This window comes from Chenopodium album, chromosome 19 (assembly GCF_948465745.1).
Source record: "Chenopodium album chromosome 19, dcCheAlbu1.1, whole genome shotgun sequence".
NCBI classification, from domain to species: domain Eukaryota; kingdom Viridiplantae; phylum Streptophyta; class Magnoliopsida; order Caryophyllales; family Amaranthaceae; genus Chenopodium; species Chenopodium album.
Window position 1 is genome coordinate 9,680,553 of NC_137852.1, and position 142,908 is coordinate 9,823,460.

Sequence of the window (142,908 nt, forward strand, 5' to 3'; positions counted from 1 at the left end):
TAATAATTAAGGCTTTTTAATTTTTTTTTTATATTTATGTTTATAGTTATTGAATTGTAGCGTTATTATTATAAATAAATCAAAAAATTGTAGTAAAAGCTAAAGTGTCTAATCCTGGTTGGAGCACAAAAAAAGAACTTTCAAGGAAAAAATACATTGTAGAATGATACGAAGTACGGGATTAGTACATTATTCTAATTTAATATATTACCTTATATGTTTGTTTATTATAGAAAAATACCTATTATAAAAAATTATAAAAAAATATGCATAGAATATATTACGAATATGAATGCCAAATTGAAGGTCAAATATTACATATTATATAAATTGATAGTAATGAAGATTTTGTACAAAAAGGAAAAAAAAAGGAAAGAAAAAAGTGGCGGGAAATTTTTTAATCAGAACATGACAAGTGTCATGTCAGATTCGCTTTTAGTATTATGTAATTGATTACGAATATGAATGCCAAATTGAAGGTCAAATATTACATATTATATAAATTGATATTAATGAAGATTTTGTACAAAAAGGAAAAAAAAAAGGAAAGAAAAAAATGACGGGAAAATTTTTAATCAGAACATGACAAGTGTCATGCCAGATTCGCTTTTAGTATTATGTAATTGATAAATAAATTACCTTAAAAGATCTTATAAACTATATACTAATTATATAGTATTTATATATATATTTTTTTTTTGAAAGCATATTGTATTTATATGACAGATGATTATTAAGTAAATAATTATTTGCTACTTCTCTAAAAATAAAAAAAAAAATGTTTAATTTTACTATATAATTGATCGTCCATTATTCATCCAACTCAGAATGGTTGGGTACTTGGGTTATATAGTAGTATATAATTTATTTATCCATTTATTCTGTCCAAATGAACATTTGACCTATAGTAATCCGACCAAAAAAGACATAAAAGGCTTTACATATAGTTAATACCTACATGATTGATCTATACAATAATGACATAAGATTGTATAAATAAGCAGGATGTAATGTTCCATATTCAACTAAAAGAATGAATTTCATGCAAGATAATGGAAGCTTAGTGAGTTAGTGGTCTTAGAGAATATGGCAACTTTAATTTCTTGCAAGGAATCTATAGAGAAAGGAAAAACATATAGAAGCAAGAAAGAATCAAAATAGACCCTTGATGCACTAATTAATTTAACTAAACAGGCAACGATCAGAAAATTCTTGTGCTTATAAGCCTATAAGGGGATAAGTTCCGACAAAATAATTCAGGTGTAAGTTTATACAAATAATTTCAAACAAAATAGGGTCAAACACATTCACATATAAAATTCATATGTTGTCGTGAAATTAATTTTATATAAATCCAGTTAGGGTCTGTTCTCTTACGTTGAAATTCAGTTCAGTTCAGTTCAGTTCAGCTGAGTTCAGTTCAGTTCAGTTCAGCTCAATTCAGTTCAGTTCAGACAGTTCAGCTCCTAATTTCCTTCTCTTATAAAATATTCAGTTCAGTTCAGTTCAGTTCTGTTCAGTTCAGTTCAGCTGAGTTCAGTTCAGTTCAGCTGAGTTCAATTCAGTTCAGTTCAGTTCAGCTGAGTTCAGTCAATGAGAACAGGCCCTTAATATAAGTTCACAAAATAAGTTGAAACAAACAGTTCAATGTCTTATTATTGATTATGTTGGCTGAGCTAAGGTGGTTTTTTTAGATTAGGCCAACTGGTTAAGGCTACACCCTTTACTACATAATATTTAAAAAATAAATATAATAATGCATATTAAATTATTTTAAACCCGCGTCACCTAAGACTCGATGATTTGGATTCTCTCAATTAAATAAACAAAATCAAGTTAGGTTGCTTAATCTTTAGTATGATGTGGAGAATTACTTGCGGTTGAGCACTTAAGATGATGCATGCATGCATTGCTTTCCTACCAGAGACATCATTGTTGTAAATGCATGAACTATGAGAATATGTTCGTAGACATTCTTCTTAGTATATATCAATGAATATAAAAATTTGAAGTAACCAAATCTTGGTCATTTTTTTAATAATCATTTGTTGCCTTGTTAGGGGTTGTGTTTCACTTTTCCCATCAAATAATCGACCAGTTGTTATAGTGGGTATCAATTTTTGGAAGTTGAAAATTGACTACCACATATTATTATTAGCTTTAACTAAATTATTTCATAGTTTGGTCAAATTACAACTTTAATTACTTTATAGTGGATGATTTTTGGACTTATGTATACTAGTAGTAGGTTACTTCCCATTAAGTTAAGATTTGTTATTATGTCAATTTTGAAGACTATGTAAACTTGTTTATGTTAAAAAAAAAAGTAGTTTCTATTACATTGTTATCACTTTTCAAATTATCATCATCAATATCAAGCCTAATGTTAAATTTATTATATCTACTAATATAGTGATATGTAACTATTTTAAAAATTTTGATTTCTTTAATTATTTAAAACCATAAAGAAGAATTCACTATATACTTAATTGCTTGCTAAGTTGTTATAGATGCAATGATTGGGTTGCAGATTGGAAAGTTGCGTACAAATAATCTACAGGCAAAACGAGTTGTGAATTAAGAGCCATGAAATTGATCATACAAATAAACTAACAGTTGATGCTAGATTGGGTAACTAGGTCAGTTCAATACCGCGAAAGGCTCAGATACATGGTGCCATGGTGGGTTTGAGTTCGTAGTTTGAGTCACGATGAAAGATTGACATATTGTAGACAATTGAGTATATTCGTCAAACAGAGGCCTTGCAAAACCTGCTGATGATTCAGAGCTTAATAATATTTTGAATAGGATTTGTGAAAGAACATCACTCTAGATCAATAAAAGTTTATCTGAATCTTCTGTAAATGACTAAATTAGGTTCATAAATAATAGCTAATGTTACAAAAATCCAAAATTTGTGAGCAAAATCAATGGCTTAATTCAGAAAGTAGCTTTGATCCCCATATAGTTGATGCACTTAGTTTTGACTGTCTGAATCCGACTTCACTCTTTGGAAATAGAGGATGCTTAATGCAGTACTTGGGATTTTGTCCTTAGAGTCGATCTTTGAGAACCAGGAAGTCATGATGCTTTGAGCATGGCTTGGCCTACTACTAGGCCACCTATCTACCAGCCTAAATCCAAAATGAGATGCAGCTGAAAGTATAGATGGCTCATCCACTCTTCGTAAGACATGGCAGAGAACCAAGGCTGGTTCTGACAGCTCTCCAGAGGTGTCATCAACTGAAAGAAGCTTTGCAGCAGTGGAAAACAAGGGTAATATAGCTTCAGAAATGTATGTCACGTCTGTACCTATGATGATGTCAAAGCCTCTATCATTCTCTTTTTTGATCGCATCGATGTGTTCTTGATTACCCCAGTGTAGTGTTCTTACCAATAATTTGTCAAGCTGTGTTGATTTGAGATTTTCAGAGACATTTTGCGTCAACAAGTCAAGTGTACTAGCATCTGCATCCGTGGCTACTACAAGATGTGCAGATTGAGCAGCTATCATTGAGCATATGCCTGAACAGCCACAACCTAGTTCCAAAACTTGTCTGCCTGCTGTAATTGAAGGATTTTCAACAAGTATAGAAGCCATCAAACGAGCAGATTCCCACAACATCAAGCCAGTAGATCTACAAGTGTGCTGATTCTCTTTGGAGAGAACCTTAATCTTGAAATTCAAGTCTCCAAATCTGATATCGATAACCTGGATTAAGAATGTGGCTACATTAACATGAGGTTAAACAGGCACATAAAAAGCTTTGATTCTGATTTCAGACACTGTCTGAGAGAACATGAAACAAAACAAAACAATGTCTGCAAACATGAATATATCCCACTCTTATTTTCTTCCCTATCCTCTATCAAGAAATGTAAAATTCCCGATAGTTGACAGTCTTGACTAAACCACTCAACCCCAGTTCACTTGAGATGTTATAATAAGTAGCTTACCGAGTAAACATAATAAGAATAAGTTTTGTTAAGGTTAACTTTTTCCAGAGACTATCACACATAAGTTATCACAAACCAGAATCAGAGTTCTAAAATCTTGGTTTACCTCATCATTAGAAGGTGAAACACCAAACATTTGTGCAGCCAAGCCTTCTGACATGTCAAATTCTACAGTAAGAGGCACCTCAGTAGCAGCTTCCTTCACTTCAATTTCAGTACTTCCTCCATCAAGGGTGCTCTTACTTAGGTTCAAATCATTCTCCATTGACGGGACACAGAATACACCTTGTATCCAACGTCTACAATTACACATAAACGAACAGGGATCAGATGAAAGGTTTTCAACTTGGCAACTATTGTTATGTTTCATTATAAAGAAATACCTGAATTATATCATTACAAGCAAAATAATACAATCCTTTTGGCTTAAGTGATGCATTTTTCAACACCCACACGAAACTAGATCACCTAGAGGCACAAAAAATTGAAGTGATGGAATATTATAGACATCCAAAATTTTCAATTCATGACATTGAAAATTTAACAAAATACTCCAGGGCACACTTTAAATCTTGGAAAAAAATAAAGTGATGGATATATTATATTAGAAAGTTCAGTATATACAGCCTAGTTTTACGCACATATATATACATTAACATGCAATTGTCTGGACTCTGGATACACCAAATAAGGTTGTCTCAAGAAAGCCTAGAAAAAATGTCAAGTTCATGGAAAATTTAAGATGAATGCCTACAGACAATTAAATGTTCAAGACATGAGGCGAACATTGTCTTTTGATTCACATATTGCAGCGCACTAGAGTAGGAACTTCTCAACAGAAAATTGACAGATGCAGAGTCAGAGTAAAGAGCACAGGCTAAACAAGTCTTACAAAAATAGGTGTGTATACACTATAGCTGCAGTCTCATTTTTTGATAATAAACACTTCCACAGTAGACCTCTGCAGCTTATAATCAAGGAAAAGAACTTCAAACTCTATACATACCGGTTCATAACCAATTCACGAGATCGATTCTCTACTTGTTTGCAACACAACCCAATTTCTTCAGTAACAAATCCATTTTCTTCAAACAAATGTGTCAGGTATTCCTCAGAAAAGTAGAAGGCTCGCTGGATCAAAAATTTAACATATAAGTCATTGCACAAATTAGATTGTTGATTGTTAACACAAACAATATACATGAATAAAACTTACTGTACCATCACCTCTGACATAGAAATTCTCACTGATTTTTTGATCTTTGCATGTAAATCTCTCCTGCCACAATTAAAGATAACTCCATCATACAATAAGCACAGTAAAACTTTAAAAGTTAACACAAAATATAATTTCTTGGCATTTTTCCACCCAACCTTAGCATAACTTTCTTTACAATTATTTATTCTTTTTCAAGGGGAAGGGTGAGCAGGAGGTGGGAAGAGATAACCTCAATTAAAGTAAGTAAGAAACTGTAGAGGTAATTATCTCTCCCGTTTGAGAGAGGGAGGAATGGTTGGGGGCATGCAACTGTTGAGGTAATTATCTAAGTATAGCAAATGCCACAATTCAGGTAGACCAAAAGAATGATGATATTCCAGAATATCTAAGCAGGATACAATTCATACAAATATAAACTAGCACAAATTCAGAATGCTCTCAACTATCAAGAAGTAAATATGAGATATTCACAATTGCAAACGGCTGAAACCAAAAACGATAGAGCAATACCTGAGCTAGATCACCAGTGGCATAATCACGGAAAAGTACAAGGCCATTTGGCTGGAAAAGAAAAGAAAAAAGAGAATGGTTCAGATTGTAGAAAAATATGTACCAACTGCGTAGAAGTTGAAATATATTAAGAAATAAACTTCCATAAAATTAAACTTCTAAAAATTTACCTTGAGAATTTTTCTGATATTTTGTAATGCCAGTGACATTTTCTCAGGCGACACTGCAGACAAGACAAATATCTGTTTAAAGGGTCAGCTAGTTGAATAGAACATCAAAGATTCTTAACACATAATTAGTCCCAGAACTTGCAACTCAATGATGATAGAGGACATTTGTAACATGTTCAGGGCTTTAATACAGGTTTATCTTATAGACTAGGATTTTCAGATTATAATATCTATTTAACAAGAAATTTAAAGATAAAAGCTTGAGTCTTTGATTGATAATGGCAGAAATTTGGAAACAAAAGTGATAGATTAATAGCTTTAGGCTATTAGTCTCTTGGATAACTTTAGGTTATCACTCCTTTAGTAACTTGAGGTTGCCATTCTCTCTCATTTCCTCAATACAAATCTCATACCCTTCTATTATTATTCTACTTCCCTTTTATAATCAAGAGAAACTACAAAAATAACCTAATAATATAATGTTTGTCCTCTCCTGCTCAAGAGTATCAGAATTCAGTCCTATGCTGCCACACTCCCTAGTGCTTTTTCCTTAATAAATTTTGTCTCCTAGTATTGGTCCTTGTACCGGGTCAATTACAGTTTAAAAGCAAGCAGCCTGCTAATATCAATTAGTTGCTTCAAGTACGACAGAAAAGTTGTTTCAAAAATATTCTCATGATTCTACAGTGACATAGCTCAATTTGATAGAGGTTTGTTTTTTATTTATATTTTATTTATTTTAAACAAAGGTATACATAAGTTAGGAAAGTCTTCTCTCAGGACTAATGATAAAGGTTTAAATATTACACTGTGATACTATACAATATGCAGTTTTTCAAATGTATATAGTTATAAATGACTATGAACACTATAATGCCAAAGAGACAACAAGAGAACCCAAAATGATTATATGTATACCATAGTCACAATGTCCACAGACGAGGAAGGTATTTGTTTGCTCAGGTCATCATTTGTCAGATCGCAAACAAATGCATTTACGGAGGTCTCTGAGTATTCTCTGTGCGACTGAAAATGCAGAAAAAAGAGTCCCATCAGAGAAAATCAATTGTTCAGTTAAAAAGCCAACAAAAAAAATATAATCACTTGAAGAATAAATATGTCATGCATAAATTCATAAATTGCTTGGGGCAGGGAAAGAAGGGGGAGGGTGGTGTTACAAACCTTCACTAAACTTATAGCTCGCTGAGAAAAGTCACAAGCATGTACAAAGACGTCTGGGTATGTAGCACGAAGAGGGAAAATGGTATTCCCAGCCCCACATCCAACCTGTTTGTCAATCCATAGATAGGCAGTTAGATATGTTCAACAAAAAGCTCATTACTAAGCACCTAACCTGGCCCAAACACACACAATAATTGATGAGTGTCATTTATGGCACTCATAGGGTAGTCTTTTAGGTTATTTCTTTCCCCCTTTGTTACTTTCTTCTTTTTGTTTTGGTTCTTTTTCCTTTAGTTTCTCCCTTTTCCTCTTTTCTCTTTGTTTCTCGTATTTTTATCGTGTTTTCCTTTATTTTGCACTTTTTCCCTTTTATTTCCTTCTTTTGTTTGCTTGTGTAGGTATTGAGAGTTTTACCTTGGCAAAGGATACAATTCGGGACCTCAATGATCAAGCAAGGAAGAAGCATTGGGCAAGAGAGGGCTTAGAAAGGCCTTGGAGAGGCCTCGGAGAGGTCTCTAAGGCTTTGCTGCAGGCCGCGGGCGCGGGTCATCAAGCCGCGGGCGCGGGTCCTTTGGAGAAGAATTGCCTAAAAAACTGGCAGGAACTCCCCGCGGTTGCCCCGAGGGCTTCCCGCGGGCGCGGGCAAAATGGAGAGGTCTCTCCACTCAGAGAGACCGCGGCCCCCTGATCTGCCTTTGGGAGCAGGGGACTTGGCCGCGGGCGCGGATCTTCTACCCGCGGGCGCGGGCCCCTGATGCCGCGGGCGCGGGTTCTGCCCAGATGGCCGCGGAGGGTTCCGTACCCATTTTTCCGCGGGCGCGGGTTTAGCGGGAGAGACCGCGGGAGCTGCCGATTTCTTCTTTGTTTATAAATAGAGTTGTATTTCCTTTTTAAAAACTAACTTTTAGATAATATTCATTAGCTTAATTTTAGAGAGAGAAGTTAGAGAGAAGATAGAGAGAACTTGTTAGCTTTGGATTTGTAACTCAACATTTGATCAATCAAGTTTGGATTTCTTCATCAATTTTAGTGAGATCTTCTTCTTTCCTTAATCTTTACTTACTTGTTAATTGTTTCTTTTGCTTGATGTTTGATTTTCTTGGAATTTAGTTGTGATAATATTGAATACTTTGATTTCTATTGGATTTTGATTTAGAATGTTGATCAATGCAATTTCTAGTTATTTGTTCTTGAATTTCATCATGATTAGTGAGTAATTTAGTTGCTAGGGAAGGGGGGGGGGGGGGGGGGAAGCATGCTTGATTGATGGAAATGCTAGTTGAAGCTCTTGATTGGTTGATTTGTTGCAATTAATTTGGTTGACATAGTTTTGCATGAGATTGATTAGACTAGGATTGATCACCCTACAAGATTAATCTAGATTGCATTGCAACTCTTAATGACATGACCAATTGAATTAAAAGTTGCTTTAATTGATTGAGTTTGTTTATGATTCTTCTTGGTTTGCCTTGCATAGTGACCACTAGATTGGCCTATAGGAGATAGTTTTTGAACTCTCTTGATTGCTACTATCGTTTGTCCATTGCAATCTTTTGAACTAATTGAATGAGTTTTAATCTAGCATTATCATTGGTTTTGCATGTGGAACCCATCTCCCTAGTGTTTAGACTTTTGATTTAGTTCATTTAGTACCAACCGATATCTCATTCTCATCTCCGAGGTAGCTTGACTTAGACTTAGGTTTTCATCATTGCATTCCCTTGGGATCGACCCTTAACTTACCCTATATTCATATAAGGTTGGTTAGGTGTTTACAAATTTAGTTTGGCTAGGGGAAAGGGTAGGAACGACATGCATTTTCCTCATGTCAAAATGGCGCCGTTGCCGGGGAATGCTTTTGGTGCTTAGCTTTTGTTGTTGAGTCTACTTCAATAAAAAAACAAAAAAAAAAATTTTTTGTTTCTTTAGGCTACACTTGTAACCGTGCTACTAATATTGTTGTTTGAGTTTTTGCATGCACAGAACCCGTGATCGTCCCCTTCTTCCTCTTGATCCGGAAATAGAAAGAACTATTTCAAGAAGAAGAGTGGATATTAGATCCTTGGCTTATAGCTCTTCAAGTGAGGAAGAAATTCAAGAAGGACAAGGAATGGGTGAACATCCTAGATTAGCCTTGAAGGAGCTTGGAGTCCCCGGGGCTTATAGATTTGAAAGTGGAATAGCTCCTCCCACTACCCCGGCAAATGACTTCGAAATCCGTCCGGCAATGATCACCTTGATCGAGAGAAGGCAATATAGTGGGGCTAAGAATGAGAGCCCAAGGAACCATTTGAAAGAATTTGAAAAATATTGCAATACCATTAAAGTCAATGGGGTTTCTCAAGAATTTATCCGCCTCAAGTTGTTCCCTTTCTCTCTAATTGGAAGATCCTTGGAATGGCTAGACAAGGAAGTGAAGCCCAACTCCTTGAGAACTTGGGACGATGTCACAAAGGCTTTCTTGTCCCGCTTCTACCCCCAAAAGAAGACGGCGGAGGCAAGAGCCTTGATTCAAGGGTTCAAGCAAAGGCAGAGTGAAAGCCTTTATGAAGCATGGGAGAGATTCAAAGAGTATCAAAGGGAGTGCCCTCATCATGGAATCCCCACATACCAAGTGATCCAAATCTTCTATGGCGGTTTAAGTCCCCAAGGCAAGTCATGCCTTGATGGAGGGGCCGGGGGCCCTATCATGAACAAAACCGAAGAAGAAGTTGTGGACATCATTGAAGATGTGGTGACTTATTATAGGGATTGGCAAGATGGAGAGAGGGACTCTTCAAGCAAACAATCTTCATTGTATTCGGTGGACCATCTCAATGCAATCAACAACCTTTCCTCTCAAATGACAAACTTAGGGAAAGAGGTCACCGCAATCAAGGCAAAGTTGGAGAGCACTTCTTCCTCTTCTCAAGCTTCTAATCTTCCCTCCCAATTTAAGGGGAGAGGTACTCCTTCTAACTCTCAACCCCCTCCCTCTTCGCATAACATGCCTTTGGGTTGTTTGTTTTGTGATGCATGTGGTTCGTATGATCATGATTCTAGTGTTTGTCCTAATGAATGTGTTGATGAGTTTGATAACCATGAAAGTGAACATGTGAATTATGTGTCAAATAATAATGGTCAATGGTTTGAAAACCAAAGGGGTCAATGGAATAGGAACTTCCAAGGCCAAAGCAATTTTGACAACTATAACCAAGGCGGTGGTTATAGAAACCAAGGGAACCAAGGTTCCCGTGGTAGCTATAATGGCCAAGGTTATAGTGGCCAAAATCAAGGCCAATATTATGGTAACCAAGGCCAAAGTTATGGTTCTCAAAACCAAGGTTATGGAAATCATAACCAAGGTAGTGGGAACCATAATCAAGGTGGTGGAAACCATAATCAAAATTATGGCCAAAACCAAAATAGGAGTAGTTGGAACAACCAAGGTCGGGGCAATTTTCAAAATAATTCTCAAAGAGGCCCCCCACCCGGGTTTGTTCCAAAAACTCAAGGGGAAAGTTCCTATTCTCAACCCTCTTCACCTAGGACTAATTTGGAAGAGATAATTGAGAATCAAACCAAGTTGTTGAACACATACATGGCCGTGAGCGATAAAAAATTCAATGAAATGATGACTCATAACAAAATGCTTGAAAACCAAATCTCTCAACTTGCTAATGCCTTGAAAGATCATGCTAGCCCTTCTTCTTTACCTTCCCAAGGCCTTGACCCAAAGAAATCCGTGAATGCTATTGTTACTAGGAGTGGAAAGGTTCTTGAGGAGGTATTGCCTAGAAGTGGTGTAGACAAGGAGGTTCCTAGGGAGATTTTGGTTGAGGATGAGGCAAGAAAGGCATCTTTAGATGAGGTAGTTGTTGAGACACCTAGAGAGGTGAGAGTAGAGAAAGAGATTGTGAGACCCAAACTCCCCTATCCACAAAAATTCATGAGACACAAATTGGATGAACAATTTGGGAGATTTATTGACATGTTAAAACAACTTCACCTTTCTCTACCTTTTACCGATGTGATCAACCAAATGCCAAACTATGCCAAATTCCTCAAGGACATTTTGAGTGGGAGAAGAACTTGTGAGGTTGTGGAAACCATCAACTTGACCGAAAATTGTAGTGCTATCATCATGAACAAAATGCCACCCAAGTTGAAAGATCCCGGAAACTTCTCCATCCCTTGTGCAATCAATAAAATGCAAATTGATAATGCCTTATGTGACTTGGGAGCTAGTGTGAGCCTAATGCCATATTCGGTTTATCAAAGACTTGAGTTGGGGGAACTTCTACCTTCTAACATTACCTTGCAATTAGCGGATAGGTCTATCAAATTTCCAAAAGGTAAAGTAGAAGATGTTCCTTTGAGGGTAGGGAAGTTTGTGTTTCCGGTAGATTTTGTTGTTCTTGAAATGGATGAGGATGCCACCATTCCAATCATTTTAGGTAGACCCTTTCTTGCTACCTCGGGAGCTATGATTGATGTGAGAAATGCAAAGATCTCCCTTAAGGTGGGAGAAGAGATTATTGAATTTGATTTGAATGAAAGCATGAAATATCCATGTTCTTCTTTGGAAAATTGTATGATGATTGATTCACTTGATATCGTTGTGTCTTCCATGCATGAGCACTTGCTCACTTCTAACGATGCTCTTGAGAATGTATTGTTGAACAAAGACAAGGTAGGTGCTTCATGCAAGGAGATGAATTTCTATGAGGAATTGCTTGATGGAAGTGTGGAGGATGTGGATGAGCAATCATGTTTTGGAATCTCAAGCAATGAAACTTTGCAAGCAACCATATCACAAAAAGGTAATGGTGTGCCTATGGTAGAGCTTAAACCTCTACCATCACACCTTAGGTATGAATTCTTGGGCCCTCATTCTACTTACCCCGTGATTGTAAGTGCATCCTTGAGCGAAAGCCAAGCTCAAGCGTTATGTGGTGTTTTGAGAAAACACCAAAGTGCTTTGGGGTACACAATTGATGACCTTAAAGGTATAAGCCCCGCTTTGTGCCAACACCACATAACACTTGAGGAAGGCGCCCTTCCTTCCATTGAACGACAACGGAAATTACATCCCCAAATGGGAGAAGTAGTTAAGAAAGAGATCACCAAACTCTTGAATGCGGGAATCATATTCCCCATCTCAAGCTCAAGGTAGGTCTCCCCCGTGCATGTCGTTCCTAAGAAGGGGGGTATGACCGTAGTTGAGAACGAGAAAGGTGAGCTCATTCCAACTAGAACGGTCACCGGTTGGAGGATGTGTATAGACTATAGACGTCTAAACACATCAACCAAAAAGGATCACTTCCCTCTCCCTTTTATTGACCAAATGCTTGAAAGGTTGACTAGGCACAAGTTCTATTGCTTCCTTGATGGATATTCGGGATTCTTTCAAATTCCCATTCATCCCGAAGATCAAGAAAAGACAACCTTCACATGCCCCTATGGTACTTTTGCATATCGAAGAATGCCCTTTGGATTGTGTAATGCTCCGGCAACCTTTCAAAGGTGTATGATGAGCATTTTTGGGGACATGCTTGAAGAGGAAATGGAGGTTTTCATGGATGATTTTTCCGTGGGAGGTGTTTCTTTTGAAGATTGCCTCAAGAATCTTGAGAGGTGCCTAGAAAGATGTGAAAAGGTCAATTTGGTGCTTAATTGGGAGAAGTGCCACTTCATGGTGGAGGAAGGGATTGTGCTTGGGCACAAGATTTCACATAAGGGCATTGAGGTGGATAAGGCAAAAATTGATGTGATAGAAAAGCTTCCACCTCCAATAAATGTCAAGGGAGTAAGATCTTTCCTTGGTCATGCGGGTTTTTATAGGCGATTCATCAAGGACTTCTCCCTCATTGCTAAGCCCCTAAATGACCTTCTTCAAAAAGATGTTGAGTTCAATTTTGATGACAAATGCTTGAAGGCATTTGATACATTGAAGAAGGCCCTAATCTCTACTCCTATTGTTCAAGGCCCAAGGTGGGATCTACCTTTTGAGTTGATGTGTGATGCAAGTGATTGGGCAATTGGAGGTGTTTTGGGACAACGGGTAGACAAGAAACTTCATGTCATTTACTATATGTCCAAGACTCTCAATGGGGCTCAAAAGAACTACACAACAACGGAGAAGGAGTTTTTGGCTATTGTGCACTCTTTTGAGAAATTCCGGTGTTACTTGTTGGGTTCCAAAACCATAGTCTTCACGGATCATGCGGCCCTCAAGTATCTCTTTGCCAAAAAAGAGTCCAAGCCAAGGTTGATTCGATGGGTTCTTGAATTACAAGCTTTTGAGATTGAGATTAGGGATAAGAAGGGTGCGGAGAATGTAGTGGCGGATCATCTTTCTCGCCTTGAAGGGGATCATATTCATGATGATGGTTTGCCGATAGAAGATAAGATGCTTGATGATTTCTTGTATGCCATAGAGGTGAAGGAACTCCCATGGTACGCCGATTTGGTCAATTTTCTAGCATGTGGGGAGTTTCCACCCTCTTTCTCCAAGAATCAAAAGAGGAAGATCAAAAGAGAAGCAAGGCACTATTTGTGGGATGAGCCTATCTTATACAAACGTGGGGTTGATGGTTTACTTAGGCGTTGTGTTCCAAATGAAGAGGTGCCTAGTGTTTTAAAAATGTGCCACTCGGACCCTAGTGGTGGACACATGGGTGTTTCCAAGACCGCTACTAAAGTCCTTCAATGTGGTTTTTGGTGGCCTAATCTCTTCAAGGATTCATGGGGCTTTGTTAAATCATGTGACCAATGTCAACGAGTTGGCAACATTTCCAAACGAAATGAGATGCCACAACAACCTATCCTTGAGTTAGAGGTGTTTGATGTGTGGGAAATTGACTTCATGGGACCATTTCCCTCCTCATATGGGAATCAATATATTCTTGTGACGGTGGACTATGTTTCTAAGTGGGTTGAGGCCATCGCCTCTCCAACAAATGATCACAAGGTTGTATTGAAGTTATTCAAAAAGATCATTTTTCCAAGGTTTGGTGTTCCAAAGGCGGTAATAAGTGATAATGGATCCCATTTTGTCCATAATGCCTTTCAAAAGATGTTGAGGAAACATGGTGTGCATCAACGATTTGGGCTACCCTATCACCCTCAAACGAGTGGCCAAGTTGAGGTTTCAAATCGTCAACTCAAGCTTATTCTTGAGAAGACGGTTGCTCGTAATAGAAAGGATTGAGCGGACAAATTGGATGATGCTCTATGGGCTTATAGGACGGCCTTCAAGACACCAATTGGTACCACTCCATATCGCCTTGTCTATGGCAAATCATGCCATCTCCCGGTTGAGCTTGAACATCGTGCCATGTGGGCTATCAAGATGATAAACTTTGACTTAGCAAGTGCGGGAGAGAAGAGGTGGTTGGACCTTCATGAATTAGAGGAACTTAGACTTGATGCCTATGATTGTGCTAGCACTTACAAAGCTCGATCCAAAGAGGTTCACGACAAGTTGATTGAGAAAAAGGAGTTTTGTGTAGGTGACAAAGTCCTCCTCTATAATTCTAGAATGAAGTTGTTCCCCGGGAAACTCATGTCAAGATGGAGTGGTCCGTTCTTGGTTAAGGATATTTTTGATAATGGTGCCGTGGAAATTTCTCCTTTGAATTCCTCCTCATCGTTTAAGGTTAATGGTCATCGGCTCAAGAAGTACTTTGACAAAGTTTTTGTTGGTCTTGTCCACCATATGATTCTTTTCCAACCACCTTGAGTGGAGTGAAGCACATCGAGCTAACGACGTTAACCAAAAGCGCTTACGGGAGGCAACCCGGATTCTCTTCTCATTTTTTTTTTTTTTTTTTTTTTTTTTCCTTTCTTTTCTTTTCATTTTCCTTGTTTCGTTTTTGATCTTATGTTGTGTTGGTTTTATGTTTGTTTTGTAGGTTGCCTATTGTCATCACTTGATAGAAAAAAGGGGTTTCATGAAGATTTTAAAGTGCAGGGGAGAGGGCTCCCCGAGGGCTTGGAGAGACCTCGGGGGCCTCTCCAGGTTTCAAGAGCAAAAACGATCAGGAACTCCCCGCGGTTGCCCCGCGGTCTCTCCGCGAGCGCGGGGGAGTATAGAGAGACCTCGGGAGTTTGGAGAGGGCGCGGCCCTCTACTTCAGCCAAATTGCAAAATCGGATCAGGAACTTCCCGCGGTTGTCCCGCGGTCTCTCCGCGGGCGCGGGAAGTTTTGGAGAGGGCGCGGCATATCTGGAGAGGGCGCGGCCAACATCAGGTAAATTTGTTCAAAATTTGGCAGGAACTCCCCGCGGTTGTCCCGCGGTCTCTCCGCGGGCGCGGGAGAGTTCCCGAGACCGCGGGTTTATCGGGAGCGGGCGCGGCGATCTGGGTTACATGAACCCGGACGCCCCTCCCTCCCTCTCTCTCCTCTCTTATTTTCCTCTTTACTCTCTAATTTTCCCCTTTCTCTCTCTACATACTCTCAAACCCTAACCCCAATTCATCAAATCCTTACTCCTTTCTTCAAATTTCCATCAAATTCTTCACAAAATCAACCTCATTTCTCCATTTTCATCACTTCTACTCATATTTCTCGTGGTTTTTCGGCAATTTCGGTAGTGTGTGGTGCTCTTTGCTTGATTTGAGTCTCCAATCTTGGTATACTTCTAACCTTTGTTTAATTCTTGTCAATTTTGCTTGATTTCTTTACATTGGTTGGTATTATCTTGATTTTGAGCATGATTTTGTATTTCATGACTATTGTTTGTGAAATTTGGTATTTTTGAATGATGCTTGTTTTTCTTGAAAAATCTTGCATATATTTGATGGATGATTGTTAATATTGGTATTTATTGTTGGAATTTTGGTTGTGGTGTTGATTGAAACAGGTACCTTGTAGTTTTTGGGGGTTTTGGTTGGATTTGAAGGAGGATTGTGTGTGTTTGGAGTATTTGTTGTTTGATTGAGGGAGTTGGACTATTTCTTGAGAATTTTTGTGTGAGTTTGTGTAAAGAACAAAACCAAAGAAACAACATGAATTTGTTGAGACGTTCCAAGAGTAGCAAAAACCGCTCCACCCAATCCCCCGGCCAATCTTCTCAAGGCCAATCCTCTAATCCTAACCCACAAATACACCCCTCTAACCAAGATGACGCCCCTCCTCCTCTACCTCCTCTAAAATTGTGGAATCGGTCTAAGCAACTTCCCATTTACAATAAAATGAAAGATCGTAGGTTTAGACCCACCCGCCACTACTTCCGTGATGATATGGCCAAGCTAGGGATTGATAATGATCTTGAGGTTCTTCTAAACAACCTTAGCTTAGGTGTATTTTTGAAGTCCAACCCTCGAACTTACTTGGAACCATCGATCGAATTTTTCTCTACTTTCGAGTTCAATAGGGTTGGGGACACCGACTACATCATCTCCTTCCAACTTTTCAACATTAAACACACAATGAACCTAGCCGAGTTCAATGTTGCCCTAGGTTTCAACCCGGATGGTGATATTTTCGAACCTCTTATCACCCTTGCCCAAAGTGCGTACAATGAGGTTTCTTGGTGGAGAACCATAGCCCACAAAAGACAGTTCGACTCTAAAACTTCCCTTGCTAGTGAGATCATTCATCCGGCCCTTAGGATCCTCCATCGAATTCTTGGGTACTCGGTCTATAGTAAGCAAGACTTGGGTAAGTTGTCTCGAGAGGAGATAATGGTTTTGTGGATGGCTACTAAGCCAGAATTGGGTTCTAGGATTAACTTTGGGTACATCTTTATGGAAGGGTGCAAGGAGATCATGCACGGGGTGAAAACGGGAGAGGTTCATTGTGGGGGCATGGTGACCCGGTTGGTGAGGTATTTCAACCAAGAACGGTTCTTGGAGTCTTGCACTCCGATTGGAGGGAGTGAAGACATTTGGATTAACTTGAGGCAAGTTAACACCCTCCGTTTCATCACTAGTACTAAGAGGGCCGGTACCTACTCTTGGCTAGTTAGGAATACCCACCATTGCCTTCTCCCTAACCCGGCCGCTACCTCCATTTTTCGCGAGGCTAGGAATGTGTGGATGGTCCCTAGGGACAATGGTAGGGTTGATGAGGACGAGATGGAGGAGGATGCTCCTTTTGTTGAGGGGGTCGGGTTAGAAGAAGTGCCCGAGGAGGAGGAGGACGGTAGAGGAGATGAAGATGAGGAACAACAACAACAACAACCATTTCAACAACAACACCAACAAGGAAGGAGGAGAAGGCAACAACGACAACAACAACAACAAGAACAACAACAACCGTCTTATGACATTGAGCAAGATATGGCGGCTATGTGGGCGCAAATGGACCGCATGAGACTCTCCATGCATGGTATGTATTCTGACCACCAAACTCTTTCTTATCAAACTAGCGCTTTATATGATGCTAGTGTACGTAGGGGGGAGGTCACACCCCCGGTCAACTATCCTTATGTGCCGCCCCAACAAGGGCCGGTACCTTCCCGGGGTGGTGATGGCCTCCCTACGTACCCTTATTGGCAAGGGGTTGAGAACCCCGATGTGCCAAGGCGCGACTTCCCGCCTTATGACTATAGGGCCCTGGGGGGAGTGATTATAGGGGTGACCCCGCCTATTATTATGTTGACCCCCGTCACCCCGAGCCCCTCATTCAACAACCACCCTTTGACCAATTGACCCCATCCCAACAAAACCTATTTAAGGGTTATTACGGTTTTCCGCCCGGTTTCACCGGAGGTTGGGATGGGGGCGATGGTTTTGGGGGTGATGATGGTGCCGGCCCGAGTGGCCATTAGTCCTTTTATTTGCATTTTTGTTTCCCTTTTGCTCTCCCCTTTCCCTATTTTTGCATGGTTGATGGCATCGGGGTCGATGCTTTCATTTTGTGAGGGGGGAGGGTCAAAAGGATGTGTTAGCATGGGGACGGCACCTTTGGCTCGGTGGGAAGTCTTTGATAAGGTTTTTGGTGGATCTTGCTATTTGGTCTTGTTGTTTGTTGTTGATTATTTCTTTGGATGGTGTTTTTGGTTTCTTCTATACAATTTTTGATGATGATGGGTTCTTCTAGGTTTTTGTATATAGTTAGTGTTTTCGTTTTTATTATTGTTTGCTTTTGTGTGGAAGTTACTAACAATTTCACTTTGTATATATATAGCTTTCTTTTCTTTTACTCACCTTGTTCGTAGCTCATGCTTTGGATTGCGGAGCCCTTTGGAGAAGCCTCTGCGAACTCTTTGGGTACTTTAATCTAGCACGGACGCTTGGTGAGACCTTTCTTATTTTACTTCTTTTTGTCTTTCGCTCCTTTTTATTTTTCTTGGTTGCTTAGATTAAGATTAGACTTAGGGGAAGTTGAACGGTTCGAGGATGTATGAATTTAACACCTAGTGTGTTTGGGGTCTTTGGCGATGTGGCCATTAGACCACTTGTATGTCGATTGGGATAAATTTGTTTTGATTGCATCTTTGCCTTTTCTTCTTTCTCTTTTCTTATCCTTGTCTAGGTTTTCCGTCTTTTCCTTTCTTTTCTTTTCTTTTATTCTTGTTGGTGTGAATATCTTTTTGAGGCTTTCTTTCTTACTTTTTCTCTTTTTGAAAGTCGGACTTGTATGCAATGGACTTTTGCTCTTGAATAATAGTCTTCCTAGGTAATTATGGTATGCACGGTTTGAGATTACGTTTGGTTGATTCTAGGATAAAGCATGCTAAGGTAGATGTCTAGAACTAGAGGGATTACGAAGCCGGATTCTACTTGTTTGTGGCATGTTTGGTAGTTGCTCCCTATCTTCGATTTGACAACCTTAGTGAGTTTTTGCTACAACCATGTGAGGTGTTTATTTGTTCAAGCTTTCATCACATTCTTGCATGAGCGGCATGGATCCTTGATTTTCGCAAACCTAATCTAGAATCTTAGCATATGATTCCCGAGACCGCGACCGAACTTCCTAGGAAGGACAAAGGCACCTTTTTCGGGGTGGTATTTTCATTTTTTAGGATAGTTTGATTCAATTTTGTTTTTGGGTTTACATTTGCCTTCTTGCAACCATTTGAGCCTTTTCCCTTCTTTTCAAGCCACATCTTTAGATATTTAGCCTTTTGTTTCATTTTTCGTTCTTCCTTGTTTTTGTGAAGCAAATTGATCATTTTTGTTGGAGTTTGTGGTGGAAAAGTTGGATATTGGGTTTCCATAAGTGCAAGATTACATCTTTGTGAATAATGGCAAACGTTATTGTAAAAGCCGTCCTAATTCATAAAAGGCATGGACTAATAAATTGCATTATAAAAAAAAAGCCGTCCGATTTTAGCAAAAGGCAAGGACATTGCAAGTTTAAAATGAAAAAAAAAAAAGAGGTTGAAAAAAGTAAAATTCCAAAAAATATTTTGTTGAATTCTTTCCTTCTAAGCATTGAGGACAATGCTTCCTTTAGCTTGGGGGGAAAGCGTTATTCCTTCACGCTTTTTGGTCTTTTTCTTGTAGAGTATAGTGTTGAATAAGCTTGGGGGTGTTAATTCATTTTTGTTTGGTGATTACTTAAAGTTTGGTGTTGAGATTTGGCCGGTCTTTGCTTCACATTTTAGGATAACCACCAAATTTTAAAATTTTTAGCCTACCTTAACCCTTCTTGCCCTACGTTACAACCTTGGGGAAAGACCTTTTTGACCTAGGAGTTGAGTCTTTCATCGGTGGAGGGAATCATAAGTTGTGGACTAAGGAAAGGGGATGCGAAATCAAGATGTCGAGTAGCCTAAAACTTTGATCTTTTTCCGGTTCCTTCGCGGAATCTATGAGATGCTCACTAAGGGGAGATATGAGATTAGTAGGGGGAACGCGGTAAGATTGTATGGGATGAAGGTGGAGTGTGATAACTAGTTCCTATGCTTAGCATATTTATGTTTCAATCAACCTTGGGTATCTTTTAACGTGCATACCATAATTCGCTTTAGAAAGGATGTTATTCATTTGTACTATAGTCTCTTTGTAAAGTCCATTTCATAAAGATTTTATTTCCTTTTTCTTCTTTGTGCTTTTTCCTTGGTTTGCCTCTTGGGGGTTTGGTGGAGAGTTATGGGTAAACTCTTTGGAAACCCTTACGAGAGCATCACTCGTCCTCTTGAGCGATCTAGGGGTTCAAAATGGCTTGTTGTAGCTAAAAACAACCGTGATTCCTACGACAATGAGTCCTAGTGTAAATTCTTACCCCTCTTTTTCTTTTTACTTGTCCCCTCTTATTCCTTCTTGGCCTTTGTTTTGCTCGGGACGAGCAAAAGTCTAGCTTGGGGGAATTTGATGAGTGTCATTTATGGCACTCATAGGGTAGTCTTTTAGGTTATTTCTTTCCCCCTTTGTTACTTTCTTCATTTTGTTTTGGTTCTTTTTCCTTTAGTTTCTCCCTTTTCCTCTTTTCTCTTTGTTTCTCGTATTTTTATCGTGTTTTCCTTTATTTTGCACTTTTTCCCTTTTATTTCCTTCTTTTGTTTGCTTGTGTAGGTATTGAGAGTTTTACCTTGGCAAAGGATACAATTCGGGACCTCAATGATCAAGCAAGGAAGAAGCATTGGGCAAGAGAGGGCTTAGAAAGGCCTTGGAGAGGCCTCGGAGAGGTCTCTAAGGCTTTGCTGCAGGCCGCGGGCGCGGGTCATCAAGCCGCGGGCGCGGGTCCTTTGGAGAAGAATTGCCTAAAAAACTGGCAGGAACTCCCCGCGGTTGCCCCGAGGGCTTCCCGCGGGCGCGGGCAAAATGGAGAGGTCTCTCCACTCAGAGAGACCGCGGCCCCCTGATCTGCCTTTGGGAGCAGGGGACTTGGCCGCGGGCGCGGATCTTCTACCCGCGGGCGCGGGCCCCTGATGCCGCGGGCGCGGGTTCTGCCCAGATGGCCGCGGAGGGTTCCGTACCCATTTTTCCGCGGGCGCGGGTTTAGCGGGAGAGACCGCGGGAGCTGCCGATTTCTTCTTTGTTTATAAATAGAGTTGTATTTCCTTTTTAAAAACTAACTTTTAGATAATATTCATTAGCTTAATTTTAGAGAGAGAAGTTAGAGAGAAGATAGAGAGAACTTGTTAGCTTTGGATTTGTAACTCAACATTTGATCAATCAAGTTTGGATTTCTTCATCAATTTTAGTGAGATCTTCTTCTTTCCTTAATCTTTACTTACTTGTTAATTGTTTCTTTTGCTTGATGTTTGATTTTCTTGGAATTTAGTTGTGATAATATTGAATACTTTGATTTCTATTGGATTTTGATTTAGAATGTTGATCAATGCAATTTCTAGTTATTTGTTCTTGAATTTCATCATGATTAGTGAGTAATTTAGTTGCTAGGGAAGGGGGGGGAAGCATGCTTGATTGATGGAAATGCTAGTTGAAGTTCTTGATTGGTTGATTTGTTGCAATTAATTTGGTTGACATAGTTTTGCATGAGATTGATTAGACTAGGATTGATCACCCTATAAGATTAATCTAGATTGCATTGCAACTCTTAATGACATGACCAATTGAATTAAAAGTTGCTTTAATTGATTGAGTTTGTTTATGATTCTTCTTGGTTTGCCTTGCATAGTGACCACTAGATTGGCCTATAGGAGATAGTTTTTGAACTCTCTTGATTGCTACTATCGTTTGTCCATTGCAATCTTTTGAACTAATTGAATGAGTTTTAATCTAGCATTATCATTGGTTTTGCATGTGGAACCCATCTCCCTAGTGTTTAGACTTTTGATTTAGTTCATTTAGTACCAACCGATATCTCATTCTCATCTCCGAGGTAGCTTGACTTAGACTTAGGTTTTCATCATTGCATTCCCTTGGGATCGACCCTTAACTTACCCTATATTCATATAAGGTTGGTTAGGTGTTTACAAATTTAGTTTGGCTAGGGGAAAGGGTAGGAACGACATGCATTTTCCTCATGTCAATAATCACTACAATCCCCATGAGAATTTTGTGCGATCATAGAAAACTAGTACAGAACATAAGACAACATAGCTCCACTACAAAAATTTGGCAGACAAATCAGATGATGAGTGGACAGCAGACCTCTAAAAGAACTTTTCCTCCAGGACCCTGAAATATACATACAATTATATTTAGAATATTATAGATACATTAATAGGAAATACTATGTCACTATGTAAAGGAGTAATGCTCAATGAAACCTAGATCTTACAGTAAAGTGGCGACCCCATTCTTTGTCCAAGTAATGTCGATCCTTGAAGAACTGATGCATAACAGACAAATTATTAGTTACCAATTACGACACTTGGGGTTCAAAGGTTATTTAAAATATTTATATCATGGCATGTCTATGGAGTTTCTCATCACTAAATGAACGTTTTGCAATGGGCACGTACATGTCCACCCTAGGCTCAATGCGTAGCACAAATAAACAAAATTGGAAGGACCTCAACTCTCAGTGTTTCATGGGATTCACTCAAAGAATATGTCATATCAGGTCAGATTGTCAGAATTACAATTGCAGATCAATATAGGAAATAGGGGCTCTTCAAGAAAGTCTGGATCCACATATTTAAAAATTATAGGGATACCAATTCTAAGTTCTTCCAGGGTTTTCTTATACAAGGCAGGTATTTAAACAGAAAAGAGTCCGTTACAACGAGGATGAAACTGAGGATCAAACCCTGAAAGTCCTCAGCCCTAAAAACACAAAATGCTGAGCTAGCCGAAGTCAGCAATGTCGTTAATACTAGAACTTGAAGCAATAGCTACTAGATAATAAAAAGTTTGGTTCCAGAGATTAAGTGCAACACCAGTAATGTGGTAATACTAGTTACAATCCTATATATTAAGTAAAAATTATACCATGAATTCCCTACAGAAATGCATTTACACATGTTTCAAGCTTATATACTTCGTGTTATACTGTATATCAACAAACTCTCATACAAAGCATAAAAACAATCTAATTACAAATTTACAATCAATTCTCAAACAAAGAAACTAAGGGTCCGTTTGGCATCACTGTGGTTTTCTGTTTTTTGGTTTTTTGTTTTTTAAAAGTATATTACATATGTTACATAATGGATCAAAAAAATATTTAGACTTATTAAAATCATGATAATTTTGAAAACTGACAACAAAAAAGTGAAAACACCTTTTTCTTGTTTCTTGTTTCCTGTTTTTGGTTTTTAGTTTTGAAAAAAACAGGAAACTGAAAACCAAAAATGATGCCAAACAAGCCCTAAGTTTTCCATTTCAACTGTAAATGAAGCACACATCTAATATCAACATTAATAAAAAAAAAAAAAAAAAAAACAGGAAGAAAAGAATTGAAATAGCTTACTTTGTCTTGGTGACGCTTATAAAAAATATCCCAGTATTTTTTAGCATCTTTTTCATATTTATCTGCAATAACAATATCAAATTTTTTATAAATACGCAGAAATTGAAATTAAAAAAAGGGTTTTTTCCCCTTAATTGAATAGAAAGAGAGGAGACCTTTCCAGAAGGAAGAAATCCCAGAATTAGCAGTTGGGTATATTTGAATCTTTGTTGTAGCTGCTTGCTGCTCACCAGATTCAGCAGAATTTGATGCCATTGTTATTGTTAACTATTATTATTGTTCCTGTAAATTTTTACACATTAAGCATGATTTTGATTGAAAATTGATAATGGGTTTTAGAAAAAATCATATTGCTACTTCGAATTATAGAATCGATTAATTAGGAAATTGAAAAATTGTAGAGAAGGAAGAAGCAGAGAAGTAAGATGTAGTACCTGCCGCAAATGAGGAACTGTTGAAAAAAAAATTGAAGGCAGGCAGCCGAAGGTTTAAGCGTCAGTTTAACTAATCAATGCTGCGCTTGGTGAGGGTTTTAACGAATTAGTCATCGATTGATTTGCGGGTAATAACTGACACAATCAAGCATTGCATTGTCGAGGTAGTTTGACCTTGTTTTTATTAATGAAACTTTATATTAACATACTATTTAATAATATATTTTATGATAAAATATGTTTTTATTGATTTGATTTTAGGTCTAAAGAGTTTGGATTTTGGAATAGATAAACTTAATTGGATGGTGGAGACGTATGTGCAGTGATCAACTGCTCACTATGCATACATTGAACACCAAGCTTTATGTTCATTTGACTTTACATTCATTGAATTTAGTGTTCATGTTCTTTAAAGTTGAGCGTGATGTTCTCAACACATGCACATTGAGCACTATGCATACGCCTCCACCATCATATGTGCACCAAACTCATGTGTAATACATACCTCAAACTTGCAATACATGGGATTTATAAAACCTAAGGGGAGGTGATTATGACTCACATATACCTTTAAGTATCAAAATAAAAAAAAAAAGAAAATATGTTCCCAAACAACAACCGAATACAAAGTATTAAGAATCAAGCTCTAATCTCATAGCACTTTGATCTTATCATTGATTCACATTGTGAACCAAACGCACCTCTCCTTGTTTTTCAAAACCTTAAACCTTATAGATTTAAGGTATGAGTATGGAAACTACAATTTTCTTAAACAATCACGAGATATGAGAGATACTTGAACCAAACACCCTCATGATAGACTTTTCACCAAACTCTCATTCCTCTATTTAGACGAACTTAATCTTTTTTTTGACAATAGATGAACTTAATCAATTTCTCGATTTTGGTATTCTTAACTATTTATGCCAAATGTAGCTGAATTTTCTTGTTTAGGCAGGACATTTTCTAATTTCTTTGGATTAATTCCATTTTCCAACTCTTTTTTTTATTTTCTTTATTTCAGTTCAGATTGTTGGGTTTTTCAATTATTTGGGCTGGCTTTTGATACTTATCCCTGGGAGATTTTGTTTTTCCCAGTTACCCAATTTTGTTTTACAAGAATTACAACTACAAATCTACAATGTCTACAACAAAACCTTTTCATTCACTATTCATTTATACACGAGAAAAGAAAATGTACAGTCTCTTCGAGTTAGGCTAGTCCAAATGTTGAACTCTAATTTCAATAAATACAAACATGTAAATAAAAAAAAAAAATCATGAGACCAAACCACAACTGAAAATCTTTAGCAACAATTCAATAATGTCATTTACATAATTACATTTGAAAAGAATTGGTAGAAGATATAATCTTAGCATCCTCCATTCTCTGCTATCTTCCAGACCCAAGATTCCTAAGGCCATATTCATGGAACGAACTTATATCCCAATTTTCCGTGGTTGACGAGGAGGACATCAAAGCAACTGCAACCGATCTCATGCTAGGTCGCAGGTCGGGATTCTCATGAGTACATGCTCTTGCTAGCTCTACCATCTGCAAAACAATAAACATATAGTAACTCTTAGAACAAACATCTTTTAGACCTCAAATTAGCAAAAATATGTTATTGCTTGATCATATTCACCTTGAGAACAGAGTCAAGAGGGTAGTCTTCCCCGAGTCTCGGATCCACTAGTTTGCATATGCTATTCGGATCAGACTCACTATAAGCATCCTGGAACTGTTACATGGAGAAAAAAATATTAATAATGAAGTTAGTAAGAACAGCTGCATTAGACATATTGACTGAAATAAATCACACAATTACTCTATTCCTGAACAACTGCTTGCTTTTTTATTTTGAGTTGGTTCTTTAATGAATGTCTAATTTACTGGCACTGGAACATATTATTTTACTACATGCATTCTTTTTCTAATATACTTTGTTTGATATCAATATTGTATATTAAGAAAGTAACATAATATTTATAGAAGTGGTATGATTAACCAAAAACAGATTGTTTACCAAAGTAGCAAGGCCCTGTGGTTGAAGAGATGATTCACTTCCTTTTACCACAGCTTCCTTGCCTGATATGAGTTCAAAGAGAACAACACCAAAAGCGAAAACATCTACTTTGGGAGAGACATCACCAAATTGGGCGTACCTGTATGAAGCACAGCCAAATAGTTAGGATCTCTATGAAGCAAATACATTATTGGTACAAGAATTTAAGACATGACTAGACATAATAGTACCTTTAATAATCCTTAAAGATATTCCACACAGAAAAAGATAAAACAAATTTATATGAAATGTAGCCAAAAAAAAAAAAAAAAAAAAAAAAAAAAAAGGAAGAATCAGAAAACTTCCTATTTTGACACAATAAAGCAGGAAAACCTCCTAGAATTTCAATATCAACTTCCACAGTGATTAGAACTTTGACTACATGACAGCAAAAGCTACTGTAGGCTATTGGCTTCAAGCTAAGTTGCCCCCTTTGCAAGCTTATATGTTGACAATTATGAGCAATTCTTGTCCTTCAATATTATGTAAAGAAAGCAGCTTATACAGTGTTCTTTGACCATGACGACGATTGACAAATAACAAAACATAATTAGAGACATCTCATGTGGACCAGATGCTGAACTGTTGAAGTAGGATGCCTAAACACCTATAAGAGTTATAATCGTCACTAAATCATTCTGCATGAGTTTCTATCTTCTTCATCACTAGATGACGCTATTTTCAACCAAGCACTATCAAAACCTAAAAATTTCAATCGATGATTCTATCACCTAAATGATATCTCTTGAGTCCTTAACTACAACCCTTCTCCACTTCCAAGTGTTCCAACTCCTTGATAAAGATTCTACTCCTCTTTCCATCAACCATGTCAAGGGGATGCTTAGAATTAGTATCCCTTACAATTCATTTCTTCTCTTACAGGATTAAGATGCCTAGAGAAGTTTGATGAAAAGTATGCATTAACTAGCCAATCATCCAGTGCACCTCCCTCTCTACACCATACATTTAGCTACCTTGCAAATAACCTCCCATCTGATAGCTCTAACATTTCTAAACTCCTCTTCATGCAAAACCCTCAAGCTTCTCTTTTACAAACTTCAGCAGAACAACTTCTTCATAATTTATACCTCTATCTACTATTCTTATCACTACATCATGAAAACTCAATTGCAAAACTGGAATGAATGACTGACATTTGCTAAGAATAAAGAGGGGGCGGGGTTTATTATGTCAGACTCAAAAATAACATGCAAATGAGTCAAATTTCCGAACAGCCCTACTCCTTAAGACCAGCACCATATTTGAGCACTCTTGATTCCATAATTCAGTTGTGGAAATTTTGCCACACCAACCCCATGCTCATTATAAATAATTAATATACATGCTCATTATAAATAATTAATATATTTTGTTTAAAAAAAAAAAAATCCTATGTAGAAAGCCAAGGCTGAGAGGTCGTGCATAGAACAAAACAACCAGGAAGTGTTTGAGATTAACAGCCTTTAGCCATTTTTCTTCTAACTTGTTTTGTACTAGTAATTATTTTAAGGTAAATTATTAATATATTAAATATTACTGGTAAAAAAAACATAAGAACTTGACATAGTAAAATTACATTGAGACGAATCTAAATTATATTTTCCTTATATATGAGTCACAAAATATGGTTAAAGAGGAGTGTGTGAATAGTGCAAAACGGTTGCAAAATTTGTAGAGAGGAGGAAGTAGTAAAACAACCCCATTACCTTGACTTTTATAAAAAAATAAAAAAAATTACCTCAGTACCAAATACTCACTTTGTCTCTAAAAGTTCTTCCGGTTTGGATGGATATTGTCTCCCAAAAAAAAAAAAAAAAGAACTTTTAGATGTGGAGGGAGTACCAACTACCACAAATAACAGTAAGAAGTCAATTCTTTTGCCTAGAAGCCAGTGTCAGTTAAGAGGTGGTGAGTAATAGCTACTTAATTGTCTAGTTGAATAAGTTGTCTACAGTACTATAACTGATCAAAGAACCTCAAACTATTCACATTATTTTGATATATTCATCAGAGAGAGCTAATATGTTAATACTCTGCTTTGAGCAGCAGGGGTAGCTCCATCCCACTAGCATTAGGACTAGGGGCAGAGATCAAGCCAAGTGGATGTAAGAACCAAGCCGAAGCCAAATTAGCATAATTTACCACAAGCGCTTGTGGTGTATGTAGTAATATCAGGGTTATGAGGAAGGAAAGTTTTCAATTGTCAAATAACATACTCTGGTGGCATGTATCCAAATGTGCCCACTAAACGAGTTGGTAAAGACGCATTATTAACCTCCACTAGCTTTGTCAATCCAAAATCTGCAACCTATAAATATAGCAGATTGTGAGCTGATAAAGTATTGACTGGCTAGTGGCTATTATACAAAGTGCAGTTATTTGACGTACCTTTGCATGGAAATTATTGTCAATCAATATGTTAGCAGATTTAATATCACGATGAATGTAGACAGGTACAGTGTGCTCATGGATATATTCAAGACCTCTAGCTGAATCAAGAGCAATTTGTACTCTTGCATGCCATGGCAGAACAGCTTTTCCTGAAAAGAGATAAGCTAGCATGTTGGCACTGATAGAATACTTATGCCAAAGGAGAAAAACAGAAGGAAATTGGTTTTGCACAGAGATAGCTCCACCTGAACCACGCAAATGTTGACTCAAGTTTCCATTTTCAATATACTCATATACCAGGAAGAGATAATCCTCAACACAGAATCCAATCAAGCGAACCTGCACTCACATACAGCATACATGAGTATATTCATAGGAGGCTGGTTGTAACAGACATCAAATTAGATACAGCATACATGAGTATACTCAGATAATCCTCATTTTTAAAGGAACTGTACTAGACCTTAAGTATACATGAGTATATTAAATTGTATGCGGTGAACAATACCTTATATTCCAACTAACCAGTTATGGTCAAATATAAGTATTGCAGATGCATGAAAAGGTGCAATATTCGATTTTTCATCATACATGACATTAGAACGAACTTCAGTTCAAAAATAAACCTTAAAACTAAGATTAGGGGGGGGGGGGAGATCTAATATAACAGGAACAGAAACCAAGTATCTGATAAACACCATGTGAGACTGAGATTGTGTCATGAGTCTGGTGAGTGGTGATTGTAAGAAACACACACACCACGTGAGACTGAGATTGTGTCATGAGTCTGGTGAGTGGTGATGAATTAACAAATGATGAATCTTAGCAGGAAGGAGCCCCCTCTGGTGTACTACTCCACTCTATTTACAAAGGAGGTTCCCTTTCTCATTTCTATAGGGATTGTCAACCAATAGAAAATATTGCTGGTCCACTTAAACATTGAAATCCTACCTAACTCATATACATGATTTTGCAGCAGGGAACAAGAATGCAAGATTGCAAGGTATATGAGTAATTTAATAAAGTATAATATATAAATGAAGAGATACACTTAGACTAGTTCAGGAGAAAATAACTTATAAGACAGTACATCAAAGACTCAAAGTTACTGACTAATCAGACATGCTCAAAGACTCAGGGGGTGAGTGTATACCAAGTTCAGGTGATGAACATGCGTCAAGACCTTCAGTTCAGCAAGAAATTCTTTTGTTGCTTGCATATCCATCTTCTTGATAGCTGCTTTCTGAAGATTTAAAAAAAAAAAAAAAAAAGGAACAAACCAAATTTATGAATATGTGCCTACGTATAGAACGGTAAAATTATTCTTAGTGTTTGTACACACAGGAAAATAGTTAAATGCATCTACGAACCTCGCCTCTTAGCTCCCCATAGTAAACAGCTCCAAATCCACCTTGACCAATTTTGTTAGCCAAACTGAAATTACTAGTAGCATTTGCAAGCTCTTCATAAGAAAACTCCACTGACTTATCAACTGCTATGCCAGGATGCTTAGGATTAACAGCCACAGCTTCAGATGGTCCAGTTACATGTTCTGTTCACAATAAAGCAAACAATATTAATCCAGCACAAGACTGCCAAAATATCAGATTACTTTTGAGACCAGAAGGTGCTTTGGAGTTACACGTTTATGACAGTAATTTGGGTGCTTTGGTTGGAGCATAATGTCTATAGTTTCTAGCATAGAACTAATAGGGTGGAGGTATTTAGGAATTGGGATCATATGATGGCTTAGCTGCTTGGTCTATGGCATCTGCATCCGGTGCTTCTCCAGCATAATTACTTTTGATATTTGATATTCTTTCTTGTAGTTTATTACAAAAATAATAATATTAATAGTAATAATAATAATAGTAATAATACCATGTCATCATGCAGTCATTTTGTTTTAGTGGCTTCTCACATTTCTTTATTATATTTTTTCATATAATCTTACAACTTTTTACAAACAAATAGCAAGACACTTAGAAATGATTCAAGAGTTCACCACAAAAGATGAAGAGTACCAGCTGGTGTTAACTGGAATTCAGGCTTATCGAAAAGTAAGGCTGCTGCTTTCCTCTTCTTTCTTCTTATATAGATAAGATACCAAGCAATCAAGAGCACACACAATCCAACTGCCACACATATACCAGCTATAGCTCCAGGAGAAATTCCTGGAAGCATACAAGACAATTGTCATGAGGAAGTATAAACTGTTAGAACAACCAAGAATATGGAAAAGGGGATAGACAAGAGGCTTTATTGGCGTGATATAGGATAAAATAAATTAATAAATAAATTTTTTTTATTTTTTGAAAAAGGAGGGAAGTCAAATACCTTTGGAAGGTCCACCTGGTCCCGGGCTGCATATAATTTTTAAAATATAACAAGACAATTATATAAGAAAGAGGCTCAAATGAGATAAAAATAGTAATTTTTATACAAATAGATGAGTCTGGGATAAAATAAGACAAAATACCTTGATTCTGAAATCAATGGAGGATAATTTTGATTTTTGTCTGCACAAAAGAGTAATAAATTGAGGCTAGTTCAGAAAATGAGTGAACATGCTTGTAAAAGTCTCAGTTAAAAGCTTTAAGCTGATTTATCCCATGGTGAACAAAAGGTCATTACAGAAACATACGAAAAACTGATGTACTCAGAGAGCACATTTTTTTTCCTCCAGATATAATCAATGCAGCCTTTATAATAAGCAAGAAGAGTTAGCTACTTAGCCTATCATTGAACTTTTTCTCCAGCTTAATACACATATTATTAGGTCAAGGTAGCACTTAAGGGTGTGATGAAAAGCTGAAGCCTGAAATAGAGGTGAGCTGTGTAAACTCGTCTCCCCCATCTCGTGTTTTGAAATAAAAATATATATGCTGCAGTAATTATTTACAATCTAAAACTCAATCTTCTAACAGAGAGCAAAATTTATCCCTCCAACTATTTGAAAGATACGCAGTAGTCAAGCACAAGTGCCTGGTATTTTAGTTGTTTGCCCTAGTATATATGATTTGCCAGCCCATATGATTTTTACTCAGAATTTATCTAACCAGAAACTATGCCAAATGGTTAAAAGTTATACTGCCAAAGATTCTTATTGATCTCAAATTTAAACTTCTGGGAAGCTTGAACACATAAATAAATCCATCTCTCCTTTTCGTACAAAGTATGTTACAAACAGCATCCAGGCATGAGTGCTGGCATTTTAATTGTGTTGTCCTTTTATATGGCTAATACAACAACAAAGCCTTAGTCCCAAAATGATTTGGGGTTCTACTGTCTACATGGCTTATACTCAAGAATTAATTTTAAAAAAAGTTGCCACATGTGTGAAATTATTTTTTTCTTCTCCAATCTCCCAATATATATTTTTGGGTTCATCTTAACTCCAAGAATTACCCAATCATAAGAATTGAGGGCCGTTTGGTTGGGAGACTCAAGAAAGAGTAAGGTGATTCATATCCCCAAAGCCCTTTGTGACTGTATGGTGGGCTATCTTTAAAGTATCTCTCCTCATTTTCTTTCATGATTATCATGATATTCCTTATAAAACGCTCTCCATCAAGTTTCACCTCTCACATGGGACTTGAGGATTACACCATATTATCTACACCTCTCTTCTATTCCACCACCTACCCAATCATACAGTCACTAAATGGGTTGGATTGGCTTGATTTTTTTGTTTTATATAGACACGTGATGATCACTAATAATATTACCTACACTTGTGTTTCAACAAACATAAATACTTGACAAGCTTAAAAGATCTATTTCTCCCAGATTTATCTCTATCCATAGGTTCATTTTAAAAACACAAAATAATTGACCTATTGGGTGCTAAATTTATAATCATAATTACATTAATAAAGCTTAAGAAGTAGCAAGGATAGATAAGAAACATCCTGTCAGATCATATAAACTCCTTAATCAGAGTGATTTCCATTGATCAATATTTATAGGGTTACAATGAGAAACCTAATCATATTAGGTAACTATAAGATATGTACAGATATCAAAGATAATCTTATACAAAATATATCCTAAACCTAAGATGAGAATATTCTATGGATATTCTCTATCACACCCCCGCAGTCAGAGCGGGAGAAAATCGAATGCTCAGACTGGATATGAATCACGCATCGAACGGTAAGGATAGTATGATAACCCATGATCAAAAGAGAAGTAGTAGACATGTGCCGGAGATGACGACGAGAAGCAACAACCACAACCTACGTAGAGTAGAGATAAGCACTGCTAGGCCGGAGGAGAAGGAGAAGGAGAAGGAGAAGAGCCGCACACAGACTTGGGCTAAGTTGCAGATCCAGAGAAGAAGAAGCTAAGGGATCAAACCATCATCGGGAAGAAGACACTACACTACTACGTGAAATCACAGTTGAATAAAAACAAATAAAATAGCGCAAGAAAAGATTAAATTTCACCGCTTGAAATTAATCTCAAAAGAGAAACCCAGGTAGCAAGAAACAATACTCCACAAACATTCCAAGTGCTGCAACAATAAGAGGAGCCAACTTGATAGCAAAAGAGATGTGCAAAAGTAGTTGACCTTAATCTAATATACGACCACCAAAACAAAATCTATGTGATTATGTGTAGAAAAACCAATGGGGCAATGTAAGAATCATTGTTGGTCATGAGGAGGTGGAAATAGAGTGCGGCACATGGAGAAGGTTGGCAGATAGATGTGGTTACTGCCAGTAGTGGGAGGCGGTAGTGTATGCAATTGCCACCAATGATGGAGGCGGCTTTCGCGGTTGCTACTGTCGGTGGGAGGCGCAAGGTTACATAAAGATTCTAAAAAAAACTTTGAGAAAAGGAAAAAAAAAAAATCTATATGTGTGTGTTTGCGGAAGCATAAAAAGTTTGTGTATATCCCGCCGGTGGGTTTAATTTTCCAACCCACCGGCAGGGTGAGAATTTTTATATATGATCCCAAGATCTCACCTAAGCTGTGATACCATGTCAGATAATATCAACTCCTTGATTAGAGTATCAACTCCTTAATCACATCCAATGCATTCCAATGACCATGTATCCAGTCAAGTTTGACTTAGCCAAGTTTTGAGACTGTATGCAGCCTATAAGAAATGCATTTAATAAGCTTTTGGTCCAAACTATTTAATTGTTACCGTACCCCTAACCATGCTTTTTACTGAGTTTCACAAGTTTTCAACAATATGCATGCACATTTGCACAATATAACAATGCACAATAGCTAAGTCACAAATTCCAAATTTCCAACAAGTTCTTTTACCTAAAGAAGGCAATGATCAATTCACAATTTAGCAACTAAACATTCGATAAACCTCAAGAAAAAGAAACCAGAATGCACCCCAGGTTTTAACACTCAACAATAATTTCAATATATGTGAGTGAGCGAGAGAAGATTGATACCTCTTCCAGGAATATAAACGAGCCCATTTCCGTCATTAAAGTTTGTACCAGGATTATACCTCTGCAACAAACTCGCATTCAAATTAGCTGTTCGCGCAATAGAGCTTAAGCTATCACCAGGACGAAGCGGATAAGTAATGAACAACCCATAATCCGTTGACACACTGCTATTTCCACAAGAACAATTAATAATCACATTAAGGTTGCCACTAACAGGAAGGAGAGTCGGCGTATAATTATTAAACTTCTGAAGCCAACTAGCAGTAGTAAGATTGGCATATTGGTTTGCTGCAATAGTTGTATATGTATCGCCAGTCTTAATCTGGTAACTAAAATTATGACCAAGAAAACTCTCATTTATACAATTACAAGAAAACGGAATATTGATCCGGGAATTCGTTTGAATGCTATTTACATCCGTGATTTGGGGATTATAGCTCATAATATTAGCAGCTGAAGTTTGAAAGTAATTTGCTATGACAAGAAGAGTATCACCTGACTGAACATAGTATGAAGCTAAACCCAAATCACAACCACTACTACAGATTGATTCAGCAACTGCCAAATAGCTAATTACAACAGAAAACAAAAACCCTAATTTCTTCATCATCAAACCCCCTCAAATAAAACCCTAAGCAATTGAGGGATTATTCAAGAAATCAATTGATACCCTTTTCCCCAAATTGCATCAGAAACCAAAATTGAAGGTTTAATTGGAAAGTTGACTCTAATAGGGTTTAAATTGAGCTGGGTTTTCACATTGTTGATTAGTCAATGGTCAAAGATTTTAGCTGTGTTTTTTGCCATTTACATAAAAAAAAATAAGATGTCCAAATGAAATACGAAACTACTATTTGAAGGTTAAAATGAAATTGATGGTATAAATTAATAATTTAGAAAATTGCAGCTGACCTGAAACTTCAATCATTAGGTAGCAGCTTAAGAATGTTAATTGCCAGCAGAAAAGCTTCAAAGTTGTTGACCTCCATAACCATCCCTCTATCTCTCTTCATTTTCTCTCTCTTTAGACGTTAACATAAAAAATTAGCGGGTAATTTAAAATTGAACTGCATTTTATATACTACTTCCGTTATATGTTATTCGTAACGATTTGATATAAAGTAGAGAAGAAAAATGTCTAATCGTTACAAATAATATGTAACGGAGGTAGTACTTTTATCCCTCAAAAAATCAATCCCTCTCTGTTGAAACATTTTCGTTATGCACGTATGCCAATACAATACTTTGATAGTTTGACTGATAATATCTTTAATTATCAATAAATAAAAATTATGAAATATATTGTAACAATTGAATCTATGGAGTAATAATTTATTCATTGAGACAAGTTCATTCTAACAATATATGTGTTCTTGCGTATATATTTCAAATATTAGTTAAAGTAAATTAGATTCGTGTTTGGCTTGAAGATTTTCCTGATGTTATTCAGGCTTATGTAAACTTTGATAACGTTTATTTTTCAAGCTCGTTTTCCATCAAAAAAAAAAAAAGTTGAATTATTGATAATTTATAAATCTAGCTAAGTTACATCCCAATGTATACACCAACCCCTTCATTTTTCGACTTCACAAAAGCTAGAAAAGTGGAAATCATACCACATCTTGTAACTTTGTAAGAAGTACTCATATGTAGTAAACATAAAATAAGATTGAATTTAAAATAATGCAAAGAAAGTCCTGTGACATTTTTGGGTTTTTTTTATTTTTTTTTTGTTTCATTATAGTCACCCTCATGTAAGAAAACAAAATTAGGATATCTTAACCTAAGAAATATTCCATGCTTAGACTAAAATCTTCATCGTATTACTGTTGAATTGTGAGTTTATACAGCTTCTAAGATGTTTTAAATTTATAATAAAACTGAATTATCAATATCAAAATGGCACCAGTGGTCTAGTGGTAGAATAGTACCCTGCCACGGTACAGACCCGGGTTCGATTCCCGGCTGGTGCATTGTTATTTTTTGTTTTTACAGCTAATAATAAATTTTTTAACTGTTTGCTTCAAATAAACTCTTGATGGTGGTTGGTGTGGCACCTTGGGAGACGGTGGTGGTAGCACGAGTGGTTGGATGGGATCCGGTGGTGAGTCTTTGGTGTAGATGATCGCGATGGTAAGTTTAGTGGTGTGAGGACAGTTGTAGGTGCCGGGGGTGGTGGCTTTGGTACCGGCGGTGGTGATGAGGAGCAAGTGCCACACTTATGCAAAGTTGCCCACAGCTGTTGGTGAGCTTTGTGGAAGTAGCAGTGAATTCTATCTTGACATTTACATTTGTTACAAGTGTTAATATAATGGTTAATTTCGATCATATAAGCCTCATGGTTAGTGTAAATGCATGTTTTCTAAGGCATAAGAAATGAGCAGTGGAATAAATAATCGTTGTGAACTTCTGCATGGTATTTAACAAGCGTGTGAGTGGTGCTTAATAAAGTTGGGAACTTAATTTTATATGCTTCTTGTAAGAAAGGTAAAGTATATTTGCCTCACATTTTTGGCTTTTGATGTGTATGAACCTCCCCTGCATTAAGAAATATGTTGTTAAAAAATTAGGAGCCAAGTCTTCAAGGCATAAATATAGATTTTATATGGGATTTAAACTCAAATGTCAAGTAGATTATTTTGGTTAGGTGCCAAAGGAAAAAAAGGACAAGCTATATAGGCATATAGCACTTTTAAGTACTGTAGCAAGAACAAACATACTATTATGTCCTAAGAGCGTTGAAAATGCAATTAGACGATCCCTAAATAATTGGTACATTTATTATATTGTTGACGTGGTGCGACCATTACACATTTTCATTAAAATAATGACCCTAATTTATAAGGGTCGTGAGAAAGTTGCATTACTAGCTAGCATGTTGTTAACGTGTATACGTTTTTTCGTCCACCTTGGAGTGTTGTTTATTCTTTCATGCACTCAAGAAGTTATGAAATTTTTTTTATAGTTGTAGGAAAATAGTTATTGGTTTATACTTTGTAATTTGATCTCTAATATGCCAATAATGCCATTTAACTTTAATACAAGTAATGATGAGATGAAACATTGTAACAAAAAAAAATTGGTGGACAAAGGGAACATAAAAGTAGTTTATAACTCTATGTCTAAGTCTGCTGTTACATAACTTGCATTGTACAAAATCCAAAAACTAGTGCTAAATATAACATCTTGTAGCTCCATAACAAAGTAAATCAATTTTACTAAGTGAAAAACAAAGTGGAAAATGAATACAAAACCACATATTCCTTTGATCAATTTTACTAATCATACTAGACAAGAAATAATACATCAAAAGCAATGAATACAACAGTAATAGTGAAGTAAATTGGCAAAGGAAGTGATGAAAATGCAGCACTAGACTCATAGAAGTAGTAGTATGGGTTAGGAGGGGAAGGACCAGCTGGATTTATCACCAAAGGAAATGAAACTGGTGGACTGGATTCAGTGGAAGGAGGTTTTTTACTACTACCCCCACCACTACTCTTCGGCGAACCACCCGAGGATGACGGTGGTGGTGGCGGTGGTGGTGGTGGAGATGGTGGTGGGTGTGACACTTTGGGTGATGGTGGTGGCAGGTAACCTCCAGAGGATGGTGGGAGTATTGGCAGTAGTGGTGGAAGTTGCGGCGGTGGTGGCAAGAGTGGTTGGATGGTTTCCGGTGGTGGTGGTGAATGGGGAGTCTTTGGTGTAGAGGATGGCGATAATGGGATTAGTGGTGTGAGGACGGCTGGGGGGGCCGGGGGTGATGGTGTTTGTGATGGTGGTGGTGATGAGGAGCAAATGACAGGGCAAGTGCCACACTCACTTATGCAGAGTTGCCCTGCAACAGCTGTTGGTGAGCCTTGTGGAAGTGGCATTGTATTTTGTTCTTGACATGATACATTTGTAACAAGTATAAGTGCTAATATTATGGCTAACTTCATAATTTTCATGGTTTTCTAAGGCATAAGAAATGTAAGAAAGGCAGTGGAATAAATGGTAGTGAACTTAAGGAGTTTATCAAGCGTGTGAGTGGTGCTTAATAAAGTTGGGAACTTAACTTTAGATGCTTCTTGTAAGAAAGGTAAGGTATATATGTCTGCTCTTTTTGGCTTTTGATGTGTATGAAACTGGCCTATATTAAGGAATGTGTTTGTAATAAAAATGAGCCAAGTTTTAAAGACATGTAAATATAGATTATATATGTGTTTTGAGCTCAAATTTCAAGTAGAATCTTTTAAAAAAACCTAAAGTTATTAGGTTAGTTGTCACAGCTAAGGAAAAATGACAAGCTACTAGTATATAGCATAAGCATAACATACTACATATTATGTCTTGAGAGTTTAGATAATGTAACTACACCGCTACACAATCCCTATATATCTGGTGCAATTGTTGTATTGTTGATGTGGTGCACTATACCTTTTGACATATCGAAAAAATACCCTCAATTCATTTTTAATTGATAAAATAAACTTAGTTTATAAAGGTTACGAGAAGGTTGCATTGCTGACTTGGTGTACTCGTATATATTTTTTCGGCCACCTTATACAATTGGAGTGTTATTTATTCTTTCACTCATGATAGATTTACAAAATTGGAGAAAGTTAAGCTTACGCGTGTAGTATTAAGGCTATTCTTTTCCCCACAATATTGCCTTAACATTCAACTTTTTATGCTTTCTTCGAGCTTTAATTATACTTTTCTTGCACACAGAAGTTAAAATCCCAAGGACTCAGCATAACACCTACCTTATTCTGATGCAGCTTTTTGGGCTTTTGTTTGCTCCCAGAATAGAATTACAAAATATATTCAAGCCTTAACCAAATAATTGAAAGATTTAAATCAGCATTAAGTTTTGCATATTCCTCTTTTGTCTGCCGGATTGGTTGTCGCATCATCTCAACTCCTCATAATTAAGGATATGACATGATTTTACGAAAGAAAAAAAAAACCTGTATAATAATCCTAGTTGTGTTATTTTTGTTATTTTATGAATCACCGCACTTAATTATAGTTGTAGGAATAAAAAAAATCAACAACTCAAAAGAAATCCAATCATTAACCGATATTATATCAGAAAATGTGACACTTTTCTTAACATCTTAAATTAGTATAGGTGACTATTAATTTCAAAAAATCGGGAGTAAATTCTTTAGCCAATAACAGAACCAAAACTGCAATTTCTTTCCCTGACTGGTTTATGGTTCAGACTTTTAGAAAGATTTATCATCTGGACACCAAAATGCTGCAAAAAAATTGAATCATCTGAAGAATACAACCGTGTTCATTGCTAATTACATAGTTTACACAAGAGCCAAAGGCTCTAAGCCCCCTTCCTCCCACTCCCACTCCCACTGCCACCCTTCGATAATTATGATCATGCTGTTCCTGATGTCTTATAAGTATATTGTTAAAGCTCAATAGGGTTTGAAGTTGAGCACATCCTATGAAAGATCAAAAGCAAAGAGAGCAGGATTTTATGCAGAAAATGAAACAAAAACTATTCATTCTCCTTCACTTCAGAAACATGGTACTTTACAAGAAAAACCCCATGTACATAATGCTTTGTATTTCATTTACAGGATCTACATCTTCAAAGGAAACATGATAAATATAATATCAATGTTCATCTTGTAAAGATAATTGACATAATGATTTCACCAGTTTGAAACCAGGCCGAAGTGGCCTGCTTTTATTCACTTTCTAAAGAAGTTTCATCTGAGCCCTGTGATGGCGACCAAGACAAGGTCCGTGATGACCCCTGATCAAACATCAACATTATAACATTTAGCAAATCATCAATACCTTTCATTTAAAGTTCATTTTTGCCTATAACACCACAATGTCAATTGACAATTTTGACATGGATAATCAGATAATACATGACTTCGAGCAAGATTACCTAATGAATCCTTATACTCTTGTAACATTACAAAATATATCCTAAGCCTAGGAGGAGAATATTCCATGTATTCTCCCTCGAGTCCCTCCCTTCCTAAAGGCTGGAGTATAGGCAGAGACGGCCAGGTGTGGAGCATTACATGTGATGAAGCATTCAAAAATAGATAGCAGAGCATGCATGTGGCATTCTTAGGGGGAGAGGAAAAGGCATCAGTCGAGATTCATTCCCTTACGAAATTTTGCCAACAAGAAATATACTTCGAATTAGATTAGATATTTATTAAAATAAAGAAAAACAATTTGGGACATTCATACTAAGGAAGTGTGAATAATATTAAGGGGTAGCTGGAGTAGCTAATTACCTGGCTAGAATTTGATGATCGATGATGTGAACTTGATGACGGGTTTTTGCCACTCCTGCCTGTTGACCTTGGGCGTGGAACTGAGTTGTGAATTCTTGGTTTGTAGGCATAGAAATTGTTTGGGTCTTCAGTCATCCCAAAATCTTTTAGTCGGATGAGTTCTGGCAATACAACAGTAGCAAGATCTGGGCGGTCCCGTTTCCTAAGTTCAGAGCATTTTAAGGCCAATTTTGCAAATGCAATAGCTTCATCAATAGGCCAGTCAGTCACATTTGGGTCCAGCATATCAGCAAGAGTTCCAGTATCGATGGCCCGTTGAACATGGTGACTGAGACCCATTGCAGGTTTTGCGGTAATTATCTGAAGCAACATAATGCCCAAAGAATATACATCAGATTTGGTGGTCAACATTCCTGTCTGCTGATACTCAGGATCAATGTAACAGAAAGTTCCTGCAGCAGAAGTCATGTGATATTGTGTGACACTATTTGCCACAGAAGGCGGAACCAATCTTGCTAGACCAACATCACTGATTTTGCTCGTATAATTTTTGTCTAAGAGGATATTTGCTGGCTTTAGATCACGATGCACAAGGGGTTCTGGTTTCGCCTGGTGGAGAAATGTAAGGGCAATTGCAATCTCAGCTGCTATTTTAAATCGGATCCTCCAGGAAATAGGAGCAGTCCCACCTTTTCGGAGGAGCCTGTCCTCCAGGCTTCCATTGTTCATGTATTCATAAACCAAGCAACCATACTCAGGGCACGCTCCTAAAAGAAGAACCATATGAGGATGTCGCATACAGCTTAGTACCTCAACCTGCCATCAAGTTGGAAAGTCGATTAAAGATAACAAATTTGAGCATACTCAATCTAGTAAATTGTGGTTTTATTATGCTAATATTATTACATCACTAAAATTTCATGATTCACTAAAATAATAATAAAGGAAATTTTTAGGACACACACACATGCCTTACACTAACTAATTTAATCCCCAATTTCCTTAGTCCTTACACAATGAATAACGAACTAAAAAATTAATTAAACTTTAGAGCATGCAAATTACACATATCATAACATCTACCAAGTCATAAAATATATGATGAGGTGTGGTTGAGCTTAAGATACACAAAGCTAGCCTAATGATTGGTTATGCAAATCAATAGTCAATTACAAAGACGAGCAACTAGGATCGGCAGGCTTCCCTTGGTAAGCCTCCTATGAATATCTTGGACAATTTTAGCATAATGATATTAATAAGAAATATTGTTATATTCATAGTCTCATAGTCCATACATTGTAGCGTAAAAGAGAAATTAGATTATAGTTGTTTTACCTCCTGTTGGAACTGCTTCCTTCCTTGTGCAGCATCTGGTCTTAATACTTTAATGGCAACAGGGGTATGATCCAGTCTACCTTGATAAACAGGTCCATACCCACCTTCACCGACTTTATTTTGTGGAGAAAAGTTTTCAGTTGCGATTTCTATCTCATCAATGGAGTATTTCCTGTACCTAACATCATTATGAGCTAATGCATTTAATGCCCGATTCTTCTCATCTGCTTCTTGCTTAGCTTTATGTTCTGCAAGCTTTCTTTTCTGTGCTTCTTTCTCAGCTAATCTCTGTGCCGCTTCAGCAGCTTCTATAGCAGCTCTACACTTAGCCTTCTCCATCTCAACAACTGCATGAGCAGACTCTTTAGAGTTACGTGTTTGCTCAAATTTTCGAATTTCCTCCATCTTCCAATCATTCAGCTCTTTAGCCTGAACAATTACCAAAAAACAAACTATAAAATTCCAACAATTCAGTAGCACAGAATATTACATACAAGACCACAGGACCAGCTATCACCTTCTGCTTTGCAGTGATTGCTTCTTTGCAAGCTGAGCTGTACATATCCATTGTTTGCTTTAACTCAAGCCTTAAGCGTCTCATTTCTGCCTCTAGATCATTCTACAACATAGCACACACCGCAATTTCATTAATACATGTTACTGAACGACTATTTATGTTACAACATATTACTTACTGGTGAGTGAGTGTGATCCTTTCTTGGGGGACCACCAACAAACGAAAAGTCTGAGTCCTTGGCAGGCACTTCAACCATATTATGGAATGAGTGATCAATATTATCAGCATCATCAGATAAGGAATTGCGGTGGTTGGATGTTCCAGCATTAATGTCAATATTTTCCATTGATGATGACCCCTTCCAAGCACTTCCCAACACAGATGCCCGTCGTCCAGCCCTGCTGCCTTCACTGCTTCTATCCCAAGATTTTCTATCAGATCCATTGGAGTTAAGTGATCCTCGGTAAGAAGGTGATCTGTTCTCAATGAAGAAAACAATTTTATCAGACCTTAAAAAGATTACATGAACAAAGCATATTAGGAAACAACCATAAAAAGACCCTCTTATAAAGGTTAGGATGTTAGATGTTAATATAACCACGTCAGACCATAATTTTTGCTATTTGGAGCTGTTCATAATTTGTAAATTGTGGAATAGTTCTTTGAATACAAAATTTGTGGTTTTAGGAGATTTTGAAGAAAAGAGAAACAAAATTGAAAGCTTACAATACATTGCAATTCTCTGTGATAATTTAAAATCAAATTCTAACTATCATAGATACACAAGAGGTAGCTTAAGACTATATATACAATGTCTTCACCATTTAGATTTAGAGCTTAGAAATGCAAATGTTGATATACAATGTCTTGAATACTGGCAAAGAAAAATAGAGATGTCAATGCAAAAAGTAATTCTTCAACGTATAACTAATAATAATAGCAAATACAAATTACCTTAAGCTGAAGTCGTCAGCAAGTGCCTGTTCCATTGAAAATTGATGTGGCAATCCAAGAGATGGAAGCTTTGGAGGAGTGGGAGTATTTGCAACTGGACGCTGTGCTGATCGGACACTGAGAACTTTTGACTTTGCAATAACATACACAGAACAGAAATCTGGTGCACATTTGGTCACATAGCTTGGCACATCAGGCTTTTTAAAGGTTCTGTAAATAGCAACAATATAATTTCAGGAACTAGGCTTGTCAAACATTATTTTGCTTCTTTTAAAAGAGACAAGAAATACGACTAACTTTGCAACAACATTTCTTGAAGATGCACCGATAACAATGTTAGTGATGAAGTTGCAGTTCACATAGTCCAGGATAGCCCTAGCTATGTCAGCATCTTCAAGAACAACCTCTCGCACTTGAACCTGGTAATAGCAAATGATTATGATTTTTCAATAATCTATTTGAACTCCACAATTATCAACTGTGACAGCTAAAAAGTTACTTGACAACTAACCAGAATTTTTCACAAGCAAGTACACTTTCAAAATATAAATTCTCTCCTTCTAACTTATAAACTAGTAGGTTAATGTATCAATATCAGCTTGAAATACAGCATAATTATATCTAAGTTATTTTCATTAAGCATGTTTTACAACATAAATTCTCCATGAAGATATAGTTATCACTATGTCTTTACACAAGCAACATACAATCACGAGTATTATTTTTGTAGTAACTTGAAACATATAGATCCAATGCAATAAGTGTTATCATACTTATCAAGGTGCCTATCCATTATGCTATGTTTCCCAAAAAGATAATTCATTTTTCTCAATATGAAAAACACCATAAAAACAATAATAACACAATAGTCAATAGGATGGAAACATGACACGCCATGCTTTATGGCGTTTCAGTATATAGACCAAGGATATAAGAAATAACAAACCTACAAAGATGGTCATTTGACTTGAAGACCTTTCAACATTAAACTAAATGCTAATAAAGGAGAAACAAGAACAAAGTTGAAAATTTTGTTCTGAAAATTGCATTTTGTTTGTAAAAAAAATGTGATAGGCCGGCATACATTATGAAACAAAGGGAGTCGAAATGATTAAAGAGCATTGCTTCACACATAATCCCCCAAAAATATACAAATAGCTCTGATATCCCTTGTGCCAAATCAATCAATTCCACACCAAACATACACCTTAAGTGGCAAAAGATTAATGATAATAGCGCAAACTTTCAAACTTATTGAGGTGAACTATACACATCCCAATGACTATGTTACATACAATTCTATGAACAAAATGCCGGGAAAATGATTACTGGCTATCTAATATGTAAGATGTGTCAAGCAATTACCGATTTGCGAGCACAAAATCCACGATAAGGAATGAATATATGTGTTGGATCAGATTCAATTCCCCCTGTGCCAACCTCAAACAACCCACCACCATCTGAAACAAAAACAATTCCGCGAAAATTAGAAACTTCATTATTTCAATAATTTCCAACAAAACCAAAATCAACAACAAGGGTAAGTTTATAATCAGATTCCCACATCATATCATATCAAATCATATCATATTTCGGAAAAATTAAAAAGAGAGGGATGGATACCTACGATTTCTCTGCTTAACATGGATCAAAATGAGGAAATGATTGCCGGACAAAAGATGATCAATTGCCCATTTAACCGCGTATTGGCTATGCTTATCCTTATCAATAGCCACCGCAGTACAGTTGATGGGCAGCGGCGCTAAATCTTCCGATATAGACATGCCCACCAACTGTTTGTTGAAATGCTTCTGAGAAGACAAAAGAGATTGTAGCAGTTTTTCTTGTTTTGAGGAGAGAGAAAATCAAAACAATGGAGAATGGAAGAGAGAGATAGAGAGAAAAACTTTGAGGGTGTTTTTCTTCTCTTTCTCTCTCTAACCCCATAAAGCTAATTTCCTTTCTTCTTGAGTTGTTTTCTCTTTCTAACATAAGATTTTGGCGCGAGAAATTCGGAATCTTAACTAACTTTTAATTTTCTTTATATAATGTATTTTTTTCAATGTTTTTTAATGGTGTAAGAGCAACCTAACTTTTGAGTTCTAGCAAAAAAAATAAAATGATTAGGCAAATAAATTGTTTTACTTTAATAAAAAGGAATTAAAAAAAAAAGTATCATTTGAAAATATTTGAGTATAATTTGGAATCCGTCATTGAGTTTGTTTTTTTTTTAAACGATATTTAATCAACAAACTAGTGTATAGCCCGGGCGTTGCCTCGGGTTGCTACTTTTTTTAGTCATACAACTATTAATTTTTAAAAAGATATTTAATAATTTGTAAGTGTCTTCGATACTTTTGTGGTATAACATATATTTGTGTGCAAGATTTCAACATAAGTGACAATTGCTTAGATGCATGGTTAAACAATGACATTTCTTCTTAGAGGTTGAGTGTTCAAACCTCTTCATCCACATATTTTGACAAAAGTGACACTAAATTTGACAAAAGTGACACTAAATCTGACAAAAGTGTACCCGATATATAGTAAATTACTGAAAATTGGGTGTATATAAAAATTTTCCATATTAATCTACGTTTATGAAATTAAAATAAAAGTAATGAAATATTCATTGGTTCAACTATATGATGCTGACAAATCTTATCTAGTGTACACTTTAAGAAAATCTTAATTTGGTACCAACTAAAATGATAAAATCGTGAAGAATCAAAGATAGCATACCAATATACCATAAAATTTATCCATTCATTACCTAGTCATTCTATCATTATTCATTAGGCAATATATTGATCTATCTATGTGACAAAATATATACTACATTATAAAAATCAAAGATTTTATATGTGACAAAATATACTTCACAAATTATTTTGACAAAAAAATTCGAAATTAAGCATATTGAACAATTAATAACATGCAATAAATTTTTTGCTCGTTTACAAAAATACGAAGAAATCAAATCATTTCAATAAAAGTCAATAGATTATTTGACTAAAATATAGTTTTTTGAGATATAATAAAGAAAAATAAAAAGTAAACAAAAACCAGTATGTACATACTACTCGTATAAAATTGTAAAAACAGATTAGAATCAAAAAAAAATTGTAAAAACAGATTGAATTGCAATACAACACTGAACACCGGCCCAAGCTATGCTTAAGTGCACCATACCAAAGTGCAAAATTGCGTATGAGCTTTAACAAGCTTTGGCAACAAAACACAATATTGCGACTACGAAAACAAATCAAAACCACCAATGTCATCACAAGTAAAGTATAAGACAATAATAAAACAAAGAAGATTGACACTAACCGGTGCCAGCAGCCGTGATAGCCTGCCTATACTTGCTATCCTGCACATCACCAGCCGCGAAAACACCCTTAACACTCGTCTTTGTCGTCCCCGGTTCCGTAACCACGTACGTACCCATCACCATCCAAAGCCACCTGCTTCCCCAAAAAATCAGTAGCAGGTTTGTGCCCAATAGCAAAAAACAACCCGGAAACTTCAACATCCTTAACCTCCCCACTAACAACATCCTTCACCTTCAACCCTCCTAAAACCTTATTCTCCTTCTCCACATCCCCAAACGCTTCAACCACCTCAGAATTCCATATAACCTTTATTTTACTATTCTCCAATGCTCTCTTTTGCATAATCTTCGAAGCTCGAAATTCACCTCTCCTGTGAATTATATACACTTTCGACCCGAACTTCGTCAAGAAACTTGCTTCTTCCATAGCCGAATCACCACCACCAATGACCGCCAACGGTTTATTCCTATAAATAGGCAACGCCCCATCACATACTGCACAACCCGATATTCCTTTATTCCAGAACTTTCCATTTCCCGGGAAATTCAGCTTCTTTGCCACGGCACCGGTTGCAATAATAACTGAGTCAGCGACTACAGTCTTGGACTGACCCCAAAATAGCTTAAACGGCGTCGTTGAGAAATCGACGGAAGTAACCGTTTCTGCTACTATCTGCGTACCGAAACGTAGAGATTGGTTGCGAAACTTTTCTGTGATATCTAGACCCGAAATTCCTTCCGGAAAGCCGGGGAAATTCTCGACGTCGGTGGTGGTTGTTAGCTGGCCACCTGGCGCGATCCCATTGGCCATACTCCCTTCAAAGAGAATGGGCTTGAGTTGGGCCCGTGATGCGTAGATTGCTGCTGTGTGGGCCGCCGGACCAGACCCGATTATACAAAGCCGGGTTCGGATGATGTCCTCCATTGCCGAAACTGTTGTGGCCTCCAAAGATAATTAGTAAAACTTAATGGCTAGGTAGTGTGTATCTTTATTATAAAAAAATTCCAAATTAGAAGTTTCTCTAAAATTTTATTGTCTTTTATATTCTGCCAAATTAAAAAGACACTCAATTGGAAACTAAAATTAATTGAAAACAAAATTTACAAAATTATATTATTCTCATAATAATAAGTGTAATCATACGAAAATAAAATACATACTATGATTTGAATCAATTTGTAATAAAATATTTCATCTTTCAAAAAAAAGAAAAAAAGTGATAAAATATTTCATACAAATATACTACGAGTTTGACATAAAGTAGAGAGGGAATATGTTTAATCGTAGCAAATAATATGTAACGGAGGTTGTACAATATCAAACGAAACCCAAAAAATGGTACAAGTATCAAGATAAGAGGTATATGGTGGGGAATTAGGAATGATCACATTAATTATACGAGTAATAATTATCAGAAGATTGAAATTTGTAACGATGTAGATTGAAAAACGAAAGGATATAGGCTGGCTTTGTCCGAAAATTATGCTAGTTTAATTGTTCAACCTTGAGGCTTAGGGATGCATATACGGGTCTTAGTTCATAATCTAATAATTGTCATACCAATTTAATTGCTTTCTCGATCTATTTCTGGTTAATAATTTATGTGTTATGCTGATTTCAAAAAAAGACATGGAACAAATATTGTAATCTCTTCATTCTTATATACTACGGAGTAATGATTAAGAAAACCCATGAACTGAGTACAATGTTAAGGAAGTATAAACGGATAATGGAGTAGTACATACATATATCACATTGATACAACAAAGACGAAATGAACAAAGTACATTATCACAGCAACTTTGACAACAATTTTAATGTACTTAACAAATTCATCCAATGTTTCCTTTACAATGACAATCATCCTTTGCTCCGCAACAACTTCCTCGGCTGACCGGACTATGTCGTCCTCATTCATCCAGGCAAAGAATCCACAAAATCTACACTTGTAATAAGGTCTTCCAGAATTGGTTAAGGTGTCTGAGATTCTAATTTCAGATATTTTTGGAGGATTACAACAACATGGTGTAACTTTGACCCATTTCGAGCTTCCATCTAGGAATATCCTGTTGAATAAAGAAGAACATGATTCCTTAATTAGGCACGTACATTACATTAAGGAACAGAGGGAGTACAATAAATGTGCATTGATGAACGATTTATTTATTTATTACCTCGTGTTCAAATCATCTATAGGAGGATGTTCAACTGAAAGCTGATGTCCGAGTGATGAAGATGGAAGTTTAGGCGAAGATGGAGTGTTTCCAAAAGGACGTTGAGCAGATCGTAAATTGGACAATTTCGACTTAGCAATCACGTAAACAGAACAAAACTCTGGTGCATATTTGGTCACATGGCTTGGTACATCAGCCTTTTTAAAGGTTCTGTAATTAGCAACAACATAATTTTCGTTAGTATAAATTCTTAATTGTTTTCGTGTACACGTACTAGAACTTTAATTTATGTGTAAAAAGAAAGGATATAAAACTAACTTCTTAAGAGCATTTCGTGAAGATGCGCCCATAACAATGTTAGTGATGTAGTTGTTGTTTACATAGTCCAGAATAGCTTTAGCTACGTCTGTATCTTCTAGAACAACCTCTCTTACTTGTACCTGATAATAAGTTTATTAATTAAAAGTTGAGGTCCAATTCATTATTATATTACTCTATACATTTAATTTTCAATTCACAAATAATTTATAAACTCGAATTAAAGTAATAATGAAAATTTTGATTGAATTAAAGGGGAAAAAAAGTTTTGGAGAACTTCACATCACATGAGATATAGTAAAAAAAGAGCGAGACTGTGAGATTGAGATAGTTAGTAGTAGGATCTACATCACATGAGTTGAATGAGTGGAAATATTCATTTAAGATAACATGACAATTATTTGGAGAATGACCAAAATAGTATACAAGACAATTATTTGAGGACAAGGGGCGTATATCTTTTATGTGATTACATATGCAATAAATTTCATAGATACTCTCATCATCTACCAAGTACCAACATCCCTTTGGTTTTCAAGGATTGTCTTAGGAAATTTTAAGTGAAAATGGTGGAACTATTATTACGTTTTTGTTTTTAAAAAGTGGTGCAACTAAATAAAAACAATATATTAAAATGTCAAGTAAATACCGATTGGCGAGCACAAAATCCACGATAAGGAATGAATATACTTTGTGGATCAGATTCGATACCCTCCATTGCTCCATCAATTCCACTAGCTACAAGCAAATAATTAAGATCCAAACAAAGATGATGTTTACATATAATTGTATATAATTTAACTCACATTTACGAATTAACACGTGTGTTAGTCAAACTATTACGAGTTTTCATAAATGAAGGAATGATACGAGTAATAATTTTATTTTTTTATAAGGATACTCATATTACCTTAGACAAATATACTTTTAACCACTAATATCTTTAATTGAACGCTCGTATCATATCACATTCGACATCGATTATTTACCCCAAAAAAAAAAAAAAAAAAAAAAAAAAAAAAAAAAGAGAGAGAGAGAATACCTACGGTTTTTCTGCTTGACATGGATCAAAATGAGGAAATGGGTGCTAGACAAAAGATGATCAACTGCCCATTTCACGGCATATTGACTATGCTTGTCCTTATCAATTGCCACTGCGGTACAGTTAACCGGCAGTGGCTCCATATCTTCCGTTGATGAATTCATACCACCTATTCCTACTCTCTCTCTTTTGAGAGAAGAGAGTAAATAAAAGAAACAAAGAGAGAAATAAAAATCTGTCTTTTTTTTTTCTCTCTTACCCCATCTCTCTCCCTCTCTTAGTTGTTAACTTAAGATTTTGACGCGGGAATTTGGGTTTTAAATAGTTAATCACCCTTTACCTAGGCTAAAAATACTTGTATGAGTTGTATCTAATAATGACACCGATTTCATGTTAAAAGATAGTTTCAATGACTCAATCACTTCCTATTTATCGTCATTTACATAGTCACAATCGATATAGATTGATCAAGTACAGAAATATTCACATTTTATCTATTATTTTCATTGTATTTTAGCATTTTATGAAATTAATTACACAAATTTAATTGCTCCATATATATCTTTTTTAGATTTTACTTTTTCCATTTGTATTTAAATTAATACAAGTATATACAAGTAATTTTGGTGATAATATAGTTTTGAAGAGCTGGAAAATATATAATTCAAAATTTGTTGTAAAAAAGGTCCTAGAAAATCAAATTCAGAAATTTTTACAGGGTATACAAAAATGAAAACAATAACATTTTGTAAGTGAACATACTGCATCAAGTGGGTGTTAATAGGGATTGGAAAAGACTGGATCTTGAATACCAAAATAGAAAAGTAAACTGTATGCACCTTGTTCTTTTAGGAAGGACAGATCTAAGGACTGCAGGTTGTGAAAGCCTGCAACGAGTTAATTATTGCTTCAGACTGCAAGAATGTGATTGATATGTTGAGTTTAAGTACTGTAAACTCCAGATTTTGGGTGAATTGCTTAGCTGCTTTGGTAGACTGTGATACTCTGCTAGATCTTAGAAAGCTGTAGTTGAATACTTGAAGTAGTACGCCTTTGTAAACCGAACAACCGAGAGAATTGGGGAGGTTTTGAACATATATGCACAAAACACCTGATTCTAAGAATGATACTGAATTATGTTCTGACACCATCAAAAGATATCAGGTCAGGACTCAGGACCTCAGCAGACAGCAGACCTGCAATAGCCTTCAGTAAATTTCATCAAAATTAAATCTCTGAATAATTTACCCCCCGATAGTTGATTCAATGATACACAGAACAATAAAAGGAAGGAAATCAGGTCTTTCATTAATTTCTAACCCAAAGGTACAAAAATACACAACCATCAAGAAAATACACGATAGCATTCTCTGTCAAATTGCTACATAGAAATTGCACAATAATACTAGTCTAGTAAAGCTTGAGATACTGATTGATCCCAACTATAAAAGTATAAGTAATGACAATTCATGAAACCAAAAATAGACGACAATTACTAAGCAAAACCCTGTTTGTTGTTTCTCTTTTTATGGGAGCTAGTAAGTGTTGTTTTAGCAGTTTGCCAGTCCTTCAATGAATCAGCACTACTCATAAAAGGGCAAGTTTCACTGATTCGAACTCCCAGACGTGGATTGGACACCTTCTGCTCTGAATCAGACTTCATGGCAGTAGTTGAATCAGAGCAATCATTTCCCTTTGGAGTTATACTAGGATGAATACCTCTAGGAGCACTTTCTTGGGCTTCCTTTTTCTTATCTTCCCCAGCTACGCCAGACCTTGATCTTCTATTGCCACCAAAAGCAGTTACACTACTAAAAAAGTTGTTTGAAGTGCCATTATTATTTGGTTTGTTCAACTGTTGTTTCTCAAGTAGATCTTTTGGCAAGATTTGTGAAATGCTAAAGGAGCTACTCTCTCCACCGCCTACAAGCTGACTCCAAGATGATTTTTGCAGCCAAGTACTGCCTTTAGTTACTATATTTAAACTTGCACTTGCTCCAGCCGGTTGAGCAGCCTGATGTCCCTCTGTAGCTTCTTTTGACTGGGAGGATAGGCCATCCTTGTTTTCAGGCACAGCGTTGCTGACCCTTTCAAGTTCTTTGTTGACAGAAAAAGTTATATTACTAGGTTTACGCTCTCCATTCACAACATCAATATCCCTCTTGTGTTTCTTGCTGTCAGTTGATGCTTCTCCACCAGATATAGGCTGTTCATCAATGTTACTCTCATCATCCACATTTTCAGGCACAGAGTTGCTGACCCTTTCAAGTTCTTTGTTCACAGAAAATATCGTATTACTAGGTTTATGGTCTTCATTCACAACATCATTATTCCTTTTTTGTTTCTTGCGGTCGGTTGATGTTTTTCCACCAGATATAGGCTGTCCATCAATCTTAGTCTCACCACCAGGTGTAGCCTGTGACAAGTAGAATGATCTGCTACTGCCTTCACCAACCAGTTTTTTCCATGAAGCCTTCTGGGTCGGCATGCCACTTGTAATTGATTTATTGGTATTGGACCCTGTTACACTTATCATTTCCAAATGCTCTTCTGAGTCCATTATTTGAGTTTGAAAACGGGCCTTTTTTCCATGGATAGGAGATGCAGGATCCTTTTTATTGCTTTCATTGGAAAATGATTTCCTTTTCTTATTGGAAAGTTTTTCCTTTACAATCTGCGTACCAAGCTTACTTTTGGAAGTTTCAATAGAAGTCTCATTTGACCTCGCCATCTGCATCATAAGTCATCAAAACTAAGTCAAGCAGAGATTAATTTGTTATAAAACTTAACTATTGCAAATCACATAAAATAAAAATCACACCTTATTAAGCAGGCTTGTTTGTAGCTCCCAGCTTTCTGGTCCAAAATCTTGTCCAGCCCCCGTATTAATTTTAATATCATCATCATCTGTTTCTTCATCTATTTCGTTATTATCCTCTTGCGATTCAACAGCTGGGGCTGCTATCTGTGGAGTATTATGAAGGTCCCTACGCTCAGTTTTTGCACTCTCCCTATCTAAGAGTTTTTTCATCACAGAATTCATGACATTAATCTCTTCTTCATTCAAGCCATCATCTTGTATTATTGTATCATGCACTTGCATTCCTCTTTGGGGCTGAGCACATCCAGATTTCAGAGAAGTTCCCTTACTCAGAAGCTTGTTCATCACTGGATTTGTCATATCTCTGTTATTTTTCTTGTCACTTTGTACATCAACAAAATGCTCTGGGCAATCACAGAAATGAACTGGAAGAGGTGGTACTACAACACGCTGGAAACTGTATTTGTGTTTACCAGTTCCACGAAAAGGTAATGCTTTTACCTGCATTCAGCCAATTTCAGAAGATATGAATATGATGCTCAAAAGGAAAGAGCAAGTATATCACTTTCATAAAAGATGGAAACAACATGCTTGTAGAGCAACAACACTAGCTTGATCATCCAACGATACTGAATTATCCAACAGGCCAACATACATGGACACAATATCTATTCACTACAGCCCGGGGGGGGGGGGGGGGGGGGGGGGGAGGGAGTGCATGCCAAATCTTCTAAATCAACACCATTTTACACAAGGCAATGCATTACCTTCCTTAGTTTGGGAAAGAACATCCGGATCTGCATCTTTTCAGAATCAAGGGTGCTCTTGGGCTGTAGAGAATCAGCCACATTTTCATCAAGATCATTCTGATTGGAATTAATATTTTCACTATGTACGAGTTCAGCATCTTCTGCCCATTCTTGTTTCAACCGGTCAATATAATGTTCTTTCGCCTTTTCCAGCTTTAATTTTCCTCCCTTCCACAAACACCCATTATACTGAAACACAGCAGAAAACATATTAGCAACCTAAAGTATCAAAATAATTTTTACTAACAGCATATAATCACCCCTTCCCCAGGGACAGAGAGTAATAAATTGCACGACCCTGCGCTTTCTGTCTATGGGCAGGGGGCCTTCCTATTATAGTAGCTTAGTAATATCTGATACAGCAAAATGTTATCATTGAACTACGGGAAGGAATATAGGCTGTTTGTCATAAGGGAGTTTTTTGAGAGTCCATTCAGGTTAATGAGATACTTCCTAGCAGGTGTCAGACTCTATGCATCGAGCTACCACTTAGCAAAGACCAGTGATCCTTCCAAGATCTATTAACAACAATACAAATATAAATTCTATCTTTAAGAAACATTGGTCAATCTCTCTCTTTCTGGAAAATCTACGATATATCCCTGGAAGAAGGCTAACCTACACAGTGCGTAGAGTGCATAAGTATTAGAGTCAGAAGAAGGCAATGAACTGAAGAGGGATTTGAAATGTGATTGGATGGGTAAGGGGTCTAGGGTTTGTTAGCCTACATTTATGCACACACACCCCGAAAAAAAATAAAATAAAAAAAAATCCAAAACACAATTGACCTTGATAAAATATGCATTAACCCCAAAAACAACATATTAAAAATAAATTACTGCACATGTTTCTAAGAATCAACTTATCTTTGAACAGAATTAAGAGATATGTGGGACTTAAGGTAGAAGATGAAGTTTGATTGATGATGTACTGGAAACAGCAATGATAAAGGATAGAAGCTTATAAGAGCCTTGTTTCTCCAAGTGTAAAACAAACTAACAGAAAACTTTCAATAGCACTCAGCATAATCTCCTCTCTGTAAAATGCTCCCACCAAAGCCACGCTTCCTTGCCTAGGAAAGCAAATAAATGTTGTAGTACACAAACATAATATTATTACTCCGTACAATTATAGCCACCTGATGCTAGCTCCAACTATAAACAATAACACCTGTTAAAGTTGTACTAAGTATCACTAACTTCCTCCGTGAGTAAAAGACTAAAAGCAGCAGCAGCAGCAACAAAAACAAAAACAATAAAGATCCACAAAGGAATTGGGGTCGGCTAACATGAACTGTCATTCAAAATTGTCTGTGAAAAGTTCAGGAAAAATTAGTTGAGAAAGTAAACAAAGTAGAGTGTGGAAGTGACAGTAGGGCAAGTTATACTAGAGAAAACATGAGTATCAAATTTTATTATTTCTTTTTTTTAAAAAACAGGAAGGGTGACAATGAAAGCTCAAAAACGAAGGGAATGAAATAAAAGTGAGATATTATAATAAAATAAGAAAACATAGCAATTATACATATTATTGATAAGAAAATTAGGTTTGATCGTTTGAAAAGTAATTAAATGTAAAGTGAACAAATGAAAAGCTTTGGAAATAGAAAGAGAACAAACAAAATATGAGTGAGATTGAAAGGTTAGTAAAATACAAGGATTAAAGTAAATGGAAAGAAAAAGGAAGAACGGATGAAAATATAAGAAACATCATGTCATATCACATATATTTTCTCCTTCTACTCCTTTCTATCCAATGCATACATTCCTCAATTCCAAATAAACTCATATAGCTATCAATAACCTTCCTCTACCCCTACCACTTACAACCACATCATTTTGCCACTCTTCAAACCTTCTAACCGTTGCATTACTCGGTCTCCATCTTACATGAAAAAAATAACTTGAGCGATTCTCCTTCATTTTTATACTTAATAAGTGTAAGCTGTGTAGCCCCTTAATTTCTTCCTAATTACCTCATTTCTAGCTGATCCTTTCTAGTATGACCACACGTCCATCACAGCATATGCATCTCCGACACATTAATCTTATAAATCTGACAATGTTTCATAGCCCAACACTTGTCGTGAGACGTGCGATAACATTTTCCCTTCAATCTACGTGACATGATAGAATCACAAAAACCTGGTAGCACTTTGAAGTTAATTAGACAATGAGAAAAAGTAACCAATAGAAGGTAGATTCACAAGATTGCATGGAAATTAGGGAAATCTGCACAATTACAACTGAATTCAATCACTCTTCAAAAATATTTGCACAATATGATGAGCTAGGAACTGGCATTTGCCTCTGCCTTCAACTCCAGAAAATGCTTGCCAATCAAAAACAAGAGAGCAGCTCCTTCAAAACTAAATCTGAAGTCCATTAGATATTATCAGTCAAATCTTTATAGTCTGACCCCAACTAGTTTTTGAATATTAATCATAGTGCTAAAATAGGACCTTCTTGAATCTTAATTACCCGAGTGATTATACTGCAATACTGCATCCTTAAACAAACAGACTTTATTCAGTTGGTAAACTATTTCTGATAGATAGAATCCAATACTTGCCATTCCTACCTAACCTTTTGCTATCTTCCCAATTGGAACAGATTACAATAAATCGGAAAACCAACACAGGAAGCCATAGATGTAATGTCCAACCAAACCATATTTCATGATAATCAAATACACATCCAACCCCATCCCCTCATTGATCCCTCATTCCTTGGTCAACCTAAAACCATCGCTTCAAAACAACTCAGCAATTTCATCCCAGAATCTACAAACAAAGCAGGGGGTGATAAAAGTGCCAACCTAACAAGCAATTCAATCAAGACAAAGGGACAATTACATGAAATAAAAGACCATATAAACGTATTACCCATAAGCAGAAAATACCACCATCTGAAAATGTATCAAATGGGATGGGTAATTATTAGCAAGCCTATGTGAGCAAAACAAGACAGAAGATAAAGTGGAAATGGTGCAAACAGTCAAAGAAATTAAAATAAACTCGAAAAATAATCTCAAGGGACTGCATGATCCGATGAAAAATAAATTTATGGACATCCCCTAGCTTAACACTAAGATTCGAATGCAATAGAGAAATTGAAAGTCAGGAGTCCTCTCTCGCCAGTCTCGCAAAATGGAAGAACGAGTTCTTTTGCTGGCCCCGGCACTTGCCTTTGGGAAAGGCGAGTGCGCTGTGGAAAGACTTTCCGCTAGTTGAACCGATGCCTATTTCTCCAATCAAATTTAAAAGGCAATGAATTCAAAAGACAATCAAATTAATTGTTATTCATATGAATTATTTCACACATTTCCCCAATCAAATTCGAAAGACACCCCAAAATTACTTGCTATTTATAAACTATTTCATGAAAATTCTATCACTAAAAAGACACACCAACATTACTTGCTATTCATAAACTATTTCATGAAAATTCTATCACACATTTCCCAAACCATATTCGAAAGGGAACCAAATTAATTGTTAACAGTATAAATTATTGCACACATTTCTCCAATCAATTTGAAAGACACCCAAAAATAATTGCTATTAAAAAGCTATTTCATACAAAAATTGTCACACATTTCCTCAATCAAATTCGACAAAGGGAACCAAAATAGAATTACCCATCAACATAATTGCAGGGTAAATCATAATGAAAGAAACAACTTGAAACAAACAATAAACACAACAAATCAAACAAAAAACCCCAGATAGTAAAAACATCAATCACTAAAAAAAACATCAAACTAAACTGAAAAATTCTTTAAAACAAATTACAAGAAAAGGGGTAAGTGATTAATATACCGTGCTGAATAATTTGGCAAGGGAATTTTCTGAAGAAGGAAGAAAGTTAATGTAAGCAAAGCTTCGACCTTTAGTTCGAATAATATCAACAGTTTCAACAGAACCCAGATGAGAGAATGTGTTGCGGAGATCCTCCTCTTTCACTCTCTCTCCCAAACCACCAACATGAAGTCTCGTCGCCATTTTCGTCGCCCTTTGCTCTGCTTGTGTCACCGGTGGTAGTATCAGGGTTCGGCCTTTGGGGGTTATGTGCTGCTTGTGTGTGTTTTTAAGACCTTTTGTTGTAAGGAGTTTGGCTCAACCCAACACCGTGCTAGTCTACGCGCAAGCGTAGTCATTTAACCTAAGTGAAACATTATACGACTAATACGAGTAAGGGCCTGTTCATATTTACTTAATTTCAGTTCAGTTCAGCTCCAATCAGTTCAGTTCAGTTCAGTTCAGTTCCAATCAGTTCAGTTCAGTTCAGCTCTTAATTTCCCTCTCACATAAAATATTCATTTCAGCTTAATTCAGTTCAGTTCAGTTCCAATCAGTTCAGTTCAGTTCAGTTCCAATCAGTTCAGTTCAGTTCAGCTCCAATCAGTTCAGTTCAGTTCAGTTCAGCTCAATTCAGTAAATATGAACAGGCCCTAAGTTGTTATGGTTAGCTCTGAGCTAACTCGGTGGTTTTGATTGTAGGTAAAGCTTGATTTTGTTAAGTAGACTTGGTACGGTACTAGTTATGACCGTTTATTTGTAAGAGGTTTTTTAATTTCTAGTAATGTGAGTCTTTTATAACTCTAATAACCGACACTTTTAACAGCTCTAGATTAGTATTGTTTTAAATGTCGTTGGTATTCTTATTTATACGACCGACAAACTTTTTCAAATCATGGCTACAGTAAAAAATAATATGCATGATGTGCTGTTGTGGGGCTCAGTCTTCTATCATTTCATCCTTCGCTATTTCTTGAAGATCATCTTCACTATCTTGTTATCTTTTTCTACGCACAGTTTCTGGACACATGTGCCAAAACTATAGTGTTTTCCACATGAATATTGGGCAAGAAATCTCATTGCCCTTTATTTCGTAGGATTATTATTAACTCTTAATCGTATATTATCCCAAACATTGTTACAGTGGTGGATTAACTTTCCCTTTAATGACTTCCATACTTGTACGTTGTAATCTAGCTTTATAGGAATTGGTATATGCTAAACTAATGTTTTTAACATATTGTTGAAACAACACTTGGTAAGCTTAACAAGATTTTATTTGTACAAAACTACAAATATAACACCCCAACAGACCAACCGCTGATTAGGATGAAGTATAATATCAAAAAATGAGCATCTAAGACAAGTTCTTTTAACGTATTTTGTCCAAGACTAATTAGACTACTTCAAACCAAGCAATGCGTGACTAAAACTATTCATCCCGTTTACACCACTGTCCACCAAAGGATTCATATGCAAAAATATGACATTAATTGTACAATAATCTATAATTTTATAAAATGCCCCAAAAAAGGCCATACGAAAAAAGAAGTATCAAATACCTTACATTACATATATATAGTAAATTAGAAGCTCAATTAAGACTTCCAGGTTCCCCATTAAAAGATCATAATTTTGTTACAAATGTTACAAAGTTTGTTTCTAGTCCCCAAACCAGTTCAAAAACAGCGACCAGAAACTGCCACTAGAGAAGGCGTTTCACTAATCCCTACACTAGCCAACCTGGGCAGCCAGGACCAAATTCTACTTACTCTTATATTTTTCTAATAAAATTAGCCAAAAGATAACTGGGGAAAATTAGAAAATAAATTTAAACAAAAAAAAAAAAAAAAAAAAAAGAGAGAGAGATGAACAAGGGGGACAAAAGTCTCTATTACACAAACCCCTTCTAGATATCAAATTCAACTTCAGCCAAATCTACCCGACATCGGGCTCTACCTGATGTTTTTCAATGCTGTACACTTAAATCTTAATGACAGTGAAGCTGCAGAACGCTCAGAAGCCAGATAATACAAAGCATCACATTTTGGTAAAGCCCTGCATTCATGCCACAAACTCTACAAGACTGTCACTTTTTTCACGCATATTCTTCACTGGGACATACAATCGTCAGCTGTTGTAAGCATCTGTATATCCATTTCGTCTGCATGCTTTGTTGCAAAGTCAATCCCATTTTCATCTGCAAACATCTTGGTAAGTTAAACGCCATAACATGTAATTGAAAAAAAAAAAAAAAAAAGAATACATGAAAGCAAAGTTTAGGTATAGTCATCAGGATGAAGAATTATTACTAAACATTGAATCCAGAGACGGGCGTTTAGGTGAATTGCCTCCCTTACGATCTGCAAAACCAAAAGCAAATCAAGAAATGGGCATAAGACTTCCAAATTATATAAGAATTTTCCATGGACAAGTACTAGCAATCAATCATGAGGAAGAAACTACTCAAAATGACCTTAGTCCACACAGCTTGTATCCCCAGTTTAGCTTTTTTTTTTTTTTTTTTTTTTTTTCCAAGATGCCAGATATCACTTACATAACGAACAATTGTCCAGAATGTAATTGCAAAATTTATGCGAGTCCTTTCCCTCTTCCACTCTTTCATCTCCTCTACCCCACCTCCATTGATTTATACTCCCTCCGTTCCCTAATGTTTTTTACGTTTGGAATTATGCGCGGTAATTAAGAAATTGTGTAAAGTTGAGGTATATTGGAATATTTCAATGATTGAAAGTACAATGTTGAGCATGTGGGGTGGAAAAATTAGAGGAGAGAGGAGAGAGAAAGTAATAATAAGGGTTGAAAAACTAATAAAATAGTATAAGAAGTACAATAGCACATGGAAAAGTAAGGACTTTTGAGTAAAAAAATTGTAAAACAAGGGTAATTTAGTCCAAAATTTATGACCAAAATAGGAAAGATACTAAATGTAAAGAATAAAAAGGAACACCCTAAATGGAAACGTAAAAAACATTTAGGAACGGAGGGAGTAGAAAATAAATTTGATAAACTAATTTTTTTCAAATGTACATGGTATATCGGTATGCACATTCAATGTTGACTAGCATTACTGTGACCTTTCCATCGAGGGTGCAATTAAGTTATTAAATTCTTTAAAATATTGAAAAAAATAATTTCTCAGAAAAATGGGAAACAAGGAAAAAAAAAAAAAAAAACACACACACACACACACACAAAATTAAGTCCCTTCTCCATCCCCTGCTACAAACAAGCACCATTGTTGGCCCAACCTAATATACAACTTGCTGCAACCACAGAGCCACCCTAACACCCTTCCCACGTCTATATAAAATAAAGAAAAGTAGCCCTGAATTTCCATCCAATCGATCAAAATATAAATATCCAAACATCACCAAATTCGCCTACAATGCCAACTATAGCGAACAATTTAAATGAAAGGAATTCCAAATCAAAAAAGGGAAGACCCTGAGGAAGAAAATTCTGGAGAAAAATCAGTGCAGCTTACTGCTGCTAATGGAGGAAGACATAAAGGGCACATTAAGTGAAACCACCATGCTGAGCCTCTAATTATATTGTTGTTTTGATGTGGGTGTGGTGTTAGATGGAGAAGCAGAGAGAAAGACTGAGTGTATGATGACTGAGAATTAAGATGAATGACATTTTATTAAGGGTGTCTCCCTTTTCCTCCCCCTCCCGCTTCCCTTCCCTCATAACTTAAGCCTTAGGAATCTCAGTTCTTGCACCAGCTCAGGCAAGGTACCTCATGTATGAGAAGTCAGATACCTATGCAAAAATAATCATATTCTCCCTCAATATCTGCACAGAGTGCACACAGTATAGACCCTTGCACAATCCACAAATGACACAACAAAGGTGTTGAATAAGTAAGCATATGCAATATCTACTAGAAAATCATAGCATCATTAGCTAGGGATGAAAAAAAAAAAAATACCATAAGAATGATGTAGCCCCTTAACAGCATCAAAGTTTTTGTACGTATATCCAACAAAACTTAGATCTTTTGATGTCAACATCTGCAATGGTGTAGGGAGGATAAACAAAAATAATAAATTAAGCATGATATGAAACCATATACCTAAACAGAGAAATAAGGATGGAAACAAGAACAAAGGTGTTGTGATATAAACAATAAACATGCCAGTGAAAACTGAAAATTACATCACACACCAAAGAAGTGAACAGAACGAACAATAGATTGATTGAATTTATTAATAGAATGTATAACTAATTAGAGTGAAAAAAGATGAAATCGCCAACAAAACTAACTTCATCTTCATGCATTTATGGAACTTTATTCTTTCAGTGTCCACAGCAAGAGACGAACAATCTGACAAACAGTCCATCTTCCACTAATTATTGCTCTCTTGGAATAGTTACATAACTTGCATCTTAATAGAACTGTTTCTAGATGAAAGACAAAGGGCAATGACTACAATCATAAACCCCACCTGCTTCCAATATGCATACAGCCATTAAATTTCTATTATCACTTTAGGTTAAATCTTTTGAGTGTGTGTGTGTGTGTGTGTGTGTGTATGTGATGGGGTTGGTACTCCACTCCCTACTAACATATTGCAGTTTTCTAGAAATTTTATGATGTACAACCGACCGTCCAGAATACAAGGAGTAGTGTTTCATGCAAGCAAATTCAAGTTTTATCATGATATGGAACAAATTAGCCCACACACTAGGAGAATAAAAATTTTGTGTCTTTCAATAAGGTTGGTAATTGGCAGTTGGTAGAGTCAACATTAGCAAAGTTCTCAGTTCAAAGAGTTACATTTGTAAAACTAGGAGTTCAACACACTAGGAGAACATGAGCCAAGTGTTAAACTATATACAATTTATATATCAGAAGCTTCACGGAGCTTATCAATGAATTCCTTTCCTAGCTTTTTCACATACTTTCACTTACCTTACAAAAGCAAGACCCAAACTCTGACCTACCTTATTATTCATTGCCATACCTTATAGGCTTCATAAGAGGCATCACAATGATTGCACATGTTACAGAAAAAAATTCATATAGCCAACATACTTTTGCTAAGTGCTGACAGTAAAATTTAATTTATCAATATTTGAAGGTTTTTAGCCCTGATTTGATGTGTTCCCACTGTCCTTATATGGTTAGTTTCACAAAGATATAGCTACCATGGCATTTCCTTACCAACCAGACAATTTTGATTAAATTTATCACCTTTCATTGCACAATTATATTTTTAAGATGACTACTCCCTCCATCCTCAAACAAAAGTCTTATTTACCCTAGACAAGAGTCTCATTTCACTTTGTCCCCAAATAAAAATCACATTTCCTTTTACCAATTTTATTTTTCACTTTCACAAATTAATTATTCTCTTTCAAACAATCACCTTCACCTATCATCCAAACCTCACTGTCTAATTTTTTTTATTCATTGTAATCAACCAAACCCCACTATCTTTCTTTTATTTTTTTATTCACTTTTAATCTACCAAAAACCATTATCTTATTTTAATCAACCAAACCCCACACTATTTTATTTTTTTATTCACCTTTTGAAAAAACGTGTGCAAAAGGAAAATGAGATTTAAATTTGAAGACAAAGGGAGTTTCATTATTCTGTTGTTCTCTTATTGTTATCCTTCTGCAAAAATGATTCGCAAGTCTTGTTGAGATAGTGGCTCTACTTTTGCAGGTAAAGCTGCAAAATCTATGCAAAAACGCACCACCCAAAACTAAACAATAGGTCGATCCTGTTGTACAAAGAATGTCAGGTTGAATAAAAAATAAAAATACAAAAGCTCTCCTTTTCTGTAATCATATAGTAAAATCAACACATAATGCAGTCAGAGTAAGCTACCTTTCTTGAAGGTCCTGATCCAGATCTCGATGGTGTTGCATTGTTTGCCTGAAAACAAAGGAGAACTCATAAAGATGCATTCAGCGCTACAGTATGCAACCAGATGCGCGCACTTGTGTGCTTGTGTGTGTGTGCTTGTTTGTGTACTGAATACATTTGAACCTTTAGTTAGACTTAGAAGGGAAAAAAAAAACACAAAAGGACTTCTCGCAAGAAAGTGCCAAGAACTAGAAAATTGAAAAGATGTGTAGCATATAATCTTGTTATATTATTTAGGGACGGGAGGGGAAAAAATCAGAAGGTTTTCCAGAAATAGTGCTAAAAGCTGGAAACTTGAGAAATAATAAACGATAAAGATATGATTCATCAGAGAATATTGATACAATCCTCAATCATCAAGAGGCATGATCTCTACCAAAATAAAAAGAAACCTAAAAAAAACTTCAAAATTTTTCCATAATTTTCTCTCCCTACTCCTCTATTAATAGAATTTCTGGTTTCCTCCCCTTATAAGGAATCTAGCTAACTCTCAACCTTTTCCCTTATGCTACTCTCTTACAGTATTACAATGCTATCCCCATGGAACCCAATACCCATCCCTTAAGCCTGTTCACTAAAGAGAGAAACACACTAAAGAGAAAAAAAAAACCACAGTTATACATGATAATGTGCTATAAGTTCATCTAAAAGTTAGCATATTAAATACATGGATGGTGGCTGCTCGTTGTAATGATTTTTTTTCCCCATTTCTATACAACTTGCTAAAATATAATTGTCTTGCACTGCTTGATCCTTGTTATTAGAGAGAAACACAAAAAATAATTCAAGTATGAACCCCTCCAAAAAGGAAGTGAGGGTACGATCTCCCTCACTTTAATGTGTTGAAAATGATTTACTGACAAATAACCTTGTAGATCTCCAACAACCCTTGTGACAAACAAAACGCCATACCTTAAACACCCCCCCCCCCCTTCTTTCTTTCTAACAAGAAATAAGGCTTATTAGAATTATCCACGTTCGCAGAACCTCAAAAGGTTTCACAAGCAAGAAAATTCTGACTTGGCCTTTTAGATTATAATCGAAGTCAGAAGGGATTAACTTTTGTCAAAATAAAGAAGTTAGTGATAGAACTAGGCGTACCTCATCAAATTTCATAAAGTTCTGAGTATCCAGCTCCCCATTAACTTGTGGTTTATAAGCTGCCTCCATCTCATATAATCTATCCCACTCAACATCTTTAAACCAAGCATGTGCCTGACAATGCTTATTAACTTTAGAGAATAACAAAAGCTGTAGGTCAAAGATAAAGACATTTAACGAGGTTACAACCAGTTTCACACCTTAATTTGCTCTGCCCCTCCAGTGCCTAATCGATGTTCAACGTCACAAAGCAACTTACAAATAAGATCTTTTGCCTCAAATGTCAACTTTGCATCCTCGGGAAATTTTAGATAGTGCCTCCAGTGTACAATCTATCACACATGTTCAGAGATTGCATTAGGTAGAAAAAAGCAATGTCCTACTCATAATGACCAGACACCAATGAATTCGCTAAGTGGAATTATCTACATGCATAAGTGGTGCATTTCCCCCATAAACTTGAACATGTACTCAAGATATTCTAAAACTTGGTACATGAAAAAAGCATTATCAGCTATGGGGTAGTTAACAATGATCTATAGTCCTTTCAAGTTTCAACACATCTAAAACAAAAGTAAAGCATACCTTTCTGCATGTTGTTATTGGATCATCAGAGTAAAAAGGAGGATAACCAACTAGCATTTCGTACATGATTGCACCTAATGACCACCTGCATAGAATATTGACGGATAAGCATGGCGGACAAACAAAAGCAGACCATATAAGATAAACCCTCATTTTGCAAACACCAACCATATCAAGCAGTTCATAGGTATACTTCATATAGACATATACATGAATATGACCATTATTCATCATAAACAAACTCAAAGCTCTGGCAATTATATTACTTATGTACAAATATGTCATTATTAACTTGATGATACAAGTATCAAACTTAAGAGCTCTTCCAGGCTTCTAAGATTATGTCGATGAATTAACATAGTTAATGAGGCAGTCAGGAGATTATTGACAGTAGAAACACTACACATTATAGCCAGATGAGGTCAGCTTGATAAGTACCAGCAAAGAAACAGGCTTTGTTCTGGAAATCAGACAGAGCAGGATAGCTAAAGCATGCACATTATGTAGGCTATGGGCATCTGCAGCTTCAATCTCAGTAGTCTCACGTAATTAAGTTCCCTATGGTTTTAAAGCAATTATAGACTTTTCATTCTCAAATTACATTAACCCTTCCATAAGTGCATAATTTGCATTTTGGAGATCGAGCCCCATGAATGAAAGATATACATGCCAAAGATTAAAGACTTGGACTCTTTTGATTGCTTAAAAATTCAGAAGATGTACAGGCGTACAGCTAGAAAATTCAGTATTCCAAACATACAAGCATCATTATTGGAGAGGGAAATATGGACTAAATCTACATTGATCTATTATTCACTAAGTCCAAATAAAATAACTGTGGATAGGGTTAATATGAATACAGGGTACATGTTGGGGTGGGGGGGGGGGGGGTGTTGTTAATGACTTTCTTTTTTTATTGTTTTAGTTGACCCGTAATTTATTTACACAAAGGTACATAAAATGTTCATGGCAATAACTTAGTCTAGGTATGCTGGATGCCCGAAAAATTCAGTGACATTATCATAATATACAAAACTAGAGTATTGATTTTGAACAAATGAGCAGTTGGCAACGCAACATAGTCCTGGGAACTCTATTCTAACAACGAAAAAATAGTTATCACATGTTTGAAACTTCAATGAATTACGTCATATCATAAAGACATAAATACTCATGATAAGTTCAATGTAATATTTTAATGCAACCATCCCAAACATTTAATGATTTAGGTGATAAAGCATACCAGTCACATTCCATTCCATATCCTTTCTTCAGTAAAACTTCAGGAGCAATATAATCAGGTGTACCCACAGTTGAAAATGCCTGTTGAGTTTCACCCAAAAATAAATTATTTAAAATAAATAAATAAATAAATAAATGAAATAAATAAAATAAAATAAAAAAAAAGCTAAGAAGCTAACATCAATTTTCAAGGCAAAGTTGATTTATTATCTCAACTATGCTTAAACATTTGACAGTAGCATGTAAACTCAGAAATTCACATCGGCATACAACAGCACTATGCCTTTCAATCATCGATGCAACAACATCTACCAGTAGATTATAGATTGCCTACCGTACATGCAAGAATGCAACAAGCAATATATTAATTGACTAATTAAGATTCTAAAACCATTAAGCACGAACATCTGCTTTACAGAGAGAAAATGTACAATATGACCCAATTTAGATAAACAATTGCATGCCTATGTTTACAAGCAAAGAGGCTCCTCGCATTAATTTTGGAACCCAAAACACTAAAACAATAAAAGCATTTTATTTCCAGCAAGTTAAAGCATGCTCAAAGCAACCCTTAAGAATTTTCTAAGTCACATATCATCATCTCAAGAAGCTTGTATAAATCTATGCAGAAAGAAAAACTGCATTTTTCATATAAGTTGTGCAATGACTCACTATAGATAGAAAAGATTTCAGCATTTACTATTTGGATGTCGGAGCCTACTGGCCACTACATATGACCTTTTAGTATTGGTTACAGGAAGATTGATAACATTCATAATTAATATGGTAACTATTCCATTGCACCAAAAAAATATATGGAAACTACTCCTCAAGACTCAAGCAACCACCATCAGAATATCCCTGGAAATGGATGCACATCGCTTACCAGCTTTCTCCTATTCCTTTGCCAGTGCTGAAGTTGCTCACGAGCACTTCTCCAACTGTGACCATTACCAGCATCAGGAAGGGTAGCATCTATATCCATTGAATCTTTAGAAGCGTCATCCATGGATTCATTTTCTCGGATAGTAGACAACGTAGCACAATCTAGAGGTTTACAAAGGCCAAAATCTGAAAGTTTCATATGACCACTCTTATCAAGAAGAAGATTGTCTGGTTTAATGTCCCTGGATAAAGAGTTCAGTAAAAATAACCTCAGCAGCTACTCACAAAATAATACAGGATACAAGCATTAAAATTGATTATCAATAAAGATGATTTTTGAGCTTCATATCTCAGAAAATGATGCGATTCAAACCTGTGGATATAGTGGTGCTTGTGAATAGATTCTATTGCCAAGACACTCTGTGCTATGTAAAACTTTGCAACCTTTTCAGTTAAGATATCCTCCCTCATCAGAAGGGTCATCATGTCACCACCAGGCAGATATTCCATAATCAGATACAAATATTCAGCATCTTGAAAGGAGTAGTACAGTTTTACAATGCAGTGACTGTCAACTTCTGCAAGCAAGTTCCTTTCAGCTCTAACATGTTCCACCTAGGAAAGAAAAAGAATTTGAGATGAAACAAACTTCTCTACTAGTCCATTAAATAAGAATTCACACTACATGGAAATCAGTATTCAGGGAAAAAGAAATATATATATATATATATATATATATCAGGGGCTAAAAATAAATCTAAATTTTCATTGTAAATGGATATCTTTTACAGAGGTGATTCAGTTAAAGAAGTCATGTATAAGAAAATGACATCCCCGCAAGGAAAACACTGAGCATGATGCATGAACAGAAAAGATGAAATGTTAAAAAAAGAATAAATTACACATCAGTAATATCAGTAGATGAAACTAATTCTTTGCCATGATCCAGAGTCCAGTCAAATACAATTGGAGGCAAGAACTGGTGATAGATGAGGAAAGTGGCAACCACCACAAGCTGATAATTCCAGTGTTATAGGGCCATTATACTATCAATTTTGTCAATAGCCCCACTAAAAAAATAGTATCAGTCTTATAAATCTAAAAATGCAAAACAAATGAAGAGATTCAGACATTAGCACCATTCATAAACATGGAGACAGCCTCAACATCCCATTAAAGAATGTAGAACACTAGTGGGAGATTAGGGGAAAATATTACAATTTTTGCATATCTAGATGATGTTTTAATGAGATCAAGTAGTACAAATGTACAACATACACAACACGAACCAACTATTTAGTTCAAATATACATCTTAGGAAACATGTATTCCCAATTCAAGGATAAACTTTTAAGGACTTGCATCAAATCAACATATGTAAAATAGTACCTGTCCTCGACTAAGCATTTCGGATTTCTTCAATTTTTTCATGGCATATATATTTCCAGATTTCTTTTCTCGGCACAGTTGGACCTGCAGAATGAAAAATTAAAACAGTATGAATAATGTAATAACATTATAATTCTTTATCTGTAAGGCAACAGAAGTTTTCTAAACAGGCAAAAAACAAGAAACAGAATATCAGTAACCAAAAGTACATTAATGCAGGTGCAAATCAGTGGCTTTGGGCCTCTGGGTCAAATTCAGCCAAAAAAGAATGCTAGTGTACTCAGAATCACAGAACATATAGCTCATTAATAGTGACTTATTTTTAAGATTTACTTACAGCAGCCAACACACTTCCCAATGCCTTGACAAATACCTCCTCAGTTATAAATGCACTATGCAGCATTTTGCATTATATACTATTTACACATCTTACTTTGACTACATTTGGTGATTTATTATAAAGTGAACATTAATGTGGGATCTTGTTAGATTCAACTCATTTTCATACTTTCAAAATATCAAAATTTTATACATATTTCTGAATGGTAACTAAAGATAATGTATTTATGGTTGAAGTCATGCATCAGCAAGTGTGCAAATAAAAGTGTTGCATCTGAAAACAAACAGAGGTTGGTGTAATGGATCTACCAGTCTGTGAATCTCATCATAAGTGAAGCACACACCCGGCTCTTCTTGATGAGAGATCGGGCTTTAAAAAGGAATGGGATAACTATTTGAAAACAAGGAGGGACCAGATGAAAGAAGAGCTGACCGAGATGAATGAATTATTCCACCTGGCTACAGCAAAGGTACTTCAAAATAGTTGATTTATTTTTTCTTCTTTTTTTTCCTTCAGGGTGGGGGGTTTTACCAGGCAAGTTAAAAAGGCAATGACCAGAAAGATTGCAAGGCAGTGTCATAACTGTATAGATCAGGAGGAATAGCACAAAAACAATAAACACTCAGCCTCGAAGGGTGCTAAGCAAGTTAACAAACAAAGCAGTAACAGTTTACTTCAAACTACTTGCTTTTAATATTCTTACATTACGCAGCTTGACAAGGTCGCAAAAGAGCACAGTAAGAAATGTTCTACAGCAAATAAAACAAATAGATGGTTCTAATCAAACAGATCCTAAAAAAACCCCTTCAACTAAGGTTTTATAGGACACTTTAGATTTAAATCTGATAACAATAATAAATCCACTTATTATTTGGAGGATTGGGGTGAGGTGGGGTGGGGGGACTTCAAATGCAGATTTGCAAAATGCCAAAAAGGATGAGCACTGCATGCAGAACACCAGCACAACCAGGATATGAGAGGAAAAGTACATTAAAAGCATCATCAGCATAACACTATCGACACTCACCTCACCATAAGCTCCTCTCCCAATGATGGTCAATAGTTCAAAGTCATTCACGCATATCCTATTCCTTTTCAGTCGCATAAACTCTGTCTCTTTTCGCTCCAAATCTTTAATCAAGCTCATTTGTTCTTCTTTGGGCACATCCGAAGAAGCTAGCTGTTTTTCTAGAACCCAGCGTCTACAACAATAAGGTAGTAAGCATTTAAACCACTTAAATGGCACAATCTAACCCAAAATTAATATAATGCACCAGAATAATAACAGTCATCAGTGTGATGTTTTTCCACCTAATCCGAAAACAATTGAAATGAGCACAAGTACTTCTGCTGATCATGAACCAGCCAGATAACACTTCCATTTTAAGAGAAAAATCAAAGAAATAAAACAAAGTTAATCAGAACCATGAATTAAGAAAACTCATCCCAATTACAGAAGATGTTATGAGCAAGTCAATATAATGGCTAAAATCATCAAATACATTATGGGTTGTTTGACAAGGAAGCACAATGGAGATTGTCACTGCTATTTAAGCAAAAGGATGCAAAAGGGTCACAATAATATTTTTAACATAAGAGAACATAATAAAGAGCAAACTTTAAAAGAAAATATCACAAAGAATAAGTGAGATCCTATCTGATTATCTGAAAGTAATTAAGATAGTCTAACCCAAGTACAACATTTTGCTATGGTTTCTTTTTTGCAAAAGATTTAACACTAGAAAATAAAAGAGAAATACTATAACGGGATGAACGGCATACATGAAATCTAAATGTCGGGAGAAAAAAACCACTTCTTCAACAGAAAAGTTCCGAAAAGAATAATAACAGCTAGCGAATGCCCCCTGACAGGCATATACATAATAAGTCCAAAAAAAGCAAAAAGGAAAAGTTGGTGAGACAGATAAAGGCCAAGGGGAACCCAACAAAATGATCATAATCATTTGACCAAAAAGCCATGTTAAGTGTATATTAAACTAACCCCCTCTTCATCTCTTCCCCACCAAACCAAAACTAGGCCATTATCCAATAAGAGGACTTGATTAGATGGAATTAAGCTACCTTATACATTCTTTCACCTCCACATAATGTGTACATATAAAACCAAGCTTAATCTAGGTCCTTTTAACTCATGACAAGAACAAGCTTAATAAGCAATATTCATAATGTAAAAACTTCCAAAAAAAACCTAGATTCTATATATGAATGTCATGTCGAATTTATCTTATTAATATATTAAATTAAAACATGCATAAGTTTCTGAAGTTGAACTTCTAGAAAAATATCAATCAATCAATCAATCAATCAAAGCCTTAATCCCAAAAGTGGGGTCGGCTAACATGAACCAAATTTGATTATTCCGTGTAGTCATCAACATAAATCTTTCTCCTCCATCCCTTACGATCCAAAACTTCATCCTCACGTAAATCCATGCACTTCATATCCTTCCTCACTCCTTCCAACCAAGTCATCTTTGGTCTCCCTCTTCCTCGTTTAATCCCTCCATGGTCCCACTCTTCCACTCTTCGCACCGGTGCACCCTCGGGTCTCCGTCTTACATGTCCAAACCAACGCAGACGATTTTCCCTTAATTTATCTACAATGCCCGCCACACCTACTTTCTTGCGAATAACCTCATTTCTGATTCTATCTCTTAAAGTGTTTCCACACATCCACCTTAACATGCGCATTTCCGTAACCTCCATCTTTTTAATATGCTCTTTCTTAGAAGCCCAACATTCTGTACCATAGAGCAACACTGGTCTTATGGCAGTCCTGTAGAATTTTCCCTTCAACTTTAAGGGAATGCTGCGGTCGCATAGCACTCCCGTGGCCGCTCTCCATTTAAGCCACCCTGACTTAATCCTGTGGGTCACGTCTTGATCAATGTCACCATTCTTCTGGATGATCGACCCTAGGTACTTAAAACATTCACTCATGGTCAAATCCTTTCCATCCAAACTCACCACTTCATTGCTTGTCCCCCTCTGAGTGCCAAAACAACATACCAAATATTCAGTCTTACTCCGACTTAGCTTAAACCCTCTAGATTCCAACCTTTGCCTCCATTGCTCCAACTTGACATTAACCCCATCCTTAGTCTCATCCACCAAAACGATATCATCTGCGAACAGCATACACCATGGAACCTCATCTTGAATTGGTCTAGTTAATTCGTCTAGAACCGTTGCAAAAAGAAAAGGGCTTAATGCAGACCCTTGATGCAATCCGATTGTAATAGGGAAATCTTTTGTCAACCCTCCGCATGTCCTCACATTTGTTGACACATCCCGATACATATCCTTAACTAGGTCTACATACCTTCGTGGGATACCTTTCTTCAACATTGCCCACCAAAGTATCTCTCTTGGCACCTTGTCATATGCCTTCTCTAAATCAATAAAGACCATATGAAGATCTTTCTTCTTTACCCTATAAAACTCCATCATTTGTCTTATCAAATGGATTGCCTCCATAGTAGATCTCCCAGGCATAAAACCAAATTGGTTATCTGAAATGCTTGTGCATGCCCTCAACCTTTGTTCAATCACCCTTTCCCACAACTTCATAGTATGGCTCATAAGCTTAATTCCTCGATAGTTAGAACAATCTTGAGCGTCTCCTTTGTTTTTATAAACCGGGACCAAGGTGCTCTTCCTCCAATCTTGTGGGATCCTTGTAGCCGTCCATATCTTGTTGAAAAGGTTTGTTAACCAATCAATACCAATCTTACCCAAACACCTCCACACCTCTATCGGTACCCCATCAGGGCCAACCGCCTTCTTAGGTTTCATCTTCCTCAGTGCAATCTCCACCTCTACTCTCCTAATCCTTCGCACATACTCCATGTTGATTTCTTCATCACTCATAGAGGTATCTCCTATCACAACTCCATTACTTCCATTAAATAATTCATCGAAGTACCCCTTCCACCTGTCCTTGATGCCCTCCTCTTGCACTAGGACCATTTGGTTCTTATCTTTGACACACTTCACCATGCCAATATCCTTCCTTGCCTCTTGTCTTCTCTTTGCCATCTTATAAATGATCCTTTCTCCCTCCTTGGAATCAAGCTTTTCATAAACCTCCTGATATGCCTTTTCTTTTGCTTGGCGAACAGCTGCCTTTGCCTTACTCTTAGCCTCCTTATACGCTGCAAAGGTTTCATCACTCCTACATTTTCCTAAGGCTTGATAGCATTCCCTTTTTTGCTTAATTACTGCTTTCACCTCTTCATTCCACCACGAAGTATCTCTCTGTACCGAAGTTCTTCCCCTTACTTCCCCTAAGACCTCTTTGGCCACTCTTAGGAAACAGTTCTTCATTCGTAACCAGGTCATGTCCGGATCCACCTCTCCATCCCAATCCGCTTCTTCAATTACCTTTTCTGTAAAAACCTTAGCTTTTGCATCCCTTAGGGTCCACCATCTTATCCTTGGTTCTTCTTGACTAACTTTTTTCTTCGCCTTCTCTTTCAGACGAATAGTCATTACCAATAGCCGGTGTTGGGTGACCACACTCTCCCCTGGGATAACCTTACAGTTTATGCAACTTTGTCTATCTATGCTCCTTGTGAGCAGGAAGTCTATTTGAGTTGCATTTGCTCCATTCCGAAAAGTTATCAAGTGTGAATCCCTCTTCTTAAACCAAGTATTAGCCAAAATTAAATCATATGATTGGGCAAAATCCATAATAGCTTCACCACCGGCGTCCCTCTGCCCATACCCAAAGCCTCCATGGACACTCTCATAGCCATCTCGGCTCGCCCCAACGTGCCCATTTAGATCCCCTCCAATATATAACTTCTCTGAGTGGTGGACACCCTGCACCACCTCGTCTAGGTCCTCCCAAAATTGTCGTTTCTCTTCTGCATCTAAACCCACTTGGGGAGCATAAGCACTGATAACATTCACAATCTCCTTGCCACATAGCAACAGTGAAAAATAGAGGGAAAAATTTCACCATTTACTAAAATTCACGGCTCATGCAATCCAAGACGGCAAGACCAATATAGTTAAGTAGAATAACATCAAAAAGGACATATAGTGAAGACATTTATGGGAACACAACTTTACCTGCCTTATAAGAACTTGATAAAGAAACCTGCAAGGGAAGCTAGGAAGCATCTTTGGATCATTAAAGAACCCACATCAGACTTCATTCATTACATCTACGTCAGGTGAATTATATCATTGAAAGGTGACAATAGTGAAGACTGAAGAGAACAGAAAAGTGGCTGTTTCACCACCTATGCAACAGGTTCCAAGCCTTCCTCCTTCAATTCAATGCCCTAGTAGAACGTAATCTTAATCACTCTCATCTCAAAAATCCCTTAATACACTAAAATGAATCTTCAAATCTCTTAACATAACATAATATAATCACATTCTCTAAAAAAAACCATCTTTTCACCCACTAATTACAATCGCACATTAAACTTGAAAGAGGAAAAGTCTAAATCTCTTAATAATTCCAAATAAAATCAAAGTCATTTCCCTGCACTACACCAGCCTAAAGGTAGATCTACCAAATTCCTTCAAATCTCAAAACTTATCAAGTAAAGTTGTATCCATTTAAACAACTAATTCCACCCGTTTCTCAACATAGATCTCGGAAACAGAACAAACAATGAAAACTCATCCCCATCCTCCTCCCCCTCCCCCTCCCCCTCCACCAATTCTTACTACATCTCAAATAATCAAGTATCGACACTCCTCATCAACCTCGAGAACAAAGTGTTCACTATTTCACTAATAACAATCACACATAACAGTTGAAACAGGCAAGCCTAAAAATTCGTTTCATATAATCACTCATTTTCCCACTAACTCCAACTGAGATCGCATTCATTCATCACAACTCGAGTCTCGATACATTAATTCAGCATTCAACTATCTAACTCAATCCAATTCTGCAATCTAAAACCTTAAATTGAATTTTACGCCAAAAACAAACAAAACCCCAAACTTCAACCCATTTCTACTCCACCTACAACACTATCATCAACTCACTCACAATGCTGCAATTCTTTGATTCTCATCCAAATCAATCACTCACTCAATTCAATCAAACAAAAGTCAATTCAATAAACAAAAATATCAAACAAAAAACTCGAAAAAATCCGCTAAATTCAATTATTTTAGAAAAAAAATCAAATAATCAATTGAGATCTAAATCAGTACAAATTAAGTTGAAATGAACACGTAAAAATGAAATGAAATTAAATCTAAAAATTAAGAATTAAGAATTAAAACCTCTCTTTTCGTTCTTGAATGTTCTTCATCTGAGCTCGATAGTGATTCTCGATAAACTTCTTAGCAGCCTTGACTTTCTCCATGGTCAAAGTTGACCCCATAACTTCTTCGTCTCTCTCTCCTCCTTGATGATTCTCCATCTTCTTTCTCTCTCTAACTAACTTTCTCTCTCTAGCTTTTTCTGTTTCTCTCTCTACTGTGTGACAATTGCCAAGGAGAGAGAAAGAAGAGAACACAAGAGTGAAACTCTAAGCTTTTGTAATTAAGTCCCTCCTATGTACGACTACTGTTATTTTCTCTTTCTTGAATCATTTTCTTTTTTTTATACTCCCTCGGATTTATACCGGTCGATTAACTTTTAACACTATTCACAAATTACTTCATACTTCCTCCGTTTTTATTTACTTGCAACACCTTTTTGTCACGGATTTTAAGAGAGATATTAGACTTATACACTAGGAAAACGGATAAATTAAATCGTAAATTTTTACCACCAGGAAGAAGAAAGGATAAGTTACTACGGTTAAAATTTCATAGCTTAATTAATTTAATCACCTAGTCTAATCACCTTCTCGAAAAACGTGATAAAAGTGTGTTGCAACTATTAATAAACAAAAGAAGTACTCGTATTTTTTAGTACTCATAATTATAAATACTCGAGAATAATAGAGTGATATAGAGTAAAAAACTTAAATACTAATTGTAGTAATATAGATTGACTCGTATTTTGTCGTGAAATCTTAAATTAATACAGAATATTTTCTCATTTTCTTGGCTTAAGCCTTGTTTTAACTTTTAACACTATCGACAATTTTACTTTTCGAAAAATAATTAGACATGATTATGTGATGAAAAATTAATTACGCACGTATTTCGGAAAAATGAAATATGTTTGACAATAAATGCTAAAATGTTTAGGCTATGTAATAATTAATTAATTTTAATATTATAAAAATGAATCCAATTGGCGAACAAAAACAACGAAGGATTGCAGAAATCTTACCTGGACCTTTACTGTTCACCTCATCAGCGCCAACCCAATTATACCAACATTGTTTTCCTTTTCTATATTTTTTTATTATTTCTTAATTTTATATTGTTTCTTACAAGTGTATCATAATTATTTTATTTTTCTATTGGATTTATTAGTCCTCTACCCATCCCCTCTTAGTAATCCTACAATCCACCATTGAAGTGAAGTACTCCGTATATTTCTACTCCTTTCAATATTTCATCCCTTTATTATGTGACTGTTTTTCATTTTAATGAACAAAAAATATTGTGCTAGTTTATAAAAATATCACATCATTCTATTATAATCAATATTCTTTTTATTTTGTAATAATTACTCGTACAATATTAGATGTTGTACAAACTTTTAGATAAATTATAGAGGGAATCAAAAGTGAATTTTACTTGTATAATACGTAGTATAAGATTTTTTTTTTTTTTTTTTTTTTTTTTGAAAACTACCCTATAGTAATAGGTTTCAGGAGAAAGAGTTAATAAAAAAAGGTGTAAGAGGGGTTGGTAGAAAAGAGAAATAATAAAATAATACGGAGTAATACGTTTTTTTTTTTTTTTTTTTTTTTTTTGACAACAGGAGTAATACGTTATTACGGAATACCAACTAAGTGTTTCAATTATAATGAAACGTTGCAAATATTACAAAATAGATAGACGATTTTTTATTTTTCTTATAAAATTCTTTTATACGATCATAATTTCCATGCTACGGAGTATTAAATATTTTTAACATTTTCCATATAAATTACACATATATCTTTAATTACTTCCTCCGTCCCTGAATCACGTTCCTACTTTTAGCATTTATTCCTCACATAATAGAAAAAAGTACTTTTTTAATTTAGGGAAGAAGGGAGTACTTTTTATCTTTCTCATAAAATATTATCTACTTTTTACATTTTCCATATAATATACACATACTACCTCCATTCTCCTTACATTTCGTGGAAAAAAAAATGAGAAACGGACACATAATAAAGGGACGAATAGAGTATTCCTACTCCCTTGAGTTTTCATTAGTTGTTCCACTTTTAATATTTTTTTTTTTTTTTGTAAAAAAAAAAACTATTTCACTTTTACTTTTGATTATGATACTTATAAAAGCTAGTTTTGCACTGGATTTTCTATGGGGCTGACCACACTATGTGGTCACTTGTAAAAAAAAAAAAAAAAAAAACAAATCAATCCTTATAAAATAACAGAGTAACCCCTATTATACTGATAGTGTAACTCCTTATTAAACATACATATTGAGTAACCTAAAAACCAAAGTAACCTTTACAACACTTGTAACGGATTAACCCCTATAACATTAACAAACAAACCCCTATAACACTAACAGAGTAATCTCATAGTAGTTGTCAGCATAGTAATACATAGCAAATTAGAAAAATTACAGCTCAAAAGAATAAGGCCTTAATCATCTAATGCTCAATGAAATTACAATCATCAAATTAACCAAGTAGTCCCAAGTTATAATAAACTAGGCCATATTGTCGATAATAAGCTACTGTCACTTTATTACACACATAAATAAGACAATTTTGAAACATAACAAATATATTAAAAAAAAAAAAAAAAAAAAAAAAAAAAAAAAAAAAAAAAAATTTAAAAATAGCAAAGTTATACTATTACGGAGTATATTAATTGCAATGTTAAGAGTTCTTACGTTTGCCAATGTTAATTTTATACAAGTAAAATTTTTAATCGTAATTTAGTAAAAATATAAAGTTAATATATAAAACTATATATCAAGAAAAGCGGCAAATACAAGTTTATCTGCCTTATAAACAAATTTTGTTAATCTGGTGGTGATTCTTTAAATATATAGAAAAATCGGGGTCATTTATTCAATACTTTTGATGAATTGTCCAATTACTGTTTGCAACCTGCATTTACTGTTAGGTGAGGAAATTACACATGTACCCTCAACTAATACATTAAAAAACGCATGTACCCCTCCATTGATACTTGAAAAGACGATTACACCCCTAGATAAACAAATTTGGGGAATTAACTTGGCACAGCTCAAAGAAAAGTAGATCCTTCTTGACCAACGACCATGTTTTTCCTAACGTATAAATTATAAAGACGATTAAGAGTATCTAGGAAGAAGTATGTAAGATTTTGAAAAAATACAACAATGAACATTATTTCCACTTTCTAGCTATTTTTGTAGGCTTTAGTTGGTCAAAGTTATGATGTTAGCCTTTTCAGAATCTAACAAAGAGACAACAATGCCAAAAATGTAAAAATGCCAAAAATGTAAATATGGTGTTCTCAAGACTACTAAGTTGAATAAGGAAATTGATCAAAGAAAATCAGTGCGTCGTGATAAAATATTACAAACTTAGTAAACGAAAATCCGACAAAATTGGATGTACAATTGTATTCGCCATCTTGTATCCCAAGATTAACACACTACCCTCACACAAAGACACTTTTAGGTGAGAAGTTGAAGACATATAAAGGTTTGATTTTTAAATATACGTATATAAACAAGTTTTTGGCTCGGCAGAAATATGGGCTCAATTTACCTATGCATCATTGCACAGCTTGTTGTGAATGAACTTGTCAAGCACTAGGTGAACACTTGTTAGAAGTCCAAAGTCTTGGAAACTTTGGAAGGTGAAGCTTGATTTTTCAAGTATGGAGGCATAGATGCAATTTTTTGATAAAACACTTGTGTTGTAACAGTATCTTTTCTAGGCTATTATTACGGACATATAAGCCCTTCGAGATAGGAGTTTCACATCGATCAACACCAGAGTACTCGACTCGTCATATATACATAGGGTAAAAATCTAGTGAGAAGGTGAAGAAAAATGTACATAAAAAATGTATTACAATTACATTACCTATATGTTATACATACATTTAGAATTCCTTGTAGATACATCAAAAGTATATTAAAAATACATTGAAAAACTCAATGTAAGTTAAATCAATTCATATTTATCTTCTAGTAGTGATGATTACAAGTCATACGAAACAACAATATTCTGATAGTCTTGAACTCTGGATTTTGCTCCATCAACATAACATGTCCAACTTCTCCACTTCAAAATTTTCCAATTCTGATAAACCAACTTCACCAAGTCTCTCAATATTATAATCAATCAATAAATCTAACAGGATAATCTACCAATTTTTCACCTTTTGTAATAAAACAATGCAGTATCTGATGTATCAAGCTATGAATTCTGATTTTTCATTCTCCTTGCGATTGTAAATCATAATCATCACAATAAGTAAAGTAAAAGTTTTTCCAAATTGAAAGATTGCAAAACATCGTTAAGCCGCTCATTAGTCTAAGTCATGATAGGGCCAATACTATAAGATCAATGATGATTCCTACATATTTATGGACAATTTTCCTGTGTTGAGACAACCTTTGAAACATCTATTCAAGTATACAGGGGAAGCAACTATCCATTTTTGTTTGGCTTGTATAGGAAATTGACCTTAGTCCACACTTGTATCCCCAGTTTAGCTTATTCTAGTGAGATATATATAATTATATATATATACCAGATTTCACTTTACACAACGAACAATTGTCCAGAATGTAATTGCAAAACTTATGCGAGTCCTTTCCCTCTTCCTCTCTTTCATCTCCTCCACCCACCGCCATTGGTTTATAGAAAATAAATTTGGTAAATTATTTTTTTTTCAAACGTACATGGTATGCATTCAATGTTGACTAGCATTACTGTGACCATTGCTATCAAGTTATTAAATTCCTTAAAATATTTAAAAACTCACTTCTCAGGACAATGGGAAAAATAATCTAAAACTTAGTCCCTTCATCCCCTCCTACAAACAAGCACCATGGTTATACAACTTACTGCAACCATGCACAAAGCCACCCTACTACCCTTCCCACGTCTCTATATAAAATAAAGAAAAGGTAGCCCTTAATTTCCATGCTTTCCATCAAAAGAGAAAATCCAATCCTTGTACAAGTTCCAAACATCACCAAATTCGCCTACAATGCCAACTACAGCGGACACTTTAAATGACAGGAATTCCAAATCATAAAAAGGAAGACCCTGAGGAAGAAAATTCTGCAGAACAATAAGTGCAACTTGCTGCTGCTACTGGAGGAAGACATAAAGGGCACGTTAAGGCCCCGTTTGGTTTTGATGTAAAATGTTTCCATGGAAAGTGATATCCTTTTTTTTTTCCCATTTTCCTTTGCTTCGTTTGTGAATGGGTGGAAAACAATTTTTCAATGGTAGAAAATTGCATCTTTAATGATGGAAAACATTTTCCTCTACAAAACAAGGGAAGCCACATTTTCTTCCTCCCTACCTTCTTTTTACTTTCCTCTCATCCATCCTCACATTCTCACTCTTATTTTTCACTTTTAACTTTTCTTGTATGCAACCAAACAAAGGAAAACTAATTCGCCATTGTGCTTTTACTTGAAATATGTTTTCCATGAAAACTAATTTTTCATTGAAATTGTCTTACATCAAACAAAACAGGGCTTATGTGAAAACCACCTTGCTGAAGTTCTAATAATATTGTTGTATATGATGTGGGTGTGGCGTTGGATGGAGAAGCAGAGAGAAAGACTGAGTATGATGATTGAAAATTGAGATACATGACATTTAATTATGGGTGTCTCCCTTTTCCTCACTCTCCCCCTTCCCCTCCCTCAATGTTTAAGCCTTAGGAATCTCAATTCTTGCACCAGCTCAGGCAAGGTGCCTCATGTATGAGAAGTCAGATACCTAAGCAAATATAGTCATCTTTGCCCTCAACATCTGCACAGAGTGCACACAGTATGGACTCTTGCAACATCCACAAATGAAACAACAAAGGTGTTGAATAACGAAGCATATGCAATATCTACTAGAAAATCATAGCATCATGAGTTAGAGGTGAAAAAAATACCATAAGAATGACGTAGCCCCTTAACAGCGTCAAAGTTTTTGTAGGTATATCCAACAAAATTTAGATCATTTGACGTCAGCATCTGCAATGGTGTTGGGAGGACAAACAAAAATAATAAAATAAGCATCATATGAAACCAGGTTAGAGAAAAAAAATACATTTAAAGAGAGAAATAAGGATGGAAACAAGAACAAGGGTATTGTTATATAAACAACAAACATTGCCAGTGAAAACTGAAAATTACATCAGACACCAAAGAAGTGGACAGAAGGAACAATAGATAGATTGAATTTATCAATAAAGATTACAGAATGTACAACTTATTAGAATAAAACAAGATGAAATGGTTATTAGCATATTGCAGTTTTCTAGAAATTTTATGATGTACAATTGACAATCCAACATACAAGGAGTAGTGTTTCATGCAAGCAAATTCAATTTGTATCATGATATGGAACAAATTAGCCCACATACTAAGAGAACAAAAATTTAATGTCTTTACAATGAGGTTGGTAATTGGCAGTTGGGTAATGTCAACATTAGCAAAGTTCTCAGTTCAAAGAGCTAAAATTGTAAAACTATGAGTTCAATAGACTAGGAGAACATGAGCCAAGTGTCAAAATACAATTCATATATTAGAAGCTTTACGGAGCTTATCAATGAATCCCATTCCTAGCTTTCACTTACCTAACAAAAGCAAGGCCACAAGTCTGACCTACCCTATAAGTATTCATAGCCAGACCTTATAGCTTCATGCAGTGAGCAAAATCCATATAGCCATTAGCCAATATGCTTTGCTAAGTGCTGACAATTATATTTAATTGATCAAGTTTTGGAAGTTGCTAGCCTGATTTGATGTGTTCACTGTCCTTAAATGGCTACTTTCACAAAGATTAAGCTGGATCTTTTACCTTATAATTGATCCACAACATCCTAAGCTGCATGTGCACCTCCATACACACACACACACCGCTACACCACCCCGCACAACCCCCCCCCCCACCACCCCACCCCACCCCACCCCACCCTAGGAGATTATAGGTACTATTGCGGAATAAACATGAATCATATTCATAAAGCACCAAACCAAAGATCTCATGCATAACACATAAAGAGCAAGAGTTTATACCTTTGAAGTGTGATTCCACGTGCGATCAACCAAGAACAATGGGAGATAAAGAACCTCAAGCGTGATTCCTCTACTTGGTCCACGGGCACGGATTAAGACCTCCACTAATGATAGTTAGTTGCAATTGAACCTTTCAATTGACCTTCTACGAAGAAGAACGAACAACGACCCAACCACGAACCACCACACACGCCACTAGGGGTGGCCGGCCGTGAGTCCGGGGGGGGGGGGGGGAAGAGAGTGCTGTAAGTTTTAGGGGAAATTAGGGCTTTTGGAATTTGGTTGCTTAGATTTATAATCCACTGTAAGTTAATTGTGACTTAATTAATCAACCCTAGGCATGACTCTTATTTATAGATCTCATCTCCAAATAAGAGTCTATGACAAAGCCCAAAACCTAATTCCAATCAAACTACATTAGCCCAATCCTTTCATGATTAGTTAATTTCTCATGAGGCCAATAGGCCTCTAACTTGCTTAACCCAATACCCTCCCTTGTGTGTAACCTCATAGGATCCATTCTAGCGGGCTTTGGACTATTTGACTAGTCCGAAGATCATCACTCATAGTCTAGCAACAGATGATGACGACCCAAGAGAACGAACTTATTATCTCCATAATAGTGATCCTTAATATATCTAGTAATTGCACTTATCGAAGACACAACTCCTTCAATCTCCCACTTGTCTGAGACAAGTGCACAATATTCAAATTCCTTAAGTCAATGTGTGTCGGTTTGATAATGTGATTGCATCTCATGTCGTGATTATATTAATCTACAAATCTTTTCTTGAAAACTGAGTTAGAATTACAAAACAAATGATTACTATGTAATCCATTTGAGCACGGCCATGCATTTTCTGAATTCTCCCTCCTCAAGCGGCCAAGACACATTCCTAATTAAATAGGTAGACTCAATCCAATCTTGTGGCAACCAAAGCTCCCACTCAACTTCAGAAATAACCGGAACACACTCTTTATAATCTCAAGTTACGGGCAGACGTTTAAGTGCACCACAGTCATAACGTCCATTGAATGAAATCAATGTTCCACTCATGTCAAAGAAATCCACTAATATATCCGGAAGCTCTATACTTGAACTTCAAAGTAGGTCTATAGTTCGATAATGCATCATTCATGCATATACATGTGATTTACCGAGCATCACTACGCTCCTATAGCCCATGAAACTGTGCTATCCAATCAATCTTAACATGCTAGTCCATTAATTGAAATCATTTATGTCCAATTTAATGATTCCGAACTAGGAACTTAAATAACATATGAATTTAGTTCACATGTGGGGTTTCATTCACCATCAATCCATAATTATTTTGGACATTTTATTTAATATTGAACCCACGATTAAATAAGAGAAATGATAAATTTCTGATTAAACATAATTCAGCAAATGAATGTATTACATATGTAATAAGTTTTTCTCCAAAAACAAATACAACTTAAATTATATCATTAGCCTCAATCCAGTTGCACTAGTATGCTTCTCATGCTTAGGCAATGGAAGGAAATAGTAAGTGGATCAGCGATATTCTCATCCGTATGAACTTTGCACATCATGACATCTCCTCTGCCAACGATTTCTCGAATGAGGTGATACTTCCTCTCAACATGTTTGGATTTGAAGTGTCACCTAGGCTCCTTTAATTGAGCAATGGTGCCATTGTTGTCACAAATACAACTCGATTCCCTTTTGAGCACTTTGTACGATATCCACCTCAGTTAGGAACTTCTTTATCCAAACTGCTTCCTTGGCTTCAACAGCAGCCAAATACTCTGATTATGTCATAGAGTCTGCGACAGTGATTTACTTCGAACTCTTCCAGCTTACTGCTCCTCCATTAAAATGTACCCAAATTGTGATTTGGAATCATCTCTGTCTGTTTGGAAACTCGCATCTGTATAACCTTTGACAACCAACTCATCTTCGCCACCATATACTAGAAACATTCCTTTTGTTCTTCTCAAGTACTTAAGGATGTTCTTGGCAACTGTCCAGACACATGCTTAGAGCATATGCAACGTCTAGCCTTGTACAAACCATGACATACATTATAGATCCTACTGCAAAAGCATAAGGAGTGATAGCTATACGTCTCATCTCATTTGGCATAACTGGGCACACTGAGATTTACTAAATCTTGAGCGTAATGCCATGGGACATGAGGAGAAATCCTCTCTTGGAGTCTGTTATCTCAAACCTGTCAAGAACCTTACCAATATAAGTCTCTTAACTTAGTCCAATCATCCTTCAAAACCTGTCTCGATGGATTTTGATTCCCAAAATGTACTCGGCGTTACCCAAGTCTTTCATGGAAAAACAACTCTTCAACCATTCCTTAACTGACTCAAGCATTGGTATGTCATTTCCCATGAGTAGTATGTCATCAACATACAAAACTAAGAAAACCATGTTGCTCCCACTAGACTTTTTGTATACATAAGGTTCCTCTTCACTTTTGAGAAAATCAAACACTTTGATTGCTTCATCAAAACGAAGATTCCAACTCCTGGATGCTTGATTCAATCTATAGATGGATTTTTGAAATTTGCATACCTATCTAGGATTTTTTGGATCTTCAAAACCCTCGGGTTGTGTCATATACACTTCCTCTGTCAAGGAACCATTCAAGAAGGCGGTTTTAACATCCAACAGCCAAATTTCGTAATCGAAAAATGCAGCAATCGCTAGAAGAATCCGAATACACTTAAGCATTGCTACTGGGGGAAAAGGTTTCATCATAGTCAATACCATGAATCTGTCTATACCCTTTTACAACCAGACTTACTTTATAGATGTAGGCATTTCCATCCTTGTTTGTTTTAATCTTGTAGACCCATTTGCAACCAATGGGTTTTACCCCATCAGGCGAGTTTACTAGGGTCCACACTTCATTTTCAGACATCGATTTCATTTCGGATTTCATGGCCTCGAACCATTTATCTGAGTTGGGGCTCACCAAGCTTGCTTGTAGGTTGCGGGTTCTTCATTCCCCAATAGGAAGATTTTAGAATCCTCAACAAATTGTTTGTTTCTGATTCTGGCAGACCTACGTGGGGTAGGAGCAAGGAACAACAATAGAAATTTTCTCTCCAACTTTTTTAAGATATTCGCATTTAGATTCAAGTGGGACGATAGGAGTCTTGCTAGTCAAATTAGGTTACTCCGACGCATGATTAATCGACTCATACTCCCTCGCCTATGATGTGGTGTTATCCACATCCATTTGTTGCTCACCTCGAATTTTTTCGAGGACCACTTTACTCCCACTTGGCTTTCTAGAGAGGAATTCCTTTCTAGAAAGACACCACCGCAAGCAACAAACACTTTGTTATCTTCGCGATTGTAGAAGTAACACCCTTTTGTTTCTTTGGGAAAACCCACAAAGAAACACTTGTCTGATTTGGGGTGTAGTTTATCGCCTTGTAAACGTTTTACATAGGCTTCACATCCCCAAATCTTGAGAAAAGACAACTTTGGAGCTTTTCCATCCCACATCTCATATGGAGTCTTTTCGACTGCTTTGGATGGGCTTCTGTTTAGTACTCTAGCAGCTGCTCCTAAAGCATATCCCCAAAATGATATGTGAAGATCAGTAAAGCTCATTATGCACCGAACCATATCTAGTAAGGTCCTATTCCTCCTTTCTGACACACCATTCAATTGCGGTGTCCCTCGAGGAGTTAACTGTGAAAGAATTCCACAATTTATCGGATCTTGATCTTCATCAAATTCTTGAGTCAATATTCACCACCACGATCAGATCGTAATGCTTTAATTGTTTTCCCAAGTTGGTTTTGTACTTCATTTTGGAATTCTTTGAACTTTTCAAAGCACTTGTTCTTCATTAAGTAAATGTAACCAAATCTACTTAAATCATCAGTAAAAGACTAAAATTAATGAGGTAATTAAATCCACCCCTAGCTTTTGAACTCATTGGTGCGCACACATCTGTATGTACGAGTTTTAAAAGGTCACTAGCTCTTTCACCAATACCCGTAAAGGGTGACTTAGTCATTTTTCCAAGCAAGAATGACTCACAATTTTCAAATGATTCATAATCAAAAGAAGAAAGGAGTCCATCCTTATGTAATTTCTGGATGCGCTTCTGGTTAATATGACCAAGCCTACAAACCATAGGTAAGTTGTGTTTGAACCATCTGTTCCCTGCTTTTTATGATCTATGTTGTAGACATGAGTTGTATAATCTAAGACACACAAACCATTAATTAACTTTGTGTTAGCATATAACATATTTTCCTTGGAAAAAAAACAACATTTGTCTCTTATTTCAAACGAAAAACCTTCAGTTTCTAAAACAGGAACTGAAATAATGTTCTGGGTAATTGTTGGTACATAATAACAATTATTAAGCACCAAAATAAGTCCAGAAGGAAGTTTCAAGTGATAATTTCCAATAGCAAGTGCAGCAACTTTTGATCCATTTCCTACTTGAAGTGATACTTCCCCTATAGCTTACTTCTTACTCTCTTTTAAGCCCTACATGTTATTAACAATGTGAGTACCACAACCGGTATCGAATACCCAAGTGGAAGATGAAGTAAGATTAATTTCTACAACAAAAACATCAAGTAACACATTACCTTCTCTTTTCACTGGTGTACGATGGGGACACCCTAGTGTGTGGCAAAGCCAATTACCACAATAGAAGCATTCGCTTCCTCTCCTTTTCAGGTACTCCTCAGCATGGTTAAGTTAAAGGTTGACTAATGTCACCGTCGAGCCCTCATCATTATGAGTAAGCCTAAATATATCAAATCCATAGTGAAGTGAGAACAAGATTATGTCATACGCGAAGTCATCATCAAACGGTTTCCCAAGGACGTCCATCTGATTGAATAAATCAATCAGTTCATTGACATGGGCCCTTACTAATTCACCAAGCATGAGTTTCTTAACCATTATCTTACAATGAACATTGTAAGCCTTCATACCTTATGCTGTCGGTCCAGGAGTAGTAAATCTGAGGGATCGAATTAACGACCTCTCTTACATTACGGTCTCCATTACCTAATGCCCTAATGCCACCTCGACAGATGGCATGAAAAAATTCACGCAAGTTGGTCAACTCATAGTGCCTGAACCTTCTTATACAACAATTTGGAATAGATTCTAAAATGAGATTCCTGATTTTCTCTGCATCCGAAACAATTTTCGCATGCCTTTTAGGATCATAACCATCAGTATACTTGCTCTCAACGGGTATATATAAACGAGATTTAAGCTTTTGGCTTATGAGAACATTTCTTAGCTCGTTCTCCCATTCCCTGAAGTTTCTGAGATTCAGCCTTAAATTTAGTTTCGTTAATAGGTTGCTTTTCCAAATTAGATACCCAAATACCCTTTGGTCGTGAGTGACGGCTCGGCCTCAGCAAAGTGTCACTCATTATCGTAGGCGTTTTGGGGTAGATCACGTTCTACATATTTAATTGGTTATACTCAACAAGGTTACCTAAAGAATTTAGAACCTTGAAACTAAGGGTAATAATTAAACATGTGATGGATAATTATTCAACCAAGAATTACAAGACTAATAATCAATAAAAAGTTTACTCACCTTGAAAAAGTAATACTTGATGGTATGGCTTCAGTCCGATCAATTATTGCACAAATAAAGAATCTTGGAATCATTTAATTCAATAGAGATCAATTGAAATTGAATAAATGCTTTAAAGTTACCAATACTTAAAATCGCTTATGGTACATTTGAAGGAATTGTGTCTTCGATTTAATCTATTTGATTTCATGTTAAATTGTGAATTTTTCCATGATCAACCTATTTAATTTAAAAGTTAAATTGAATTAGGATTAAATTCATAAAGAACCCTAATTTTAAAATTGAATATGATTTAATTTTAAATTAGATGGACCACATTAATTTTAATTTAAAAAAAACTGTTTTGTTTAAATTAAATATCAATCAAAAAAAAAACAAAGGGATTGAGGTGCGGCAGCCGCGGCTGAGTGGCGCAGCCACGGCGACTGCCGCACCGGTGGTGGTCCAGGAGGGAGGGGTGGGCTAGGCTCGGATCGAACAAGGGCAGCGCAGTAGTGCACCACCCCGTTGCGTGTGCTGCTGCTGTCCTTGCGTCGCTGCAGGGGCAGCGTACACCGCAAGGTGTACGGCCACCGTGGCCGGCTTTGGCTAGCCAAACCACGGCGGCTGGCGCGGTTTTTTCAAAAAAAAAAATAATTTATTTTATTTTGAATAAAATCAGTTTTTCAAATTTTAAAAGGATAAGTTTTGATTTTGAAAAGATAAGTACCAAGATTAAAGTTGTTAATTTTGTTAAGTTTGGATAATTATGGAGCAAAAGATTCTATTTGGATAATGATTGATTAAATAATGTGATTATCCCATAATTATTTATGGATAATAATTGATTTAAAATATGTGATTAGTTAGTAATTAGAATAGAATTTCCTAAATTAATTAGGATAATCATGGAAAATAAATATGATTTATCTTCCATAATTAAAATAAGATTTGATTCTATCTCATACCTAAATTAAAATATATGATATTTTATGATTGGTCATGAATAATATATGATATTATCAAATTACAGTAATTAATTAAAATATGAGATTTTTAGGAGTCATGTTTTCTTTATTGTGAACATTCGATGTTGTAGTTTAGGAAAGCATGATGAGTGATTTATTATATGGCACTTTATAATATATGATATTGTTTATTGCTATATATAAGACTAGTATGGCCCATAGATTCTAAATACGATCTGGGCATCGTGATGTATTTTTGTAATCTAAATACGGTCTGCGTGCCGTTAAGTATTTTTGCAATTTATTTTATTTTATTTAAGTAGTAGATAGAATAGAATAATATTACAGGTTGCAGTTGATCCAAAAGCCAATGAAGTGAAGGCCCAAAGGAGCAAGATGGATGAGATCCATGAAGGTTCAAGTAGGAGCATTTTTGCTTTATTAGTTTTCTTAGGATTAAGGGGCCATACTATGTCATGTTTTATTTATGCATTAGTAGATTATGCATGTTTAGGTTTATTTATGTTGCTTGATGATGCGCTAGAGTTCACTAAATAATCACAACATAATAAATCAAAATCCCAGTAATATTGAGGTAGCTTTTCCAATTAAAAACCCAATGAAACCTTTGACATTTATGATGGGTCATGCCAAAGCTGAGCGTCATAATTTTCATTGGGGAGTGAGGGTATGACAAATTCTACACTTTTAATTGGTTATACTCAACAAGGTTACCTAAAGATAAAGTTTAGAACCTTGAAGCTAAGGGTAATAATTAAACATGTGATGATTAATTATTTAACCAAGAATTACAAGAGTTGTAATCAGTAAAGAGTTTACTCACCTTGAAAATGTAATGGTTGATGGTAGGGCCAAAGTCCGGTCAACTATTGCACAAATAAAGGATCTTGGAATCATTTTATTCAATAGGGATCATTTAAAATTGAATAAATGCTTTAAAGTTACCAAATTTGAAATTGCTAATGGTACTTTAAATTTATCAAACATAATTATTGAATTTTGCCTCGTTTTGTTTTTGTTTGTAGATGAATAACTTTTATAACAACACAGATTTACCAATGAAACTCAATTTAAGGCTAAATCTCAGAAACTACAGGGAAGGACGAGCTGAGAAACGTTCTCACAAGCCACAAGCTTGAAGCTCGTCTATATGTACCCATTGAGAACAAGTGTGCTCTATGTCAAGATCCTGAATGGCATGCAAAATTGGTTTCGGATGCAAAGAGTCAGGAACCTAATAATGGAATCTATTCCAAACTGCTGGTATAATAGGTTCAAACGGTATGAAGTGACCAACTTGTATCAATGTCTTCGTGCTATCTGTAGAGGTCGCAAGGGGGCATTGGGTAGTGGAGGTGTCAACGATCCTAATGTAAGAGAGATCGTTAATTCGATCCCTCAGATTTACTATTCCTGGGCTGACAGTTTAAGGTATGAGACTTACAAGATTCGTGGTAAGATAATGGCAAAGAAACTCTTACCTGGTCAGTGAGTGAGGAACAATGTCAATGAATTGATTGATTTAATCAATCAAATGGATATCCTTGGGAAACCGATCGATGATGACTCCGTGCGTGATATTATCTTGTTCTCGCTCCATGATGGTTTTGATATAGTAAGACTTTCTTATAATGATGAGGGATTATCAGCCATTTTGATCAACATCTTACTTAACCATGCTGAAGAGTTCCTGATAAGAAGAGAATGCCAATGCTTCTTTTGTGGTGGATGGCAAGTCCATACACCAGGCTGTCCCCATTACACACCAGAGAAAACAGAAGGTAAGGAGTTACCTGATATTTTTGTAGTAGAGATTAATCTTACTTCATCTTCCACTTGGGTATTCGTTACCGGTTGTGGTGCTCACATCGTTAATAACGTGCAGGGCTTGAAAGGAAGTAGGAAGTTGGAACCAGGGGAAATAACACTTCGATTAGGAAATGGAGCAAAAGTTGTTGCACTTGCTATTGGAAGTTACCATTTAAGACTTCCTTCTGGACTTATTTTAGTACTTAATAACTGTTATTATGTACCTAGCATTACTAAAAACATTATTTCAGTTCCCGCCTTTTAGATACCGAAGGTTTTTCATTTGAAATAAGAGACAAGCGTTGTTTTATTTCGAAAGAAAATATGTTATATGCTAATGCTAAGTTAATCAATGGCTTGTATGTCTTAGAATATGCAACTCATGTCTACAACATAGATCATAAAAAGCAGAAAACAAATGGTTCAAACCCAACTTACCTATGACATTGTAGGCTCGGTCATATTAATCAAAAGTGCATCCAGAAATTACATAAGGATGGACTCCTTTCTTCTTTTGATTATGAATCATTTGAAAATTGTGAGTCATGCTTGCTTTGAAAAATGACTAAGTCACCCTTTACGAGTATAGGTGACAGAGCTAGTGACCTTTTGGGACTCATACATACAGATGTGTGTGGACCAATGAGTTTAAAAGCTAGGGGTGGATTTAATTACTTCATTACTTTTACTGATGATTTAATTAGATATGTCTACATATACTTAATGGAGAACAAGTCGGAAGCCTTTGAAAAGTTCAAAGAATTCCAGAATGAAGTACAAAACCAACTTGGGAGAACAATTAAAGCATTGCGATCTGATCGTGGTGGTGAATATTTAACCCAAGAGTTTAATGAACATCTGATTAATTGTGGAATACTTTCACAATTAACCCCTCCAGGAACACCCCAGTCAAATGGTGTCTCAGAAAGGAGAAATAAGACTCTACTAGATATGGTTCGGTACATTATGAGCTTTACTGATCTTCACATATCATTTTAGGGATATGCATTAGAAGCAGCTGCGAATATACTAAACAAAAGCCCATCCAAAGCAGTTGAGAAGACACCATATGAGTTATGGACTGGAAGAGTTCCAAAATTGTCTTATCTCAAGATTTGGGGATGTGAAGCCTATGTAAAATATTTACAAAGCGACAAACTACACCTAAAATCAGACAAGTGTTTCTTTGTGGGCTATCCCAAAGAAACAAAAGGGTATTACTTCTACAATCGCGAAGATAACAAAGTGTTTGTTGCTCGCGATGGTGTCTTTCTAGAAAAGGAATTTCTATCTAGAAAGCTAAGTAGGAGTAAAGTGGTTCTCGAAGAAATTCGAAAAGAGCAACAAATGGATGTGGATAACACCACGTCAGAGACGAGGGCGCATGAAACGATTAATCATGCGTCGGAGCAAGCTAATTCCACTAGCGAGACTCCTATCGTCCCACTTGAATCTAATTCATGCGAAAATCTTCAAAAGTTAGAGAGAAAATTTCTACTGTTGCTCCTACCCCACGTAGGTCTATCAGAATCACAAACAAACAGTTTGTTGAGGTTCTGTTAACTGAGGATTCTGAAATCTTCCTATTAGAAAATGAGGAACCCACAACCTACAAGCAAGCTTTGGTGAGCCCTAACTCAGATAAATGGCTTGAGGCCACGAAATCCGAAATGGAATCGATGTCTGAAAATAAAGTGTGGACCCTAGTAGATTTGCCTAATGGGGTAAAACCCAATGGTTGCAAATGGGTCTACAAGATTAAAACAGACAAGGATGGAAATGCCTACATCCATAAAGCAAGACTGGTCGCAAAACGATACAGACAGATTCATGGTATTGAGTTATTAACTATGATGAGACCTTTTCTCCGGTAGCAATGCTTAAGTCCATTCGGATTCTTCTAGCGATTGCTGCATTTTTCGATTACTACAAAATTTGGCAGATGGATGTCAAAACCGCCTTCTTGAATGGGTTCTTGACGGAGGAAGTGTACATGACACCTGAGGGTTTTGAAGATCCAGAAAATCCTAGAAAGGTATGCAAGAGAAATCCATTTATGGATTAAAGCAGGCATCCAGGAGTTGGAATCTTCGTTTTGATGAAGCAATCAAAAGGTTTGGTTTTCTCAAAAGTGAATAAAAACCTTGTATACAAGAAGTCTAGTGGGAGCAGCGTAGTATTCCTAGTCTTGTATGTGGATGACATACTACTCATGGGAAATGACATACCAATGCTTGAGTCAGTCAAGAAATAAATGGTTGAAGAGTTGTTTTTCCATGAAAGACTTGAGTGACGCCGAGTACATTTTGGGAATCAAGATCCATAGAGACAGGTCTCGAAAGATGATTGGACTAAGTCAAGAGACTTATATTGATAAGGTTCTCGACAGGTTTGAGATGAAAAACTCCAAGTGAGGTTTTCTCCCCATGTCCCATGGCATTACGCTCAGTAAATCTCAATGCCCGGTTATGCCAGATGAGATGAGACGTATGGCTATCATTCCTTATGCTTCTGCAATAGGATCGATTATGTATGCCATGATTTGTACAAGGCCATATGTTGCATATGCTCTAAGCATGTGTAACAGGTTTCAGGCAAATCCAGGAGAAGCACACTGGATAGCTGCCAAGAACATCCTTAAGTACTTGAGAAGGACTAAAGAGATGTTTCTAGTGTATGGTGGCGAAAATGAGTTGGTTGTAACAGGTTATACGGATGCGAGTTTCCAAACAGACAGAGATGACTATAGATCTCAATCTGGGCACATTTTCTGTCTGAATGGAGGAGCAGTGAGCTGGAAAAGTTCGAAGCAAAACACTGTCGCAAACTCTACGACAGAATCAGAATACATGGTTGTTGTTGAAGCGGCTAAGGAAGCAGTTTGGATAAAGAAGTTCCTAATTGAGCGGGACATCGTACCAAGTGCTCAAAAGGGAATCGAGTTGTACTGTGACAATAATGGCGCCATTGCTCAATCAAAGGAAGCTAGATCACACTTCAAATCCAAACATGTTGAGAGGAAGTATTACCTCATTCGAGAGATCGTTGACAGAGGAGATGTCAAGATGTGCAAAATTCATACGGATGAGAATATCGCTGATCCACTTACTAAACCTCTTTCATTGCCTAAGCATGAGAAGCATACTAGTGCAACTGGATTGAAGCGAATGATGTAATAAGAAGTTGTTATTTGTTTTTGAGAAAAATAAGTTACATATGTAATACATTCATTTGCAGAATTATGTTTAATCAGAAATTATCATTTCTCTTATTTAATTGTGGTTTCAATATTAAATAAAATGTCCAAAATAATTATGAATTGATGGGCTCACTAGGTTGATGACCTTTTGAATGAAACCCCATAGGTGAACAAAATTCATATACTCCCTCCGTTCCTAAATGTTTTTTACGTTTCCATTTAGGGTGTTCCTTTTTATTCTTTACATTTAGTATCTTTCCTATTTTGGTCATAAATTTTGTACAAAATTACCCTTGTTTTACAATTTTTTTACTCAAAAGTCCTTACTTTTTCATGTGCTATTGTACTTTTTGTATTATATTAATAGTTTTTCAACACTTATTATTACTTTCTCTCTCCTCTCTCCTCTAATTTCTTCACCCCACATGCTCAACATTGTATTTTTCAATAAAATTGTACTTTCAATCATTGAAATATTCCAATATACCTCAACTTTACACAATTTCTTAATTACCGCGCATAATTCCAAACGTAAAAAACATTTGGAAACGGAGGGAGTATTATTTAAGTTCCTAGTTCGAAGTCATTAAACTGGACATAAATGATTTTTGAATTGGACTAGCATGTTAAGATTGATTGGATAGCGCAGTTTCATGGGCTATAGGAGCGTAGTGATGCTCGGTGAATCACATGGATATGCATGAATGATGCATGATGGAACTATAGACCTACTTTGAAGTTCAAGTATAGAGCTTCCGGATATATTAGTGGATTCCTTTGACATGAGTGGAACAATGATCTCATTCCATGGATGATATAACTGTGGTACATTCAAACGTCTGCCCATAACCGGAGATTATAAAGGGTGTTTCCCGGTTATTTCAGAAGTTGAGTGGGAGCTTTGGTTGCCACAAGATTGGACAGAGTCTACATATTTAATTAGAAATGTGTCTTCGCCCCTTGAAGAGGGAGAATTCAGAAAATGCATGGCCGTGCTCAAATGGATTACATAGTAATCATTTGTTTTGTAATTCTAACTCAGATTTTAAGAAAAGATTTGTAGATTAATATGATCACGACATAAGATGCAATCATATTATCAAATCGACACACATTAACTTACGGAATTTGAATATTGCGTACTTGTCTCAGACAAGTGGGAGATTGAAGGAATTGTGTCTTCGATAAGTGCAATTACTAAATATATCAAAGATCACTATTATGGAGATAATAAGTTCATTTTATTGGGGCGTCATCCTCTGTTGCTAGACTATAAAAGATGATCTTTGGACTAGTCAAATAGTCCAAAGCTCTTTAGAATGGATCCTATAAGGTCACACACAAGGGTAATGGATTAAGCAAGTTAGAGGCCCATTAATGGGCCTCATGAGCATTAAATTAGTCATAAGTACGATTGGGCTAAGTGTAGTTTGATTGGGATTAGGAATAGGGCTTTAACTTGGACTATTATTTAGAGATAAGATCTATAAATAATAGTCATGCCTAGGGTTGATGAATCAAGTCACAATAAACATACAGTGAATTGTGAATCTAAGCAACCAACATCCAAAGCCCTCAATTCCTCTAAAAAATTCACGCCCCTCTCTCTCCCCTCTCACCCACGGCCAGCCACCCTAGTGGTCCTCATGGTGTTGCGCGGTGGTTCTTGGCTAGTTCGTTGTTCGTTCATCTCCGTAGAAGGTCGATTGAAGAGTTCTTTCGCGACTAACTAGCATTAGTGGAGGCCTTAATCTGTGCTTGTGGACCAAGTAGAGAAATCACACTTGAGGTTCTTTATCTCCCTTGTTCTTGCTCGATCATCGGTGGAATCACGCTTCAAAAGTATAATTCTTACTTCTTTATGTGTTATGCATGAGATCCTTGGTTTGGTGTTATATGAATATGATTCATGTTTATTACGCGATTAGTACCTATAATCTCTTACAACATTAAATTCATTAAACATAATTATTGAACTTTGCCTCGTTTTGTTTTTGTTTGTAGATGAATAACTATAATGATAACACTATTTAGCCAACGAAACTAAATTTAAGTCTGAATGGGAGAACGAGCTGAGAAATGTTCTCATAAGCCAAAAGCTTGAATCTCGTTTATATATACCCGTTGAGAGCAAGTATACTGATGGTTATGATCCTAAAAGGCATGCGAAAATTGTTTCGGATGCAGAGAAAATCAGGAATCTCATTTTAGAATCTATTCCAAATTGTTGTATAAGAAGGTTCAGGCACTATGAGTTGACCAACTTGCGTGAATGTCTTCGTGCTATCTGTCGAGGTGGCATTGGGTCATTGGGAAATGGAGGCATCAAAGACCATAATGTAAGAGAGGTCGTTAATTCGATCCCTCGGATTTACTACTCCTGGACTAATAGCATAAGGCATAAAGGCTTACAATTCATTGTAAGATAATGGCTAAGAAGGTGAATCAGTAAGGGCCCATGTAAATAAACTGATTGAATATTCAATCAGATGGACGTCCTTGGGAAACCGTTTGATGATGAATTCGCGTATGACATAATCTTGTTCTCAATCCACGATGGATTTGATATAGTTAGGCTTACTCATAATGATGAGGGTTCGACGGTGACATTAGTCAACCTTTAACTCAACCATGCTCAGGAGTACCTGAAAAGGAGAGGAAGCGAATGCTTCTATTGTGATAATTGGCTTTGCCACACACTAGGGTGTCCCCATCATACACCAGTGAAAACAGAAGGTAAAGAGTTACTTGATGTTTTTGTTGTAGCAATTAATCTTACTTCATCTTCCACTTGGGTATTCGATACCGGTTGTGGTACTCACATTGTTAATAACATGTAGGGCTTAAAAGAGAGTAAAATATATACCTTTAAAGCGTGATTTCACAAGTGATTGAGCAAGATTAAGGGAGACCAAGAACCCTAAGCGTGATTCCTCTACTTGGTCCGCGGACACGGATTAAGACCTCCACTAATGCTAGTTAGTTGCAATTGAACCTTTCAATTGACCTTCTACGGAGAAGAACGAACAACAAGCTAACCACGAACCACCACGTGCCACTAGGGGTGGCCGGCCGTGAGTCGGGGGGAGGGGGGGAAGAGAGTGTCGTGACTCCGTGAGTTTGAGGGGAAATTAGAGCTTTTGGGATTTGGTTGCTTAGATTCACAATTCACTGTAAGTTAATTGTGACTTAATTAATCAACCCTAAGCATGACTCTTATTTATAGATCTCATCTCTAAATAAGAGTCTATGACAAACCCCAAAACCTAATTCCAATCAAACTACATTAGCCCAATCCTTTTCATGATTAGTTAATTGCTCATAACTTGCTTAACCCAATACCCTTGTGTGTGACCTCATAGGATCTATTCTAGCGGGCTTTGAACTATTTGACTAGTCCAAAGATCATCGCTCATAGTCTAGCAACAGATGATGACGACCCAAGAGAACAAACTTATTATCTCCATAATAGTGATCCTTAATATATCTACCCCCCACAAAAAAAAAAGGAACTATTTTTTATATGTTACATGGTATACCATGGCATTTCCTCAACAACTGACCATTATCTTGTTTTTAATCAACAAAACCCCACTGTTTTATTTTTTTTGTTCACCTTCAAAAACAATGTGTGCTAAAGGAATTAGAGTTTTTTATTTGGGGACAAAGGGAGTATTTATTTTCTGTCGTTTTCTTAATATTTTCCTTCTGCGAAAATGATTCGTAAGTCTTGTTGCAATAGTGGCTCTGCTTTTTACAGCAGGTAAAGCTGCAAAATCTATGCAAAAATGCACCACCCAAAACTAAACAATAGGTCGATACTGTTGTACAGAGAATGACAGCTTGAGTAAAAATACAAAAGCTCTCCTTTTTCTGTTATCATATAGCTAATTCAATATATAATGTGTTAAGAGTAAGTTACCATTCTTGGGGGTCCTGATCCAGATCTTGATGGTGTTGCATTGTTTGCCTGAAAACAAAGCAGAAACATTCAGCACATTAATGGTACGCAACCAGATGCGCGCCCTTGTGTGCGTGCATGTGTGTGTATACTGAAAACTTTTATACCTTAGTTAGAAAGTGAGATAGAAAAGAAAAAAAGAATAAAATAGAAACAACAGAAGGTCTTCCCGCAAGAGAGTGCCAAGAATATGTTCCTAAAACAGAATATGTTCCACGTGTCATCTTTTTTAAGTTCGACATGTCAGCAATATGTGCCACATGTTACTATAAACATGACATGTCACCTTCACAGCATATATTAGGTTTACATCTAAAAAATGCTTATAACAAGACTTGAAGGTCTTGAACCCAAAACCAAGAACTCTTAAGTTACATGTCTTACCATCTTAGCCATTTATTAATTGTGTTTTTTTTATCAAACAAAATTAACTTAGATAATTTAATTGGTGTTTTATTATACTATTTGTTTCCATTATTGAGTTTGGCAACTAAAAAGTATTTATAGCAATAGCAAGACTTAAACTCGAAACCAACAACTACAAACTAGCAATCTGGGGCATCGTCCAAGCCACACTTTAGTTAGAAAATTGAAAAGATGATATCAATTTGTTGTATTATTTAGGGGCGAGAGGGAAAAAAATCAGAAGGTCTTCCAGAAAAGACTGCTAACAACTGGAAACTTGAGAAATAATATACGGTAAAAATATGATTTATCAGAGAATTTTGATACAATCTTCGAGCATCAAGACTACAAGAGGCATGATCTGTATAAAAATAATAATAATAAAAAAAAATTAAAAAAAACATCAAATTTTTTCCATGATTTTATCTCCCTACTCTCCTCTATAAATAGAATTTATGGTATCCTCTCCCTCTCCCTTGTGCCAATCAAATCACCAACTAACCCTTGTGCCAATCAAATCGCCATGACATAACCAACCCCCCCCCCCCCCCCCCCCCCCCAAACTAGCAAGAAATAAGGATTATTAGAAGTATTGACATTTACACTACCTCAAAAGGTTTTTAAAAATTATGACATGGCCTTTTAGATTAAAGTAGAAGTCAGATGGGATTAACTTTTGTCAAAATAAAGAAGTTAGTGATAGAACTAAGCGTACCTCATCAAATTTCATAAAGTTCTGAGTATCCAGCTCCCCATTAACTTGTGGCTTATAAGCTGCCTCCATCTCATATAATTTATCCCACTCAACATCTTTAAACCAAGCATGTGCCTGACAATGCTTATTAGCTTTAGAGAATAAAAAGCTGTACATCAAAGATAAAGATATTTAACTAGGTTAAAACCAGCATCACACCTTAATTTGCTCTGCCCCTCCAGTGCCTAATCGATGATCCACGTCACAAAGCAACTTACAAATAAGATCTTTTGCCTCAAATGTCAACTTTGCATCCACGGGAAATTTTAGATAGTGCCTCCAGTGTACAATCTATCACACATGTTCAGAGATTGCATTAGGTAGAAAGAAGCAGTGCCCTACTCATACTGACCAGATAACAAAAAATTCGCTAAGTGGAATTATCTACGTGAATATGTGGTGCATTTACCCATAAACTTAAACATGTATTCAGGATTTTCTAGAGCTTGGCAGATGAAAAAAGCATTATCAGCTACGGGGTAGTTAGCAATGATCTATAGTCCTTTAAACACATCTAAAACAAAAGTAAAGCATACCTTTCTGCATGTTGTTATTTTATCATCAGAGTAAAAGGGAGGATGACCAACTAGCATTTCGTACATGATTGCACCTAATGACCACCTGCATAGAATCTTGACGGATAAGCATGGTGGACAACCAAAAGCAGACCAATTAAGATAAACACTCATTTAGCAAACACCAATTATATAAGCAGACAAGCAGTTCATAGGTATACTTTAAAGAGATATACATGAATATGACCATTATTTATCATAAACAAACTCCATTCTGGCAACTCAATTACTTATGTACAAATATGTCATTATTAAGTTGGTGATACACTGATACAAGTATCAAATTTAAGAGCTCTTCCAGGCTTTTAACGTTAGGTCAATGAATTAATAGAGTTAATGAGGCAGTCAGAAGAGCATTGACAGTAGAAACACTACACATCATAGCCATTTGAGGTCAGCTCAATCAGTTCCAGCAAAGAAACAGGCTTCGTTCTGGACTTCAGCCAAAGCAGTATAGCCAGAGCATGCACATTATGTAGGCTGTGGGCATCTGCAGCTTCAATCTCACAAGTCACAAGTAGTTTAGTTCGCTATGGTTTTTAACCAATTATTCCCAGACTTCTTTTCACATTTCATTTACTCTTCCATCCGTGCATAATTTGCATTTAGGAAAATTGATCCCCATGAATGAGAAATCTACATGCTAAAGATTGAAAATTTCAGAAGATGTATAGACATACAGCTAGATAATTCAGTACTCCCAACATACAAGCATCATTATTGGAGAGAAAAATATGGACTAAATCTTCATTAGCTATTATCCACTTAGTCCAAATAACGCAACTGCAGATAGGGTTAATATACAGAGCACATGGGGAAGAGGACTTTTTTAGTTATTGACTATCTTTTTTATTATTTTAGTTGACCCATGATTTTTTTTTACATTAAGGTACATAAAATTTTCATGGCAATAACATAATCTAGGTATGCCGCAGCCCGAAAAAATGTGGCTGTGACATTATCATAATATACAAAACAAGAGTATTGATTTTAAACAAATGACCAGTTGGCAACGCAACATAGTCCTAGAAACTATATTCTAAATACCAAATAATGTTTATCAGTTTATCACGTGTTTGAAACTTCAATGAATTACGTCATATCATAAACTTTCAAGATAAATACAATGTAGTATTATAATGCAACCATCCCAAACATCTTATGAATTAAATGATAAAGCATACCAGTCACATTCCATTCCATATCCTTTCTTCAGTAAAACTTCAGGAGCAATATAATCAGGTGTACCCACAGTTGAAAATGCCTGTTTAATTTCACCCAAAAAACAATATTAAAATAAAAAAAGATAAGAAGCTAGCATTAATTTGCAAGGCAAAGGAGAGTTATTATTTCAACTATGCTCAAACATTTGACAGTAGCATGTAAACTCAGTCACTCAGATCCATCAGAGCCAGAAATGCTCATCAGCAATACATCAGCACTCTGCCTTTCAATTATCGATGCAACAAGAGTATACCAGTAGATTATAGATTAGCTTCCATACATTCAACTGAGCAATACATGAATTGACTGATTAAGATTCTAAACCATTAAGTACGAACATCTGCTTCACAGAGAGAAAAATATGAACTTCATGTAGGACGGACCCTATTTAGATAATTAATTGCATGCCTTAGCCTCCACGCATAGGGGCTCTTTGCATTTGTTTTGGAACCTAAAACAAAAAACTATAAAAACATTTTACTTAACTTTTCTAAGATAAAGCATGCTCAAATCAACCCTCAAGAATTTTCTAAGTCATAGAGAATCAGCTCAAGAAGATTGTATAAATCTATGCAGAAAGAAAAACTGCATTTTTCATACGGAGTATTAGTTTTGCAATGACTCACTATAGATAAAAAGGATTTCAGCATTTACTATTTGGAAATCGGAGCCTACTGGCCACTGCATATGACCTTTTACTATTGGTTGCAGGAAGATTGATAACATTCATAATTGATATGGAAACTACTCCATTGCACTAAAAAAAATAGAAACTATTCCTCAAGACTTAAGCAACCAGCATCAGAATATCCCTGGAAATGGATGCTCATAGCTTACCAAGCTTCTCCTATTCCTTTGCCAGTGCTGAAGTTGCTCACGAGCACTTCTCCAACTGTGACCATTACCAACATCAGGAAGGGTAGCATCTATATCCATTGAATCTCTAGAAGCGTCATCCATGGATTCATTTTCATTGATAGTAGACAATGTTGCACAATCAAGAGGTTTACAGAGGCCAAAATCTGAAAGTTTCATATGACCGCTCTTATCAAGAAGAAGGTTGTCAGGTTTAATATCCCTGGATAAAGAGTTCAGTAAAAATAACCTCAGCAGCTGCTCACAAATTAATAGAGGATACAAGCATTAAAATCAATTATTAACAATGATGATGATGATTTATGAACTTCACAACTCAGAAAATGATGCAATTCAAACCTGTGGATATAGTTGTGCTTGTGAATAGATTCTATTCCCAGGACACTCTGTGCTATGTAAAATTTTGCAACCTTTTCAGTTAAGATATCCTCCCTCATTAGAAGGGTCATCATGTCACCGCCAGAAAGATATTCCATAATCAGATACAAATGTTCAGCATCTTGAAAGGAGTAATACAGTTTTACAATGCAGTGACTGTCGACTTCTGCAAGCAAGTTCCTTTCAGCTCTAACATGTTCCACCTAGGAAAAAAGAAGAATTTGAGATGAAACAAACTTCTCTACAAGGCCATTTAGTGAGAATTCACACCACATAGAAGTCAGTACTCAGGAAAAAAAATTATGTATATAACAAGGGAAAAAAAAATATATAGTCTCATGGTAAAAGAATAGCTTTTACAGAGGTGATTCAGTTAAGAAATTCATGAATAAGAATGACGTCCCCGCAAGGAAAACACAGAGCATGATGCATGAACAGAGAAAAGATGACATGTTAAAAAGAACAAATTACACATCAGTAATATCAGTAGATGAAACTAATTTTTTGCCATGATCCAGAATCCACGCAACAACAATTGGAGGCAAGAACTGGTGATAGATGAGGATAGTGGCAGCCACGGCCCACGACAAGCTGTTATTTTCAGTGTTACAACGCTATTTTGCTCATCAGTTTTTTCAATAGTCCCACTAAACAACTGAAGAGATTCGGACATTAGCACCATTCATAAAAGCAGACAGCCTAAATATCACTTCGCCGAATATGGAACACTTGTAGTTGGGGAAAAAATCACAATTTTTGCATATCTAGATGATGTTTGGATGAAACCAACTAATTAGCTCAAACATACGTCGATATTCCCAATTCTAGAATAAACTTAACTTTAAGGACTTGCATAAAAAATCAACATATGTACCTGTCCTTTACTAAGCATTTCAGATTTCTTCAATTTTTTCATGGCATATATATATCCAGATTTCTTTTCCCGGCACAGTTGGACCTGCAGAATGAAAACTTAAAACAATATGAACAAAGCCAACAACCAACACACTTCGCAATACCTTGACAAATACTTCCTCGATTTATAGAACCAACATTTTGCATTTTTCAATATTTACACACCTTACTTTGACTATTTTCATGTGGGATCCTGTTAAATTCGTCTCATATTTATACTTTCAAGGTATCAAAATTTTATAAATTTTTCTAATACTATCGACACTCACCTCACCATAAGCTCCTCTCCCAATGATGGCCAGTAGTTCAAAGTCATTCACGCACATCCTATTCCTTTTCAGTCGCATAAACTCCGTCTCTTTTTGCTCCAAATCCTTAATCAAGCTCAATCTCTCTTCTTCGGGCACGTCCGAAGAAGCTAGCTGTTTTTCTAGTAACCAGCGTCTACAACAATAAGGTATTAAGCATTTAAGCCACTTAAAAGGCACATTCTAACCCAAAATTAAAATAATGCACCAGAATAATAACAGTCATTAGTGTGATGTCACTTAATAAAAAAACAAATCAAATGAACCACCCAGATAACTCTTTCATTATAAGAGGAAAATTGAAAGTAATATACTACTCTGTTTCATATTTTGTGCAATGATTAAACATTTTCTACTCACACTTGTCAAATCGTTGCAAATAATATGAAACGGATGTCGTTACAAAGTTTATTGAATTCAGAACCATGAATTAAGAAAACTCATCCCATCTGTAGAAGATGTGATGAATTCAGCACAATGAAATTAAATTTAAACATTTTGCTCTCGAATTAAATTTAACTTTTGTAAAAGTAAAATTAATTGAAATCTTAATCAGTACAAATTAGGTTGAAATTAACGCGAAAAAATGAAATGAAAATAAATCTAAAAACAAAATTTAGAAAAATAAAAATTGAGAATTAAAACCTCTCTTTTCGTTCTTGAATGTTCTTCATCTGAGCACGATAGTGATTCTCGATAAACTTCTTAGCAGCGTTGGCTTTCTCCATGGTCAATGTTGACCCCATCACTTCTCCTCCTTGATGATTCTTCATCTTCTTTCTCTCTCTAGCCTTTTCTCTTTCTCTCTCTACTGTGCGAGGAACAAAGTAGAGAACAGAGTGAAACTCTGGCTTTTGTAATTAAGTCCCCTCCTGAGGGAGAGACCTCTTGGTTTAGTGACACAAGAGGTCGCCTCGCATCCTCAAGGTGCGTTGTTCGATCCTCACCAACGATAAATCCCACCCCTGCCCTTTAGGGCATTGCCAGCTAGGTTTTCTGTGATAGGAGCCTTTGACTGGGCCTAATTGACCTGACAGTGTAAAAAAAATATCCCCACATATCATGACTTCAAGTAAATAGTGTCATACTCGGTATTTATTTTTGACACTATATGGTAAACTTAATTATATAGATTTACTCGTATTTTGTAATGAATTATTAAATCTAATCTAATCTAATATATATATATACAAAAAGTAGGTGTTTTTGGATAGCATTGGAAGCGCCACATAAGAAAAGGTATATTTTCGACCAATTAAAAATTAGATTTCTATTTTATTTTAGAATTAAAAAAAATCACTCGCCACCTAAACAAAAGTGACGAATGAAATTTTAAATTTTTTCCACGTAGGTAAAAACGACAAATAGTAATTTATTAGGATTTTAATTATTTAAGAACACTAAATTTATCATTTTTATTTGTTACAAAACTAAAAATTGTCTTTAGATATTAGGATTTATATTATTTAAAAAACTAAAAATTATATTTTGATATTTAAAAAATATAAATTATCATTTGATGTTAATGGTTTATGTAAAAATCTGATGATATGAAATTTTCATACAAAATTTTTAAAACTTATAATGCAAGAAAACAATTAAGATACCACCAAAAAAATATTTATATACAAAATGTATATAAAAATTCGTGCATCGCACGCCACATAAGCAAAAGTAATATTTCGACCAATGAAAAATTAGATTTATATATTAATTTAGAATTTAAATTTTCAGTCTCCATTTAAGAAAAAATTAACAAGTGAAATTTGAGAATTGAAAACAAAAAATAGTAATTTAAGATTTAAATAATGAAAAAAAAAACAAAAATTATCTATTATATTATCTTTTACATTAGGATTTATAGTATTTTAACAAATGATTAGAAATTAAAAAATATATATAAAGGGGAGTTTTTTCTTGAGTTTTTAGAGAGCCACGTAGGATCTAATTTTCTCAGCGCACCATGTAGGATTATAAATCTTAGTATTAGCCAGTTAAATAAGAGATTATTAATTTATTTTAGAATTAAATAATTCAAATGCCACGTAAGCAAAATTGGCGAATGAGATTTTAAAGTTTCAATTAATTAAATATTAAATATTATCTTTTAATATTAGGAATTTTATCTAAATATATAACAAATTTTAGCTCATAAATACAAAAAAAAAAAAAAAAATTAAAAAAAAAAATCAAACAAACCGTGCATCGCACGGGCTTCATCTAGTTAAAAATATATTTTGATTTAATGATTTTATCTAACTATCAGATGAATGAGATAATATTTATTTCAATTTATAAATTCAAGTTCTATATGCGTAAAATTTGAATAAGAATAATTTAAAACTTAGGGTTCATTTGGCATTGCTGTGGTTTTCTGTTTTTTGTTTTTTTGGTTTTCAAACACATATGATATAAGTCATATAATAATACAAAAATTATTTAAACTTATTAAAATCATGATAATTTTGAAAACTGACAACAGAAAAGTGGAAACACCTTTTTCTTGTTTCCAGTTTTTGGTTTTTTGTTTTCTAAAAAACAAAAAACAGAAAACAGAAAGCGATGCCAAACAAGCCCTTAACAAAATATTTTATCTTTTTTTTTTTGATGAACACAAAATATTTTATCTTAAATTAATGTTAAAATAATAAAATAGAAAATAAAAACAAAAAATATTAAGAAATAAAAAAAAAATATATATATATACATAAATGAAATATTTAAAAACCGTGCATCGCACGGGCTTACATCTAGTCTAATATATATAAGGGGAGTTTTTTCCCGAGATTTTAGAGTGCCACTAGGATTTTTATTTTTAAAAAATTATTAGAGCGCCACATGGGATTAATATTTTTAAAACGTTACAATAGGATTATGCCACCTAAGATTAGTTAAAGTTATATTTAATAAATAATTCAAGTGTCACATAAGCATAATTGACCAATGAGATTTTAATGGTTACATTAATTAAATACGAAATATTATCTTTTGAGATTAAAAATTTTATCTAATATTTTAAAACAAATACGGAGAAAATGATATATTACGTACAACTAATAAAATAACAAATGTAATCACATAAATATGAAAAAAAAATTTTAAAAAAAATAATAGACCGACCCGTGTATCGCACGGGCTTCATCTAGTTAATACGAAATTAGAGCATAATCCGTGCTAAAGTACGAAATATATTAATCAACGATTATTGTTAGGAAAAAGAAAGGAAGAGAAGGAAAATGAAACAAACTTTATTTGGTCATTGGTTATGATTTGCTCCCAATGATCTTTAGGTTTGGGCTTGGTACCCTGAATATTATGGTTCAGCCCAAGCCTGGAAATTTTTAAAAGTCATTTTTATATACTGTGGGTTTCATAGAAAATATGAATAATTTATTTAAATTGAAAATTTTGAATATAACCATCAAGTACAAAACCAAGAATACCATAGAAGAGGGGAGACTATATTACAGTCTGATTGTTTACATTCACAGATCGACATTTACTCCAAATTTGTGCTCATCACTTCATCAGTACAAGATATAATACGCGACCGGAACGTCTGGAACCAATATTCTTGTGAAAAGCATTCCATGTATCTTTTAGTATTTCGAGTGCAGGATCATCCCTTGGCCGTCATCTTCAACATGAAGATGCGCAGAACAGGATCATAGGAATTTGTCAATCACATGGCCATTGACCGAGGAAGTTTAGAGAATCAGGTCAGGGATCTCCCAGCCCATTCACGTTCTCGTCGCTTTTCCTTTGCTATCATCCTATTGAATTTCTGTTTGCCTTTCTCCAAAAGAGGATCAATCACAGCATAGTCATTGGCATCTTCACTCCGTGACATGTTATTCTGCACACAGATTTACACACAAAAAAGCCTACATCAATCATCACATCCAAGCTTACTTTCTAAGCACAGAATGGCAGTTGAACAATCTCCTACATCTGTCATTATTCATCAGTATTTTTCCTCACATGTAATACCATTTTTTCAAAATTTCAAGCAAATGATAAAATGTATGTAATCAAGTTAAAAAAAACATAAATAAATAAAAATAAAAATAAAAAAGATCCTTACAAATAGATGCAAGTTAACACATTACAAAGCTAAACATAAAGCAGCCTATGAAACAGCCCATGTTTTCAGTCATTATCTGGTCTCTTACGATTGCCCCCTTCTACAACCCCCTCTCACCCAAACAAAAAGAAAAAAGAAATATGAATATGATGCATTTCTTAGGATTCCAAGGTAAATGGTACTTAATCAGCAATGAGAAAGTCATCCTGGATCATCAAACTTTTCCAAGTGTAATCATAACTGAACATCACGTACATAACAATTTCAAAAGGGAGCTCCTGTTCTAGGTGGAACTGCAGTATTTTTCAATTTATTAAGGAATCTACATCCCAACTTTATCCAAGTAAGAATTGTATAGCGTTATTTCAGATATTTCCTTTAGAGAAGTTTGTTTTCTGAGTTTCAATTTGCAAATGGCAATATTGGAAAATTTGAACACCAGATAAAATAATTCTAGCAATAACACAAGGGGAGAGGAAGGATAACCTTTCCAGGTTCAGGTGCAAACTTCAGGTGGACAGTTTTCCAGTCAGATAGATCTTCATCAATTCCACTTTCGGATTTTCCACTCGGTTCAACATGCTTTTTGGCCATCGAATTTTTGAACCGCTCAAGTTTGGCAAGTACCTGGACAGCACATATGCAAACCACCGTACAGTGTCAATTTTCCAGATATTTTTGAAAGAAAGACCAGCCATGACCAGGCAGCTGCGAAGCAATTGCAAAGCCAGAATAAAGAACAGATACAAGGTATAAGTAGCGAAGAAAAAGAAACAGGACCAGAGATATATTTCTGCCCATCCTTTGCCCTGTCTTTTGTCTCATTGGAGAATACTAAGGAGCTTCAATGATGTTATACATGGTATAAAAATTTGGTTCGTCTTTTCCATTAAAAGTTATAATTTTTTTTCCAGTCATTGACAAAAAAAGGGGAGAGGGGGAAAGAGCTTAAAGGTATCAATAGCAGCATAAGTGGTGCTTTAATGTAGAGTATCTATGATACAGAAGATTATTCGAATAATTATGTATTTATGTTTACATTGAATAACTACATATGACTGCCCATATTTTAAATACATGCTTGCATATAATTAGTTTGTCAGTCATGCTACATTGCTACTCATTTCTTAAGTCAAAATCTTAATGATCTAAGAGATTGAAGCAACATTTATCATATGCACAAGGATATACCGCCTCCGTCCTTTTATTCTACCCACTTTCATTTCAGGTGTTTTTTGTTATACCCACTTCTACTTTATTCCTTTTGACATAAAATCTTTGACAATCTTGCCCTTCACCCCACAACTCACTTTTTTCTCACAACCACCCACCTTTATCAATATGTCCTTGTTTGGTGAATCTACAATAAGTGGGTTGAACAAAGTCACAAACAAAAACACCATATGAAAATGGAGGCAGCAATACTTTCACAGACACAAATTTCGGGTGCTAGTGTTTTCAGCAGACCTTTACTATATTGAGGACAATTATAGGTGCTGAGCTGCTGACACTTTCTTTACAATACCAAGCTGCATAAATAAAGGTGCAAGAAAGAAATAGTGCAAGGATAGGAACTGAAGGATAAGAGAAATGATAACATACATCATCTTCACGTCCCTTCAGTCTCCGCTTCTTCTGTTTCTGCAACATTCTTTCTCGCTCAGCATTATTTAACAGCTGCAGGTCCGTGTCAGCATTAACTATACGCACTGCCCTAGCTTCAGATCCGATTCCCTTTTTCCTGATAGACAATTTTCCCACTTTTCTTTGGTCATCTGAACTTTCAGGATCTGACCTGCTGGATATAACACCAGAAGAGTGTTCTGTCACAAACTAGAAAGTTTTAAGCAAGGAAGTAGGCAAAAATGCCGCATGTCAAAGAGCTCACAACACAATTGAAATTTTGTGAACATGACTACTAAAACATTAAATTCATGAGATAAACCCAGAAACACAGTTGATTTCTGAAACAACATTGTGAAATTATCAATAACAGCAATTAATGTAGTCTCCGTCATCATACTTCAAACAACATAAAGCATGTGAGCTTAAAAATTTACTAGACAAGTCAACCTAATTAGCACGATAACAAGTGAAACTATCCCTTTTCTTGCAAGATCTCAGCATTACCAAATAGAGGGGCCAACGACCAAGAATTAAAAATATACGCCCCACTTAAACAAGCAGAGACAAGGGTTTTACTGCTGAATGCGTCACCAACATAAATGTTATCTCACCAATCTGCTGTTTCGAAGGGAAAACTTGGCAACCCTAGGAATATCACTATAAGTTAATATCTGCAGGTTGAAATTGATATTAAGCAACCACAGATCTTAGAAACCAAACAGTAACTTATAAAGTTATTAGAGATTAAAAAAAAAATCCAATAGTTAAGAGATCCCTCTCAGGCAACAGCAAGATAAATTATAACAACAAAGCCAAAAATGGTGAGTAATTATCTTTCTTAGTTCAACCTTTGGGTGATAGCTACTTGGTCATTTTATCACTCTTAAAAAAAATCACATGAGGCACAAGACTTTCCAAAGATAACACACTAGCTGACCAATAATTCAGTTCCTTGACTAACAGAGATTCCAAGTAGGTAACCTACAAAAAAAAAAGTGAACTTCAAATTGTCGCCCAAAAATTTGTACTATCAAAATTAAAGAATTTTCTGTTACTCTCCCCATCTACATCCTCCAAAGCCCTCTTTCTCGCTCACTCTCTCGCTTGCATATAATTTTTATTCTAGGAGCACTTTTATGGCTCTCAGTTCTATGACAATGTGTTAGGCGCATTTTTATGTCTGTTATATGGCCTAATATTTTACCAAGCTCTCATCACTAGGGCACTAGGCATCTAAGATGCAGCAAAGAAAATGACGTGCAGCATCAAGAATAAATTAGATGAAAATAGGTACATAATCAAGGTAAGGCTTTTAGTTTTTAGTTTTTACCTTGGGGCTGACTTCTGCTGATCCGTGGACTTTGACCTCTCTAATATAAAGAACAGAAGACAAAGAAACTAAGTTAAAGATTCTGACACGGTGAAAATTAGAACATAGCAGTACAGTTGCAAATCAGGAATTGTACAACTGCATGAACACATACAAAATTACAAGGTAAAACTAATTTGGGAAGGGAGGAGGTATAAGAGACAGGGTATCTCCCAACTTCAAAGATCTGATGGATGATTCTTAGGCAAATGCAAATTACCAATGACTGACAAAGTGACAAGGAATGTGAATAATAAACTGGAAATATGAAAAGAAAGTTGAAAATTTGAGCATGATTATCTATCATCACATTCATCAGGGAGTACACTTGAACAGTGAAAGTAATCTGGACAACAACATAGAGGGGGAATCCCTCTCCACTTCTACCCACTTGTCTCATTTCTAATCAGGCTATGCCTACATGCACATCAATATCTGCAATTGTAAGTAGGTTTGAGACTAAAATGACTAAGTCCAAAGCCACCATGAGTGAATAAATTTAGATAATAAAGTAGCCATACCACTTTGAGACTTTTGCTTAGTATTAGTAGGAAGATCACCAATCTCCATTCTTTTCCTCAAAATCTGCTCACGCATTCGTCCATCAAAACTTATTTCATCCTCATCACTGTCACTTAAAGCACGAGAACCAGATAACTCATTAGGTTTCCCTTTTATTGACTCCTGATTTTTTGAATTCAAAGCTTCTCTCACAGATAATTGCAAATCCCTTGCACTCTTGAGTTTATCTGGATTCTGATAGACAAAAGTTTAGCAAAGACAACAATTATTAGCTTAGACAAAGTTAAGACCGCCAAAAGGCCAAAACAATTATGTATATTTGTGCAATGGTCACATTTTCGATACATAGAAAATTATTTGAATCCCCAAGAGAAGTATTTGCCAAGCAAGTAATATCACTATTTAGATTTAGAATTGATCAATTAAACATATCAACATACTTCAAGTCTGAAGAAGGAAACCCATGAAACTTGTTCTATTGTTAACAACATAAAGACAAAACTTAGCTAAATATATGTCCTGTAAAGAATTATATTTCACTATCTGAGGAGTCAGGACTTATTATTTTTTTGTTTTCTTCACTTTATTACCTGAAGTTTATTACAAAGATTGAATGAATGAAGTCCCCTTAGAGTCCAATACTCCTGTTTATGCTACAGCATTACTTTTTTTCATTTTCCTTAATCTTTGACATGGGCCATGATAATTTTCTTCTCCGATTAAAAGCTTTATTGCATTCCTAAAAACCAAATAAAGAAAGGGAAAATCTATTCTTCTCTATCGCCATGTGGGCACATGTATAAATAATATGTCATTGTTTAAAAATTCACTATAAAAATGATATGCTGGCAAGCTGACTTCAATAAACAATTTAGTTCTTCAAAAGGCAGTATTCTCAAGGACATGTAGGTAAAAATGGACATATGTTCACAACTCAAGAAGATACCAAGGTATGGTAGTACCATTTCTTCAGTGAGATTGTGTTCTTTCAGTAGACGAGGATCATCCAACACATCATGACTGCTCTTAATTTTCTGCTTCACAGCTGTCAAATCCCTCTCATCTTCTTCAGCTTCCTCACCAAATGAAAGTAAGTTCAGCTTTCTGCATCAGAAAATTACAACTTGAATGGTTAAATGATACATATATGCATAGATATGAAAGAAAATTGTCAACATCCAGGAAAACTCACTTCACGGCTTTCTTCTTCAAATCTTTGTTCTCTTTGTCAGTTTCCAACTGGGGCAACTTCTTAGATATTTCTCTTGGGACAATATCTTCAAAGGGATTCCATATAACCTACTTATAATCAATCAACCAATTAATCAATCAAAGCCTTAATCCCATAAGAAAAAAATAAATAAATGTCCGAACTTCAACCATTTCCTTTTTGATCTTCAACATCCCTTGCCAGTTAAGAAAAATTAACAGTTTGAAGGAGGCTTTTTATTTATCAGACAAAAGGATACAGTGGGAGATCATACACTTGCTGTTTGTCTCAGCAACTACTCTCAAACATAATGTCGAGGTATAATTAGACATAAATAAAAGGGTATTCAAATTGTGTGTGACAACGTGCGTCAAAAATAAAATGTGTGACAGCGTGCGCGTGTGAGAAAGAGAGAGAAATCAAGGAATTTGCATGGCCTCATACATTGAATACAACGAAGCTACCATAGTTTTAGCCTTAAAAATGTGAGAGATTATGTTCAACCTTGAGGTTCTGAAGACATGCGGATAAAAAGAAACAAATGGCATGCATGAGCAGAACCAAACCTCAACAGATGTTATCTTCAGAGCAGGGTCCAAGGGTCTGTCATCCTTATCAGCTTCAACTTCTCCTATCCGGAGAAGATTATATATAGAATCTCCAGTAACCTGCAACAGAACATACCAATGTAACTTGCAAGAAAACATGAAAAGGGAAATGTAGAATACATTATGTGACACCGTCAAGGGAAATATAGCTTAGCTTTTTCTTATAAATATGTCACCTATTTTCATAGCCAATTTTAGTTTCTTGATCTTATCTGTAGTAAGTTAGTAACCACTTACATGCTTGAGTTAAAATCAACAATCATGGTATTAAGGAACACGATTTGCTATTTGCTGGCAAGAATATAAGACAAGACACATCTCAAGAGTCCTCAGCAGAAAGAAGATTACCCCCTTCTTCCTTCAGTTAGAGCTACCATTACACCATTTAAACTACCAGGCAAGACCTAGTTGCAAAGCAAAACAACTCCATTCCAGATCAACACCTCTGTCAGTAACTCGCAATTGGGAATACCAAGGATATCATTCACTTCTCTTGTTAAACAATATTATGCAATTTCTGACAGAAGGCTTATTCATGCTGGTAACAAGATAGATATATATAGGTTACAGGGGTTTGTATGAAATATATGAAGCATCAGAAGACCAAATGAGCTTATAACTTATTAGGTTTGTATCTTCTCAATTCTCTGACAAAGCATGCAAATGGACTATGAATTGTTTACTTTGTGCATGTTCAATTGATAAGTGGACCTCTAGTAAATCTCCAATTGGGTCGCATGGTAGTAATTAAGTACAATATATAAACCAATTTAATTTCTTCTCCAAGAAACTCATTTAAAGCCACAAATCTGGTCACTTTTGACTGACTACCATTCTAATGCAAAACAACTCTTATTGTCAATTAATTTTTTTTAAACTGAAGCATGAAGGTATATAATCACAAGGGTAATGGTTGCAAAAATCTTTTTTCCAATAATCTTCCCAACTCCAAAAGCCACCCGGACTGCCTGACTAACATTAAATTAACATGGTTTTTTTAACATGACTTAGCTTCTTTATTAGGCTTGATTAGATAGCGTAATTATCATACTTCTTGAGCTCTGATAACCAACACAAGGATGGAACATACACTACCGCTGTTTTTATTGAATTAATATCCCCTAAGGTTAAATCAAGCGAACCATGTCACTAGATCTATGAACAGTAAGAAAATTAATTGACATGTACTAAAATGAGATTATCATCAAAACTAAAATAGCCACAGCAAGGCAGCCAAGAAATAATCTGCTTTGTACCAAGACACTGGAATCTAGAGATTTAAAGGAGTGATCTATTCAAACATGGGACATTCTAATAAATTAAGATCGATAAATTAAGGGTGTGCTATCAAATGACTCATCAGCTAGAGGCCCTAGAGCCAGAAAAAACATAAGTATATGCAGCATATCAACTTCAGGTGTCACCCACTAAATTCAGATCTGATCTTTGTAAAGGTTGCTTATAACTTTATTCCTGCATCATGCTTGCATCTCCTAAAGTTATCAAAGTACAATATGTAGATTATCTAGATGCTACAAAACCTACATCTATGTTTCCATTTAAATCAACTCACAAGTTCCTTCAAAAGTAGGAATATCAAGTATCAACAGAATAACAGATATCTCTTCCTTTTTTTTATTTTTTGAATATATGTCTTCCCTTATGTCCAACCAACCACAACCAGGGCAACCAAATGAGGAAAAGAAATACTTGTATAAAAGAAGAAAATGAGGCTCAGTGCTCAAGAACGGTATCTTCGTAATTACAAGTATAAATATCACAATATTAAAGGCAAAGATTACCATACCTTTCCAAAAATCGTATTTTTCTTATCAAGCCAATCACAACGGTCCAATGTCATAAAAAATTGACTTCCATTTGTATGTGGAGAACCAGCATTTGCGCACGCAACCAAGCCCCTATGGTTGAAACGTAGACGAGAATGGAATTCGTCAGAAAATGCTGCACCATATATGCTTTCACCACCTAACCACAACAAATTGCTGATCAAGATGTTGATAATCAGCATGATACAAAATTAAATCCAAGAGCTGCACACAGCAAGTAATTGTTTACTAAGCACTGCTAATAGAAATATACAGCATATAGATGGAACATCCATTATTTTACGAAAATGAAAATCCTTATAATTTCCATATCTTAACATCATTACTGGAGCCAGTATCTTAACAGTATTTGTTTCAAGATGTATAAAGAACGCAACTCAACATCCTCAATGCAGCAACTGAAGTTTATTTTATAAGAGAATGTTTTGCATGTCATATTTATCCAAAATCTTCTTTCATTATAACTTTATAAGCCAAGTCCTTGATGTAATGACAGATTATTTTTTTTAGTAGTCTGAACTATTTTTTTAAGCCAGCTCACTTACATATCAGCTTAAGCTCTTATACTTCTCTAAAGGTGCAATCCTCTTTATGGCGAGCCCAAAAGAAGTAAAATGTCAAGTATGTTGAATGCGGGACCAGTAAGAATATAAACAATGAAATCAAGAGTTTACAAAAACACAAGTAGCACTTATTTTTCCTAATTTCAATTTCCATCCCAAACAAGCAAAAAAGAAAATATTATTATAACCCTAAAACCTTCAAACATGAACTAAAACCAGCTTGTTATTGTTCATAAAACATTATTTAAAAAAAAAAAAAAAAAAAAAAAGAGGACCGCATTCTGCAATTATAAGATCATGAAATACATCATATTGAAATTAACAAGCTCTAAAGCAAACAATTTAAATAATTAAGTTCAAAATTTTAGGCTACCCAGTACAAATATTTCTCCATTCTAACCATCAAAGTGGAATCTCTAATTCAAATGCACTCTCAAAAAATTCAAAATCCTCCAAATTCACTCTACTTTATGAGTACCCATTATTACAAACAAATGCCAGATTATCTCATATCCATCAATCCAATTGAAAACCCATCACCACTTTGCTACCGAAAACAAAATTAAACCCCTAATTCCATGCTCAAAACAAGTAAATTGGACCAAAAAATACCCAAACCCATCACAGTATTACTACATAAACAAAATTAAAGCCCTAATTCAATCATTACATGCTCAAAGTAAGTAAATTGGATCAAAAAAATCATCCAAAAAAAACCCTCAAAAGTTTCAGGTACCCAATTAAAATTAAACATCATTTTCTCATAATCAACAACAAAATTGAAAACCCATCTCAGTTACACTACTAAAAACAACAACAAAGCCCTAATTGAATGATTAAAAGTTGAAATTGATAAATTAAGAAGACAAAGAGGGAGAAAAGAGAAAATACCGAGGCCAGTTGAAGTGGGATCACCACCCTGAATGAGAAAACCCTTAATAATGCGATGAAAAATGGTGGAATCATAGTAACCTTCAAGGCAAAGCTGAACAAAGTTTCGAACAGCTTTAGGAGCTTCTTTAGGCCAAAGCTCGATGTCAATGGGTCCATATGTTGTGTGTATTACCACCTTCCCTTTCGTCGGCGGCTCCAATACGTATATCGTCGACATGTTTCCGATCAAATTAGGAGAGAGGATTTTGCAATTTGTTGTTTTAATTTGTGTTGCTTTTGTTTAAGGCCCTCCTAAATTCCTAATACTCCCTCCGTTTTTTCGGTGGAAATATTTTGACATTTTGCAATATTTCAGTTCAGTTCAGTTCTTATATTACGAGTAAGGGCCTGTTCTCATTGACTAAACTCAGCTGAACTGAACTAAACTGAACTGAACTCAGCTGAACTGAACTGAAATGAATATTTTATAAGAGAAGGATATTAGGAACTGAACTGAGCTGAACTGAACTGACTGAACTGAATTGAATTTCAACGTAAGAGAACAAGCCCTAATTTCCTTCTCTCATAAAATATTTTGTTTAGTTCAGCTCCAATAAGTTCAGTTTAGCTTAGCTCAGTTCAGTTCAGTCAATCAAAACATGCCCTATTGTTAGTGATTTATCCATCCGAAAAAAGAAAAAATTATTCCATAATCTATATAGTATTATGGATTTTTTTTTTTTTTGAGAAAACAGAGCAATTCATTAATTAATATCAAGTTCCGCCAAAGTTAATATGCTTTGGGGAAAAGAACTCGTACAAACCCTCTCCGAACATTCACTCGTATCTCATCTTGCTATAGAAGGGGCTACTCTGTTAACATAAGAAATGTTACAAGCTTAAATAACTTTGCTAAGGTACGAACTTCATCATAGACAATCCATATTGGAGACCAGCCACACGCACTACTATTCAAGGTGTTTATTACTATCAAGGCATCCCCTTCGATCCAAACTCGGTCATATCCCAGCCTCCTAACAACATGGCATCCAAATTTCACCGCGGTCACCTCTACAAGCTCAATATCCCAGCCTTTCGGTATTCTCCTTACTACTGCCCATATAATGAGGTCATTCTCATCCCCGGCAACAACACCCACACCATTCCCCATATTAGAGACAACGTGAGCGTCTATGTTGATCTTCACAGAGTTGTTGAGGAGGCTTGCACCAGTCTACATATGGGTCTGTGTTGTATTATGAATAATTGTTAAATTATACTGATGAATTTTTTTTTTTTTTAGGAATAATGAATAGTTTATTGCTATTTAATTGTTATAGTTTTGACATATTGATAGTTAAAGTATTTAAAGTTTTGCATTAGCATTCGCACCCGTTTTGCTTCAAAAAAAAATGTTTAATGACAATTTATACTCCGTATATTTTAACTTACCTGTCTTAGCATTCCCTAAACAAGTTGGGTAAATAATGTTGTTTAAGCAAAACAAAAGATGTACAATGTCAGCCCACTTACCCACCATTCTCTCTCTCTCCTCAACATGGAGCTAGAGAATTCTTCAACAATGAAGGTCAATCAAATCAACAAAGGGGAAAATGCTCACAAATGACAAACGCCTACCATTTGGGGTTAACTATACCCTTAGTCAATATATTTTCTTTAAGGTTTTCGTTAGATGAGTGGTGGGTTGGTGTTAGTAGTGTTGGGGTTCGTCCGCCATTGATGATGAGAAAAGGAAGATGGGAGGTTAAAGAAGACGTAATTTACGAAAGGAGGAGGGGGGAGAAAGTGAGACAACAACAAAAGAACAATAATATGTTGATAATTTTTACCAATTTTGCCACTAGAAAAACATTCAAACTGATGCTCCCTCCGAAAACCCTACATGGCCTTTAAATAAGAAAATTTTAAGTTAATATTCATTAAATTTTTTAGTTACTTTAAAAAATAATTACTTCATCTATTTCACACTCACTTGTAAGAAATTGTAAAGTTGTTAATAGTAGTAGTATTTATTTATACAAACTCTTAACAAACTTTAAAATTTGTTGTGAATGTAATGAATCACTAACCGACTAATTTTAGTGATAAGTATCTAGTCCTCATATAATACGAAGTACCTTGTATTTATTTTATAAAAAAAATGATTCAACAAAAATAATTTAAGTTTTAAAAAATACTTTCTTTGTTTCTTATGTGAATTTTCATTTCACCTTTGTGAATAAAATATTCCAATGACAAGTACCTTTCATTACCAATTAATAATTTTATAGATTATAAAGCATAAATCGAGAGGAATCTAATAAGATATTCTTATTACCAATAAGTATGCTTTTCCTTAACTAATAAGAATAAAGTCAGTTGAAGTAGAATATTTGAATAGTGTAAAAGTCAAAAAAGGAAATAAAATTAGATTAATTTTACTAAATTTAAATGATTTTTTTATTGCACTTAAGTTATTTTTTTTTATTGATTTTAACTTATATTTACTATCATATTTGATTTGATCTTTAAAATTGCTTATTTTTCCTAGTTAAAAGCTTATATTTACATAATTGGACTTATTTTTACTGAACTAATAAAATTAATTAAACAAACTTAAATTATTTTTGTTTATAATATTATTTGAAAAAGGTAAAGTAACCGCCTGGATTTGACTTTTTTATCACTTGAAGTGGCCGATGAGTGGCCAAATTGTGAAAACTTTTAACGTTTTTCGTTTTAGTTTGCACTAAAATTACATTAATTGATATAGTTTTCTTTGTTTTCTTATTGAAATTACCTTTCTTTTTTGCTTTATATTCTATCTTTTAATGTGTTAAAAATAACTTTTCTTGATTTATTGACACTGATTGACAATAATTTGATTTATGTATTTGGATTAAGAATAACGTGACATAATTGAGAAGTGTTAATTGTTTGACCATCCCTACTCCCTAGGTCCTCTTCTGTTTTTCTTAATTTTTGTTGAACTAAAAATTATTTTTATTGGAATAAAATTATTTTTGTTGAATTTAAATTAAATTTATCGAGTTTATATTTATATAATATTATATTTGTTTTTTGAAGCTATAGATTTTTATTGATCAAAATTTGTTTTTTACTAAAGTGAATTGAAATTATTATGCCGAACTTAAATTAATTTTACTATATTGCAATTATTTTTTAAAAATTTAAATGAATTTTATTAATTATTAGTTGAATATATAAGGTGGAGAAAATAGGCCTCGGACCTGTTCTCTTCAGGTTAATTTCATTTAAGTTCAGTTCAGCTCCAATCAATTCAGTCCAGTTCAGCTCCAATCTAATTAGTTCAGTTCAGCTCCTATTTTTCTTCTATCGTAAAATATTTATTTCAGCTCTTGTCAATTTACTTCAGTTCAGCTTTATTCAGTTCAGAAAATCTGAAAGGCCCTTCGTCTTTTTTTTCTTTTTTTTTTTTTTTTTTTCACAAAAACAAATATTTGTACTGACTAAAGTGTATAAATAAAGTAACCTCGTATAATCTCTATGTACTTAGTTGATTACTTGAAGAAGAGGAGAGAGAAAACTCAAAAAAAACAAGAAGCAACAACAATGGCATCTTCATCCTACTCAGACTTCAAAGGCAAACCTCGTCTCCCCAAATTTGCTACCCCAAAACGCTACGACATCCGCCTTAAACCCAACCTTCAATCCTGCAAATTCGACGGTGTCGTTTCAATCGATGTTGATGTCGTTTCACCCACTAAACTCTTCGTTCTCAATGCTGCTGATCTCAATGTTGATTCTTCCTCTGTTTCCTTCAATCACAAATCATCTTCTCAGGTTATAATCTAATCCCACTTCGTTTTAATTTTTATTTATTTGAATGATTTGATTTTTCAGTTTTTGGGCTAATAAAGATTTGATTTTTTTTTTTTGAATTTAGGAATTTCGATCTTCTGGGGTAGGATTGATTGAAGAAGATGAGTTATTGGTTGTTGAATTTGCGGAAGAGCTTCCTCTTGGAATTGGGGTTTTGAATATTTCTTTTCAAGGAACCCTAAACGATCAAATGAAGGGCTTCTATAGAAGGTGTGTGTGTGTGTGTTTTATTTTTTATTTTTTATTTTTTATTTTTAAATTTAAAATGGTTTTAATGGGTAATTATTTGTTATTGCATTACTGATTGTGTAATTTTGAGAGAATTTTTTTTTTTTAAAATTAGTTAATCAAGGAAAGCGTTGATTAGTTGGCCTTTATTATGAACTTTGAATTAGTATAATTAGGCATGCAATGCACCCATTGAACTGCATTAGCTTCTTATGAACTGTTAATTATTGTTTTGGGTTGCTAAATTTTGAATCTTTGGTTTATTTTATTTATGTATGTTGTTATAATTTTTGTTTTGGGTTGCTAAATTTTGAATCTTTGGTTTATTTTACTTATGTATGTTGTTATGTTCAATTGTTCAGTGTGTATGAGATCAACGGGGAGAAGAAGAACATGGCGGTTACTCAATTTGAACCTGCTGATGCACGTCGATGTTTTCCGTGCTGGGATGAACCAGCTGCCAAGGTTTTTTTCTTTATGTTTCTTTAGGGTGCTGATGTATTGGGATTGCTTAGATTTGTTTTACCCCCATAGATGTTTGTTATGTTTACGTGCTATGCTAGGTTTTCGTTGTGATTAGAAGCATTGTTTGTGTAATTCTTAGTGTTCTTTGACACTTAGGTTAATCAGAAAAGTTTCCTTAAAATAGCTTGTTTTGATACTTGGAGTTGGATTTTGCCTGGACTGCCGTCAATTGAATAACCTGTTTAATTGTCTGTTGATGTTGTGAACTTTTTTCTTGGTAATTTGCATATTGAGAGTGACATAAAGGGATAGGTGAACACCAAGTTGTCAGACATGTCAAGTCTTAACAATTTTGATTTGTCGTTGTAATTTGCTTTCCCTTGTGTTTGTGGCCTTTGGCTTATCATCTGACTTTGTCCATCTCTCATCTGTTCAGGCTACATTCAAGATTACCTTGGATGTTCCATCAGATCTTGTTGCACTCTCTAATATGCCTGTCATTGAAGAAAAGAAAGAAGGAGATCTTAAGACGGTTTACTTTGAGGAGTCACCGATTATGTCGACGTACTTGGTTGCTGTAGTTGTGGGTTCGTTTGATTTTGTTGAAAGTCACACATCTGATGGTATATTAGACTTGACATTTTGTTGCTAGTGAATTTTGATGAATTACATTTCAATGGACCTGTATATATGACCATGTTTCTTTCATATTGTGAAGGTATAAAAGTTAGATGTTATTGTCAAGTTGGCAAGTCAGACCAAGGGAAGTTTGCTCTGGAGGTCGCTGTTAAGACACTTGAATTATATAAAAAGTAACTTGCCCCTACTCTCTCTTTTCTTTGATGGTTCCAAGCTATATATTTTCCCATGTTTCTTCTGTTTTAGTGTTAATTTACCTTTAACATTTTTAAAGGTATTTTGATGTGCCTTACGCCCTACCCAAATTGGATATGATTGCTATTCCTGATTTTGCCGCCGGGGCCATGGAGAACTATGGTTTGGTCACATACCGTGAGAATGCATTGTTGTATGATGAGAAACACTCTGCCGCTGCTAATAAGCAAAGGGTAATTTATTTGTTTAGCTGGATGATCACTGATTCACTATAACTTGATCTTGTCCATTGCATTACTTCCCTTGTATATTCAGTGATAGAGTTCTTTTCTTTTAAGGTTGCTATTGTAGTTGCTCATGAATTGGCTCATCAATGGTTTGGAAATCTCGTGACTATGGAATGGTGGACTCATTTATGGCTGAACGAGGGATTTGCAACATGGGTATTCTAAAACTAATCAAAGCAATTTTCTATTTATACTGCAATATAAATTGGTATTTCAGTATTAATTATATTGTACTATTATTGGCTGTCTTCAGGTGTCCTACTTAGCAGCTGATGCTATATTTCCAGAATGGAATATTTGGACTCAATTTCTTGACCAGACTACTGATGGGCTTAGGCTGGACGGTCTTTCTGAATCACATCCTATTGAGGTTTTGTTTTGCTTATTGTTTGCTTTTCTAGATGTAACAGTGTCTGGAAATTCAACTTATAGTGCTAAACTGTGTCTTACTTCCAGGTGGAGATTAATCATGCTAGTGAAATCGATGAAATATTTGATGCCATCAGTTACAGGAAAGGCGCGTCTGTCATCAGGATGCTGCAAAGTTATATTGGTGCAGATACATTTCAGGTTCAGTCCTGTTGTGTCCACATAATTTCTGAATTTGCTATTTTGTTTTCTGTTGTTTTTGAAACTGCATGTTGTTATCAGCTTCATGTTTATGTTGTTTTGAATTCTTGTTTTCTGTTGTTCATGTTGTTCTGCCTCAGAACATCATGCTTCTAGAATCTGAACTCTACTTCTTTGTTGTCTTTGTAACCGTTTTAATTTCTACTTTATTCATCAACTATCTCAAGGGTCCCCAAAATAGTATAGGGTTGCATTAATTGGCATAGAAGAAATGAAGAATCATTTGTCTTCACATGCTCTATGGAGTAATTTCGTATTAGTTAGGTAGTTCTGACATTCTATTATTGTGATTATGATTGCTAGAGACCTGATTTGATTGTTATACTTTGCCTCGTTATTGCATGACCTTCTAATGTGGTTTTGCTCTATCAAAAGTATTCTTTGGTCTCTTTTACATGGCTGCTTGGTTAGACATTATGATATGCCCTTTATACTACTATATGTCTTCAACTTTCATTGTTGCTCAATGTTGGATGGTTTGGCTTAAGTTTATGTTAATTGCTTCTACCAGAGAGCTCTTGCATGCTACATAAAGAAGTATGCTTGCTCCAATGCAAAGACTGAAGACTTATGGGCTGTTCTTGAGGAGGTATCAGGCGAACCGGTAAAGGAACTAATGAATTCATGGACACAACAGAAAGGATATCCTGTTGTTTCCGTGGGGGTCAAAAACCAAAAGCTGGATGTAGAACAGGTGCAATGCTTGTAATTAAATAATTCTTTCAGTACAGTATTACATTTGGAATTTACTTTGTTTGCGTCATACTACCTACTCTTTTTTTTTTAAAAGTGCAACGTTTCCTCTTTTTAATTAGTAGTTGTATAATAAGTGTTAACATCCCTACTTTTTGCTACAGTCTCTTGACTCTCTTCTTATCTCTCTTTTAATTGCATTGGACCACTTTTTTGTCTCTCTCTATCTCTCTCTGTACAACCTCTACATGTTGCACTTATTAATAAAATGGGAGGAAGTATGAGGTTTTGCATTAGGTAGTTTGTTCTTGCATTGGTTTTAGAGCTAATATTGTGCAATTTGATGACAGTCACACTTTTTGTTGAGCGGTTCTCCTAGTGACAGCCAATGGATTGTCCCAATCACTTTATGTTGTGGATCATACGATAACCGTTATAGTTATCTCCTGAAAGAGAAGTCTGGAAGTCTCAGTATCAAAGACGGTGGTTGGGTTAAGCTCAATGTAGATCAAACAGGGTTTTATAGAGTGAAATATGATGAAGAACTTGGAGCTAAGCTTCGACATGCTATAGAGAGTGGCCAATTGTCTGCAACAGATAGATTTGGTATGATATTTTTATAATTCTGGCCTGATTTTGCCATTTCTAGTAATGAAGTAATTTTGCAATGTTTGACATTAAAATTCTTACCAACAGGTGTTTTGGATGACTTGTTTGCCCTGTGTATGAGTGGTCAGCAATCTCTGATAACTTTGTTGACTTTGATTGCATCATTCAGAGAGGAAACTGAATATACTGTTCTTTCCAATTTAATAAATGTAAGTTCACAGTAATTTGTGATTGAAGCAACTCAATTGTGCAAATCTCTTATCTTGTATTTCTGTTTCCTTAGATAAGCTACAAAGTTATGAGAATAGTCGCTGATGCTACGCCTGAATTAGTTGATAACCTCAGAAAGTTCTTCATCAACCTTTTTGAGTATCCAGCAAGGTTAGTGTCTTTTATATGAGATCAAAATGAGTTTATTTATTTATGTAGGTAACAACTAATACATATATGACAATCTTATGCATTTGGTTGGAGCTACTTACTCAAACTGTATCTGTTTTGTGCTATCCATTTGTTTTTCTTTAGGATACAATATATTAGTCTTAGAATTTAAGGATGTAAACAATCCTATTCTGGTGACCTTAAATTGCTGTTCTGGCTCATTCTTCCCTAGAATTGCTTCCACGAGAAGTTCCTAGGGATAGTCTACTCTGCCTCTTTTGAGATATGTGAGAGATCTAGAAGGTAAATAATTTTAAATGTTGGAATCAGAGGATTTAATGGTGCATAATCGTGTGGAGTTTTGACTTATCAATGTATAATTGTTTGGAAAATTTTACACTCCTGTTTATAATTGATTGTCCGATTTGGAATCTTTTAGACATTTCAATGATTATTATGGAATATAATACTTCAAGGATCTATGTTTTTATTTTATTTTTTTTTTGACAAGCAAGGATCTATGTTAAATAGGATGAACAAATAAAATCAGAGAGAATAACTAAAATAAACTACTATCTTAAATGGATGACAATGTTTTAGAAGAGTAATAGACGTTGGTATTATTTAGTAGTAAATGAGGGGTAAAAAATATTTCTTTGATGCTACCTTGTAAGAAACAAACACTGGTATTATTTAGCCACATAGATGCCTAAGTTCCTTCTTTTTGTGTTGGATAGTTCTATGATTTATGGACAATAACTTCAGATTTGAAGTTTGATTTCAATATTTAGCTTTTAGAATCTTAAAGTGTGAATTATTTGTGCACACTGGGCCGTGATGCTTTATCACCAAATATGTAGCTTTTAGAGTTAAATATATTTGTCCGCCTGAGCCTTGATGCTCTAAAAATGCTGCTTTTTGAGCATAGCCTATGGGTGGAATCTGTAATTAAGCAACCACGGTGAAGTTCACTTTTTTTTTTAAAAAAATTAATTACTATGTTGCTGAAGTTTTTTGTTTTTTTTTTTTTTTTTCGGCTTGTGTGGGGTAATATGAGTTGACAGTCTTGTTCCATGCTTGTTTTGTAAGTCAACTCGCCAATGCTTGGGAAATAATGGCAGTTTGCTTTTGACTCTGCCTTTGCCATTGTGGCTTTGCCTATTTTCTTCTTGATTATTCTATATTAAAAAAATAAATAAAAAATTGTAGGAAACTTGGCTGGGAGCCCAAGTCAGGTGAGAGCCACTTGGATGCTATGTTGAGAGGGGAGCTACTAACTGTGCTTGCTGAGCTTGGGCATGAAAGTACCCTGAATGAAGCCATTAGGCGCTTTGATGCATTCTGTGCTGACAGGGATTCACCGCTTCTACCACCTGATACAAGAAAGGTATTTTATCACATAAAATTGACTTCTTTGTATATGTCCATAATGCTCTCTCTCTCTCTCTCTCCCTCCAATGCTTGAAATATCACATTTACATGATTTTATTAAAAGATGCTTTTTGATCGTACTTTGTCATCACTTCATCTGAGTATATATATTTGGGTAAGAAAACAAATTCTGGACGGGAGGGAGAATGCATAAGACCAAAAACTGGGGCAAACTTAGGGTTACATTGGTGAAAAGAAGTGAAGCCCATGGAAACCTATATCTACCTTTTACCCTGATCTGACAACTGTGCTACCAAAGATAAAGCATTGGAATAAAATTATAAGTGAAACTACAAGAGGAAATAAGGGCTACCCATGCTCAATTTACAGTTAGGATAGTCCAAGTAAGTGATAATCGGTTGAATAAAACACACTCTAAGTCCATTAGAGGTCATTAAGCCCTATATCATTCAGTAGTTTGTATAATCGACCCAATAGTTGCCATAAAAGTAAAGAAAAACCAGTAAGCAAATGAGCACTGTGCCAATCCTATTTGTTCCTTCCATTTGTAATCGAAGAGTATATTAGGGAAAGTGAATCTCAATGAGAGGGATTTTAATTCTATAATAATTTGTCACTTTTCAAAAGTATTCTGGAATGATGCATGGGAAGGAGAGAATGATGATTAAAAATTGGAAATTTTGGAATGATGCATGGGGAAATTCAATTAGTGGAAAATTGTTTAAGAGATTGTATGGAAAAGAGAAGGGTGGTATATTTTTGTACATTCACCAAGAAATTGAGGAAAATTGATGGAATAGTATAACCATGTATGGAAAAATTCCAAATGAGAAGAATTTTTTAACCTTCCTGATTGGGAAATAGATTGACAAATAGGATTGGAGGGAGTAGTGTTTTTCTTTCTTGACACACCGTTATACAAGTATACAACTGACATATCTACATCAAATCACATTATTATAGGACTTCCTAGCTCTACCTTACATCTGCATTTATGGCCGGTCCTTGTATTATGAACACCTTGCTCTCTTGTGTCTCATCTGCTATATATTAGGTATTTGGTGAATCAGATCTTTAGGGCCAAATTAGAACATGTTATTCACATATATGTCCTTTGCCAATCCTGGCTGTACTAGTTTAAAGCTCAAGATCTCATAATGGTTGTGTGTTTTGTGAATTGTGTAGGCTACATATACTGCTGTGATGCAGAAAGTCAACGCATCAAATAAGTCAGGTTATGAAGCTCTCTTAAAAGTATACAAAGAGACTGATCTGAGTCAGGAGAAGGGACGTATAATAGGTAATAGTATTTCCTCGTTGCATAATTCTGAGGCTACCTAGTTCACTCATTGACTTCTCTTTTTTTTTTTTTTTTTTTTTTTTTTTTTTTTTTTTTTTTTTTTTGGTGTGGGGGAAACATAGGTTCACTGGCTTCATGTCCAGACCCAAGTATTGTTCTTGAAGTTCTCAACTTTTTGTTGTCTCCTGAGGTAAGCTAAACCTAAACTTTTGATGTCTGATTCCAAATGATGCAATATCTTGATCTTGATTGTTAAAACATAAATTGTGAAGGTTCGAAGTCAAGATGCTATTTTCGGACTCTCAGTCAGCAAGGAAGGGCGTGAAACTGCTTGGAAATGGCTTCAGGTTATTCCCATACTACAGTACTGGAAATCTTATTCTTCATCAGTGTATTTGTGAAATATTTGATAGATCGCTTTGATTAAGTTTATGAGTGGTGACTATGTATGAACGGCTTCGTTTAGTTTGGACAACAGTCATGCATGCATAATGCAATCCACAATTGTCGTTGCTTTTAAAAAAAAAAAGGAAATTTTGATTTTGGTTACAAAGTGTTGGTGTATGTATTATTTTTATCAAATGTTTAGCTCAATTTTTTTTCACCAATGCTGCTTACAGGATAACTGGGATTACATTTCAAAAACATGGGGCTCTGGCTATCTGATCACCCGCTTTATCAGTGCAATTGTGTCACCAGTATGTCTCTTTCTTTCTCTTTTATATGATTTGGAATTGCACACTCAGAGCATTTGCCATATTTTTGCTTTGGTTATTTGCTGATGAGTATTCACTTTGGAATTCCACAGTTCTCCACACTTGAAAAGGCAAAGGAAGTCGAGGAATTTTTCTCAAGTCGAATGAAGCCTACGATTGCAAGAACCTTGAAGCAGAGTCTTGAGAGAGTTCAAATTAATGCAAGGTGGGTTCAGGCTGTTCAGAATGACAATTACTTTGCACAAGTTGTGCAGGAACTGTCACATAGAAATTGATGAGCTCCGGTCCAGCCTCCCGGTCTTGAAAGGAACAGGTGGAGTGGTGGAAGGTACCCCAAGAATAAAATTGTAATTGAAAGATACGGGTTCGAGCTTGTTTGACCATGGCTTGATCATTGGGGGTCCTGTATTAGTACAAGTTTATTTACTAGTCTGAGTTTGTTTGACCAACATGGTTTGTGTTTGTCTAACTTTTTTTTTTTAAAAAAAAAAATTATTAGTATAAGTCGAGCTTCTTTAGCTTAAAGTGATTAAAAATAAATAATGTTTTTAATGGTTAGCATTTCATTTTAATTAAAATTTAAAGGTACTGTTCCTCAATTTTTCTTCTCAGTTACCAATCAATCAATAATCTATACAAAACAAGACATGTTAGCATGAGCTCGCTCTAGTTAAATGATTAGTTGCGTAATATGTCCGTTAACCATTAACTAACCAATTAATCTTAACTTCCATTATAATTAATGTCTCAATTTGCGTTTTCTGAAATTATCTCGATTTGCATTATAAGAATGGCTTGTTTAAGATTTTGAGTCATTTTAGCCCTTAAACATCCAATTTGAGGCCAAAGTTGGAAAAAGATTTAGAAATGACTCGATTTGTGTGTTCGAAACTCTATCTCAGTTTATGCACTGAGAAAATAGCTTAATTTGATCCTAAAACTCTAAAAGATCCGAATTGAGGTCAAATTGGGTAAAAAAAAAAAAAAAAAAAAAAAACTATAAATGTCTCAATTTGTGTGCTTTATTATTTTTTCCAATTTTTATGTTCATAAAATTTCTCAATTATTGTTAGGGGTTTGTGTTGATTCTAAGAATTCAATTTGAAGTTCACATACAATTGATTACCATAAACATCTTGATTTGCATGTTGAAAAAATGGACTAGTTAGGTTTTGAGGGTTATTTAAACCTTTAAGATTCTATTTTGAGGTCACATTTTGCTAAAAAAAATTCTAGGACAAGTGTTTATGATTATAGTGAGTTGTTTGTTAAGATATATTATTTGAATATATCTTAGTCAATGTAAATATATTAGTTTCCTTGTTTATAGCTAGGATCTTTTTATAGTTAGCTAATTCTTAATTAGTAGCTTAGTTAGTGCCATGTTTAGGCTGTATAATTGTATATATTGGCTACTCAAGGAAGGCAATACTCACGGAATATACTTCCTTTATGGTATCAGCAGTCTAGGGCAATCTTCCGCTGCACCCTAGTTCTCTTGTTCCGCCATTCTTCTTCTTCTCCCTTTCTTCTCTCTGTTTTCTTCTATTGCACTGTAACAATGTCGGATTCGAAAAGCTCCTTTCATCCGGCCTTTACCGTGTCTAATATCAAACACAATGTTCCCATAACACTTGAAATGGCAAACGTTGAGTATTCTACTTGGGCGGAACTCTTCAAGATCAATGCTCGATCTCACAAGGTTCTTCATCACATAATTGCTCCGGAAGAGAAGGTGGCCGAACCTTCGACCAAGGAGGAAAAGGAGCAATGGGTGGTTTTGGATGCTTTGGTTCTTGGGTGGATTTATTCTACCATCTCTAAAGACCTGATGCACACAACTATGGAACCGGATTCCACGGCAATGGCGGCTTGGAAGAGGCTTAATGTAATCCCCCGTATTTTTAAATATTTTATAAGTGAAAATTTATTTTATTTATAATATTTATTTGTTATTTTTCATAATTTAATTTCAAAAGTTTCAAATTATTAATTTGGGTCGAAAATTATTTGAACAAATTATTTTATGCACCTTTATTCTACAATTTATGTCCAATCACACAAGCCTAACCCATTTGTTTACTTAATCGACCCATTATTTTTATGAGGCCCAATCTTTCTTTTTACCCTACAATAATTCTCTCCTATAAATATCCCATGAATCTCCAAAAATTTCCCACACAAAAAGATTAGTCTTATTTTCATCCTCCTTTGTTTCATTATTTTGCTTAATGTTAATTTAATTGTTTTGGGTTTTGATTTTAGTATAAAGATTATATTTTTAGTATCAAATTACATTTTAATGGTATAAAGATTATAAATTTCAGATTATATTTATGTTATAAATTTCATATTTTATGAATTATAAACCTAGGGTTTCAATTTAATTTATTGAAAATCATGATTTTAGGGTTTTTATGAACAATTGATTTAGGGCTTTTATAGTAATGATGTTTTGAAATTTTGGTGATTATAACTACTGATTAGTTTAACTTAATTCCAGATTATTTTGAACACATAGATTCGTGTTTTAATTTTTAGATTTCCGTTCGTTAATATTAATCCCGTTTTAATCCCGATCAGGTTCTAAACTCATCCGATTTTGACAAAAAAGTAGTGTTTTCCATGTGGAAACCACGTTTTAAGAAAGACTCACTACCTACCTATGGTATTGAGCACCACCCTCTCGAGGCCAAATTCAGCCTCTAAATATGATTTTCGGGCAGTTTTTGATTTTAACGAAGTTTTTACATACTTAAAATATTATCCTTGAGTTTGAATAATAAAATTAATTATGTTTAAAGTTAATTAAGCATAAATATATGTTTTTATTGAAGTTTCAAGTGTTGGAAATAGTTTCTAAGTACTACTTTTGATGTTTTATAAAGAGGGTTTAATCACACATTAAAAAGAGAGATTTTAATGGTTTTTATATAATTTTCAGATTTTTATTAGACTTTGAACTTGCTGTAATTTCATGTATAAGAGTGTATTTTAAGGTTTTTATGAAGAAAAATTTAAAGAACTATATATAAGCCTTTAATTTTAACAAAAGGGAAGGTTTTAAAGTGTTGTTTGATTTGGATTTTGAAGGTTTTAAAGTAAGTTAGTACTGCTGTAAATTTAATTGATTGGGTATTGATTGAGATGTTATTATTTGGCTTAGGAGAGGAGTTTATTGAAGGTGATTTCTAGTTAGTAAAGTGGCATACCAATTCGTTTGCTCAAGGTACGTACAAGTTACAAAACCTTGCTTTTAGGTGCATGTTTAAGGACGGATCGAGAACTTAGTATCATGTCTAGGGATGACTGGGTTAAATTGTTTGGTTATACATTGTGAATTTCCTTTGACGTGCACTATTCCTTATTGTAATTATTGGTTATGTTCTAATTATGCAAGGTGCGCTTAGAGGCAAAGGTATGTGATTGGTTAAATGACTTAATTATTACTCATTCATGATTTAATGAAATAGGATGAGTAAAGGAATGGTTCATGTCTTATAAGACAAGGTTAAGAGTTTGGGGTGCCTTATGCACTCAAGGTGTTTATACACCGAGGTAGTAAAGGAATAAATAATAAATGTTGCTTGCCACTAATAAATCAAGAATTGAAATTGAAAAGTTGCTTTACTTGATTGAATTGATATTGGATTGATTGTATTGTTATGCATATGAGTCATCACCAAGTCTAAACCTGTAAATCACGTAAAGTGCAAGATGAATGAGCAATAAAACTCTGGATTGGTGCACTTCTGGAGTAATGACAATCAGGGGTTGGGGTACATGGGGTATTAGCCGTGTACTTTTCTCGAGGCCGTCTGATCTACGAGTCTCTTATTTCAAATATTTTTCAAAACTAGGAGTTAGGTGAGATCTCATACTAACTACGGTCACGGAGTCGCGCCCGTGGTCGTTGGATGTTTATTGATGTTTCCGAAAGGAGGCATGGGGTTTTTCTTTTATTGATGTTCCAAATGGAGCATGGGTTGGACAACCTTGTCTATTGCGTAATCCAATGAATAAAAATGATGATTTACCTATTATTAATTAATGGAGTCTTAGTAATATAAATAGTTGAGTCGTGTGTTGAGTCTATAATTTAATGATGCATGATGATTGATTATTAGTAGCATGTTATGGAATTCTTAATTTATTTTGCAGCTTGTATGTACTCAGCTTTGCTGATTGCGTGCTTTGTGTGTCTTTCTTTGGTCATGGCCTTCGCCTTTCAATGACCCTGTGACGATCCAATTTTTACACTTGTAATATTGGGGAGCAGAATTACCACAGGTTCATACACATGCAGCATTCATCAGGGTTGTGGGATCTTGAGTAGAGAGTTGGTTGTTTCATTTTATTTCTTTTGCAAGTTTGAATTTATTTTAATTCGATTTTATTCGACACTATTTCTTTTGGGTTTGAATTTATTTGAACATTGAATTTAATCACTTACTACTTTTATTGAGTTTTGAATAAGGGCCTTAATGGTTCCAAGTTATATGACTTAATTTGGTTTCATTCGTTGGTTTTGAAACTTATTTATAACTGATTTAGTTTTTCCGCTGCTATTTTCTGATAAAGCCTTAACGTTTGAACACGTGGCGGTAGCACGCCAGTAATTCTCTTGAATATTGTTCAGGGTCCTCAGAGGTTTAAAGAGAGAATTATTGGGGTGTTACACTTAAAGACATTTTCCAAGATAATCAGCATTCCCGTGCCGTGACCCTTGAGCACGAGTTCTCTAACACCGACATGGAGGATTTTCCAGATCTCTCGGCATATTGTCAAAGACTTAAAAGCCTCTCCGATCAGTTGAAAAATGTTGGGGCACCGGTGGACAATAACCGGTTTCCGGTCTCACGGAAGCATATGATGGGGTGGCTACGTTAATTCGGCAAAGCAATCACTTACCTCAATTCTACCAAGCACGGTCTATGCTCACCTTGGAGGAGGCCGGTTTGGCGAAGAAAGCTGCTACAACATCGGCTACGGCAATGGTGGCGGGTGTTCCTCGTGAAGCTGCAAATTTAGGGGGTGAGTCTCGGGGCAAACATCAGAAAAATAAGAAAAATCAGAAAAATAAAAATTCTAGTGGTGGTGGTCACGGCCAGACCTCCGGCAGTGGTGGCGGCCAGGCTCCGGCAGTGGTGGCGGCGGCCAGAACTACAACCGCGGTGGGCGGCAGCAGCAGCAGCAAGGCTGGGCTGCACCTCCACCGTGGCAGCAGCAGTTCCAGCCTTGGGGATGGGCTTCTCCGTGGGCAGCTCCTCCTTGCCCATGGCCCACCCAAGGCTGGGCTCGACCCCAGCAGCAGCAGTACAGGCAGCAGCAGCCCGGGGTGTTGGGTCCTCGTCCACAGCAGGTGTACACGGCCTCTTCTCAGCAGCCCATGCCATTTGTTCCAACGAACATCGAGTCGGCTATGCACACCATGACATTGAACCAACCCGATCCTTCTTGGTACATGGACACCGGTGCAACCTCGCACATGACTTCCTCCAACGGTAATCTCTCGTCTTATTTTAATTTGAGCAATCATCCTAATGGTATTATTGTCGGTAGTGGTCATTCTATTCCAATTCATGGTTGTGGTCATACTACGTTGCCTTCCCCGAACCCACCTTTGTCCCTTACTAATGTCCTTCATGCCCCTAAAATTATTAAAAATTTGATTTCTGTTAGGAAGTTTACAACTGATAATTGTGTGACCGTTGAGTTTGACCCTTATGGTTTTTTTGTGAAGGATTATCGGACGGGGATGCCAATAATGAGATGTGATAGCCAAGGAGACCTTTATCCTCTTACCACCACTTTCAAAAACTCAATTCCATCAACTTTTACAGCTTTAGCTTCCTCTTTGTGGCATGATCGTTTGGGACACCCGGGATCGTCTATTTTATAGACTCTTCGTAGTAATAAAAGCATTGAATGTACTCGTAATTCTAGTAATCATGTTTGCAATTCTTGTGTACTTGGAAAACACGTTAGATTGCCTTTTATGTCATCGAATTCTAGTACTTCTATGCCTTTTGATATTATTCATAGTGATTTATGGACCTCTCCTGTTTTGAGTTCTTTGGGTCATCGTTATTATATGCTTGTGTTGGATGATTATTCTAAATTTTTGTGGACTTTTCCCTTAGCTAAAAAGTTGGATGTGTTTGACAAAATTTTAGCCTTCCAAGCTTTCATTCGTACTCAATTTGAACGACCAATTAAAACTTTTCAATGTGATAATGGGAGGGAATATGATAACGGTCCGTTTTGGGCTTTGTGTGAGTCTAATGGCATGTCTTTTCGTCTTTCATGTCCCCATACCTCTTCACAAAATGGAAAGGCCGAGAGAAAAATACGATCATTGAATAATATCATACGTACTCTTCTTTCTCATGCTTCTTTACCCCCGTCATTTTGGCATCATGCCTTCCAAATGGCGACATATCTTCGTAATATTCTTCCGAGTAAGTTGCTAGAATACAAATCCCCTCTCCAAGTCTTGTATCAAAAGGAACCTTCTTATTCTCACTTACGTGTTTTTGGGTGCTTGTGTTATCCCTTGATTCCATCTACCACCATCAATAAGCTTCAACCTCGCTCAACACCATGTGTTTTTTTGGGGTATCCACCGAATCATAGGGGTTATAAGTGCTTTGATTTATCGTCTAATAAAATATTTATTAGTCATCATGTTATTTTTGATGAAGGTGTTTTTCCTTTTGCGGATTTGTATAAGCCACTTTCTCGTGATTATGATTTTCTAGATGATGGTCTAAATTCATATGTTGTCCAACATATGCAGCCCACGGCCCACTCTCTATCTCCTTCCTCTAGCTCCACGCCAATTGGGCCTTCCCCTCATTCAAGCCCAGTTCGCCACAGCAGCCCAATTCCAGCTCTCTCTCCTTCTTCTCCTAGCACACGGGAATCTGGTGGGCATAATAGGGCCTCGCTGGAACGTGGGCCTGTTCAATCAGCCACGGCCCAGCTTGGTCCTACCCAACCAGATGACCCAAATGCTATTTCTAGCTCCATCCCATCTACGGCTCCGACTCCTTCTGTGTCTTGTCCACCGCCACCTCCTTCTAGTATTGTCACCCGTAGTCGAAATGGAATAGTCAAGCCTAATCCAAAATATAAAAATTTTAGTGCTATGACATCTAGTGTTACGATATCCCCTTTGCCTCGTAACCCCGTTTCTGCTCTTCGTGACCCGAATTGGAAAATGGCCATGGATGATGAATTTGATGCTCTTATTAAAAATAAGACGTGGGAGTTGGTGCCCCGTCCACCTGATGTTAATGTTATTCGTTCTATGTGGATTTTTACTCATAAGGTGAAATCTGACGGTTCTTTTGAGAGGCATAAAGCCCGTCTTGTAGGTGATGGCAAAACACAACAGGTTGGCATTGATTGTGGGGAGACTTTTAGTCCGGTTGTGAAGCCGGCTACTATCCGTACTGTTCTTAGCCTAGCTTTGTCCAAAGCTTGGTCGATACATCAACTGGATGTTAAGAATGCGTTTCTGCATGGTGAGCTTCAGAAGACAGTCTATATGCATCAACCCCTTGGGTACCGTGATAAAACTCACCCTGATTATGTGTGTTTATTACGTGGCTCTTTATATGGTCTTAAGCAGGCACCCCGGGCGTGGTATAAGAGGTTTGCAGATTTTGTTGCTTCTATTGGTTTCACTAATAGTAAGAGTGACAACTCTCTATTTATTTATCGTCAGGGGAAGAATGTGGCTTATTTGCTATTGTATGTTGATGATATTATTGAAGGAGTTATGTCTTCGATAAGTGCAATTACTAGATATATCAAGGATCACTATTATGGAGATAATAAGTTCATTCTATAGGGTCGTCAATATCTGGTGCTAGATATGATAATTGATCTTTGGGTTAGTTAAATAGCCCAAAGCCTTATAGAATGGATCCTATGAGGTCACACACAAGGGTATTGGGTTAAACAAGTAAGAGGCCCATTAATGGGCCTCATGAGATTATGACATACCATGTAGAGTGTTGGGCTAGAGTAGTGTGTTTTGGATAAGGGTTTTGGGCTTTTGACATGGGCTCTTATTTAGAGATGTGATCTATAAATAAGATCCATGCCTAGGGTTTGTTGCAAGCAGTCATAATTCACACACTGTGAATTTTGACATCAAGGCAACCAATCCCAAAACCCTAAAACACTCTCCTCACTCACGGCCCTCCCCTCCCCCTTTCACGTCCGTACGTGCGGCGCTCCTCATGGTGGCTCGTGGTGTTCGTCGTGGTGGTTTGTGGTTAGCTCGTGTCTCTCTTCTCCGTTGAAGGTTGATTGAAGCGTTCAATCACGACTAACTAGCATTAGTGGAGGTTTAATCTGTGCCCGTGGACCAAGTAGAGGAATCACGCTTGGGGTTCTTTATCTCCCTTTGTTCTTGCTCGATCGCACGTGGAATCACGCTTCAAAGGTACAATTATTTGTTCTTTATGTGTTATGCATTAGATCCTTGGATTAGGTACTGTATAAATGTGATTCATGTTATTTCCGCTGCGTAGTACCTATAAACTCCTACAGTGGTATCAGTTAGCCTATTGCATTTACGCATATTGCCAATAATTCTTTGATAGTCCGCAATTTTAATTCAATTAGGAGGGAGAATAATTAATTATGGTTCAATCTTTATATTAAATGGAGATTTAATTTTTGGAATATGATTAAATATGATTTAATTGCTCAATTGTTCTAGCAAAATCCGAAATAAGCCCTAGTATTTTCGAAAATTTTAATTGGAATAAAGCCCTAAAATTTTGATTTTTGTGCTTGATTTTGATTATTTTCGAATATTTATGCTTCATAATTTTAATTAGTTTGATTTGATACATAAAATATGATTTTTTGTATAATCAATAATTTTATCTAAATGTTAGATTAAATTTGAATTAATTTTGTGAAGAACCCTAGATTTGGAATTGAATTGTGAATTTGATTTCAAAATTGAATTGGGCATAAATGTTGTGTTTTAATTCAATAGACCCAATCTAATTTAATTGTACAAATGTTGTATAATTTAATTAAAACTCTCAAAAAAAAAAAAAATTCAATCTGGGAGGGGGCAGCCGTGGCTGGGTGGTCGAACCACCGTTAGGTGGGCCACGGCGGCTGCCCAGGAGGTCGGAAAGGGTGCGGGAAGTGAGGGCAGCAGCTAGTGGCGACGGGCGGCAGTAGGCGGTGCAACTGTTGCACAGCCGCAAGCTGCAACCCGTGTTCAGCTGGTGGCTGGGCTTCGGCCTAGCTGCCACAACAACCCTCGGATGACGACGAAAGTTCAGGCAAGGAACAAGGTGGCTCCGGCGATTGGAGCCCACTGAGAATCGGCGGCAACTTCCGGTCAGGCTGCTTATGCGGTTGTGCCGTGGCTGGGGTTTTGCTCCTGGCTGCGGTTGCGGTTTTGCGGGAAGCGGCTGCTTCGTTGGTTGGGGATTACTCCCTGGCTGACGTGGCAGCAGTAATAATTTAAAAAAAAAAATTGTTTTATTAAATTTATTTTATTTTTAAAGATAATTTCAAAATAAAATCTGATTTTATTTTGGGATAAAATCAAATTTCAAAAGTTGGTTTTTGATAATTATCCTTAATTAAGGTTGTTAATTTTGGATAAGATTTGTTAGAATATTCTGAGCATATTCCAAAAAGATAAAGATTGATTTAAAAAATGTGATTATCTCATAATTATTTTTGGATATAATTGATTTAAAATATTGTGATTGGCTAGTAATTAGGATAGAATTTCCTAACTTTGTTAGGATAATCTTTGAGGATAAATATGATTTACTTTTAAGATTAAAATAAGATTTGATTCTATCTCATGACTAATTTAGAATATATGATATTTTATTGATGATCATGAATAATATATGATATTATCTAATTGCACTAATTAAAATATGAGATATTTAGATGTCATGTTTCCTTAATTGTGAACATTCGATGTTATAGTTTAGGAAAGCATGATGAGTGATTTATTATGTGGCAATTTTATAATATATGATGTTGTTTATTGCTATATAATGACTAGTATGGCCCAGTAGATTGCTAAATACGATCTGCGCATCGTGATATATTTTTGTAATCTTAGTACGGTCTACGTACCGATAAAGTATTTTGTAATTTTATTTTATTTTATTTAAGCAGTAGATAGAATATAGTAGAATTACAGGTTGCAGTTAATCCAAGAAGCCCATGAAGTGAAGGCCCAAAGGAGCAAGGTGGATGAGATCCATGATGATTCAAGTGGGAGCTTTTACTTTGTTAGTTTTCTTAGGATTAGGGGCCATGCTATGTCTTATTTATGCATTCAGTATTTTATGCATGTTAGATTTTATTGATGTTTTGTGATGATGCGCTAGAGTTCACTATTTAATCACAACATAATAAATCTAAATCCCAGTAATATTGATGCAGCTTTTCCAATTAAAAACCCGACGAAAACCTTTGACATTTATGATGGGTCATGCCAAAGCTGGGCATCATATTTTTCATTGGGGAAGTGGGGGTAGGACCGCATATCTACACTTTTAATTGGTTATATTCAACAAGGTTACCTAAAGCGTTTAGAACCTTGAAGCTAAGGGTAATAATTAAACATGTGATGGTTAATTATTCAATCAAGAATTACAAAGAGTTGTAATCAGTAAAGAGTTTACTCACCTTGAAAATGTAATGGTTGATGGCAGGGCCAAAGTCCGGTCAATTATTGCATGAATAAAGGATCTTGGAATCATTTAATTCAATTGGGATCAATCAACATTGAATAAATGCTTTAAAGTTACCAATTTAATTCGCTTATGATACTTTAAATTTAATAAACATAATTGAATTTTGCGTTTACTTATTAGTAACATGTCGTTCTAATTTTATTATTATATATAATCTCCTCGATTGAAAATAAAGTTGAGAAACGTTCTCAAAAAGTTTAAAAGATGATCCATAAACCTATATTCCAATTTTGTTGAGATTGCTCTAAAAGGCAAGTTTTAGAAATTCATGTCACATGTCTAAGGTTGGTTTTATTCAAAATGTTTAAGTAAAATACCAACACATCTTCATTTTGAAAAATTTTTCAAGGGATATAATGGGATGGGAGGTACAAATCCTCCAAAAGACAAGTATAGAAATCCAATAAAATCTCTTATCTTCAATATGATTGAATATGAGAAAGTGATTGGAAATCTCTATGATCAAAAGTTGATCAAATGATAGTATTCTTCATCTATTTTATATAGAGTTTAATACTTGATTAAACTCAAATATAAATAATGATAGAATAGACTTAGCAAAATCATGAAAAATGCTTAAAGTAGTTGAGCAAGGTATCATTTTGAACCTAAGAGAAATGTTCTAAGTGGCTCAAATGGAAAGGTTTAGGAATATATGAGGATTGCATTAAAAATTTATAGGCCAAGAATTGCAAACAAGTTGCTACTTCTCAAACCTAGAACTACTTACATGCTAAAAGTTGTTATGAACAACAAATGTTTCAAATTAAGTGGACCAATTCCAATTGATTAGATACTACCTCATATAGTTGGAAGGTAAAAGAATGGAAATGTTCCAATTTAAGAATTATATTATAGAAATTGATTTAGCATATTGCTACTTCTTGGACATATGATGTCTTGTTTAGATCACTCATTGCACAATGTGATTGAACTAAAGGAAGAAGTTATTGCTAAAGGAGAAATAAATCTACAAGTTTAGAAGCAAGTGTTGCTACTTCACAAGTAGAATCTACAAGTTTGGAAGCAAAAGTTGCAACTTTACAAGTAGAACCAGTATTTCACCAATAATAATTGGCTAGAATTAAATAAATGTTATTCATTCTTGCCATTATCAAAACACCATTCAATGTTAGTAATGACTAAGCATCGAAGATTCAAAAACGTGGAATAAATGTTATTCTATGCTTTTTTGAGTCATAATGTGTTTTGAATTGCTAAATAGGTTTAAAGTTCTATATGATAGAAATAGTTAAACCATTTCTATGTATATAAGTTGTCTCTAACATGTCAATTAATTCGAATGAAAATGAAAATTGCATGCGAAAGATTCAAAGGGATGGACTTTCAATATCATTAGATTATGAATCCATTGATATATGTAATTATCATTCTAATTTGAAATTTTGACAAAGTCACCATTTAGAAAAATGATGATGCGAACTCTAGGTCGAATACATATCGATGTAACAAAACCAAAGGTTCAAAGGCTAGAGACAGACAATGAAGCTTCATTTGTGATACGATCACTACTTGTGCTTAGTTGAAGCATAAGAGTGAAGATTTTGAAAAGTTCAAAATGTTCAGTATGAAGTTCAGTATCAACTTGACAAGAAAATGATTACATTACAATATGATTGTAATTGTGAAAATTTAAGTCAAGACATGTACTTGGCAATACATTCAAAATATTGCGATATGATCGTAATAATGAGAATTTAAGCCAAGACCTTGATAAACATCCAAGAGTTGTAAAATCGTTTTACAACAAACTCCGAAAAACCTTGTGAAGTGTTTATGAAGGGAGCTATCAATCTATATGAGATATATTTTGATAATGGATGTAAATTACCTATCTTCCAACCATTGTTCAAGGGATATACCTTTAAGATAAGCTACAAAACTAAACAAACTACATACGTCAAATCAAATGTAGCAAAGGCTTCATATGTGATATGGATAAGAAAAGTTCTTATTAAGTCTTTCTACAAAGCAAGGAATAAAACATGTATTAAACCGTTTGATGCACGTTCGATTCCTATATAGAGCACGGGGTACTACTACACAAACCATACTTAGCACAAAATGTTTGTTGCTCAAGTAGGTGCCCTTATGGAAATTGTTCCAAAAGGTCAAGTGGGAGTAGTGTAAATCTCAAAACAGTTCGAGAAAAGCAACAAACAAACGTGGTTCAAACCATGATTGGTTCACCCTATGCAAAATTTGCCTCCTCAAAAGGCAAGTGGGAGTATAAGAATCTCGAAAAGTTCGAGAGCCTTGAAAGAGTTCAAGAAAAGTGATTTCGAAAATCTCGAAGAAATTTGAGAAGTTATCGAATAAAAGCAACAATATGAGCATGATTCACCTCATGTTACAAATGACAATGCATGGTCTCATTATGTGTAATGGGATTAATAACCATGTTTCGAAGGTAGTACATTCCAAGTGCACATCCTCTATTGTCGTTTCTCATTGAAAGCTAAACAAAGTTGTTGTATGAGTTTCAATTGTTGCATAAAAACCCACAATGATGACTAGCATACGTAAAACTTAGCCAAAGAAATATGATTTCATATTGACTAAGAGTTCTAAAATATTTATTTTGGAACATTATGATTATGCAAGTAATAAAGATGATTTGACAAGTTATCACTCCAAGTGGTTTAAAACCAGGAAATCTGAAATAGATTCTAAATCTGTAAGCAAGTGTATGACACTTGAATAATTTGCCTAAATTGGGTGAAACCCAATATAAGCAAAGCAGACAAGAAAGAAAAATGTTTTCTAACTAAAGCAAAGACTTGTTAAAGGATTCAACTAATTCATAGTATGACTATGATTACGATGAAACCTTTACATGTTGCAAAGATCTATTAAAGATATTTAGTGATTTCTACCTTATAAGATTTGGTAGATGGATTTCAAAACACTTTCTTGAAATTGTTCATGAAAGAAGATTTGTATATGATACAATCAAAAGTTTGGAGATCCAATAATCCTAGGGATGCATAAAAGATCAATAATGGATTGAAGTTAGCATCAGGGAGTTAATATTCTTAATTTTGCGAGTTAGTCAAATCGTTTGATGTTCTCGTAAAATGAAGGAAAAGGTCTTGAGTGTACAAGATGTTTAGTGGGAGCTATGAAGTCTTCTTGGTCTAGTACAAAGAGCGATTATTTGTTGCTTGAATAGTCAAGTAATGGTTAATGCATTTTGTATGAAAACCTTGGAGAAGAAGATGAATACATTTGGGATTCAAGATCTATATAGATAGGTCTCGAAGGATGTTTGAGTTTTGGTTAAGAAGCTTATATTGATAAGATTCTTATAAGGTTCAACATTATATTGAAAAGAGTTTCAATCCCATGTGACATGGCACGTTGCTTAATGATTCAATACCTTGAGAAAGGTTGATGAAATTAAAACTTTGAGTGATGATCCTTATGCTATTCGCAAAGGATTCATCATGCATGCCATGGACTATACTCGTCTATTTGATTCACGTGTTTTAAAGAACAAGTGATGATAGATTTCAATCGAAATCCAATGTAACGTTGGAATACAAATTAAAAATTCCTAAGTTCTTTGCGAAAGGGCGAAGGAAAATTCTTAGTGTATGGAGATGAAAATGATTATAAGATTTAGAAATTGCAAAGTTCATGTTTATGAGAATGTCTCATGAACTCTACTTACTAAACCCCTTCCATGACCAAGGTATGAGAGTCATACTAAGGTTCTTGGATTGAAGCAAGTTATGTAATTTTAGTTGTGTATGTTTTGAGAAAGCATATTACAAAAGTAAATACATTAGCTTGCAGAATTATGTTTATCAATTGAAACAAAGTTTCAATCTTATTTAATCGTGGTTTCAAGATTAAATAAAATGTCCAAAATAATTATGAATTGATGGGCTCACTAGGTTGATGACCTTTTGAATTAAACCCCACAGGTGAACAAAATTCATATATTATTTAAGTTCCTAGTTCGGAATCATTAAACTGGACATAAATGATTTCCAATAATGGACTAGCATGTTAAGATTGATTGGATAGCGCAGTTTCATGGGCTATAGGAGCGTAGTGATGCTCGGTCAATCACATGGATATGCATGAATGATGCATGATCGAACTATAGACCTACTTTGAAGTTCAAGTACAGAGCTTCCGGATATATTAGTGGATTCCTTTGACATGAGTGGAACATTGATCTCATTCAATGATTGTTTTAACTGTGGTACATTCAAACGTCTGGCCGTAACTGGAGATTATAAAGGATGTTTCCCGGTTACTTCATGAGTTGAGTGGGAGCTTTGGTTGCCACAAGATTGGATCGAGTCTACCTATTTAATTAGGAATGTGTCTTGGCCCCTTGAAGAGGGAGAATTCAGAAAATGCATGGCCGTGCTCAAATGAATTACATAGTAATCATTTGTTTTGTAATTCTAACTCAGATTTCAAGAAAAGATTTGTAGATTAATATGATCACGACATAAGATGCGATCATATTATCAAATCGACACACATTGACTTAAGGAATTTAAATATTGCGCACTTGTCTCAGACAAGTGGGAGATTGAAGGAGTTATGTCTTTGATATGTCTAGTTTATGTAGTATTTTACCCCCGTCCCTTGGTCATTATTAGTAGTGTTTTTGGCTCTTTAGAGCCACTTTTATTACTAATATGTGTTTTCTAGTGTTTTCGTAGTTTTGGTTGAGTTTTGTAGGGAATTGCACCTTTGGAGTACTTTCCCGGGATTTTATGGAGCAACTACGAGCATTGGAGGAGCACGACCATCTTTCGTAGCCCAAGATCGGTTAGAGTAATCAAACCGGTGAATAAGGGCTCGACTTGTGTGAAGACGAGGCATTTGGACCGAATGATTAAAGCCCCAAAGAGGATATTTGGTTTGGGCCAAGTTACGAGCCTAAACGAGGAGTCCAAGCGGCCCAAGGGTGTCCGCTCGGTGGTCCGCCCGGTGGTCTGCCCGGTGGTCCGCCCGATGGTCCGCCCGGTGGTCCGCCCGATGGTCCGCCCGATGGCGCGCCCGATCAGGCAAAGAAGACTTATTTCGCAACAGCCCTTCGCCCGATCAAAAAGGCGCGCCCGGTCGGGCGGTGTGGCGCCCGGTCGGGCGCGTGTCTCTGATAGATCTTTTAAGCATCGTTTAGTTTGTTTTAGTTTAGGATTCTTGCTTATTATAAATATATTTTTGTTAAGCAAGTTTAGAATCCCTTTTTACACTTCCTTATTCTTCGTTTACTTTTGTAATTCTTTCTCTTAGATTTTCTCTCTCTACTTAAGCTTATTTTCTCTCTC

General features: G+C 35.6%; 11 protein-coding genes, 2 non-coding genes and 1 pseudogene across 17 annotated transcripts; 3 read left to right on the forward strand and 11 right to left on the reverse strand.

Moving 5' to 3' along the window:
• Positions 1 to 2,797: 2,797 nt before the first annotated feature.
• Positions 2,798 to 23,862, reverse strand: LOC145594874 (uncharacterized). Its single transcript, XM_081651219.1, has 13 exons — positions 23,731 to 23,862; positions 23,452 to 23,578; positions 23,297 to 23,358; positions 22,163 to 22,213; positions 22,033 to 22,059; positions 7,039 to 7,143; positions 6,775 to 6,882; positions 5,857 to 5,928; positions 5,687 to 5,737; positions 5,174 to 5,236; positions 4,964 to 5,088; positions 4,064 to 4,256; positions 2,798 to 3,712 (listed from the first exon to the last, which is right to left on the reverse strand). Exons 2-13 carry the CDS (start codon positions 23,549 to 23,551, stop codon positions 2,978 to 2,980), a joined length of 1,692 nt encoding a protein of 563 aa, XP_081507345.1. The 5' UTR covers positions 23,552 to 23,578; positions 23,731 to 23,862; the 3' UTR covers positions 2,798 to 2,977.
• Positions 9,534 to 9,639, reverse strand: LOC145596398 (small nucleolar RNA R71). Its single transcript, XR_014103237.1, has one exon. It is a non-coding gene; the product is annotated as a small nucleolar RNA R71 (small nucleolar RNA).
• Positions 23,863 to 24,876: 1,014 nt separating the features above from the next.
• On the reverse strand, positions 24,877 to 34,347 carry LOC145594583 (chitin elicitor receptor kinase 1-like). 2 transcript variants are annotated; one of them, XM_081650904.1, is made up of 12 exons: positions 33,609 to 34,347; positions 30,667 to 30,706; positions 30,525 to 30,550; positions 30,212 to 30,361; positions 29,558 to 29,715; positions 29,341 to 29,430; positions 28,433 to 28,526; positions 28,185 to 28,336; positions 28,013 to 28,104; positions 25,758 to 25,896; positions 25,377 to 25,472; positions 24,877 to 25,285 (listed from the first exon to the last, which is right to left on the reverse strand). In XM_081650904.1, exons 1-12 carry the CDS (start codon positions 34,216 to 34,218, stop codon positions 25,124 to 25,126), a joined length of 1,809 nt encoding a protein of 602 aa, XP_081507030.1. In that variant the 5' UTR covers positions 34,219 to 34,347; the 3' UTR covers positions 24,877 to 25,123. The 2 variants fall into 2 exon arrangements, with proteins under 2 accessions (XP_081507030.1, XP_081507029.1); XM_081650903.1 differs by having other exon boundaries at positions 29,558 to 29,739.
• Positions 34,348 to 35,510: 1,163 nt separating this feature from the next.
• TRNAG-GCC (transfer RNA glycine (anticodon GCC)) lies at positions 35,511 to 35,581 on the forward strand. Its single transcript has one exon. It is a non-coding gene; the product is annotated as a tRNA-Gly (tRNA).
• Positions 35,582 to 39,162: 3,581 nt separating this feature from the next.
• On the reverse strand, positions 39,163 to 42,180 carry LOC145594585 (U-box domain-containing protein 34-like). 2 transcript variants are annotated; one of them, XM_081650905.1, is made up of 5 exons: positions 41,902 to 42,180; positions 41,724 to 41,825; positions 41,207 to 41,635; positions 39,872 to 40,687; positions 39,163 to 39,369 (listed from the first exon to the last, which is right to left on the reverse strand). In XM_081650905.1, exons 1-5 carry the CDS (start codon positions 42,067 to 42,069, stop codon positions 39,301 to 39,303), a joined length of 1,584 nt encoding a protein of 527 aa, XP_081507031.1. In that variant the 5' UTR covers positions 42,070 to 42,180; the 3' UTR covers positions 39,163 to 39,300. The 2 variants fall into 2 exon arrangements, with proteins under 2 accessions (XP_081507031.1, XP_081507032.1); XM_081650906.1 differs by lacking the exon at positions 39,163 to 39,369 and adding an exon at positions 39,431 to 39,737.
• Positions 42,181 to 42,560: 380 nt separating this feature from the next.
• LOC145593978 (U-box domain-containing protein 51-like) lies at positions 42,561 to 44,461 on the reverse strand. Its single transcript, XM_081650332.1, has 5 exons — positions 44,305 to 44,461; positions 44,043 to 44,137; positions 42,975 to 43,096; positions 42,678 to 42,887; positions 42,561 to 42,597 (listed from the first exon to the last, which is right to left on the reverse strand). Exons 1-5 carry the CDS (start codon positions 44,459 to 44,461, stop codon positions 42,561 to 42,563), a joined length of 621 nt encoding a protein of 206 aa, XP_081506458.1.
• Positions 44,462 to 45,945: 1,484 nt separating this feature from the next.
• LOC145594586 (thioredoxin reductase 2-like) lies at positions 45,946 to 46,948 on the reverse strand (annotated as a pseudogene).
• Positions 46,949 to 47,762: 814 nt separating this feature from the next.
• LOC145593979 (uncharacterized) lies at positions 47,763 to 49,689 on the reverse strand. Its single transcript, XM_081650333.1, has 5 exons — positions 49,551 to 49,689; positions 49,154 to 49,242; positions 48,505 to 48,626; positions 48,187 to 48,396; positions 47,763 to 48,078 (listed from the first exon to the last, which is right to left on the reverse strand). The coding sequence occupies exons 1-5, from the start codon at positions 49,687 to 49,689 to the stop codon at positions 47,763 to 47,765; spliced, it is 876 nt and encodes a 291-aa protein (XP_081506459.1).
• Positions 49,690 to 50,828: 1,139 nt separating this feature from the next.
• LOC145594696 (uncharacterized) lies at positions 50,829 to 57,278 on the reverse strand. The gene is made up of 4 exons (XM_081651031.1): positions 56,997 to 57,278; positions 53,135 to 53,365; positions 52,368 to 52,868; positions 50,829 to 52,277 (listed from the first exon to the last, which is right to left on the reverse strand). Exons 1-4 carry the CDS (start codon positions 57,177 to 57,179, stop codon positions 51,042 to 51,044), a joined length of 2,151 nt encoding a protein of 716 aa, XP_081507157.1. The 5' UTR covers positions 57,180 to 57,278; the 3' UTR covers positions 50,829 to 51,041.
• Positions 57,279 to 58,468: 1,190 nt separating this feature from the next.
• Positions 58,469 to 74,983, reverse strand: LOC145595914 (uncharacterized). The gene is made up of 13 exons (XM_081652347.1): positions 74,698 to 74,983; positions 69,450 to 69,624; positions 68,083 to 68,166; positions 67,067 to 67,308; positions 66,695 to 66,935; positions 65,810 to 65,889; positions 64,567 to 64,651; positions 64,182 to 64,313; positions 63,982 to 64,095; positions 62,842 to 62,889; positions 60,931 to 61,012; positions 59,288 to 59,338; positions 58,469 to 59,175 (listed from the first exon to the last, which is right to left on the reverse strand). Exons 1-13 carry the CDS (start codon positions 74,835 to 74,837, stop codon positions 59,087 to 59,089), a joined length of 1,563 nt encoding a protein of 520 aa, XP_081508473.1. The 5' UTR covers positions 74,838 to 74,983; the 3' UTR covers positions 58,469 to 59,086.
• Positions 74,984 to 78,551: 3,568 nt separating this feature from the next.
• On the reverse strand, positions 78,552 to 103,617 carry LOC145594588 (uncharacterized). 2 transcript variants are annotated; one of them, XM_081650908.1, is made up of 12 exons: positions 103,369 to 103,617; positions 102,685 to 102,859; positions 102,375 to 102,458; positions 101,462 to 101,703; positions 101,084 to 101,324; positions 100,207 to 100,286; positions 98,984 to 99,068; positions 98,607 to 98,738; positions 98,409 to 98,522; positions 97,250 to 97,297; positions 80,626 to 80,707; positions 78,552 to 78,800 (listed from the first exon to the last, which is right to left on the reverse strand). In XM_081650908.1, exons 1-12 carry the CDS (start codon positions 103,494 to 103,496, stop codon positions 78,757 to 78,759), a joined length of 1,455 nt encoding a protein of 484 aa, XP_081507034.1. In that variant the 5' UTR covers positions 103,497 to 103,617; the 3' UTR covers positions 78,552 to 78,756. The 2 variants fall into 2 exon arrangements, with proteins under 2 accessions (XP_081507034.1, XP_081507033.1); XM_081650907.1 differs by having other exon boundaries at positions 78,552 to 78,812; positions 103,369 to 103,615.
• Positions 103,618 to 106,091: 2,474 nt separating this feature from the next.
• On the reverse strand, positions 106,092 to 115,742 carry LOC145594589 (peptidyl-prolyl cis-trans isomerase CYP57-like). Of its 2 annotated transcripts, none has more exons than XM_081650911.1 (10): positions 115,444 to 115,742; positions 113,950 to 114,128; positions 112,101 to 112,202; positions 111,517 to 111,623; positions 111,287 to 111,428; positions 110,324 to 110,558; positions 109,764 to 109,803; positions 108,410 to 108,602; positions 107,294 to 107,434; positions 106,092 to 106,579 (listed from the first exon to the last, which is right to left on the reverse strand). In XM_081650911.1, the coding sequence occupies exons 1-10, from the start codon at positions 115,661 to 115,663 to the stop codon at positions 106,439 to 106,441; spliced, it is 1,500 nt and encodes a 499-aa protein (XP_081507037.1). In that variant the 5' UTR covers positions 115,664 to 115,742; the 3' UTR covers positions 106,092 to 106,438. The 2 variants fall into 2 exon arrangements, with proteins under 2 accessions (XP_081507037.1, XP_081507035.1); XM_081650909.1 differs by having other exon boundaries at positions 108,410 to 108,605.
• Positions 115,743 to 118,976: 3,234 nt separating this feature from the next.
• Positions 118,977 to 127,423, forward strand: LOC145595915 (aminopeptidase M1-like). The gene is made up of 19 exons (XM_081652348.1): positions 118,977 to 119,250; positions 119,354 to 119,499; positions 119,880 to 119,982; positions 120,419 to 120,605; positions 120,701 to 120,794; positions 120,896 to 121,049; positions 121,155 to 121,259; positions 121,357 to 121,473; positions 121,560 to 121,673; positions 122,245 to 122,427; positions 122,777 to 123,032; positions 123,123 to 123,244; positions 123,319 to 123,416; positions 124,626 to 124,803; positions 125,994 to 126,108; positions 126,231 to 126,298; positions 126,381 to 126,455; positions 126,729 to 126,806; positions 126,917 to 127,423. Exons 1-19 carry the CDS (start codon positions 119,020 to 119,022, stop codon positions 127,097 to 127,099), a joined length of 2,607 nt encoding a protein of 868 aa, XP_081508474.1. The 5' UTR covers positions 118,977 to 119,019; the 3' UTR covers positions 127,100 to 127,423.
• A 962-nt stretch (positions 127,424 to 128,385) lies between these two features.
• On the forward strand, positions 128,386 to 131,714 carry LOC145593980 (uncharacterized). Its single transcript, XM_081650334.1, has 2 exons — positions 128,386 to 128,712; positions 131,532 to 131,714. Exons 1-2 carry the CDS (start codon positions 128,386 to 128,388, stop codon positions 131,712 to 131,714), a joined length of 510 nt encoding a protein of 169 aa, XP_081506460.1.
• The last annotated feature ends 11,194 nt before the right edge of the window (positions 131,715 to 142,908 follow it).

Bases quoted from the DNA above. Each gene is read 5' to 3' on its own strand.
- LOC145594588 (XM_081650907.1), bottom strand. From the start codon at position 103,496: ATGAAGAATCATCAAGGAGGAGAAGTGATGGGGTCAACATTGACCATG. The intron at 102,860-103,368 runs GTTTTAATTCTC...TTATTGTTGTAG, and splicing joins ATTCAAGAACGAAAAGAGAG to ACGCTGGTTACTAGAAAAAC. The intron at 102,459-102,684 runs GTGAGTGTCGAT...TTCATTCTGCAG, and splicing joins GGAGAGGAGCTTATGGTGAG to GTCCAACTGTGCCGGGAAAA.
- LOC145593980 (XM_081650334.1), top strand. From the start codon at position 128,386: ATGTCGGATTCGAAAAGCTCCTTTCATCCGGCCTTTACCGTGTCTAAT. The intron at 128,713-131,531 runs GTAATCCCCCGT...CAAGATAATCAG, and splicing joins CGGCTTGGAAGAGGCTTAAT to CATTCCCGTGCCGTGACCCT.
- LOC145594589 (XM_081650909.1), bottom strand. From the start codon at position 115,663: ATGTCGACGATATACGTATTGGAGCCGCCGACGAAAGGGAAGGTGGTA. The intron at 109,804-110,323 runs GTATGGCTACTT...TCTTTATATTAG, and splicing joins TAAGCAAAAGTCTCAAAGTG to AGAGGTCAAAGTCCACGGAT. The intron at 107,435-108,409 runs GTATGTTATCAT...TGTGCTGTCCAG, and splicing joins TGAAGGGACGTGAAGATGAT to GTACTTGCCAAACTTGAGCG.
- LOC145594583 (XM_081650903.1), bottom strand. From the start codon at position 34,218: ATGATGAAGAAATTAGGGTTTTTGTTTTCTGTTGTAATTAGCTATTTG. The intron at 30,362-30,524 runs GTATTTGACTTC...GTATGCTTCCAG, and splicing joins ACCAGGTGGACCTTCCAAAG to GAATTTCTCCTGGAGCTATA. The intron at 28,105-28,184 runs GTACGTCAAATA...CTATATTTATAG, and splicing joins ACAATAATTTCCATGCAAAG to GTTGCAGATTTTGGATTGAC.
- LOC145594696 (XM_081651031.1), bottom strand. From the start codon at position 57,179: ATGGCGACGAGACTTCATGTTGGTGGTTTGGGAGAGAGAGTGAAAGAG. The intron at 53,366-56,996 runs GTATATTAATCA...GCTGTGTTTCAG, and splicing joins TTGCCAAATTATTCAGCACG to TATAATGGGTGTTTGTGGAA. The intron at 52,869-53,134 runs GTAATGCATTGC...GGCTGAATGCAG, and splicing joins TCTTTCCCAAACTAAGGAAG to GTAAAAGCATTACCTTTTCG.
- LOC145595915 (XM_081652348.1), top strand. From the start codon at position 119,020: ATGGCATCTTCATCCTACTCAGACTTCAAAGGCAAACCTCGTCTCCCC. The intron at 121,260-121,356 runs GTATTCTAAAAC...GGCTGTCTTCAG, and splicing joins ACGAGGGATTTGCAACATGG to GTGTCCTACTTAGCAGCTGA. The intron at 126,456-126,728 runs GTTATTCCCATA...TGCTGCTTACAG, and splicing joins CTGCTTGGAAATGGCTTCAG to GATAACTGGGATTACATTTC.
- LOC145593978 (XM_081650332.1), bottom strand. From the start codon at position 44,461: ATGTCTATATCGGAAGATTTAGCGCCGCTGCCCATCAACTGTACTGCG. The intron at 43,097-44,042 runs GTAATTGCTTGA...TGCTATTACCAG, and splicing joins GATTTTGTGCTCGCAAATCG to GTTCAAGTGCGAGAGGTTGT. The intron at 42,888-42,974 runs GTTAGTCGTATT...TGCTATTTACAG, and splicing joins TCAAGAAATGTTGTTGCAAA to AACCTTTAAAAAGCCTGATG.
- LOC145595914 (XM_081652347.1), bottom strand. From the start codon at position 74,837: ATGGAGAATCATCAAGGAGGAGAGAGAGACGAAGAAGTTATGGGGTCA. The intron at 64,314-64,566 runs GTATGCTTTACT...CATGTGTGATAG, and splicing joins CAATAACAACATGCAGAAAG to ATTGTACACTGGAGGCACTA. The intron at 62,890-63,981 runs GTACGCCTAGTT...CTTTGTTTTCAG, and splicing joins ACTTTATGAAATTTGATGAG to GCAAACAATGCAACACCATC.
- LOC145593979 (XM_081650333.1), bottom strand. From the start codon at position 49,689: ATGGAGCCACTGCCGGTTAACTGTACCGCAGTGGCAATTGATAAGGAC. The intron at 48,627-49,153 runs GTATTTACTTGA...ACTTATTATCAG, and splicing joins GATTTTGTGCTCGCCAATCG to GTACAAGTAAGAGAGGTTGT. The intron at 48,079-48,186 runs GTAATAAATAAA...TTTATTCAACAG, and splicing joins ATAGATGATTTGAACACGAG to GATATTCCTAGATGGAAGCT.
- LOC145594585 (XM_081650905.1), bottom strand. From the start codon at position 42,069: ATGGAAAATATTGACATTAATGCTGGAACATCCAACCACCGCAATTCC. The intron at 41,636-41,723 runs GTGATAGCTGGT...GTAATTGTTCAG, and splicing joins CAATCACTGCAAAGCAGAAG to GCTAAAGAGCTGAATGATTG. The intron at 40,688-41,206 runs GTAAAACAACTA...ACTTGATGGCAG, and splicing joins GGAAGCAGTTCCAACAGGAG to GTTGAGGTACTAAGCTGTAT.
- LOC145594874 (XM_081651219.1), bottom strand. From the start codon at position 23,551: ATGGCATCAAATTCTGCTGAATCTGGTGAGCAGCAAGCAGCTACAACA. The intron at 22,214-23,296 runs GTAAGCTATTTC...GTTATGCATCAG, and splicing joins ATAAGCGTCACCAAGACAAA to TTCTTCAAGGATCGACATTA. The intron at 7,144-22,032 runs GTCTGCTGTCCA...ATTGACAAACAG, and splicing joins GAGGAAAAGTTCTTTTAGAG to GTTGGATGTGGGGCTGGGAA.